The sequence below is a fragment of the Ptychodera flava genome, chromosome 2, assembly GCF_041260155.1.
Source record: "Ptychodera flava strain L36383 chromosome 2, AS_Pfla_20210202, whole genome shotgun sequence".
Classification (NCBI taxonomy): domain Eukaryota; kingdom Metazoa; phylum Hemichordata; class Enteropneusta; family Ptychoderidae; genus Ptychodera; species Ptychodera flava.
In genome coordinates this window covers 11034562-11178740 of record NC_091929.1, presented here as the reverse complement: position 1 = coordinate 11178740, position 144179 = coordinate 11034562, and the positions used below count along the sequence as shown (strand labels likewise).

The 144179-nt window shown below is 37.4% G+C and overlaps 5 protein-coding genes and 2 long non-coding RNA genes across 8 annotated transcripts in view; 3 read left to right on the top strand and 4 right to left on the bottom strand.

Annotated features, from left to right (window-relative positions):
- LOC139114361 (pyridine nucleotide-disulfide oxidoreductase domain-containing protein 1-like) overlaps window positions 1-8036 on the bottom strand; it is a 16472-nt gene extending 8436 nt beyond the window's left edge. Inside the window, exons 1-6 of the mRNA XM_070676046.1 lie at window positions 7749-8036; window positions 7066-7146; window positions 5410-5529; window positions 1544-1672; window positions 799-872; window positions 1-119 (exon numbers count right to left, since the gene is read on the bottom strand). The exon at window positions 1-119 is cut by the window's left edge and continues 39 nt beyond it. Coding sequence (XP_070532147.1) covers window positions 1-119; window positions 799-872; window positions 1544-1672; window positions 5410-5529; window positions 7066-7146; window positions 7749-7820 — 595 coding nt within the window. The 5' untranslated portion in view covers window positions 7821-8036. The remainder of the gene's footprint in view (window positions 120-798; window positions 873-1543; window positions 1673-5409; window positions 5530-7065; window positions 7147-7748) is intronic.
- Window positions 8037-8157: 121 nt separating this feature from the next.
- LOC139114377 (uncharacterized) lies at window positions 8158-12887 on the top strand. Its single transcript, XR_011547860.1, has 4 exons — window positions 8158-8368; window positions 9256-9501; window positions 10013-10144; window positions 10524-12887. It is a non-coding gene; the product is annotated as an uncharacterized lncRNA (long non-coding RNA).
- A 10-nt stretch (window positions 12888-12897) lies between these two features.
- Window positions 12898-15703, bottom strand: LOC139114370 (uncharacterized). Its single transcript, XR_011547859.1, has 3 exons — window positions 15557-15703; window positions 14411-14480; window positions 12898-14014 (listed from the first exon to the last, which is right to left on the bottom strand). It is a non-coding gene; the product is annotated as an uncharacterized lncRNA (long non-coding RNA).
- A 10308-nt stretch (window positions 15704-26011) lies between these two features.
- On the top strand, window positions 26012-27517 carry LOC139148949 (beta-1,4 N-acetylgalactosaminyltransferase 1-like). The gene has a single exon (XM_070720423.1). It carries the CDS (start codon window positions 26012-26014, stop codon window positions 27515-27517), a length of 1506 nt encoding a protein of 501 aa, XP_070576524.1.
- Window positions 27518-34551: 7034 nt separating this feature from the next.
- LOC139114351 (lysosomal acid lipase/cholesteryl ester hydrolase-like) lies at window positions 34552-55493 on the bottom strand. The gene is made up of 8 exons (XM_070676034.1): window positions 55312-55493; window positions 49301-49617; window positions 44261-44411; window positions 41695-41787; window positions 40850-41002; window positions 40140-40211; window positions 39095-39166; window positions 34552-38543 (listed from the first exon to the last, which is right to left on the bottom strand). Exons 1-8 carry the CDS (start codon window positions 55420-55422, stop codon window positions 38292-38294), a joined length of 1221 nt encoding a protein of 406 aa, XP_070532135.1. The 5' UTR covers window positions 55423-55493; the 3' UTR covers window positions 34552-38291.
- An 895-nt stretch (window positions 55494-56388) lies between these two features.
- Window positions 56389-110190, top strand: LOC139114347 (AT-rich interactive domain-containing protein 2-like). The gene is made up of 19 exons (XM_070676019.1): window positions 56389-56877; window positions 56994-57087; window positions 57716-57813; window positions 78765-78910; window positions 89541-89759; window positions 90466-90600; window positions 91250-91332; window positions 91916-92074; window positions 92625-92721; window positions 93349-93467; window positions 94435-94525; window positions 95209-95409; window positions 95686-95770; window positions 96201-96335; window positions 97139-101230; window positions 102249-102387; window positions 103660-103839; window positions 106626-106717; window positions 107325-110190. Exons 1-19 carry the CDS (start codon window positions 56786-56788, stop codon window positions 107467-107469), a joined length of 6402 nt encoding a protein of 2133 aa, XP_070532120.1. The 5' UTR covers window positions 56389-56785; the 3' UTR covers window positions 107470-110190.
- Window positions 110191-111310: 1120 nt separating this feature from the next.
- LOC139114337 (coatomer subunit beta-like) lies at window positions 111311-140004 on the bottom strand. 2 transcript variants are annotated; one of them, XM_070676007.1, is made up of 25 exons: window positions 139857-140004; window positions 138560-138675; window positions 137128-137357; window positions 136156-136325; window positions 135409-135523; window positions 134929-135021; window positions 134337-134474; window positions 133490-133609; window positions 132411-132518; window positions 129376-129453; window positions 129112-129180; window positions 127969-128114; window positions 124599-124747; window positions 123900-124005; window positions 123109-123229; window positions 122755-122826; window positions 121700-121855; window positions 121152-121241; window positions 120505-120591; window positions 118326-118470; window positions 117534-117653; window positions 117148-117293; window positions 113920-114009; window positions 113516-113671; window positions 111311-112635 (listed from the first exon to the last, which is right to left on the bottom strand). In XM_070676007.1, the coding sequence occupies exons 2-25, from the start codon at window positions 138648-138650 to the stop codon at window positions 112558-112560; spliced, it is 2874 nt and encodes a 957-aa protein (XP_070532108.1). In that variant the 5' UTR covers window positions 138651-138675; window positions 139857-140004; the 3' UTR covers window positions 111311-112557. The 2 variants fall into 2 exon arrangements, with proteins under 2 accessions (XP_070532108.1, XP_070532098.1); XM_070675997.1 differs by having other exon boundaries at window positions 138560-138659; window positions 139857-139999.
- Window positions 140005-144179: the final 4175 nt, after the last annotated feature.

The window sequence follows — 144179 nt, the reverse complement described above, 5'->3', positions numbered from 1 at the left end:
TCGGTTTGTCCGACTCAAGACTTGTCAGAAAGAAATGAGCCGCTCCAGGATCAAAGAATGTACTGCTGATAGAATCATCTTTAATCGCCCAGATCACCTCACATCCTTCAATTTCATATCTGTAAATATTATGAAAAATACATGTTCATGAAAAGTCTGTTAGGATCACTGTTCACAACTCTTACAATTGTGAGCTCATATCATGCGTTCACCTGTCCATTATAATAATAGATACTCAGTAATGAAAACGTGTCACTGAGACAACTTGGGGTATCTTCTCTCCAATTATTTCTTTTGTACACAGTATTACTGTGGTTATTCGTTACAGAGAAAGAACAATGAAATTAAATGTTAATCTAAATGTTATGCACTTGTAAAATTGCTTTGAGAACTTGTTCCCAATTTCGCCACTGAGTAAAGGACTGCATATAGACCTATAATAAAACACACACAAAGGGGAGTATACTGTGTGGTACGCTTTAGATATGTACAGGTACGGCATGACTGCTCTTGACTATAAAAGCAATTCATATTCACCATTAAGATGGGTGACCATCTTCGAAAGACACTTTGACAGTACCTTGAACATGTTGAAGCTAGATTTTCTGTGACTCAAAACGTAATAATTTCATCACAGATCAATCGTTCACAGGATGCAACACTTTTGTCTGTATCACGCCATCTTGCTCAGAGATTTTTTAATGGAATTTCCCCAGACTGTATGAGGCCGGCTGGATGAGAGCCTCACAGAGCAGTCTGGGTAAGCAAGAGTAGCAATCTGTATGTCTATATACTTACACTAATTCTGTTGCAATGCCTCCATTTCCGACAACCATCACTCTACGGGCATGCTGCAGTTTCCTTTGAAAGACCTGCAAATTACAACATCACTGACTCCTTTAACCCTTTTACTATGATAGTGTGGAAAAATTATAAGACTTAAACCTTTGCTCAAATTACCTCATGATAGAATCCACCTTAGGGACAGATAAACGAACTCTCAAATTTTTAAAATATTCTTTTGGCCTGCCACTTGTGGGGACTCATTTTGAAGCTTATGAAGTAACTGAAGTTTTCACCAGGTTAGTTTTGTGAAAATAAGCCATTCTATTTTCCTTCGATAGAGATAACATAGGGATGGCAGCCATTTTGAATTTCAATATTTACAAATATTGCTTAATTTGTTTCTCTAGTACCAAAATTTGTACGTTGACCCCAATTCTTAATTTTGAATTTGAAAGAGAATGATTGAAAGTTTGGTTAAGAAAAATTTGACAACATGTTCAAGGTTCTGTATGTCATTTTTCAAGGCGCAAACTATCTTTTGGAGCAAACATGTGAAATGTTCATCTTACTGTAAACGATCATTTGAAATCTGCTGAAAGATTAAACATTAATGCCATTTCACAGGGTAGATCGGTGCAGTCATCATAAGGAAACTGAAAAATGCTACCCTAGATTCAAAGTCATGTACAGTGTATGTATCTTCCTTGACCTTAATGAAGCTTCTGTCACCATGGTAACAGTCAAAGTGAATACCCACCTTTACACTTTCTGTGTCCCTGATTCCCAGGACGTATGGATTGTCTGTTGCTATAAGTTTTGGTCGTGCACCGGTACAGATGCAAAGTTTCTCATACGGAATGACTTGAGAATCAGCAAGAACTACATGCTGTTGAAGACACAATTGAAAAAAAAGAAGATATTGAGTTGGTAAAGTTTACAATCACAGGGCCAGTAGCTGTGTCTTTTGATGAGTTTTTCACAAAGCTTTTTTACAAAAATATCTTGTTTTACTTACCAAAGCATGTTGAAACACCGACTGGTTGGATTGTCAACGCAGTAAGTGTTCATGTAGAGTGTGCTGTTATTGTTCACATTTGAAAATTTTGTCCCTTCAAAAAACCATTTATCAATGATAACAATATACAGCTACAGCTGAGTTGACCAGCTGAATACTGTGTATCTCAACATGATTTTGTGAGCAAAACAAGAAAAGGTAGTCTTCATACCGTATAACAGGGATTTAGAAAACATTGGTGACACGTGCAGAAATATAAGTATAGGCTGTAACAAGTAGTGTGTGAGTATATTTAGTTTCTGCAAAATGTTCTAATTTTTAACTATACTAATAATTTACTCAGCCAACAACTTTCAGCTGGCAGCCTTTTGCTTTTGCCAGCTGCAAGCTATGTTCTAAATCCCTGCATAACCAAAAACAGAGGGAAAATCATGGAAAGTTGCAGCTACTTAAGGTCCAACTTTGTATCAATGTCTGTTTTGCAAAGCTCTCTAAGTTGTTGCAGCTTGTAGTTTATACACAGAGCTTTTCAGTGATGCTAAAATGTTTGATGTTACATGCACTGATAAGTGCTTTACTACCGCATAAAGATTTCAAGATATTTTCCTGCTGGCTCAATAAACCCACTTTGTTGTGTTCATAGTCATACTGATGTAGTTGTAGAACTACGTGTAAATCCTTGGTGTAAAATATTACAAGTTGTATCATGTATTGAGTCTATCTTGCAACACTTCGATGGCTGGCCAGCGTTTGATTCACAAATATTAGAGTTATATTACCCGTTTGCTTACTTTCATTTGCTTTAGATCGGACCTAATCACAGTCCCTCCATTCTGATCTAAGGCCTAAAAAAATTGTGCTGTTCTGATGACATAGTTTTCAAAAATTTGTAAGTAGGCAGGGATTTTTTTAATCCAAAATATTTTTATTTTTAAATATACATTTTTCAGGGGTTCAGGGCAGTCAAACACTGGCCACAACATTTCCAGAAAAATGTATCATACATGTACGGTAAAAGGAATAAAACATAAAAGACATCTTCATTCAAGGAAAAATCAAATACCAAGTAATGAACAAGTGATTTTACGGGTTTTTTCTTTCTTTTTTTTACTTCTGTGTTTACGTAGCTCTAAAAAGTCCAGGGTCGACAGGTACATGTATAAAATAGGGTAGGTCGGGCTATTGGAACAACACAATTTTTTTTTCCGCCTAAGTGTGACAAAATAATAGTGATGATGTAATTTTACAGTGCACCACATACTTTTACATATTTAAGGGTTATTACACGAAGTTTGGGCGATACCGCGTCGTATTCGAGTGATGTGTCCGTATTTTGATGAGTTGCGCAGCAACGAGTCAAAATACGGACACATCACGAGAATACGACGCGGTATCGCCCTAACTTCGTGTAATAACCCCTTTATCATACCGGTACATGCATGCTTTGGTTATGGCTGTTTTCCTACAGACGCTCCGAAATTAGCGACGAAATCAACTGAAATCGACCTTGCTTCCTCCAGGCTGTACTTATAAAAAGTTGGTTGCTAAGGAGTGATGACAACCGTATCACTTCTTGATATTATTCTGCTATTGGGCCATTCCACTTCAAAGGAGGGTTTATGGAGCACTTTTAAAGCAAACAATTTAGATATTACGATGTCGACACAGGTTTTCACAATTTGAAGAAGATTTATTTTTAGTTTAAAATGACGGTGGATGTAAAACATAGGCGGGAGTTTGTAAAATGGGCGTGTTTTTGTGATTTGATACATAACCTCATCCCTGCCTGAAAGTTATGAGGCTGCCAAAATCGGGTCAAAATACTCGCGCCACGCTCAAACTCCTTGAGTATGAACAGCTGAGAGCACAGAGAGCAAGCAGCTCTGCGACATCTATGAATGCACATACAGTGGATATAATACCAGTTTATCTCGAAGAATCATACATGTTCCCAGACGTCAAATATGCCGAATTTACCATCTCAGTAAGCGGATTAGTGAAAACATGAAGTGAGTACACTGTAAGCTGTAGTGTCGTAACTTGTTTGTGATTTTGTTGCTGTACGAATAAAACATTTCAAAGGTATTTCCGTCGTCTGCTCGTATATTTTCGTTCCTGGCTTGCCTTAATAGAGCTAAAGTTCCTTTAACAACCTAAGTGAAAGTTTGACTTTCCCTAGATGGTACATTGTATCTGAAACCCGCACCGCATCGGTGCCACCAGACACGATCATGACCTGTGCACTGACAGGTACAAATCGGAAATATCATGTGCACCTTCAACCTTGTCTGTCGCGAGTATTTTCAGTGCGGTTGGATTTTCGTGGCTCATTTACGACTGTAAACGATGTAATTCACCGCCCAGATACTTTAAGCTCACCAACAGGAAACTTGTCGTAAAGCGATTCTATCATGATGCTCTGTCAACCGATATCATTACGTGTAATCATACATCCATGGTGTAATCTTCAGCAGCGTAGATGACATGAAAACACTGCACAATGCACCGCCACGGGACCGGCCGTGAATTGACAGGTGTCGGCCAATATAAATACAAATTTTCAATACGTTTGTTTGTATGTTTTTGGTACAACTGTACTTGTGCCTAAGTGCAATGCCCATGAAGTGACTGCAAACAACAGAATTTTGACCATAATCATAATGACGTTTCGGATTGTCATTTGTCTTATTCGCTCAGCTGTTTTATGTACATGTACATATACCAACGGAGGTCAAGCATACGGCAAAGGTCACGCGTACGCGTCGCTGTAAGTAGTTCGGTTACAGTGAAAATATAATTCATATTTTCACTAGTTAAAATATGGGCTCATATCAGTACCGTCTGAACAATAGAAGAATGGCAATACAGGCACAGCATGTATGATAATTGATAAAATTTAATTCATTTTCTCATATCAGCATGTCTCAGGTAGTCCTTTAAAAAAGAGGGTAATAAATATCACTGAACAGATAAATGAAAATTCTTCGGAATTGAAAAACATTTTCTGATTTGGAATAGCTTGTAACTGCATGCAAGGGGACGGTTGAATGACAGGCCATGAACCAATCATAGTGAGTCTAGGTCAATGCGACCTTTGACCAGGATGGGAAGAATGCTGAGTATCACCCTTCCTCAAGGTAAGAAAGCTGGTTGTCCTAGAGAGCTCATCACGGTTCGGAATGTTAATCTATAATGCTTTATTTAAGGGCCTGTGGCTTTAACTTTTGATGAGTTGTTCACAATGTTTGTTTCGTATGTCAATAGTGAATTCCTATTCTACTCCTCACAGCATGTTGAGAATCAGAGATACACAGTATTTAGCCTGTCAACTCAGTCTGTACATGTGCAGACTGCATGGTTATTATTGACACGTGAATCCTGATCCATATTAGAATTCAAATATAACCAATAACAATGCATTTAACACATTAGGACACTCTGTTGACAAGCCAAATAGTTTTTGTTTCGACATGCTTTGGGGTGCAGAACTGAAACTGTTGTTGACGTACAAAAAATAGTGAAAAAAAAAAATCAAAGTTATTGCCTCTGGCCCTTAATCACTGCGAAAGTTTCAAGTTCAAGCATATAATTCTCACTTTGATTCTTACCTTGTTTTCAGAGTCTACTTCAAGCACACTACTTTGGATAATTTTGACGTTTGGAAACAAAGATGCAAATTCACTACAAGGTTTCTCTTCAACATCAAAAGATTCCAGAGTTCTTGTAACCTGTGAACACAATGGTGCATGAAAGAGATAGTTACTCAAATCTCCATCTTAAATTCTGATGGATAGCCTAGTACACAACTTGATAGTTACAGCAGATGAGAAAATGTTTTGGATAGCAGCGTTCTCTATGTCCCTCAGAAAACAGCCAGGCACTTTACAGACTTGAAGTTTACAATGCATCCAGCTGCTTGTTGAGTGTGTTTTCTACTCTTAATCTCCCTCTAGTTATCTTGCTCCGCGGACAAAACCATTTTCATAACAGCTGACATATTGCACTTTGTTCAGAAGATGAACAACACATACACATGCATTTTGCTTTTTAAAATGATTTAATAATCCTGGATGTTATTCATTTACTTACATCCTGCATTGCGATTATAGATGTATTATTTACCACACTCCATGTGAATATATTGCTGTAGAGTACTCTCCCAAGTTGAATGTTGCATTGCCTAGCCGGATATCATATGTCGAGACTGTTATGAAAATGGTTTCGTCCTCAGAGCAAAGAAACTGGTGTGAGATTGAGTGTAGATCACAACACACACACACACATACAACAGGCAGCTGGACACACCGCAAACCACCAGTGTCACTTCCACACTGTTGTTGTAGGGATAAAGGAAAGGATGCTGCTTTGGACATATCAACTCTGCAAACCCACACAGTTTGTCTTCCATAGTAACATGTCCCCAACAATAACCAATTGTCAATCGAATGGGAACCCTTAGGAAGACAATGCCTACACTGAACAATTTTACAAGACAACATTAACCTAGGGGGTTGTTACTTAGAATGTCCCCCTAGGAAAACTACTGTTTTAACATTGGAGGTTATAAGCCCACTGTTCTTCAGGTGTGCCAACATCTGAATGTCATTTGTACAAGATCATTTAAAACTTAATAAATTTCATTTACTATGGATTTTCAAAGCATAACATTTCAGGGAGATAAGGACAACATTTCTTCCTGTTGAATGCACCACAGTAATGTAAACAATGGGACTGCCGTACCATGATTCATGTAATAAACTGGCTGCAATCAGTGTTTATGAAATGGATGAAATCACAAAGTACTTGGTCACTGCGTATAACTGTACACGGTTAAAGTGATTAAATGTCATATATCACGTTACATTTACCAACAGAATACAATTACTATGTACAGTGAGTGTGAGGGGAGGTGGTTGGGGTAAGGATGCTTTTTCTTTTTTGAGTTTGATCATAACAATTTACTATACGGGTACACTAGGTCCATAGCTGTGGTGTTTTCAGATGTGATTTCTGCCTTTTACGGGCTGGTTTTGACTTTTACATTTTTAACCTCGAGTGGTGGCGGGGATAAAAACGTAGAAGTCAAAACCAGCCCGTGAAAAGCAGAAACCCTGTCCGAAAACACCACAGCTATGGACCAACAGTAAAAGTCAAAATCAGCCCATAAAAGGCGGAAATCCCGTCCGAAAACACGACAGCTATGCTATGGACCCACAGCTATGGGTTCACAAGCAGTAAAGTTTAGAGTATTTTATTTTACTTACCCGTTGAAGATTAGTGACAGCTTTGATTAATTCAGATGCTGTGATTAATGTGATGGGATCATCTGGATTAAGCTGTACCAACTGTTGAAATGATAAACAGTATTTTTTCATTAGCAACACAATTCTATTTATAAATCTTGACATCCCCAACCTGTAGTAATAACAATACTCTAGATTGAGATATTGAGTACAACGTCACTCATAATATCAGGCTTCAGATTCAGACCTAAAGGACAAGTGCAATATTCAGTTGCTTCGTGACCTGCTGAACGTGTACAAGTAGCATGTTCCGTGTATAACATTCAAAAAGTACACAGATTAAAGCAGAACTCAAACTAGTATCATTTGAGAGCTTCTACGGAAAAGGATCAATGATTGACATTGTGTCACACAATATCTACCAAAAAGTGATACAGACTGTCAGGATTTTGCAAATTACTAAAATTTCCAGGGAAAAAATGCCCTTCAGCTTCTTTGTAATTTTTCATGAGGCCTGCCCGACAGATGGTTCTTCGACGGTAGTATTGACGATGCCCGAGCCGAAGTGACAGTGTATTGTGCAATCATAGGCAGTAGAACTTAGCTGGTGCAATCTACCGTCAATAGGTGACTGAACCGTGGATATACATGATATAGCCTGCCCTACGACAATCAACTGAGTATGTATGTCAACGAATACTTACAGTTTCAACGCACGTCACACCGGCTATTCCACCACCAACAACGACAAAACTGGCCTTAGATTCTCCGGACATTGCACCTAACTCGATCACGATCACGTCCTTGCCGTTGCCATCGGTGACAGTCCTCGCTGGTAAGTGATCAACTCACTGTAACCGAAGTCCGGTATGGTTGCAGATTACGGAGTGTTCCAAAAAATACTTTTAGTCTTTAGTTTTCTTTCAGTATCTTCGAGATGTGAGTTGTGTACATGCAGCATGCAGCATCAGCCAACTGTAAACTTTGACCTCGTCGGGTCACAGGGTATTAGGCTCGTTCGCAGACAAGAATATATAGTCTGAATAATGAAGGAGCGTTCATGATCGTGGAGGGGGTTAGTCTCGGTTACCCAGACTCCTCTGCGCTACTGGCGAAACGAGAGTCTGGGGAAATGCTATGGCACGGTTTGTAACACAAAATGGCCGCTGACAGAATTACGGACAGACGCTGATTGGCTTATCCGTCAGTATGACCCTGGGTCACTGCAACTCGACTGAAAACATGGAGACGACAATCGATGGAGACCGATTGAACGCTGTAATTGAAGCGTCTTTGACCTTGTACGATATAATACACGTTAAAGGTGGGAATTTCTCGTTCTATTTGGTCTAGTTAATCACCACATAGTTTAATTTCTCAAAATGCTAGCTCGTTTGCCAATGCCATACTTTATCCTCTCCTTGCCACACAAATGAATAGTTGTACCAGTTTTTCTCGAGGGTCTCTGGTGTACAGACCATGGATGTAAGGTCTATTTTTTACATCCATGTACAGACTCAGACAGGCATTGGAATTCAGTAACTGAATCAGTGGCTTAGATTACATATCTCGATTACCTGTACCGTAGCTGCAATGATTGCAGGAGGAGTCGCTCGTCTGGACTTTGTACGCGACCCCAAGGTCGCGTACAAAGTCAATCCAGACGAACAACCCCGCCCCCCTAGTAATCATTGCAGCTACCAGGTCGCGTACAAAGTCAATCCAGACGAGCAACCTCCGCTACGATCATTGAAGCTACCCATACCCATACATATTATCGAGCGGAGAAAACAACTTGCCAATCACATTGTTTTTGACACTGACTGTTCACAGTTTTTTTAAAAATAAAGCTTTAGCTGCAAAAATTGTATGATCATTTTTCATAAGTAGATATGTGCACAACCCCATGTACAAAAAAAATACTTCAATTATTGCTGCTATATTGTTGTTGTTGTTGTTGTTGTTTGTGTGTGTGTGTGTGTGTGTGTGTGTGTGTGTGTGTGTGAGTGTGTGTGTAAGCATATACACTGGAGCAAAGGGTAAAGGGTCTATGGTGTAAGTAAGAGAGCCAAAAAAACAAAGTGACAATACTTGAAGCCTCAAGAATCCTGTCTACATTGATGACTTTTTTATCAATCTTGTGCTTTCATAACTAAACATAGAGCCTATTAAAACCTTGTTGGTATTTTTTTATAAATATATTTCCATCAGGATAAACAAGTGGAGTGCTTAAAGCATCTAGTGAATGGCAGTGAAGTCATGGCAGTATTGCTGACTGGCTATTGAAAAACTATCATCTATGCTTTGTCACTGAACATACTAAATGAATATCACGACAATCCTCTGATGAACCACAAGTTGTTTTAGATCTCAACACTGGTGTCCCTTATGGCTGACCAGGTGCAGTGTCTCAACGTACAGTACAGCTGAGTGAACAAGAACAAGGCTCTATTACAGGTTTGTTTATATGCTCATGTATAATTCCATTTTTTGATTTGTAAAATGTATGGTAATGTCAAATAAATCATATCACCTAATTTTGAGAATGCTGCAACTATCTATCCACTAATCTATTATCAAGACTTGTGGGACCATATGTTATGTAAAACCTACTACCTTGATGTATTTAATAGAAACTGAACTGCATTACTTTTATGAAATATTATATCGTAATAAGTGTTTTCATGCATCCCATATGGGTGTAAGCTGGCATATAATAATATGACTCGAAACTTTCTCAGACATGTACATTTATATTGTCAAGCACTGCGATGGTGTGGTGTTACATGCAAGGGTGTGCAAAACAGTTATTACCAATGGCAGTATCAACTATTGAAGGACGAAATGCAAAATGCAAAACTACATACGATTTGTCATTTCATTCTATAAATAACATGTGTATTTTCCCAATATGACATATTCAACTGCAGTCTTCATAAATACAGTATTACTTATTTTTCATTCACAGACAGAGATAGTGCCATCATGCTACTCAGTCCAGAAATGCTATTTAGTGGTAATTGAAGAAATCATCTATGCCAATCAAAGTACAGAGACAACTTTCCATAGTTGTCGATGAAGCACACTGTGTTGTTCAGTGGTATGTGTCAATAATTAATAACGTGTATATAAAAATATATGTCTACGTTTGTGTATGTATACATAGTATAAATTATTCAGTTATACTTCAAAACTTTTATCACATTGAATGTCTGAGTGAGGAATGTAGCTGCCATCAGATTTTTCAGTATTTTGAAGAAGTATTGTATAATGGTAAAATCACCAATTTTGCATGAGAATTGAGTGAACTGGCAATGATAATCATCATATTCAGCACAATGAAAACAGAAAACACTTCAATTTAAAAAATTGATATGAAATATTACTAATCCTGCTGAGATAGAGATGACCACACACAGCTTTTATGATCTCCCACTCTTAAAAATGTTGACATGTCTATTTTATTTTTACTTGTACAGGGGTAAAATACTATGCTCGCATTGGCAAACTACAGAGTCTTCTTCCAAGAGCTAACATGGTAGCACTCACTGTAACAGCAACTCCAGATCTGAAATAAAGAAAATGTTATGCATGGAAAAATGTGAGCTGGTGAGATGTGATCTTGACCGCCACAATATATTCTACCAAACAATACAGGCTCCAACATCAATTGCTGACACATTCTCTTGGCTTTTTGAATCTCTGAGATGCATGAAGACGCTAACTAAGAAACACATAATTTACTGCAGAAAAATCAATTTTTGTGCTTATTTGTACAAGTATTTTATCATTGAATTAAATGATGAATCATGGATTGGGTCACCAACATTTCAGAATGCACTGTTTACCATTTACCACCACTCCACACCAGTGAAACATGATTGGTTGAAAATCATTCAGCAAGACTGAATCTAAGTTGAGAGTAATCATAGCTACAGTTGCATTCAGTATGGGAGTGGATGCCCCTGATGTCTACATGTCCATTCATTGGGGAGCCTCTAGATCCTTTGAAGGCTTTGTACAGGAATCAGACATTTGCTATGGACAATGTGACTGTAGGGAATGCCCTATACGTTCTGGTTTGATCGCAGAGAGACTTAACAATGAGGAACTGTGTGCAGCTGCTAAGGATGCCAGACAACATGAGCACCTGATTAGTAGTATTACTGACGAACAACAACGGATCATCAAACAAGAATTGACCACATATAGAGATTAAATGTCTCAGGCTTTGATTTCATCAATAGTAATGACTAGGTTGACAGATGCTGTCATTTCTGATATTGTAGACAATATTCCCTACATTCATTGTAAGGACAATACACTCACAGAGTTTGTGTTTGATTCATGCATTGCCTCAGTGGTGTGGAAAATCATTAGTGAAAAATTAGAGTGAAACTATTAGGATTTACATACAACTTAACATACTTGCATTCAGAAAAGTGTCATGGTTTTCAATATGTCTAGGCTGAACAAGATCAGGAATGCTGGACTTAGAGGGCTGTAGAGCAAAAGGATTGGTGTTAGGCTAGCTGCATGAGAAAACGAGAGCCACAGATCCTACCCATATCCCATGTGTAAGTACCTACTCTAAGCAAACAGAATTCCATTTGTGCCTCTGCATGTTTTTTCTCCGGCTATGGTCTCATTTTCTTGGCTTACTTACTGTTCGGACCATATTTAGTACCTACCCTAAAAAGTGTCTTTACTGTAAGTAGATCCAACAGGCGCAGAGAAGAGTAAATCAAAAATTTACTGGTTGATGTCCAATTATCCATTCACACATTGCCATCTTGGCTTGCCCTGTGAAGATTAATGGACATCGACAGACAGCAACAGAACTTTGATTTACTTTGCAGTGCTCCAGGTGGATGTACTAACAGCAAGACTGTTTTGTCAGGGTAGGTACTAAATTTGGTCTGAATGTGAAAAAGCCAAGAAAATAAGACCAGAGCGGGAGAAAAGCATGCAGAGGCGCACATGGAATTCCGTTCACTTAGAATATGTACTTTCGCATAGGTAGGATCTGTAGCGCTTGTTTTTTTCCGGTACAACCCACGAGAGCTATGACTGCTGCTATCTTTAGGCCAGGGGAAAAAAAAATTCTTGTTCATCAGATTTTTTGCGCCAAGCTTCAGAAGCGGCTAGCAATTTTTTTTTCCAAACCAGCAAAATCTACCACTAATTTCACAGGTAATGATAACCTGGTCAAGATTTTGCAACACTCTTCAATAACAGAGTGAATTGCGTGCAGGAGTGCAGCAGAATAAACATGAATTAAACACAAATGGTGGATACAAGCAATAGTTGTGCAGATCCACTAGGGGGCAGGCTTCAAAAGCCCACCTAGTAAACAAATTTTCAAAATTTCAAAAACATAAAATTCCAAATCCGCAAAAGTAGAAGTGGCGATTGGGATGAACAATTTTTTTTTCTCCTGGCCTTACTGTGTAGTTCAAAACAAATTTCAATTTTGCTTGGTCTTCCTAGTGTATTGTGATCTCCCCACTGTATAGTGATCTCAGAGTCCAATATTTATCCAAATACTATTATACACTGCCTACAGTGCAAACTTTTCTTTACTGTTACTAGACCAGAATGAGACAGTCATTCAAAATTAAGCCAAGTCTATATGTCATGCTTTCGAAAGGTCAAACTCTGCATTTGAATGAGTATCATGAGAACTACTGGGTGTTTTGTTACAGGCAGTATTATTTATTTCTTCATTTTGTGATTGATGATTGTGCTCCCTCCATACCTGAACTTCATAATGTGACATGTACACTTTTGGGCTGGTGGCCTCGAATATTGTAATAAAAGTTATTGATTTACACAAAACTCAGAAGATGTATTGAGAATATTTGAAATCTTAATTACTTTGACATACCCATGTCAATAAATACGACATACATATTGACAGGGGTGGGGCGCATGTATTTTCCTCCAGAATTTGAAAAATAATCCTGGAAAAATCAAAATCCCCCTCCCCCGGATGTAAAAAATTAACACTCCCTAATTACAAGTCAAGACTTGTAATGTTCCTGTCTTGATGTCTGTATGTTTACATCACAGACCTACATTGTACTTTAGCATGGGGTTTAACAGTGGAACACATGAATCAAAATGAAAGGATCTTGTTTCCTCACGTGTGTTCCTTGTTGGTGTCTGCAACATGCCAATAGAAGTAATCAGAGTAATCACTCAAGATGGCACACAAAAATTCCATGTTCAGCAATTAAAACTGTAGCGGAATGAAATTGGTGGTAATTTGCAATGCGATGTGCAAACAGATGTTCTGTGATAGCAAAAAAATTCAAATCTCACAAATGCACACAATTACAACAGCCTGTGAGTGCACTTTTTCAGAATGCCCATTTACTAGTTGAGTATTCTTTTTTCCTTCCATTTATCCACCTGTGTAATTCTTTGGGATCAATATTACAGAAAATGTCAGCATAAAGTTTGGGAAATGATCATGTGCCCTCCCTGCATTCCACTTAAATACTGATGGCTTATGTTCCAACTCCTCATACATGGTTCTGATATCACTATCAACACTAGCTTTTGTATGTGTTCCTGACTGAAATGCAACATCGAGTTCTTGAAGCTAATGCTTCTCAATGTCATCACAGTACAACACAGTCTTTCCAATCCTGGCAACAGCAGCACTGGTGTGATTTAGTCCCAATGATTTCATTCTTTTCTCAGCAAGTCTATTTGGGAGTTCCATGACATAGTAACCGTCAAAATTATTTCCTTCTCCACTCGATAAGTTAATGAACCTATTCCAGGTTATTTGATGACTGAGCCATGGTGACAACAGTGCTTCGGTACTTGCTTGGAGAAGAAAAGCCTCAAGTCTATACTTGATCTTGTGACTAGAATAATAGACAATGCCAATGCCTCAAGCATCTCTCTCCATACCATAGGATATATCAGGCTTGGGAATATGGGTCGGAGTTGTTATTACCTGTATCAAATTAAAAAGACAGACATTGGTTTCTATCTATTGAATATATAGAATGTAATTAAAAGCACAAATAGTATACTATAAGATTCTATCACATTAAAAGTTAATAAGAATAAAATTGTTATGATCACAATTTTCACAATTTTGGTTAAAATTCACAAGCTGAACCTTAAAAGTGAAAGTAGTAAGACAGTGTCCAAAATAACATCAGATGTAGAATTTCAGTGGTGTCACATTTGGCGATTCTTTTTTTGAAAATTGAGTGGTTAGAGTGCAGACACATCAGAATCACAAGTGTATATGATATAGCAAAAATAAAATGTACAAAATTGTATGGTCTTCAATACCGCAGGTATAATAACCTTGAAAATCAAACTTAACAGAAAATATACATACCTTTTAGTGTCTGTTTTGTTCACTTCATATCTTGTCTTGGGGTGATACAGGAAGGGGTTACTTGAGAGATCTGCAATGGATCCATAAACATATGGCAAGTTATCTCTAAATGAACACATAATCTGATGAAAATTGGATACGTGAATTGGCTTGATTTTCCCTCATCTTGTTTCCTCTGTAGAATATCATTTAACATTTGGTAACACTGCCGTAAGCTCAGGGCAGCACTAAGACAGTTGAGGGCCACATGGTAGTTTCTGAGTCTTGTGATATAGATGCACAGAATAGGGCGAACAATCATGACAGTATTTAAAAAAAAACGTGCTTAGGTCGGAGCACTGTCAACCTCTCGTTATGTAAAATACCTGCGAGCAAGACTTTGAAAAATATTTTTGTGGTGATATTTTCCTGCGCGAGGTGTTTGGAAGTTTTTTCCGGTCAAGTTTCAGAAGTGGGTAGGCAACGTAATTAACTTGCAAAAGTATGGGTTCGCTCACAGTCCCATAGAGGGACTGTGGTTCACTGTTTATGGCAACACTCATTAGACAGATCATGGAGGTAGAAGGAAAGACAGATGACATGTATGTGGTCGGTAGTGATTAGTATCGATAGCTAAGATATTTCTCCGCTATATAGGAGACTGGGTACCGTACGTTGTGAGTTCGAACCCGATTGAAACCACCGTATATTGCATACATGATACATACCGCATTTGGTGTGCATGGAAACAGTCTTTTTTTCCAGTCGCCAATCTCTCATTTTTTTTGCGATCTTTCCACAATTGCACAAACTCTCTCCTTGATCTTGGTGGCAGTATAATAGCATGTTCCAATCTTTCTATTAAAATTCTCTCTATCCTCCGTTTGTTTGCATGTGTGGCAAAGAAACTCCGTAAAATTTCTCGTCCAATGATAGGGCAGGACGCCTGTTGCCTTTCACAGTATCATCAACTAGCAAGCACCGGTCTCTTTAGCTGCAGTACAGTAGCTCGAGGTTTTGCCTGGGTATTTGGGTCGGACGGCAAAACCATCTGGTTTTGCCGCCCGACCCAAATACCCAGGCAAAACCTCGAGCTACTGTACTGCAGCTACGGTCTCTTATGAAAAGACAACAAATCACACACAGACATTGCCGAGAGTCACTTACTGCATGTGTCGTCTCCGCTGCGTCGTCTCCATGTTTTCAGTCGAGTTGCAGTGACCCAGGGTCATACTGACGGATAAGCCAATCAGCGTCTGTCCGTAATTCTGTCAGCGGCCATTTTGTGTTACAAACCGTGCCATAGCATTTCCCAGACTCTCTTCTCGCCGGTAGCGCAGAGGAGTCTGGGTAACCGAGACTAGGAGGGGGTCATCTTATGCTTATGAAGGCTGCCATGCATTTTCAGACAATTCAGATTTGTTAAGTTGGATTGTTTTAATTACTACCTTGTCAAAAGCCTTCTCTCACTACAAACATATTCTGTGGAATTTCCGCAGTGCATGTGAGCGATCGTCCAGCGGGAGGGTTGCCATAGACATTGATTAGAGGACTTGAGGATTGCCCTCGCTCAATTTTTAACATACCAGGTTTGAAGGAGATCATCCGACAAAGTTTCTATGGCGATTTTGATATGTATCTTTAATACTTCATCAGCAGTGACTGATTTGAAAACTTCAAATTTCCGAGTGAGTTACTCAAAAGCTACACCTTTTTTTTATAATAAGGGACTGTTCACATTTTCAGGGGGCCACCCATTTTCCCTAAGATAAATTGGGGAGGGGGGCAGACAAAAATACACAAAGCTTTTAGGGGAGACAAGGAAAAAAACATCAATTCAATACTTGCCAAGAATTTCTGATCTATACAATAAATAATCCTGTAGGCCTATGTGCATCCAGAAGATCATGTGGCACTGCATCAATGCTATATTGTCAGATTGTTGAAATATTGTGTGCACAAGAAATTTGCTGTAGTTCAAGAAGTGATCTCAGTGTGTATGAGGCTAGGAGAAATGTGGATAGGCTTACACATTGTGTATTGATGCTAATACTTTTGTGTCCCATTCATTCTCTGATATGTATAATCAAAGATTTTAGTCCGTGGGCTGGAAGGGCCCACCGTGCACCCCCCCCCCCATAAACCTACTACATGGGTATTTTTTTGTTCTTTGGGATCTGCTGAACTAGAAAAAAGATGTTAACATTGGATATTTTGGGATGCACTACCTGTCTGCACTGGTTTTTGATTTGTATGTACCGCAAAAAATGGCGAAAAATGGGTAGGGGTAGGGGGTACTATATCCTCCCCTAAATTGAGTAAACTAGCATGAAATAGCACAAACCTTACATTTTCGGAAAGCTCAGATACTGCTCTTTCTGAGGAACACCAACTTTAGCAAAATTAATTTGTGTACATGGAATAGGACGACTTTAAAATGAATTTTTTGACAATTTTGAAATTTTTTACCCAAAATACCATGTAACAATTGTGATTTACTTTTTATTAAGCAAAATTTTCACAACTTTTTGTGTTTAAATTATTTATTCCGACATATTATACAAGAAAAAAAGTGTTAACATCAGATATTTAACTATACACTACTTCTGTAGAGTCAATTTTGAATTACGTGTATCTGTATGGGGTGTGCAAAAGCTGGGGGTAGGGGTACAACATTCTTTCCTTGATGAAGTAAACTGGCTTGAAATGCCATATACCTTATAGTTTTAGAAAGCTTAGATACTGGTCTTTCTAAAATGCATAAGGTTTTAGTAAAAAAAATATGACGTCATAGAATTGGATAACTTTAAATCGATTTTTCCTGGTAATTCAGCATTTTTAACCGGAAGAAAATACGATAACTATTGTTTCCTCCCAATGAAGCAAATCGAACAGATTTATGGATGTTATTTACTAATTGCAATGTGCTGAAGAAGAAAATAAATGTCAAAATTGGGTATTTACAATGCATTATTGTCTCAACTCACTAAAATTGTAAGTTTTGCTACATTGGTACCCTTATCGTGAATGGGCATTTTATTGTTATGCAATGAACTAATGCAAAGCCTTAAAAAGAAGACTTTAAAACGCACACACATAGTCATATTGCCATTTTCTCCTTAAAGTAAATAGATTGTTGATGACTGTCTATTTTTATAATTTACTTTTTAAATATTTTTTTGATAAAATGATTTTGATAAGACGTATTTGGAAAATTGTCTATGCCTCCTTGTCTTACTTATACAGCAAGCATTACTAAGAATCTACCGGTATTAGGCTGTGGGCTAGAGGGGGCGTCTACGTGCACCCCCCCCCCCCAACCGCACAGGATAACAAACCTGTATTTTTTAGAAGCCTTGGGATCCCTAGAATAAGAAATAGGATTTTAACAGACAAAATATAGGGACTCAATAGCTGTTACGGTCATTTTTGAAGGGTACCGCAAAATCACGATTTGTGACCCACATGGATTTTTGTCAAACCTGTCTTCATGTACGTCATCTGCTGAGCTTACTGTTTAACATGACCTGGCTTATGGGGTATCATTAGAATGGTAATTTATTGTTCTTGAAAATGGTATATAGCAATATGCAATATCTTCTATAATTTTCATGAAATAGGGCCATAATTTACCCCATACCCCAAAGTTTATGTCGCAAATTACTGTCAAAACTAATGTAAATTCTACCAATTATTTACCCAGACATAATACAAAGGGCAATGCTGTGTATTAACTTTGTGTTATTTGCTACAGGTACATGTTAGAAACCTGAAATAAACTTTTGGCAGAAAAAATATTGGGATCCTGTAGCTGTAACAGTTATATTTTGAAGGGTCCCGCAAAATCACAGTATTACTGAATCACATTCGTTTTTGTTAAGGTGAAGTACGACGAATTACGTCAAAATTAAGTTGTGGTGTCATTTTCTTGAAACTTGCACAAATATTCTTGGAAGTTGTGCAAGAGCAAAATAAAATAAAAAATGGGGGTCACCACGCTCGTTTCCATGGAAACGATCGCTAAAATTGCGTCGTTAGAAATAAATAAAAAATGATATAATTCACTTAAACTAAAGAAAGCAATTATAAAACGCTTAGCAAATGAGTTAATTTTAATAAATACCAAGACTTAAGATCCATATCTATCGAATGTATAGTTTTCATGATGTTTGTAAAGAAATTTTAAGATAAGTATCGATTACAAAATGACGATATCGAAATTATATCACTACATAATTTTCGAACTTTCTTCCTGTCGCTTTCAATGGTGTCATTTTGACCAAACTTGGCGAATAAAATCCTGACATAATACCATTTAGTTTACACTTTTAATAAAAGGGTGTCACCACACTACTTTTTACAATATCTCCAGGTGAATGGGTAATATGCGCCATGTAAATGGGAGAGAAATGTTAATTTTCGCTCATATTGAATAAAAACCAGCTTCCTAGGGGGTCAAAATATGACAAGGTTATAGGTCACATGTATTTCTAGGAGACTGGGTCAAAAAATTAGGTAAAAGCGCAATTTCAACAATGACAGGTAATGTTAAATACATGCTACAAAGTAACCCATTTGCGACAGGCTGGAGTTAAATCTGCGCAGAAAACGTTCTAAAGCGTGTGCGCGTCCGAATTCGTCGCCCTTTACCTTAACCTGTCTTCTTGTAAGTCTTCTGCTGAGCTTATTTTGAACATAACGAGGCATATGCGGTATCATTTGAAAGTTAATTTACTTTTCTTTAAAATGATATATTGCAATATGCAATATCTTCTATAGTTTTCATGAAATGAGACCAAAACGTACCCCATACCCCAAAGTTTTGTGTCGCAAGTTACAGTCAAAACTAATGTCAAATTCTACCAATTATTTTCCTTGACACTTTACAAAAGGCAATGCATTGTATAAAATATATTTTATTTGGTACAGGGACATGTCAAAATATGAGTTAGACTTTTAACAGACAAAATATTGGGATTGAATGACTGTTACTTGCATGTTTTGAAGGGTACCGTGAAGTCAGAGTATTACCGACTCGCATATGTTTTTGTTAAATGTGTCGTCTTGTAAGTCATCTGCTGAGCTTACTTTTTACATAGCCTAGCTTATGGGCTGCCATTGGAAAGACAATTTATTTGGCTTTAAAATGACATATTGTAATATACAGTATCTTCTATAGTTTTCATGAAATAGGACAAAACCTTACCCGATACCCCAAAGTTGTATGTCGTAAATTACTGTCAAAACTAGCATTTAATTTCGATAAATTCTATAAAAAAGACAAACTTAGTATGAAACCTATTTTATTTGTTAGAGAGACATTTACAACTATGAAAGATACCTTTAACAGGATAATTATTGCGATTTAATAGCTGTTAGCATCATGGTTTGAAGGATAGCAGAATATGTTGCTGAAACCCGTGAATTTTTATTAAACATGTTTCCCATGAAATTTATCTGCCAACCTTTATTTTATCCGTAACCCAGATTGTAGGGTATTATTACAAAGATGTTATCACTCTTATTTTTAGCATATCATAAAGTGCATTATCATCTTAAATAGCAAAATAGCAAAAACCTCATCAATTTGCAAACTACATCTGTTCTAAAACTTTGCAGTTTGCGAATTTGGGATATGGGGTAAGTTTTGGTCCTATTTCATGAAAACTATTGAAGACATTGCATATTACAGTATGTCGGTCGCTTTTGGGCAAAAATTGTCTTTCCAATGATAGCCCATAAGATAGGTTAGAGTGAAAAGTAAGCTCAGCAGATGACTTACAAGATGACACATTTAACAAAAACTCATACGAGTGTTCAAGACTGTGACTTTACGGTACCCTTCAAAACATGACAGCAACAACCATTCAATCCCAGTATTTTGTCTGTTAAAAGTCTATCTCATATTTGTGACATGTCTCTGTAGCAAATAAAACAGATTTCATACAAATCATTGTCTTTTGTAATATGTCTAATAGTAGGTAAAAGTTTGGTAGAATTTGAAATCAGTAGTGACAGTAATTTGCAATATAAACTTAGGGGTATGGGGTAAGTTTTGGTCTTATTTCCTGAACACTAAAGAAGATATTGTATATTACAATATGTCATATCAAAGAAGCAAAAAATACCTTTCAGATGATACCCCAATAGCCAAGTTATGTTAAAAAATAAGCTCAGCAGATGACTTACAATAAGACAGGTTTAACAAAAACGTATGCGAGTTGGCAATACCGTGATTTTGTGGTACCCTTCAAAATATGACTGTTACAGCTACAGCATCCGGATATTTTTGTGTTAAAAGTTTATTTCAAGTTTCTAACATGTACCTGTATCAAATAAAATAAATTTGATACAAAGCATTGCCTTTTGTATAATGTCTAGGTAAATAATTGGTAGAATTTAAGATTAGTTTTGACAGTAATTTACGACATAAAAATTTGGGGTATGGGGTAAGGTTTTGTCCTATTTCATGAAAACTATAGAAGATATTGTATATTACAATATATCATTTTAAAGCCAAATAAATTGTCTTTCCAATGGCTGCCCATAAGCTAGGCTATGTAAAAAGTAAGCTCAGCAGATGACTTACAAGACGACACATTTAACAAAAACATATGCGAGTCGGTAATACTCTGACTTCACGGTACCCTTCAAAACATGCAAGTAACAGTCATTCAGTCCCAATATTTTGTCTGTTAAAAGTTACAATGCATTGCCTTTTGTAAAGTGTCAAAGACAATAATTGTTAGAATTTGACATTAGTTTTGACTGTAACTTGCGACATAAAACTTTGGGGTATGGGGTACGTTTTGGTCTCATTTCATGAAAACTATAGAAGATATTGCATATTGCAATATATCATTTTAAAGAAAAGTAAATTAACTTTCAAATGATACCGCATATGCCTCGTTATGTTCAAAATAAGCTCAGCAGAAGACTTACAAGAAGACAGGTTTAACAAAAACGAATGTGCGTGTTTTTTGAAATGTACGTATTTACGGTAGTTACTCTACGTCGAGAATTCCACTCTCGCGTAGAGAAATTTTACACTCATATGCATCGAGGATTTAATAGTCAGTGTTTTAAACAGGTGCCCACAGTAGATATTGTGAAGCGCAGCTTTACGTCAGGTGAGACCGACTGATGTTTAATTGTTCAAAGGCCCTTCCCTTCTATAAGTCCGAATAATTTTGCTCTGATTTCATTTCTCTTCGTAGTTTTGGTATGATAATTCAATATTTTTTATGTTATTATACCAAAACTGCATATGTCATCGATATCAACAAAAATGCTCTTAAACGTAAAAACGACGATATACCGTTCTCGCGGGCCAGAGCATAATTTCCGCTCCGCTGACCTACGCAAAAATCAACAGGTAGCGCCAAGCTGTTGCCGTAAAGAGGCACGTGGTTTACGACGATGCGATATACATCATAGTCTTTCTCCGAAACGATCTAAATTGTTTACCAACAACAAGCACGGGACGTCACGTAATTGTGGACACGTTGCTTTGAGGGACTGGTCAGTATCTTTTGCTGGGCCGGGGGCAGTGAATTTTGTTGACATCAAATGATAGATATTGGTGTGAATCAAGTTGATTAAAGTGGAAACAAAGGAATGCAAAAATGTAAAATGGTAACCCAAAATGATCGTTTGAAAAATATTGGCAATCTATCATGCAGACAGAGCAGCAGTAAATCAAAATTTCAGTTCAAGACCGATACTAGTTGAGTAATGAACCGATGATTCGCTCACTGAAAATATAATCTAGGCTATTTTTGCACCAATTCTTTTCTCAGAGTTAATGTCAAGTTTCAAGTGTTAGAATGAAGATATTTAGTTCAAATTTTCAGGATAACTCCCTTAGTTAATATTTTCTCCAAAAAATATAAAAATTGTATATTTGCAGCCATGATTTTGAAATATGACACCAGTAAATATTAAAATTTAATTTTTCATATTTTTTTACATATTTGAATTTAATAATAATTGGATAGTATTAATATTACCAAATTAGTTATAAATATGTTGACACTATTTATTGTAAGATTTGTACGGCAGGATTTGTAAATAAAATTTGTTTTTATGATTTTACATGGGTTTATATATCAAAAAATTATTAAAAATTCTTTCAAATTTCAAAATGTGATTTTTCAAAAAGTACTTCAAATACAGGAAAATTGTGCCATACAAATCTTATCTGTAACCTTGTTAATAGGCTGTAAAAATTCCATGTCCATATCTCATTTCAAAGTTGGATTAAATTTGTATACAATTATGTAGGAAAACTGTTATTCTGTCAAAAATGTTGAAAACAAGCCATATTTGCACCCCTCTTTTGAAGTCATAGAGCAGTTTTTTGGTTAATCTCACTTTTGACACCTCTTTGACACTCAAAGAATCTAAAAATGCATTTACAATAGCAGTCACGCATTCTGAATGCAAGCACTGCCTTGTCAAACTTTCCTGAAAAACAGTAAAAAATGACTTTCCCTTTTCAAACATTTTTAAGCTAGGGGACCTCTACCATAGTTAATACACTAAGGACTCCCCAACTTCTTCTTATTTGGTCAGTTTTTCAGAAGTTTCAACAGGCTACAACTCTGCAATGCCTTTGTGCCCAAATGTCTAGTTTTTTTATTCCACGGAGAATGTTGACTATTTTTATATTTTAATAGTTTTGTTGAAATTTATAACTGACGCTCCAGCCTTTCCAACCACCTTAAGCGTCTACTTTGATGTCGAAAACCTTCACTGGCCCGGGTAACCATAGAAACCGGTCAGTACAGCGTCCACCGGCCCGCTAACTCCCCGGATGTTCCTATTTAAATCTGATTCAATGCACTGATTTGCACTCACATCGAGGCATGTAATAAATTTACCACAGTCCCTCCGCACAGTGTGTGGAAAGAGACTGTTATCACTGAACTGGCCCATTGTGTCAATACCCGCGGATAACTATAATATCGGCAATTCCCTTTTATGAGGATTTTAATGCAGTTTTGACTCAACATATATTTAAATGATATTAAAACAGTGAAAATAGTTAATACTTAATGAATGAACATGGAAGTTTAACGTGATGGGTTTGCAACGTGTTTAAGGTAGTATGAACCTCGAAAGTGAAAGACATAAACTTTTGCTCTGACTTTCCTCAAGGAATCTTTCAACCATTCTCTTTCAAAATCAAGAATAAAAATAGGGGGTCACTGTGCAAATTTTGGTACCAGAGAAACAAATTACCCAAGATTTACCGATATTAGAAATTCAAAATGGCCGCCATCCCTGTGTTAACTCTATGGAGAAAAAAAATTCGAATTTCGAAAAACTAAGCTGGTGAAAAGTTTTCTTTCACCAAGAGCTTTAAAATGAACTCCCACATGTAGTATATCAGATGAGAATTGTAAAAGTGTGAGAGTCCGAATGTCTGTCCCCGAGGTGTGAGGTGTGAATTTTAAATATTTCTGACATGTAATTTAAGATCAAAAGCTGGTTGGATGTAGGCCTATTGTTTTATCTTTAGGCCTAATTCACATCTATCGTATGATCAAAACCACGAATTTTGTGTGTTGCATAATAAAACAATATTTCGATGATGTCAGGGGGAGCGGCCGACGGGAGGAGGAGCGCTGGCACGGGAGAGAGAGGGCCTGCTACCTCTATCCCGACGACGTGTAACTTCTATAAGTATGAGATAAACGGGTAAAAGGTCTCCAAATTTCCCTGGGTATCACAGTGACCATATCACCCTACGGTCTACTATTAAAGAACTCGCCAAACTTATTAATCAGAAAGTTATTTTGAAGCGTAGATTAATACATTACCATCAAAAATCAATGACAATCATGTCCTTCTAAATCTCGAGATGTAAACCGGAATTCAACTACGTCAGTATGACTTACGTTATTTTAAGAGTTTTTATGAAATTTGTGGTAATGACCCGCAATTTTCTGCTCATGGTTACTGAATTTTGAGATGTAGGCATAACCAGCCGGAAAGCTTTGAGGAAATCGCCATCTTAAAATGGACATGTAAAAATAAATGAAAGATACGGTAAAACTCAGGAGCACAGCGTTTCGCTAGGTTAACCGTACACAATGGTAACGGTAATGACACATGGAAGGCAAACCCTGACTTCTTTGGTTACTTTTATCATACGATGGTGTTATTTCTTTACGTGTGGTCATGATAAACAATTCAGAATATGCTGCTTTAAAATGCAGCCTTCGCAACATTATATGTTGGTCTGATTTCTAATTATATAATTATGTACCAATATTTGAAATTCAAAATGGCCACCATCCCTGTGTCATCTCTATGGGGACAAATAAAATTCCTGATTTTCACAAAGCTAACCCTGGGGAAACTTTATTTACACAATAAGCTTAAAAATGAGGCCCAACAGGTGGTAGGGCAACATGATATTGTAGAAGTTTGAGAGTCCGAATATCTGTGCCTGAGGCGTATCTATCTTATAGTAGAACGCGCCTCGGGGACAGAAATTCGGATTCTCAAAACTTTTCTCTGATCTACAACTTGTGGGGGTTCATTTTCAAGCTCTTGGTATGAGAAAACTTTTCACCGTCTTAGTTTTTCGAAATTCGGAAATTTTCTTTTCTCCATAGAGTTAACACAGGATTGGTGGCTATTTGAATTTCAAACATCAGTAAATCTTGGTTAAGTTGTTTCTCCAGTACCAAAATTTGAACGGTGATTTTTATTCTTGATTTTGGGAGTGAATGATTGAAAGTTTAAGTCTTTCACTTTCGAGGCGCATACTACCTTATTAAATATATCATAGTATCAGGGGGGCACCAAAGTGCTGTGGCCAGAGTACGAGAAGACAGCCTCATTTTTAGACGTGATATTGTCTATGAACGCGATTCTTGCACCTCTCTGCTCTTTTCACTTAGCCCCGGGCCTGAGTACCAAGACATTGACTTAACATTCTGGCAATTTTGATTGCATTTTGGTATTCGTAATATGCGTCTTCAACGGGAAAATGAATCTATATGTAAATATTAATTGAAAGAGAGCCCCGGTGGCAATCCAACGCAGAATTTACTGAATACGGCTAAAATCTACAGAGTAAAGAGGGCATACGAGACATTTCAAGCATTTGAATTCAGTGTTCTCAGGAAAGAACATAAAAAACGGGAACACACTGTCAGCTTGTTGCAAAGCATTTGAAAACTTTACAAGGCAATGATAGTGACATATCGAAACCAGAAACGGGACGAGAAGTACGCTCTGGTCTGATACTGATCATAGCCTGATCAATAAAATTTGCAGCAATATGTAAAATCTCTTCCCGTTTCCGAGACACAGTACTCTGTGTATTCTAGATTTGGAGGAAAAGCAGGGATCAGATGTTTCATATGACTATTTCAAAAAGAGCTAGCACGCAAAACTATTATTCTCGGGTGTAGATCTACAATAGTACGTTTACCCCTTTTATTCATTATCCCATGGGTTCCTATAACATCGTATACACAGCAAGGTCAAGAAGTCACGCCTATAACCTCACCCCCGACAACAACCACAGCCTGTTGTAGCTTTCTGGGCGTGAACACTTCAGCCGACGCACAAACTTATCGGATATACGGTGACTGTTTGATCGCCATGAAAACATTCCGTTACTTCTTGGCGTTGGTTGTTCTGACACCTTTCATCAGTGCACTGCTGATCTGGATTCATACCTCGATACGTCCACCAATTCAAAGAAGTAATCTTACGACTTCAAGAAAAAATGTTACCTTAGCGTTGGGTGTGCTTCAAACCGATTTCTCTGAGAGCAACAAGGTCGGTCAAATCAACGCCATAGATTCGGAAATCAACAAGTATGGAGGAAAATGCAGTTGTAAATCACAAATCAAGTTGGATAAGAAAAGCAAGGAACGTCGTCGTGTCGAGTTGAAAGACTGGGAAAGGTTACACGCAGGATCAAGGGAGCCCCTTGTTCGATGCCCTGCGCTTTCACCGTTTCTGTTCATCGGCAATGGTATTACAGTTCAGCCGTTGACGTCGACAAAGCTTCACGGACTTTCGTTAAGCAGAGCTATCCCCATCGAGTCGTCCGGCGTGGCTAAGATTCAGCTGAGGTGTCGTAATTTTCTTGGTGTGTTGCATATCCCGCACAGAGACAATCTTCGGGACTTTGCTGGAAACAACACGGCTAAATTAACCATAGTGGTCGACACTGAAGTTGAAAAGATTAATGCAGTTCTTTCTGCGATAAGATACGAAAGCACTGTTTACAGTATTGAATCTCGAGATATCATCGATGTCAGTTGGATGTCGTTTCATGTGTCCATCCATCTGCATATCAAAAAACAAGAAGTGCCAGTTTTGTATGACCCAGGTGTGTCTGGAAATATAAACGCAAAGGTAACAGTTGTCACGAAGACTTTTGAGCGACACGCTGCCGTCAAAAGGTTGATACGGAGTGTGCATAAGTTTTACCCGAACATGACAATTCTTATTGCGGATGATTCTGAATTTCCGACGAAAATCCAAGAACCGAATGTGAAACACTACACTATGCCATTTTCTGAAGGTTGGTTTGCAGGCAGAAACCTGCTGGTGAGTCAAGTCAGGACCAAATACTTTCTGTGGGTGGATGACGATTTTGTGTTCACCACTGGAACTCGCCTTGAGAGGTTTGTTGAAAAGTTTGAGCATCCCAACGTGACTGTTGATCACGTTAGTGGGGCGTTTGGAGACAAATTTGGGAGAGTAAGTGACAAGTCAAAGTGCGTCTGGTGCAAACGGTTTGAATTCCAATACGGCAACAAGGAAGGGGATTGCCTTGTTATAAAGGATGAACAATACTACCATAAGGTTGCAGAGTTCCCGAAGTGCTTCTGGGCGGACGCTACCACGAACTTTTTCATGGCAAGAACCAGCTCTGCGAGAAAAATCGGGTTTGACCCGTTCTTTGAAAGAGTAGCACACCCGGAATACTTTATTGATTCCCTGGGAAAACTAAGGATAATGGGCTGTACCGATGTAAACATAATGCACCTGCGCAATATATCAAATAAGAAGTACAGGAAGTTTAGACGCACCAATCGCATTACCGACAAGAAAAAACACGTTTCATTCAAAAATAATTTAAAATGCATGTAAGGCCTTGTAAGCAAATACTATGTATTTTGCCACTTATATTTATGATTAGTTTGCTATTATTCCGATAGATTAGAAAGCTGTGGATAATTTTAAGTACTTTTATACATTTAAAAATTAAACTCAAAGTTAGTATCTTTAATTATTTTGTAAACAGATACGTGTTTGTGCCAAAAATTGTGCCATGGCTGAATAACCTCGTTGATATAAAAACATGTGAACAAGAAAAAATTTCTTAATGTCATTCCAAGTGACACAAATTACAAATATTGGTTTAAGAATGTACGGTCCATGTGAATGGGATCGGAATGTACTCCTTGGTTGATGATACAGAACAAAGGAGGCATCTGGTAACATGGTCGCTTTAAAGTGTACTAATGTAGATTTAAACTTCCGAGGGTCAGTAACTGAATTTTGATAAGTTTCTGTATTTTTGTTCTGAATTTATCTAAGCTTTGGTAGAACGCCATGATCAACTAAATGTTAGTGGATAATAAGTTTTCAAATACGTGTAGTCTCCCTTATCAGATGAAGAATGGAATGAAGAATTAAAGCAGAATGCGACAGAAAATTCAGAGTGAAAAATGTACACTCTGAATTTCTAAATGTTCTGAAATTTTCACTCTGAATTTTCCGTCGCTTTCTGCTTCAATTCTTCATTGCACCCTTGCATCTGTTGAAGGAGACGTCACGTCTTTGAAGGCTTAAGCTCCAGTAACATTTAATTGATCATAGCCTGCTACCAAATCTTAGATTATTTTGTTTTGTAGATCAACACGTCTTTTGTTCTCGATTTGTTACTTTTTTAGCTTTGCTTTCAGCGACGCAGAGCTTATCTAATAGGTGAATGTGAGGCATTGTCCTCAAATTTTTACATCCCAAGCTTTTCTTCAAAACGGCCAGTACGATTCCTTTAATATTTGGAGTACAGGTTCCCAGAGATTACCCTAATCATATGTTAAAGTTATGGTGAAATACGCAAATTTGTATTTTTGAGGCGAATTTTGCTATTTTTTGGCAAAAATCTTCTTCTCTCTTACTGGTGGTTCGAAGTCTTCAATATTTAGTAAACATGTCCCTAAGAATGACCTTCGTAAAATTTGTGCTAGTTGTGATGAAATTTTCAAATCTTTATTTTACATGGCAATTTTTTTCGTTTTTGGTCGAAAAATCTTTAAAACTACTTAATGAACAGCTTTGATATTTTTGACATAAGTCTCTTCGTATAGCTTTTTCAGATTGTTCGAATTATGCAGAAATATGCAAATTTGTATTTTTGAGACATAAAAGACATTTCAGACATTTTTAAGATATAGGGAATTATCAGAATGTGATACATTCAAGTTATGATGAAATCTGCAAATTTTTATTTTGGGGTCAATTTTTACCATTTTTGGTCAAAAAATTTGTATCTTAAAAATTACCTGTCTGATAGCTTTGATATTTGCTACACATGTTTTTGGGATGATCTCAATTTGGTATGTCCAAATCATGGTGAAATCTTCAATTGTGTATTTTTTGCAGCTTTTTCCCATTTTTGGTGAGGCCATCCCGAAGTGAGCTGTCAGAGATCCTTCACATAACACTGCGAGCTCTTTCGACGTCTAAGTCGCTTGTTGTATTGCTATATTGGTGTTGAAATGGGTAACATTTAGGTTCTTGCCATTGGTTTTAGACTGCAGTTTCCTTTTACAAGTGAATTTAAGTAAGGACTGAAATTTCCAGGTTCAACAGCAAATGCTTATTGACATACAGAACAAAACTTATGAAACGAAGTCAAAATTAGTTAATGTGTTTTTAATTTCTGAGAAGTAGAGTTTTGAAATGTCACTGATTTATTTCAGAGTTTATTTAAAGGTATTAAAAACCATCAAATCTTCTCGTTCATGAAGGACTTTGTTGGACAAGGAAATGGGTTTTACACCTCCAAGGACCCCTTTACCCACTTTCTGCATGTTGTGTCTTACTGTGACACTTTGTGACAACTTGACATGTTGTGCATTATGTTATGTTTACTTTAGTGTGGACAACTATGTACCATGTGCGTCAGAGAAGCCGTGACTAACCTTTTTCCAAGTTTGCAATTGTCTATACAAGAGGAAATGTCTCAAACTATCTTACAAAAACGGAGTAAACATTTCATACGAATACTGTTTTCAACGCAATAAGTAAGACAAATTTTGAGCTTTTTCAAAATAGATATTTTGTACGTTTTTACAAGTATGAACATATAATGTAATCCACAATATTGAAGTTAAACCTGTTTTGTCATTACTTTGTTCATATATTTTGAAAACGATCGGCAGTGTTTATAAAGATTTTCTTTTGTTTATGTTTTGATAGGAAGGTGTTTACATCGTTGGTGTTTTCCTCTGACAAACTTTACAAAGTGGCCATGTTTATTTTCCCATTTTACACTAAATAATTGTATTTTACTCAACTAATTTTTGTGTATTTTTAGAATAAAATAATTTTACTGAATATCAGTGGTCCGTTATGTTATTTCCAGGCTTGAACATCCCCTGAACGCCCAAAGTTATGTGTTCAACAAGTGCATATCATGTGTTCAATCCTTTAATACTCTTATCGTTGAACGGCGTCCATGCGTTCAAAAAGTGTTACAGCCCTTTGAACGCGTAAATGCGTTCAAATTTTTGAACACATTTCATGTGCAACGTGTGTTCAGATATGGAACACCATGTGTTCAATATAATGTCTGATGAACACATAGTGTTCAAAATCTGCACACGTGTGTTCAAAAATTGAACGCTGGTTGAACACATAGTGTTAAATTTCTGAACGTCTGGACACGTTCAAAAAGTGTTACAAAAAGGCGTTTAATTGGTGTTCTATCCTTGAACACTTAACTTTACAGTGTACAGCTATAGTCGGTGCCAAACTGGTTGCATTTATCGAAAAGAAGGCACTGGATTAGTATGGTTCAGTACTGGAATAGAGTTATAAATATAGATCATGATAGATTACGTAAATAAATTTTCTTGTGGGATAATTCATTGTGTTCAAATAATTGGAGTTATGAAATTAACGAATTTTTGATCATTAACGTTTTTGAGGATGTGAGATATGGTAATATGGTTAAAGTTGAAAGATACAGTCGAAGCCGAAAAAATAATTGACTGGACCAACAAAGCCGTAAATACGGGCATCTTGCAGTCTTGTTTTTGACAAGGATGGTGTCTGCTAGGACTAGATAACTTCATATTTTTTGAATACAACAAAAGTGCGGAGTGGTATTGTGCCTGCCCACTATTCAGACTATTCTTAGTGCACCTCAGATTCCATTCTGTATGTCTCCGCTGTGTCCATACAACACCTGAAAGCTTTACGAGTTTCTGTACCGGTCACAAAGACAGCTATAGTAAATCACTATGATCCCCTCTGCCCATTACTGGTCACCTAAACTGACCCCGTATCACTTATAAGGCGCACTGGACAATTGGAGCTGCCCCACCCTTCTTTGTTAGTGCATCAGTCTATGAAGAATTGCTTGGATACTTGGATACCGAAATTTGGTCGTTCATAGTTGACTTGGAAAGAACATAATCTCCCCGATTGAAAATCAGTGCGTAAAACGGACGGCTTCAGCATGTTCGGTGATTTTTTTTAGCACGATACCCTGTTGGGAATAATGTTTAATTTTTTACGGCCAATCTGAACTGACAGCGCCAACTAGTGTTCATACGGCTGCTAAGTTATTGGCCGACGACCATGAAAGGCTATGAACATTTAGATAACCCTTTAACGATGCTCTTATAGGGTAGTGTATAGCGCGTGGCTCTACCTGACTTTCATTAGACATTTGTTCTTGTTTTTGAATTATTTTGATATACAGTGGTTATGTTGGTCAAGAAGGCTGCCAGGTATAGATTTAGGGTGGTCGAAGGACATCGATAATTCGTAACCGATTAAACAATGATCTTTCAACGTGTGTAACTTTTATTGTTTTACAAAAAGCTTTTGATTTTGTGGATAGAAATGTTCTCCTTTATAAACTCTCATTGAATAATGTTGCAGGTAAAATGTTCAACTAAATCTCAGCCCTCTATTCCAACACAACTGCTTGTGTAAAGTGAAGGATAGTTATACTGACTGGTTTTGGACAGTCTCTGGTGTACATTCTCGCGAGCCAGAGCAATAATTTGCGCTCCGCTGACCTACGCAAAAATCAATCTCTTAACGGGTAGCGCTGAGCTGTTGCCGTAAAGAGGCGCGTGGTTTACGACGATGCTGGTATAAGACAGGGCGACAACCTTTCACTGACTTTATTTTCTCTCTTTATCAATGATCTGGCTAAGGAGGTCAAGGAGCTTAATTGTGGTATTCAACGTGTTGATGATAAGGTGTCAGTCCTATTATACGCCGATGACATTACTGTTATTTTAAAGGACGAAGAAAATATGCAAAAATTGTTAGATTTTATTACAGAGTGGTGTAAAATGGCGACTTTTGAAAAACAAAAAGAAATTCACTAGTTGTTAAAATGACCGCAACATTTTATTATTTTATGTATTCTGTGGTCATGAGTGTGTAAACGTCTGAAACGTGTACTGGGATATGGAAGTGTGATTTCACATACTGATATTGTAATGGAAATGTGTTCATAATTTGCTTGGTGGTTTCCCTCCCAACGTCTTCAAGTCTTTGCACTTTTTAAACTTCTCGAAATTGACAGTGTCTTTCGTCTGCATAATCGTGTTTGTGATTACACTTTACGGACTGTGAACGCGCAATGCCATTCACGGTTGGGGGTGGGGTGGTGTCATAGTAATGAACAGGCGAAATGCAGTATACACTGAATTGTGTGTAATACTGCGACTGCACTACTTTGGCATTCGAACATCACATGTGCAGTTAGATATCACGGTGACAGAAATATTATATCATTATCAGAAATATAAAATAAATTTACTGATAATATCAACACTTGCAACTTTGATTGTGACAAATAACACCTTTTGACCCCGTGCCAAGTGTAAGTATACTATGATGACAGAAATATTTTTATTTTTCATTAGCTGTGGCTCTACATAGCAGTGCTTGTGGCTTTGTAACGAGTTTTGTGTCTGAGGAGCTTGTGTCTGACTAATTTTCGCCATCCTTGCAGTAACAATCAACACGCAAAAGATAAAAACTACCACAGCTATGGACTCACACACATACACACACACACACACACACACACACACACACACACACACACACACACACACATATATATATATATATAATATATATATATATTTAAAAACTATCCACTGTTGATTGACCAATCAGAGTGCTCAATTCAGGGTGTTTTATTTACACGTAAAGCCCTGGTCACCAATTCCAGAAACGAATGACAGCGCCGTAGTATAGTACTGTCCAATCAAAAGTGAACATGTCATATTCTGTAGACATCTGGTACGTTTTAATATTCAAATTTGGTAATACAGCGGAAACCAGCTGCAACACAAAATCTGCTGTGCCCTAGGGCATTTATATAATGTGCCCTAGGGCATTTATAGGATGTTCCATTACATTGGAAGGCTATTTCACAAATAAAAGTTTTAATTCATATCCTAAACATGTTACATTGACAAAGGGGACGGTTGACGTAAATACATTGAAAACGAAAATATATCAGTTAGGGCGATAGTTTTTAAGTCGGATAAAACCCTCATACTCGGGCTCTTCTGGTATATAAAGTCCAACCCTATGATAAAATGTCTCGGCCTGCGGCCTCGACATTTTATCGTTGGGTTGGACTTTATATACCAGAAGAGCCCTCATACTCGGGCTTATCCTATACATATGTATGTATGTATATATATATATATACACATATATATTTATATATATTGTATATGTATATATATGTATATGTATATATATGTATATGTTATATATATGTATATGTATATATGTATATATATATATATATATATATATATATATATATATATATATTTATATAAATATATATATTGATAGCAAATATATATTGATCATAGCATAAGACAATTTAAACTCATCGACCAGTAGGGCCTTATGACCCTGTGGTACAACGCCCCGTGGACGATCCACGAATAGACGCTAAGATTGTGAAACACCTAATGAATATCGTGAATCCTTCGCCTCCTTTTAAATTTATCCTACGCTAGTGCCAATAAGGAAACCCAACTGGTATTTCCCGAAGGCACTTTAACGGAAACATTCGTAGTTTTTTGCCCTCTGCAATTTCAGTATTCTTTTCTCTTGAAATCATGTAAATATTTGTGTCGCATTCTTAAGCTATCAAACTTCTTATGCGATCTGTTAATCATTGTGCGTATAAGACTGGTTATTGGGCAGGGCATGCAATCAAATCCTTCATTTGTCAGATTCGAGTGTCTTCCAAAAACTGGTGCATGGAAAGACTATGAACTGAGCGAACACGATGACCATACACAGCGCCCTCTAGAGTATAAAGTGCATAACCCGAGAAATGATGCCATTATCACAAGCATATGCATGTAGAACACAAGTTTAACACATTCACCTCGTGCATGGGATGAATTGGTCAGGAAGGGTCATTTCAGTAATATTTGAGATCATTTTAACAGAAATGTTTAAATTAATGTTCAACCGGAGTATTAACTCTGTACCATGGAATGGTGATTTAGAATTTTGCCAATTTTGATTATTTATGCGGATGGCACAAATTGCTGCTAATACATCTACACTGCAGTGTTTCTAAGTTTTTAATCAGAAATCATGGTCTTACAGTTTCATTAATTTTAGAAGAAAACTTGTGGCATTTTTTTTTAATTCTGTGATGTAAATACAAATAGCCTCTTTCTTGGCAGTAAACATCATACAATCATCAGGGAACTGTATTGTATCACAAAACAATACATACACAAATTAAAAAAAAAGAAAATTTGAGCAACTTTTATTTTATTACCACAAAGTTTCTCCCTATTATTACTCTATCGTAATGTTGACAAGTGGAAAGAAAAAAATCACAAAGGCATTGCACATGGTATTTACTCATGTACTATTTATTGGTATACCATAACTCCAATAAAATCCATACAGAAACCATCTCGGGCTCATTTTGAAGCATATGGAGTACACAAGTTATCTCCGGCTTAGTTTTGTGAAAATCAGGAATTGTATTTGCCCCATGGAGATAACACAGGGATGGTGGCCATTTTGAAATTCATATATCAGTAAATGTTGGGTAATTTGTTTCTCTGGTACTACAATTTGCATGATGACGTCCAATTTTTATTCTTGATTTTAATAGGGAATGGTTGAAAGTTTACTTAAGATTGACCGAAAGATTAAATCTTTCATTTTTGAGGCACAAACTGCCTTTATAATTGTTTGAAAAATGCATATAAAAGTAAATGGACAATCTGAAAATGTTTTTGTTTAATGTTTTTGGCTAGACAAGAAATGACAACGTATAGGAATCATCCCACTTGTGGCTAGGAGATATTGTCCAGCCTGACATGAAATATTTTTGTAGAGAAAGGCTCATTAGCATGTTATTATGCAAATATTTCAGATATATTATCACCTTGATTTGGCGGCTGAGTTTTCTCCAACCAGCTGTCCTAGCCTGCCACCTACACAACAAATGCCTTGGCACGGTGATGTTAAATTTTCACCTCCAGCCTAGACTGGACTGGACAAAATACCCAAGCAGTGTTTCTCATGCTGAGCTAAAGCTTCAGACCAAAGTTACAAAGTTCTGTAAATAATGTCTTTGGATACACACTCTAGTTGCTCGGTTCAGCAAATCCTGTTATGAAAGGTCCCTTTAAGATTTTTGTGAATGTACTGGTTTCATATCAATATGAAAAACAATTACAATGTGACATTTTAACAGTAAATAATAAATAATACAATTACTCAAGTAATAAGTATACAGTTTATAAGTACCTTTCACAAAGAATGGCTTGAAATTTCCATAGTACATTTCATTTCTGTCAACACAATTCAGATACAGCAACTGTGTCTACTGTGAAATATGTCAAGGGCAATACCATATTCCTGAGATTACCAAATACAACTCTGGATGGAAATTCAATGTCAGTACAGTTACATTCTGGAGAATCACCAGGTCATCTCTATTTCACAACTTTTACCGATAAAAACAATCACTACAGTTATGTATCACTGCAACATACACTTGATTGAAAAACTCACAGAATTCCAAAAATCAAAATACATGCTTTATATGCCGCATCAGAAAAAAATACTCAAGATATACCATGAATTTCACCTTTTATTGGAGGTCTGCTTATTGCTCCTCATCAGAGAACAATTTTCAACTGGATACAAAAAGCAGTGTGTATGGTATAGCTGACAATATTGAGTTTTCAAGTCAAACAGGACAGGACTACCATACAGTTTTTCCCCAATGTACAATGCCAACCATATGCTGGTTGAGTTGAGTGCCTGTGATAAATAATCACACTTACTTACACAATACACAGGGAGACTCAGAGAGTGAACTTCACACAAAACATACTGAGTATCATCACATTTAACCTGGTAACATAAAATCCCAGTCACCAGAATTTTTTTCCCATTTCATAAACCTAGCCAGGAAGAGAGGATGTACCATAAAGTATATGAAAACATGTCATTTCTATAAAATGACAATCACCATGGTTACCCGTTCAAAGAGTTTGTCATGGTTACCTTTGTTGATAAATTCAACTACAATGCCCACAGAAAATTTTGTGTCCAGTGTGTGCAAATGTATTTTCAGAAATGCTCAGGCAATCCAGATCATACTTGTCGATTTGCCCCAAGTCTGTTGGCATAGCATATAAATATCAAAAAAGAGTAAATTGAAGGAATAAACATCAGTAAATCATTGTGCTAGTGGTGAGGTGATCGCAAATTTGAATTATTGTTCTCGGTCAGAATTTAGCATAGGTTGTGGGCTAAACGTGATGGCCAGCTTGGCCGCTAGTAACTGCTGCGACAGAAACGCCAAGTGACTGGGGGCCAGTCTTATCACACTGGTACACGGCTTCTACCTCATCAGTGAAATTGTGAAAAGTTTTATGCCATCCTGCATTCATGACAGAGTGGATGAAATCATAGCAAGTTAAGTAACTATAACAGAGTAAATGTATATCTGAAAATTTCATATTGTTTTTGTTATCTGTACAAATAAAACACATCAGAGCTAAAAAGTTGAAAATTGCATTGCAATGAGAAGAACAAATACTTTCATTTACCACAACCAACCTGCTCTCCAAGTCCAAACTTTAAGCTAAGACACAAAAAAAACAAACTTAAATTAATAATATAGCACTTCAACCAGAACAGTGTTTTTGATAGATAGATATATAGATAGTAAAGATAACAGTAAGAATCTATGGTTAAAATGCATTACATACATATCATTCTAAATGTTTTTTTCCATTAAAAGTCAATAAAATTTACAATTCTCTAGTACTGATATTAATCAACTCTTCATTTCATGACTGATGCAGTTTTGCAACATGACAGACCTTTATCATGTTTATTCATATATAGCCTCATGAATATTAATTTGCATACTACCATGGAAACATTCATTTGCATAATTACCTTATATAGATTAAATCACTGAGCTTTAAAGGGAAGCCATTACATCTCAGCACCAAATCCCTGAAAAGTACACTTTAGGGAAAAATAGGATCAGTATTGTTTTTGTCATGGTGCTTTGTGACCACTTTGCCCTCAATCTAATAAACTCTTTGAGTTAATTTAGGAATTTGCAGAAACTTCTCTGCTTCAGCCTCATATGCATAAACTATATGTAATATTTTCTTGATTATAAGAGGATCTACCAATATCATTGGTGTACCAACTTTGCTTAAAAGACACACTGTGATATATACCATATAAATGTATAACACATAACATGTAGCATACATCAGTACCAAATTTTGTGTAAAACTGTCTTGCTGTAAGATTCAATATTGAGCGTCACCCTGTCTCCGAGCTGTGCTACTGTAACATTTATAAAATGTTTTTGTAAAAAGTAACTCAGAGAAATCATGTGGTTCATACCCATTAAAAACACTAATTTCAAAGTACTGTGTCAATCATAAATTAATCTCATATACACAGTACATGGACCCTACTTGACATCCCTTATCTCCTCAGCCATGTTTGTACATCAAAATGTGATTTCTCAAACAGCCTCTTCCTTGCTTATGTTTAAAGCAACTGTAAAATTTGCATTGCAAGTGTAAAAAAAGTCAAAAGGAAGTTTATCATTTAACCCTTTCACCACCATGGTTTGACCCAAATCCATTGTTTTCTATGGTAAAGTTGGACCTGTATACAGGGAACTGGGGTGAAAGGGTTAAGATGTGGCATAAAATTCACTAGTAGTGGCAGGGTTCAAGCTACCAACAGGATTCACGCTATCAACATTCTCAATGGTGCTAAAGACTCTGTTGCAAGTTGGCCAACATTCGTCTAGGACCTCTCTTCCGTTACAGTGTAATCTTGCTATGCTACCAATAAAACCCTGTGTGGAAGCATAGCATACACCGTAACAGAACGGAGATCCTAGACTGGCCAAATTTCAGAAACACTGTATGTGTTGATATTGTTTGCATTGTTGACATTTCCAACTATCAATAAAAATTTCAGAATGTCACTGGTAAATGCAGTTTGCACTTTAATAATGGGTTCTTAAATAGCGCACATATCCACAAGTACATGACTTGTGCTCAAGGCGCTTTACAATTATTATTATATTCTAGCTCTCTCTCTTTCAACCATGGATGGATATTTCTTGTTTCATGATGGTTTGAATTATGTTTCGATAAACACGTTGAGGTGCATCCATGGCCCAGATGAAATCCAAGTGATCAAACTCCTGTATTTCGTCGTTGACGATCATAACTTTCTTTATCTTTGGAATGAAGTTTTTAACATCCGTCGGGTCTGCCAGCCAGTCATTGTCTCCCCAGTACAAAGCTATTGGTGTGGTGATGTTCTCGCCATAGTAGAGGGGTGGTGTTGACTGAGAGAGAGAGAGAGAGACAGAGACAGAGACAGAGAGACAGAGAGAGAGGAGACATACAGACAGAGATTTGTAAGTTTGAATCCATGTTTTCATAGGTTTTATGGTAAAAGTGGCTTCCCTCCACTCTTAACAATAAATATAATGGTAGGAAACTAACCATTACACGAGCACATTTACTGTCACTAATTTGAATGTGTGATACCAATACATGTACATTCTCATTCTGCTAAAATTTTCTGAATATATGTTTTTACGCACTTGTCTACTTATAAGCCTAGTACCCCAACTTCAAGACACTAAATATGGTATTTGAATACGATATACCGTATATAAATGTGTACACAATGTACACCAACCACACACTGAATGAAACCCCAGTCTGTACCATCACTTCTGTATCAAAAGAGTACAGTAACTGTAGGATAAAAATACATGCCCTCTATGGCCAGTTTGGCTTTTCTGGAAAGTTTGGTCTACCAAGAAGACGTGATAATCAAGACACGTACCAATTAAGGTACCGGTAGTTAATAAAATATTTGAAATAATACCTGGTTGTAATAATTTTTATTTTCTTCAGGTGTACCATAATCATACATCTGAAATTTATTGGATTCAACCATCTGCAAAAAAAACAGGAGAAAATCAGATAACCATATTAACTTCTGGACATGAAGTGCACACACACGTGGCTGAATATTTCTTTCAGTCTAACATCTCGGTAGATTACCAGTATTGTTTATAAGTGTCTAAAATATCAGATATAGTATTACAGTGGAGAGACAGGTATTTAATGGACACAGGATTGATATTCAATGGTTCTACTCCGGAATAAAAAGGACGCGATGCGTACGCCATTCTACATACTCAGTACGCCCAAATAATCACGTGATGCCGGTACAAACAAACCCACATGTGTACTGAACGCGTATGGAAATACACGTACGTCTGTGCGCGTTTGCGCACATGGCTTTGTTTGTACCGTGGTCGATTCGAATTCCGGGTTTGGCCTATTCTCGGATTGATATTTTGGCTAAAAAACAGCACAGTGTAATAGTACAATGCTTGTCAGAAGATTTGAAGGCTCATTATCATATTTGACTGATTTTTCCATTCCTCGGGTGAGACAACAGACAGTCAGAATTGTCATACAGGATGGGGGTTGTCCTATCTGTGGTGGCGTGATTTTTTTTGTTGAACGCATTTGCCTCTTCCAAGACCCAGAAATTGGTGATGAATGCCGTGCAAATGTGAAGCAAATTCAGCATTTGATGTGCAAGTTTTGTATCTTTGCAATCACTACAAGACTTTGCCAAATAAACTTGAGTCCCTTTGTTCATATGAAGCTGCTTCTGCAAAGGTCAACAGTTTTGGTACAGCTGCTATTTTAAACATTTTGGAAATACACTAAGAGATGTAGGGATATGTTGTGCATAGCATTGCAGACCCATTGTATGGGTCCCATATGCACAGTGGCAGACAGAGCAACCCCCTCCCTCTAACTGAGATCACTATTCCTCAGACAACAAACAGTAACACCCTCTTGGGGCAATGTCTTAATCCCTAGCCTGAATATCTTTTCATGATCTACCATACCTGAGCAAAATGTACAACATTCCTGACCGAAGTACCAGCAGGCACATGTGTGAAGTATACAGGTAGGCGAGTCTGTCAATGGAAATTTCACAAAATTATCAACAGGTACACAGTGAATGTACACTTCTGAGGTGAAGATAAGGTATGTTCTGAACATGTGAATTGTTAAGCCTTTGAGTGCTGTAAGTTTTTCCCACCAAAATTATAGTGCCACATTTCACAAATTTTCATGATTTCTCTGTAATTTTTTTCATAATTTTGGACCAAATAGACATCACTTTTCATTGGCTACTCTTACTGATCAAATTTTGGGAAAACCCTGAAAAATTGACTTGGTTTTATTTCATACAGGTGACAAATCAATAGGCACTCAAAGGGTTTTAACAACATGTGAAATAGAGCCAATAGATACACAAAATATCGACTTTTTACAAGATTTTACTTTGATGCAAACTAGTCAAAACTCAAAAGAACAATATGCAGCTGTGCCTGACAAACTTAATTTCTGATAACTGATGCCAGAGTATGAAAGTTAAAGATGTTCTGATAAATAATCAATGATGGTTTTACACAAAATATTTCCCTTTGATTGAACATGTCATTTTGGATTCTTTTTAGGAGACAACTGGTTTCAACCAAAGTGCCACTTCTGATATTGCACTGCTGCAAGGAATATATTGTACATCAAAAGATCCAATGTTAATACTCACCACATTTAGTTGCTGTTGATCCCAACCGCTCAAAATGAAGAGAATATTTTCACAGAATATTCTTGACTGCTCCGTACAGACATGATCAGCTAGCCACTTCACAATATCGCTGTTTGGTAGGAAATCTTTCACTCCAAAAATGTCAAATAAAAGCTGGAAAAATTTGGATAAATGGAGATACAAATAGTTCAAGTCTTGTAACTATGTCTGCTCATCTGCATATGATGTTACATGCAATCCACCCATCTGTACAGACAATAAATTTATCAATGAATCTGCACCTTCAAGCTAGAATGTACCTCAGGGACGGATATTTGGACTCTCAAACTTTGCAATATTCTTTTGGTCTACCACTTGTGGGGCTCACTTTGAAGCCCGTGGTGTGAATGACGTTTTCAGAGGTACAATCTTTTGAAAATCAATTATTGTAGTTTTCCCGATAAAGTTGACACAGGCTTGGTGGCAATTCTAAATTTCAAGTGTCAGTAAGTATTGGGCAATTTTTTCTCTCTTACCAAAGTTTTGCATGGTCACCTGAGTTTTATTCTTGATTTTGAAAGGAAATGGTTTAAAGTTTCCTTATGGTAATTTTGCGCAAAAGTTTCTTATAAGTCTCTCAGTTTGAGGTGCCGACTGCATTGATGAGGCAACGAGTACGTTGCACCATATGCTATGTCCCGTCTGTGAGCATAAATATGCATGTTAGTTTTCAATCTACATATACACAGAAAGTACAGTTTGCTGGTGCCAACAGCACTCTGAGAAACCATATTGGCAGGATTGTGTCAAAATACCAAATCAGTATGCAAGTGCTGTTCCGATGTGGAGTTTACTGCTATGCTGACCTGTATTTCTGGAGCCAAAGCTGCTAAGTATCTGATGGGACTTGTCACATGTCCTGCCGTAGCTACTGGTCCCATTGCAAACATTGTCTTGATCTGTTGAGAGGAAGTGAATTAGTTAGAGCCAATAGAGTCCGTTGCTGATTGCATGTTGCACTGTACCGGTAGATTGTAACACTCCTCGTCGACTGTGTAAATTTGATAGCACCATCTATGCATGCGTACATTCTGGAATATGCAAGAGAAGGCGGCAGTGCTGTCTGCAACAAGGATGAGTGATAGCAGAGGAACTTCTAGAATATTTGGCGAAAAAATTGGATGAGGTGTGTTACAAACCAGATACTGACTGGTCATACCGGTATGTGGGTGACAGCATAAGCTTGATTTCCCTCGGGCCTGTGAATCTGCAAAAGTAAGTTTTTCTCGGCACACAGACTCATGAAAAGAGTGCGTTGGGGCAACACTCAGGCCCTCAGCTAACATAATGAATGCTCTTATCCTCATGCGAGTCAAGATATGTATAAGCACGAACGACACCACAAAATATATTGCATTAAAATTACCGGTAATAAGAGTCATTCACCGATGACAAAGACTAATTTAAGTTGAAATATAGTTTATTAAGGACTTTGTTCTGCACCAGTGCTTACACAAATGATAGAAAATGTGCTTTTATCATGATGTACCGGTACAAGGTTGTTACTTATGAGTTTGTGGTACCCAGTGTTCTCCACAAATAAAAAAATTACGTGGGTGGTTAATTTGCATAATCATTTGCATAATATTAACATAATCATTTGCATAATATTTACATATAGTTTGTGTTCACCAAAAATTGACAAAACAGTGTACTCATGGAGCAGAGCCCCTCCACTGATTTTTTCAAAATTCAGTACATCCTCACTAAGTTGCATAAGCTCCTACCCTTGTTTAACTCAAATAAAGAAAGGTTAGGAGAGTAAAATATACCGTTAAAGTTGGTAAAACTGCTCAGATCAAAGAAACTATTAAAAGATGTAAAACAATGAGATATCGAAGTTCCCGTGACAGCATCGCTAGGAAAATACTACGTTTTTCAGTACGTTTATCAGGGTTCTCTGACAATGCGCACCCCCGGTACCAAAATAGAAGAGTCCCACTCTGATGTCATATCCGCCATTGTTTACGGCATATTTTCATTCACGCACGCGATCTGGGATTTTATTCTCTTCACATGCATTTTCATTTGTTTAAAGCAAGTAACGCTCCATCTGTTAAGAGTTTTTACCGCTGACTATAACAATTTCATTGCTATGTTGCTGTTTTCACAAGATACTGACCGTTCGATCTTGGAAAGTTGAGTTGCTTTTACGTGCAGCCAACGCATGCCGGTGCAGTGACAGACAGTTCCGTAAGCTATGCTACGCTGTTGATCGGCAGCATACATGTCTTCGTTCCACGTTTACTTTTTATTTCAAGATGAGAGTCAAACAGAAATTTCACCAAATTGCCACTTCTGTATCTAGGGAATGTGTAATCAGTTTGATTTCAAATTTTTCGTCAAGTAAGAGCAGAAATCGTCGCTGACTTTTGCTGTCTTTTGACTATGGTTTTATATCAATTTTTCTGTCCTTTACAATTTCTTTGGATGGGTCGGTGGAGTCAAGGGTTGAACAATAGCGTCGCGGGCCGCGACGCTGTTTTGGGCTGGGAGAACCCTGAATTTGAGGGTGTTAAAAGAATGTGTACTTTCTTGGGGGGAAATTCGGCAGAATCAATCGAGACAACACTTAGATCTTGATGCGACCGCACAGTTTATTGTGTCACCGTCCGGGTGGCGGGACGGTGATTGTGTGAATGGGTTGACAAGTCGGTCGAGCTTCTCTCGCGGTCTTTCTTCCGCTATGGTCGTCGTGACATATCTTGACGAGGTATTAAAATGACAAATTCACACATACAACAACAGCAAAATGTGCCTTATTGATTTAAATTAACACCTTATTGAAATTAAATACAGAAACAAACAAAAGCACGGCATAAAAACATTGCCGTGAACCAAACCCGCCACCCCAGAACAAACAGACGGTGGGTTTCAAGAGCATGGGCGGCCGAAAATTAAACTGGGCGGCGTAGATTTTATCTGGGCAGCCGTGAAATTAAAGTGGGCGCACCGCCCACTTAAAAGGCGCCGTGGAGAACACTGGTGGTACCCAACAACAAACTTGGCCTTATATTGTGTACAATACCCAATGTTTTTGTTAAGAAATGAATTCTAGCTTGGACTAACACTGCCAACAAAAACATCGAACATAGCACGCATACAGGCTGTGTTGATAAATTAAACATCAGGCAAGTTGGCATGATTCTGGGATTGGAACAAAAAACTGCAGTGGTCAAACAAAAACTTTGGAAAGAAAAAAATTCAGCATAATTATGGAGCTTTGGCGTTCCACCTCCATAGTTTGGCCTAAAATCCATTGTTATCAATTGTATTTGTGGACCTGTTCACATTGAATTGGGGTGAACAACTTAAAAACAGAGGGGCCAAGACAGGATGGCAATTTGGTGGTAAGGAGGTTCAGTTTCTCACCTTTTTTGCGAGTTCTGGATCTCTGGAAAGCTGTGCAAATGCCATCAATGTACCCTGGGAGTGACCTATGTAGTATAACTGTTGTTGTTTGCTAACATTCAATGCAAAGTTGATCATAGCTGGCATATCGTACCACGCCATCTCATCCCAACTGTCCAGAAGAAAAAAATATATCAAGTACATCAAAGTGCCAGTAATGCTAACTTTTGATAATTTTTTAACCACTTTTGTTTTGAATGTGAACCATAATTCTTTGTTCTACACCACAAGGCATGATGATATACACAGTATTCAGCTAGTCAACTCAGCCTGTATGTGTGTAAACTGTATTGTTATTGTTGACAAGTGACTTATAATCTGGACTAGAATTCAAATGTAAACGATAACAGTGCATTTTACATATAGACGCTATGTTGACAAGCTGTATAGTGGGTGTTTCAACATTCTTTGGGGAGTAGAATAAGAAACTCCACTTGATATTACTATAACTACAAAATCATTGAAAACAATCATCACAGTTACAGCTACAGGCCACACACATTAAGGTGGTTGGAAAGGCTATTTTTGCACCAATTCTTTTCTCAGAGTTAATGTCAAGTTTCAAGTGTTAGAATCAAGATATTTAGTTCAAATTTTCAGGATAACTCCCTTAGTTAATATTTTCTCCAAAGTATATAAAAATTGTATATTTGCAGCCATGATTTTGAAATATGACACCAGTAAATATTAAAATTTAATTTTTCATATTTTTTTTACATATTTGAATTTAATAATAATTGGATAGTATTAATATTACCAAATTAGTTATAAATATGTTGACACTATTTATTGTAAGATTTGTACGGCAGGATTTGTAAATAAAATTTGTTTTTATGATTTTACATGGGTTTATATATCAAAAAATTATTAAAAATTCTTTCAAATTTCAAAATGTGATTTTTCAAAAAGTACTTCAAATACAGGAAAATTGTGCCATACAAATCTTATCTGTAACCTTGTTAATAGGCTGTAAAAATTCCATGTCCATATCTCATTTCAAAATTGGATTAAATTGGTATACAATTATGTAGGAAAACTGTTATTCTGTCAAAAATGTTGAAAACAAGCCATATTTGCACCCCTCTTTTGAAGTCATAGAGCAGTTTTTTTTGGTTAATCTCACTTTTGACACCTCTTTGACACTCAAAGAATCTAAAAATGCATTTACAATAGCAGTCACTCACTCTGAATGCCAGCACCGCCTTGTCAAACTTTCCTGAAAAACAGCAAATAATGACTTTCCCTTTTCAAACATTTTATTAAAAGCTAGGGGACCTCTACCATAGTTAATACACTAAGGACTCCCCAACTTCTTCTTATTTGGTCAGTTTTTCAGAAGTTTTAACAGGCTATAACTCTGCAATGCCTTTGTGCCCAAATGTCTAGTTTTTTTTATTCCACAGAGAATGTTGACTACTTTTATATTTTAATAGTTTTGTTGAAATTTATAACTGACGCTCTAGCCTTTCCAACCACCTTAACCTACATGGTTTAGCCCAGACTCATTGTTACCATTGGTGATTGTAGACTTTTTCACAGAGAATGGGGTAAACAGATTAACTTTCAATTGGTAAAACCCATAATTTGATTTCAACACTAGGTTGGCAACTACCCATATTTTTGTACCAATATGCAGGTTCACCCACCTTATTGCAACAACCAGACTGTCAAAAAATCTGATGCCGATCTACCACGGTACCAGCCTTGACAAAAACACTGGAATTGATTTCAATAAACTTCTCCCTTCATTAAAGTACATACTATTCATGCTTTTATTGAGGCAAGTGATGATTGTTTACCAGTACTTGCAGACATACTTTTGCAGAATCATTTAAATTTATTCACTTTTTTCTTTCAATTGGCCAGTACCTGTAAGTTTAGATTATTTTTCCCCGTTTTTTATTTTGTATTATTACACCTCACTCATTCAGCGTGCACTGCCATTGGTTAAACACGACTCACGTGACATGTAAAAGAACGTGATGATGCCCTCTGCGAATGTGATGATGCCCTCTGTGAACTTGATGATGCCCTCTGCATTTGATATTACATGGATGATGTCATTTTACTTACTGCGCACCCTTTCTGCGCAAAACAAATTGTCGTTCGCTTGTTGTACTTTGCAGTTGGCAACTTATGGCTGCGAAACGTCATGCAGAGCTGTCTCCGGCACAGTTAGACGATATTTTGATGCAGGTAAAAAGCAAACGAACAAAAATGGCAACAAGGAATGCAATTTCTGTGTTCAGCGACCATACTAGCAACAAATTTGCATACGCCACCGAGGAGATCAGCAAACTTTAGCAGCAACCCTAGACTCGGCACTGACAACATTTTACGCTGAGGTCCGGACTCAGAAGGCGAACTGTACTCGAAGAAGTCTTTGTGTTTTTGTTTCTTTGCATGTTTGCTTGTTTGGTGTAATAAAAATAAAAATACCGTCAAGGACAGTGTGCTCACATTCGGTTTGAATTGGTCCATTCGAGAAATATTTAAATCAGGAAAAACAAGAATGACAAAAGCAAATAAGGTCTCCAACTTAGGTACTGGAGGTCATCTTTAGGAACATGCATATAAACTTCTATAGCAATGGGACAAGCAGATCCTAAATACATAAGCAAATGTCAACAACAAAAAATGGACAGAGAAGGTTTGATAAAAAGAAAAGTTGGGAGTGGGTAAAAAAATGTACAAGGGATCTGGTAAAAAAGTAATGCTACCTCATCAATCTTCTAGACCCTACCCCTCCTGAATATCAAATGTTCCATTCCTTGGTATTTACAATCTTGTGGTTGTAAATAAATGTGAATGTTATCATTCTAATGTAAACAGCACTTAAATCAGTTACAGATGGTGAAATGCCTTCCACTGTGGGCGGTCACTGTTACAACATCTGGAATTATCCTGGATCCAAATTTCTCATCAGTTCTTGTATGTCTTACATAGAAAAGTTGCAAAAATTGGTCTGCAATGAAAAAATTCACCTCAGCTATGTTTTCTGGATCAAATTTTCCTACAAATTGATACCAAATATGACAAATTATGTTCACAGCCTTCAAAACTGTCTCACAACATATCCTGGGTTGGTGTAGGTCATTTAAGGTCACAAACTGAGAAAATTACCTAAAGTATACAAATTTGGGGGTTTCCCAACACTTTGAACAGAAAATTTATCAAATAACATCCCTAGGGACTTTATACCAAATTACAAAGCTATCAAACAAGTAATTTTGAGAACAAGTTTTCTTGACCAAAAATGACAATATTGTCTTAAAAATACAAATTTGTATATTTCAGGACAATTTCCACATATCTAACTATTGTCATCTCTGTACGTCTGTGTACCAAATATAATTAAAAGCTGTCTGTCCAGGAGTTTTAAAAGGAAAATACTGTTTAAGATTTTTTGACCAAAAATGACAATATTGCTCCAAAATAGTAATTTCCCAATTTTGTCATAATTTCAACAAATTAGAAGAGTAACACCCTTGCAAAGATCTAACCCAAATTTGAGAGCGATTGAGCAGGCGGTTTCAGAGAAGAAGAATTTTTACTGAAAATGAGAAAAATCACCAAAAAATTCAGTAAAAATACAAAATTAAAAATATCTTCACAATATTCATAAAACTGTATAAGGTTCACCTAAGGTACTTGCACACAAATTTTCAAAGCAATCAAAACAGCGGTTCTCGAGATATTAATTCTTGACCATTTTCACATTTTGTAAGCTCATTTGCATAATTTTGGCAATGCAGACTTCATTTGAACAAAATCCCATCTATAGCCCAGTATGCATCAACACACCAAATACCAAGCTAAAACGTGCAGCGGTTTGCCTGTTTTTGATGTTGACGGACACACTGTACATACATACATACACACATACATACAGACGCCATCGACTTCAGCTTATACGATAAACTCACATTGGTATAATCAAATGTGCTACGGCGAGGGCATCATCAGTATGTCGATCATGACCACCATCCCTTGGGCAGGCAATAAATCGTGATATTGCCCTCGCTCTCATGTGTTATTATTTAAATATGTCACTTGCAAGTTCTTGTTCTACTGCCTCAAGCATGTTGAAACACAAATTACTTTGCTTGTCAACAAAGTGTGCTAAATGCACTGTTATTGTTTATATTTGAATTCTAGTCCAGACGAGAATTCACTTGTCAACAATAACAATGCAGCGTACATATGTACAGGCTGAGTTGACAAGCTGAATACTGTGTATCTCAATATACTTTGGGAGTAGAATTAGAAACTACAGTTTACATTAAAAACAAATCTAGTGAAAAATCATCCAAAGTTACAGCTACTGGCCCTTTTAATTAGCATTTAGAGACCTTTTTGTATACATTGTTCTCTTCAAATCCATGGCTAATTTTTTGTATAGATGCTGACTATTGATTTTGTATTGTATTTCTTTCTTACAATAGGTTTTTATGTAAGGTGAGTTGTCATTTCTCGGCTGCCACGATAATGTATCGGTACTTTTTGTAAACAGTGGAGTTATCATAACTTCACCACAAAGACTCAAAAATAGATAAAAGTTAGACATACAATTATGACATCAAGGTAGATGTACCTCAGGGAAAGATATCCAGACTCTAAAATTTTTACAACGTTTTTTTGTTTACTACTGGTAGGAGTTCATTCTAAAGTTCCTGGAGAAAATATAATTTTTCAAAAACTTAGTTTTGTGAAAATTTTGAAAAATTTAATTTTTCCCAACTGAACTAGCACAATTGTCTGGACTGAAATAATCATGATTAAGTTATTTCTCTAGGACCAAATTTTGCAAAGTGACTCCTAACTTTTATCCTTGATTTCAAAAGGGAATGGTTTAAAGTATTTTAGGGAAAGTTCAAGCAAAAGTTTAAGTCTTGCAATTTTGAGGCCCATACTACTAAATGACTGCCACATATGAAAAACCAAAGACAACTTTTTAGGCAGTTTACAAAAATTGTAAGCTTCATGAACTTCATCACTAACCTCCATGCCCAGAATTCATCCTGATCTGGTTTAAGAGTCACATGTTTCCTCGAGTACGTGTTGCCCCTAACATTTCCAAGCCAGACATCAAACCCAGCATCTGCCAAAATGTAGGCAAAACTCTCATTTGCTAAGTTTGTCAACCAGTTAGTTGATGAACACAATAATCCGTGTTGGAGAAATACCACCGGTTTGGTTGCCATGGTTTTTGAATGATTTCTCCCATGGGGAATTCGCTGAACGCCCAATAGGAAACCATCATGAGTTCTAACCGTGTATTCTTCACATGGGTAACCTTTGCTTGTAATCAGCTGACTCTATTCAATCAAAAAGAGAAATTAATTATCACTGACTGACATAACAAACAAAAATTTTCCACCACAACAATCTAAATACGTAACATTTGACATGTCACATTATGTCATATATATATATATATATATATATATATATATATATATATATATATATATATATATATATATATATATATATATATATATATATATATATATATATATATATATATATATATATAAATGGTATATATAGAAGTGCAAAATACCGGGGTAATAATAATTTTATACTTGATTGACGTAATTTGGGTAATTTCAAAAGCTCTGCTTTAATCATCAAGCACTATAGCCTAGTAGAGGATATCTGTATAATATATTCACATATATATAAATTGACAGTTAGGATACTTGGAATTTTCCCTTGATTACAAATGATTTCTACAAATATACCCATATCTACATAAACTGAATTAATCTGTGTAGATTTCTGAGAAAGCTGGATTTCATGAAATCTGATTGTCATTATTCTCGTCAATCTGATATGAACTAATAAATTTTATTGGTGTAGTAGGGCAACAGGTTATTTTTTAAAGGTCCATAAGCTTCACGTTTCTCATATTTCTTTACTTCAAAATAGTTTCTGCACTTATGCAGATATTCTTGGAATTTTACGATGTCGCCTTTATGCCACATTCACTTCTGACACAACAGGCAAGAAATTGCAGAGTTTTCAGTTCACTTGAATTTCCTGCCATTTTCAAAAACTTGAAATATGACAAGGAAATAGAGGACTTTAACGCAACGATGGAAGAGACCAGCATGACATCATGTTGCGTCTACGAAGATTCAAGTCAGAAATACGCCCAACATCTAATGTCATTGCTGAATTCCTCAGGGGCAGCTATATTAGAAAAACACATCCATTTGCATTATAACTTACTAATTCAGTTGTTTGTAATACCTGTATACACATCTTTAAGTAACTACATCTATGAAAACTACTTGCACTTTCAAAGAGAATTCATGAATATAATGCCAAAAGCTGTGGCTCATTGACCATATAGAATATTGCTAATTACAAGGCCAATTTTCCACAGAAATAGTGCTACAGGTTATTTGGTCTACTGCTCACAATTAGTTTCATAGTCTATTGAGATCAAGCGTGGTGTTTTGATGGCTAACATTTGATAAATGGTTCATTCAAATTAGATTAAGTACACCAGCCTATATATTGATGAATAAGTTCGATAGTTTATTGGATTAATGGGCCATTCACAAATTAGATTATTCAGACTACAAAAATGGAGATCTACTGATAAGGAATATGTTTACACTTTCTGCATTTTAAACTTGATGCGTTTTCTTTATAAAATTGTCTAATTTCTTAAAAGACCTGTGTACAAAGACAGATTATGGATGTGTACATCCTTGCGTTGGTAATTGATTAATATTTTTTGTGGTATTAATTCTTTTCTCTCTTTGTCATATATTAGGACAAAACAGTATGAAATGACATGTATCCTCCACGATTGATGTCTTGATATTGACGGTGAATATAAAATCTAAGATGTCTGGGAATTGCTGGAGTACATTGCGTCCTTTGCAATAGGTTAAACGTGGAATTCAAATGACCCATAGATAGTACAACCGACCCAATTCCGCAAACGTGCATAGAAATATGTGTATTTCCATATGCGCTTGTAGTGCCTGGGTTTGTTTGTACCGCCATCATGTGATCTTTTGGGCATACTGAGTCTGTAGTATGCATCGCGTCCTTTTTATTCCGGAGTGCCAAATCATAACTGATATAAATATCTGAGTTTTGCCATTTTTACTTTGATTACCCAATATTCTCAAGACATAATTCAGGCTAAAGCACTGCTTCAAATCTATAAGGTCCAAGCAGCATATACCAGAAATATTGTGAGGAATTTGAATCTGAACATCTGTCCATAATGTGCATTCCCCTTTAAGGTAGCATTGACCTTGAAAGTGAAAGACTTAAAATTTTGCTCAAACTTTCCTCAAGGAAATTTTCAACTATCTCTTTCAAAATCCAGAATAAAAATCAGGGGTCACCAATGTTCACTATGTTTAATTTAAAAATGGTCTCTATCCTTGTGTTAAATCTAGGGGGGAAATAAAAAATTCCATCAAAATGGAGCCCCACATGCAGTAGACCAGAAAAGCATTGTAAAAATTTTTGAGTCTGAATATTTGTTCCCGAGGCGCATTTTACCTTTATGTAGACCACAGTCCCTCCACCCAGGGACTGTGCATAGACCAACAAAGAAACATGGCTATTTTGATGGATGGTAGGATCAACAGGTCAAAAGGTTTTGTCCGTCTGATATTGCAATATCAGGAAGTGTCCTTCAAATGGCAGAATGGGTTACAGATGGGTGTCTATTGATAACGGATGTTTGGAACAGACTTGGAACAGAAACTAGATGACTTGCATAAACTTCTGAACTTTATCATCGTCGTAAACCACGCGCCTACGGCAACAGCTTAGCGGTACGAGCGGAAATTACGTTCTGGCTCGCGAGAATGAACTTTACCCAAATATCAACTTTTTCTGATAAATACTTCAACGGAACATGGTCCATACCATACTCATGGTCAAAGTCAAGGGCTTTCAAGGACTTTTTCAGCAATTTTCAATGACTTTTTGATATCAAATAATACCATTTTCCAGATCTCATTTTTACAATATATATTTCATTTCAATGTCACTTTATGATGGCATGACTGATAATCTTGTCACTTTTGAACAAGTGCGGGTAGATTATTAATTTTCCAGAACTTTTCAGGACTGCCTTTCATTTCCACAGACTTTAATTTCCGTGACTTTAATTTCCAGGCGGCTTTTAAATTCTGAGACTTTCAAGGGCTCCTCCCCAAGCGCAGACGCTAGAATAACAACTATTGTTGATGTTTTTATGATAATTATTTAATTACAAAACATGGACTCACTGCCTATTATGCTCTGCCCTCAGTGTGACAGTTTACAGACAAAAGAGATACTCATCATATAATTTCTGATCGGAAGCAGACATTAGGTCACTCAATTCAAGCTTTCATCTGTCAAATTAATCACATTGTGTGTTATCTTTTACCAGTTCTTCAATAACAACAGTCAATATTTGAACTTGCAATGACCCATGGATAGCATAGTAGTGAGAAAAACTGATCAAGGAACAGCAAAGTGGCACGTGGCAAGACAGTAACTTGTGTACGAGCTCTTGAGCGCGAGGAGCAAAATAAGAGTTTGAACAGTGAGAGAAGTAAAACAATTCACACACAGAAAATGTTTGAACAACTGATCAGTGATGCAGTTCTTGATCTTTTATAAAACAATAAACTAAATGATGATAGGTCTAGTATACATGTTGGACCAAAATAGAAGATTGAAAGTGAAACATATATCAGATACCATATATGTTTATCAAACTCATTAACTTTTCTTGACAAACTGCTACAATGTTTTGTTCATTTTTAAAGACAGTAAACAACCTGACATGTATGCTACAGCACAAATGAGAAAATTTTAAACAATGAAGATATATTGACAGGTGAAAGGTGCAATGAATATCCGGGCAAAGGAGGAAATTTGGCTTACAACAAGTCAGTATTTCTAGTTCTCCACCTGACGCAACATTGAATATTGGCTTCAAGTATTTGTGCACCTGAACAACACCCGGCCCAATCTTCCAATATGCAAATAATCAGGTTGCCTAGAGGGTCTTCCTATTGTTATTGAAAATGAGTACCCCTAGGCTTACCTTATTTTGTAAAATTGTTCTGTATGTTTACTAAAGTGTGACCAAAGAACTTTTTTCGAAATTCGGCGATGACTGCAGAACTTTAGATTTTAACAACTCAAATATGGCTGGCACAAATATGCACATATAAAGTGCCTGAATTTTATCAACCAAACTCATCGATGAGGATTGAAATAGTGACTTTTTCAGAGGCAATATGGGATCCAAACATCTCTTCAAAGATTGGATGGTATTGTTGGTAAGTAAAATGCAAAAAGGTAAAGGTAATAGGTTTTTAAAATGAATAAAAATATATTTATATAATAGGCTCCTGTATTTTGTTTGTATGACATATATGTCTATAAACATGAACAGTGTGCTAAAGGCTTATGAGACTTCCTGACAATATTCAAGATCTGAATCTGATTAAATATGATATAATAATAGCATGTATTATGATAAATTCCTCTACATAATGACAAGTCATTGCAAATCACCTGGTGTTATGCATGGGGTAAAATTTGATGTGACATGCTGAATTCAGACGTAAATCACTTTGATGAATTGTTGGTGGTTGTACGTGCAACAGAAAATGATATTGAGTTTTAATTGTTGGCGTACCTTGTCCCTGGAAGTTAATGTTCAAAAAACTCATTGGATTTTGATATTAAAACACAGCTGCAACTATCAGCATTTTTCATAGAATACATAAATCTGTCAATACATTGTAGCTAGATAATGAACATGCAATCGATCAGTCGTGTATACCTCTTTCAACAAATGGCCTGTACTGCCCTCCCTTCTATATACTGGTATGCTTGTCTGAATCCCTTAAGTACATGTGAATATGTAAATATGTAAATATTGACCACCTAAGATATGCCTAATGATCATCACAAATTATATATAACTGATTAAGCATATATCAAGAAAGCTCTCTTTATTGAGATATTTTCTGTATTTCTTTTTCTAGCCTCTTAATTTTTACAGATTTTTACAGGCTGTGGCAAATTTAAGTACTTTAACAACAATTAACAACAATTAACTGGTTTGTAAAATAATGCACCTCGAGGACTTTAATGATTCTTGTGTGATCTATGCATTGTGGGGGGCTCATATTAAAGCTTTATGAGTAAAAAATTTCACCATCTTAGTTTTTTGAAAATCAAATTTTTTCCCCCCGCAGAGCTCAGATATAACAAAAACACACATCATATACTTTATCCACCTTGATGTAAAGATTGGAGAAGTTGACTTTTGAAACCATGATTTATTCTATTGAAATAGTTTACTTTTAGATAACCGATGAGGTTTGTAGATAACAAGTATACTATTGGCACATCTAGAACATGTTGTTATGTAGAGTATCAGAAGTATATTCTTTGTTGATAAGTGCAACATTGTCAATAAATATTTACAAAATATCACACTGAAAAGAAAGGGTGGACACATCGTCGCAACAAAACTGAGGACAGTTATACACAAATTACCTCAAGTGGGCGTGAGCCCGCATTCCATCTTATGATTTGTAAAAACACCGATATTCTCTTTACATTTCTGGATTTGGATTCAAATAACTATTAATTACTACGATCAATTACACTGTCATCCTGACACAAAATTGGAAATGGCCACGACCAAAGGCCAGACTTTTAATTTCAGATCCCCCTTTAAATAATAATATGTCTCGCAGTCCGATTGCAGATAGTAGCATCTTTGGTGGTATAGATTAGATAGAAGAATCATCTAGAATTTTTCTTCCTATACTGATCAAAACTGCCTATTGCTGGCTCAGGTTTCAATTTTACGTGAGCCTTCAACAGTAAAACATGCATAGTAATGCAATGTAGGTCACCATCATAGAGCGACACGACAAACTGCACCATACTCCATGATATCAGGTAAACTTTCGTTGAATAATGACACATCGGTCTCGATTCGTTTTCCTTACCGCATTCATGTGTTCTTCTGGATCGGTCTTGAAGTTGTTGTAGGCAAGTACTGATGTGTAGTAAGAAAGAGACAAAACGAAAATAGCGAAGATGTACTTTGCGACAGTCATGATCACGGTCACGATAGTTGTGCCTCCGGTAAACGAATGTTGCCAACAGCGCTGGCACAGGGTACGTGAACGCAGCTGCGGCGCGATTCAGTATCCACGTGGGCCATTGTCATGTGATCGTTGTTTGGATGGAACCATTTTCTCAGAGGGCGGCAATTATTTGTCATCCCATCCCTTTCGATAAATCATCGCATCGTGATGTAGTTACAATATTAAACTACCAATATAAAAAAAATGCGCGGTCGACAACCTTCTGAATACGGTAAAAAGAAATGGAAAAAACATATGATAAGGCCAGGACAAACGAACGCTGACACTGATGATGCGAAATTGCTTGATAATTTGAGTAAATGTATAGCACTGCTTATCTTTGGTATTATGGTTTCAAGAAAAGCCTGCCGGGCAAGTAAGTTCCATCATTGGTTGTATCCGAAAATAAAAATATTATTCAAGTTATCTTGCTATTTGCTCTTTCACAATAATTCTTATTTTGCATCGTTTGACAATTATTTCCTTCTTTATTGCGTGTTTTCCCGCCACCGCGGTCAGAATCATCTACGTAAAACCTTTGTCCATTCGGACAATTGAACAAAGTTGAGGGAAGCAGATTAAAGATCAAATAGTTGCCACTTTTAAGCGAGAACACTTTTTTTAGCTCTTCAGTTTCGGAAACAAGTTTCATCTCGCTCGACTCGCACCAGGAGCTCCCCAAAACGAGGCTTGTAAGTGTTTGTAATTTGTCCTGTTTATGTTCCATTATGTGTGCTCTTCACTTATGATTTTCAAAGTTCTAATACTTATGAGTTTTTTCCTAGATACCGTGAAAAAATGAACATTTTCTAGGCCAACTAGAGGTCAAAACACTATGCATACTGTGCATAAAAGGTCAATCTTTGTTTACCTCGTATGGGCGACGCCATATTGGCAAGGGCCGCAGAGGCATTGTTCATTTAGGTCACCCCCTCTAAGCGCAATTGAAAATTTCGGCATGTTCATTATTTTTTGTTGCGATTTTTTGTGTCGATCCCATTTCTATATTGAACTTTATACCGTCTTAATTTGATCGCAAGTTAACGGTATCGCCGTATTCCTCCAGCTGGTTTACAGACGACATCCTGAAGTTGGATAACCGTCCTCGGGATTTTCAAATTTTGTCAGAAATTTGCTATTTTAGAAGGGTAGAAAACCGCCTTGCACGTATACTCGTACGCTGTGTTGGGAGTTGAGACTGAAGGTCTTTTGTGGAAGTGGGTGCATCAATGATCAGCGATGGATATGTGAACTTACGATGCAACATTACTTCGTTTAACTTGGAATTACTTATGATCCATAGTTCGTAGCGAAGGAAAAATTGCGGAAAACAATGGAAAGACATCTCGGAAAGGACCCAGAATCGTACGGAAAGGTGTATGGGTCGTTCATGGAAGACCTGAAACGTTTTCATGCTGCAAAGGGGTGAGTTAACTTTTCCGGTAACATATCTAAACATTGGGTAATTTTCCCGATTTCTGGTATCGGGACTCTGTAGTATGCGAGCTCAAATATCTGATTGCGTTTCTCTGATTCCGTAGGACTCCAATTTACAAGCTACCATCGTTTGATCGGAAAGAATTGGACCTGTACTTGCTGTATACTAAAGTGACTTCCATGGGAGGCTTTACGAAGGTTGGTAAACCATTCCCTAAATTTGTTGCCTGTTTATTGTTGTTGTTGCTGATAAGGGGAGCAAATTTACTTCAATGGACAATTATCTAAGGGTTTTTAAATATGCAGCAGTGAAAGACGTGTGTAGATGAAGACGTTTTCGACAAAAAATGTTGTTGGTCAGCGTTACCCAGTGCAATTTTGTAGACTCGCTCTCATTCCATCTCCTTGCGATTCTTTCAAAAATCAGCTGTTAGCACGAGTTGGGTTTTCATTCGTTCCGTTTCCTTTTCAAATCTCGCGCCTGCACTTCGATTTGTAACCCTTTCCTGAAAGAAATGTATAATTTATCGTATTCTATCGTGATTTCGCGTGTTAGGGGATGAATTAAAAGTAAAATTCTAACCATATTGGTCACATTTTGAGGCTTGTCTTTTGTTTCGAAGGGATCGTGTTAGCAAAGTCAACCAGGAGGAGTGGGTGCCGATGTTTTATAATAAAAACTGAATTCGCGGACTTTTATTGTTGACATTCGATCAAGCTATTGAGTGATAGCTTGTGCATATGATTAACACAAATTGCACTGGTATGTGTGAATAAAATCGTCGACATCGAACGGGGGACTCAAATTTTGTCGTGTTTTCTGTAGGTTACAGACGATTACAGATGGGAGGAATTGTTGGATGTATTTGATATACCAAAAAACTCAAGTCAGGCAGCATTTGTACTGCGTCAGTTTTATCTCAGGTAAGTGGAACAGTCAGACTTATATACATGTGATTAATAAAATTCTTATGTACAGCATGTGTGTGTGTCTGTCCGAAAATGTGTAAATCTGTGTGGCACTACTTCCTAGCTGGGATGATCTTGAAATTTGGGTCATCACTTCCTCTTTCACAAATGGTAATATTGACTCTTTTTGCAACTCTTTTCATAAAGTTTGTAAGAAAGACACGCTTCATGACTGAGCAAGTTCTGCTCTTTCATATCCTTGAGTGAGAGTCTGTTTTTTTTCATTCCATGTTGTGAAGCAATACCAAGTGAGTTGCTTGGGTATGCTCTTTTTTCAATCTTCAAGAAACAAAGTTCTGTAAACATAATTTGATAGTTTTTGACTCTGAACAATAATACTGTTAACTCTTATAGTAACTCGCAAGTGCCTTTATTTGTAGAATGCCTTCTAAATCTTTTTTTGTTCCCCATGGTAGTAATGATTGTATTACGAGCAAAATACATGACAAATTGTCAGACATTTTCAGGGAGTCCCCTTACCCTCAAACAGACAGCCAAGATTGATTGCAGAAGTTTAACATTTGAATGCAGACAGAGGGCACCTGTAGATGTAAACTGTTTACACAGGGAACTCCCAGAAATCTCAAAATAAAGGAATGCTCTCTTTCTAAGTTTTAAGTTCAGAAATCTATCACAGCAGTAGGGAAAGGAAAGCAAACTAGTACAAAGTCGTGTAAAGCCTTTTAAAATGTTGAAGTTTGGGTTTTCTCGAATAGTAATCTTGTAACCAATATGAATGACATACTTCAATAAATAAATGAGCTGGAAGATTATCTGGCTTCTCAGTCTTGAATTTTGTACTTTAGTAATATTTTCAAAATTTTGTGACAGCCTCTTGGCACTTTGGAGTTGATACAAGGTGATAAACCAATGTTTTGATGGAAGGTGATAAACAATGTTTGATGGAAGGGAAAAAGAAATATGTTTTGATGAAAATTTGTCATCAATGTATACAAAATTCATTTTGACATTCAGAAATATTTTATTTCGATATTTACCTGTAGAGTCGAATTTCACAATGAGAAAATTCATGATCTTCCCCCTGTCTATCAGTAATAAGTTGCATTTGGTTACATACCGTACATTTACCAGAAATAGTGATGCATATCTGGTACCATTCGATAAGTGCTGTAATATTATATGTCCATTTTACACATCCATATCTAGCAGACCCATATCGGAATTTATAAGTCTGAGACCATGCTTATAGAGATTATGAACTTTATGATGAACATGTTATGTATTTGATTTGTAATATGGAAAACCGCTTTAAAACTGTTGGCCAAGTTACAAGGTTTCAAATTCAAGATCACTGTAGCTGCCATTACTTCATAAAAAAGATATCAGTGTTTTTGGTCTTTTGTCTTGTTTGGTCAAGTTCAGTAACTAATCACCGTCATTCTTGGCTGACACATCAACCACAGATAGATCAACAACTTAGAGATACCATGTGAGTGTAAATAATTTAAATCAGTTCATTCCTACCATATGGGAGGGAAAGTTTAATAATTACAGAACCAAATACAGTTTCATGGTCATCCTATATGAGTACATGAAATAACTATATACTGGTACAGTATATTGTGTACAGTATCGTATGGCAACATTCCACTTGAAATACTCTCTTTCTGATTAACCTCAGGGAATTCTACTACATCAAGAGATCCTTTGAGGTTACTAAACTCCTTGCGTTTTGAAATTCATAAAATACTTTGATGTCATCAATGCTGTGAAGTTCATCAGGCTACTGCACTTTTGTCAAGAGCTGATGGATGAATCAGAAATTGTATGTGATTAGTAGCACTTGATCTATTAGCATTAGCTCAACTGTGTGTTATTAATGTTTTAAATGTGAAATTTCAAAAATGCTCCGGCAGAAAGGAATAAAGGAAAGACTGGAAACGCACCAGTATGGTCATTATATGTACATCAGAAAATTTCACAAAAATTGTAGGCTGTACACCGTCACCGTGCTAGGGTGAACATGGTTACAGCATTTCATATACCACTGAAAATACCCGTGGATGTGAACATCTGTGCACATGCATGTTGCATGTGTGCATTTTGAAATGTGTGCAACGATAGAACTACGAACAACGGGAGATGTTTTTGTGGGCTTATGCACTGAGAAATATGTAGATGCACATGTAATCCTATCAAGTTTTGGCAGATGGCATCACATGGGAAGTGCCCGCAGCATGCAGTACAGGTTTCCATGTCGTTATAACTAAAATAGTAACTTCCTGGGTAATTGATGACCAACTTAGCGTTCTCTATACCTACCAGAAGTCATTCCTCTGTGTGCCATTTAAAGAATGCCCCTAGTGTGGGCCATCAACAATACATGCTTAGTGTTATATTTCCTCATTTACTGAGTGATAGGGTGATAGGGTCAGAAAAAGTTTCATTAAATGTTTCAGATTTCATATTGTGAATATGAACAGAAATTGATTACATTAGGAAAAGATTTAAATTATCGAACGATCATGTATTCTTCAAGAAATTTGAGACAATGTGTTTGCAAAATTTGTGAACATGTAACTTTGCATAGAACTCAAACAGAATTGGCATCTCCGCATCAAATTCACCATGGTGTGTTTGTGGGAGAGAGATTGTGTGTTGTTGGTATTCCAGCTGCTATAAAGGGTAAAACTTGAACTGAACTGTTCAGAAAGACAGCCATTGCACCACCCGGTGACCAACAGGTGTTTTTCCTTTGTTGTGATCGTACAGTCACACAGTGAGATAATGAACCCGTATCTTTTTACCATGAAAGTCACCGGGTATCAATTTACATAACAGAGGAAAGAATATCAGTGACTCTTTAACTGATATGCAGCTCTCACATGGCTAAAGGACAAATGTTTATTTATATGTGTTGTTCAGTTGCTGGTAAAGGTAAACTTTTTAAGTTCAATTTATTTTGGCTCCCCTAGCATCTGTATAGTAGCATCTGCTTCATTTTATACCATATATGCCAGGCATACATATGTTGACACTGTTTTCCCATAAACAGAAAGGCAGGGCACAGCTATCTATTTTGCGAAGATATTGCAGTATATGTAGACTTACCAAAGCAGTTTCTCCATGATAGTGGCAATTTGCGCTCAGTGTGTGTACAGTATTTCATGCCAGAAAATATGCAGGAGTACACAGGTGTAATATCAATTTTTAATAGCCAAAATGATTTCAGAAACATTTCCACATAGTGAAAACCCTTTTGAATAACACAACTGATGTCTAGGGTTTGAGCGTACAGAGATCTGAGTGAAAGATGTGTTTTGACCAAGGTCAAGGTTCAGTAATATCTTCCCCTTAGGTCACAGGTCAGAATATCCTTCCTGAAACAACATGCAGGTCAGGGTAACCAGCAGATGCCTAACTGTTACCAAAGTCATACTTCAGAATCATTTGACCTGAGCTGTAAAACAAGATCTTCAGTGACCTTTGACCCAACATCAACCCTGTCAAAGGTTGGCATTGACCGAGTTCATTGTAAAGAAACCTCATATTTCCTAGAGTAGATCCAGCCAGGACTCTTTGTTTATAAGAATAGCGAATGATCCCTATGTCTAGCTTTATTTTTGAAACATGCCATGATTAATTTGGTTCAGTAAATTGATGTATGTAATCCAAACATGACTTGCAATCAGCTTTGCAATAGAATTTTCAAAATAAGATGTCAGTATTGCAGTTTTGGCCATTCTTCATCGATGCAATACACTCTCAGAGGAGAGAATGTGTTAGAAAATCAACCATACCACTAGTGAAGAGTGTTGACATGTAGTGCCTTTGAGCCAGCGTAAGTAACTTCAGTTGGTGATATTAAAGGCCAGAATGTTTGTTGAATGGTTTTCTTGTTTTTTAGTATGAACAAGAAAATGAAAACAGTTAGATTTGTTACAGAAAGATCATCATTTAGCTTCTGGCTTGTATGCCTCAAGATATCTAGTGGGGTTTTTATATGAGATTTGACTTTGTGATATGATGAATATGAAAGCCTGATAAATTGTTAATGATGCATTCACATTCTGAGATGTCAAGTGAAAGAGTTTGTCCAGTGCGTCGTAAAGTACTGTATTGGATTATTATTCAACTACTAAATTACAAATGTCATTCTGTGAAAATGAAATTAAAATTGCAGAGACATCGCATCATCATGTAGAACAGAAGGAAAATGAAACAGAAATACTATAAGTCTTGTTACTCAGAGATCTAAACTGTGATGTGTGGAAGGACTTCTTAACCAATTATTGCATCTTTTAAATTGTTACGTACGGATAATAAATATAGTCATTGTATTGTTGACATGTTGGTTAGTGACGTGATGTCAGCGAACTGTGTATTCCTGACTTCTGTGTCATGGGAAGCGTGTGCTGAAGTCAAGTGATGAAATGAGGGGAGCAGAAGAGCATGGTGTTAGGACATACTGTGTGAAGATCATGTATCTGAGTAACGACAAAAGATTTAGAGTAATACATGATAGGAAATAAAATGAAAAGTCTAAAACATATAAAGAATCAGCAATATTTCTTGAGGTGGAAAATTTTGGTATGGCAAGAAATATTGTCAAAGTCAGAGATTGTTGATGTCAAGAACTCCACACCAGAACTGGTGAGGCATGGTCTTACAAAGTTCCGCAAGTTAAAAACATGGACTTTTTCTACCTCACTAGTATGTAAGATTTGGCCCCAGGTCCCAGCACTCATGCATTTATCTATATATATTTACCTGTTTCACCAATTGTACATGTCGATACCCATCATATCAACTGCAATGCCGTCTAAAATATCATAGAAAGGGTTAAATTGTGAGAATGGTAGGTGACACATTTAACACCAGAAGACTTCATGTTGAATTACAGGACGACTCACTCTTTTGTGTAATATACAATTAGAGTTCTCTGCAGCTCAGAAAAACACAGGAGTGGTTTATTTACATAACAATGTATTATTTGCATAACAATAGTTGATTGGTATATATTCTTGTATTTTGCAAATGAATTCTTGTATCTGGTTACTAACACATAGATTTGTCCACAAAGCACTAGTGTAGCCCTTTCCCAAAGTTCCTCAGGTGGGGAACCATTCTGTGACTGTTAAGTGCTGATATTTCACTTATTCTTAACTTGAACAGAGCTCATTGGTTCGTCAAATGATATGGTAGCGTGGTTCGTTGACACACTCATATCAAATGAAGAATCACTAGGATGCTTGGATTTATCAAATCAATGAAACGGCCATAAATTTATTGATTCATGACACAGCAGTGATGTGAATTAATTAATTATTTGATGATAATGATTTGAGGTTCAATCATGATAATAAGCATGTTGAAATGATAGCAGATATTCATCAAATCTTCAAGTGCCGCAACTCCTGCCTTAATTTTTAGGTGGATAATCTGTAGATGTATAATTTGAAGTCCAACATTTGCTGCTAGTGCAGGTAGAAAAAATGCAAATTTTTTGTCCATATAAAACTAAGTTATATATGTACAGCAACAATGCAATACAGAGTTGGCTAAATGCTTGTGAAGTGTTCAGTGAAACTCAATGGATTAATCCTAATAATACTACAAGGATGAAAGATCGTGTAGGAGTCACAAGAGTCGTTGGATATCTGATCTTTCAAATATGAGTCATTCCACAGTAAAGTGCAACCACTTTGTGACAATAAGGTCAAAAATTAAATTTATTAATCTGAATCTAAAAGTTGAGTGGGTGGACAGTACTACAGGTGTGTCATCTAAAAATATTTTTTTTAAGATAAATAATTTCTTTGTTTAAGAAGGAGGGCGAATTGTCGCGGCAACAGTAACGCGTGTAACATGGACAGACATGACATTGTATTGTATTTGATCACATGTATCCCATTATCATCCCTGTGCCAAGTTTGAAAGAAACCAATTAGTCTAAAAGAACTAGAAACACACTTCAGAAGATGTTTTAATCTTAATATTATCAGAAGAGGAGGATATCTGATGCAACGTTATGGCAACTGGCAATGTATGTAACATATACAGACACTGGATTGGCTTTATACACAAATTGTGGGTGTTCCATTCTGAATAAATGTACTTGATTGATTTATATATGTATATGTCATGACAAAGTTAAATACCTCAGAATTATGATGTGAATTGTTATCAATTGGCTCTGTGGATAACCATATAGACAACAGAGGGAAGACCCCTGTATTGTCTATGGGATAACGTATGTAACATTGGACACACATCATCAGTTCTGTCCAATTCGTTCATAAACGATATGGGCATCTAAGGTGCATCAATAGTTGTAAAGAAAGCTTTCAGTAACTTTCTGATACAGATAGAATTGTCACACTAAAAAACAAATTAACATTATTCTATCCAGTATTTAATTAAACTACAATTACTTCCACGCGTGTAACACCGGTAACGTGTGTACAAAGAGGACACACATCCTGCCATTCAGGTGCTCTCTGTAATGGTGGCCATCGGTTTATATTCAATTGTGCCATAAAACATGAACTTTAGGGCACCCTCAAATGACAAAATTTCAGCAATGTATACCAAAAGAATTTTTTTTAAATCTTGATTTTGGAAATGAGTTAACACGTGTAACATGTGGACACACTCCTTCCAGAAATATTTTTAACTGCAAGAGAACCCAAGCTTCAATAAAGACAGAATAAAGAATGTTACATAGTGGAAGATTTCATTGTTAGTCAAATGTATGAGTGGTTTGTTGCAGCTTACAGCCTTCTTTATATTTATTGTTCTCATATTATCAATTCGCATAGAGTTGGACAGACATTGTTACACGCGTTAGCAATATTTTTGGGCATAATATTTGGCCCTTTCCCTAGTGCTTTTTTTCTAAGAATAAATTTAGTTCGTAATTGCTTATAATACATTACTACTTTGCATTTGAAATAAATTCAAATGGTATAAATATTGTAAATATCCCTTCCTAATGTTACAGGGGTACAAAATGTCACAAAATGGTGAGCAAATAGAGGCCATATTTACAAAGATAAAAATCTATAATTTTTGTTGAGCTGGACATACAGCTTTAATATTATTTTTTATATATGTTCATATGTAGTACTTACTAAAAATAATATCATTCTGTGTGAATGCTGTTATCATTGAAAAAGCTAGAGCTCCAAAATTGGGAATGTCAAATGTTGCGCTTTACTGTGGAAAGACTCATATTGCTTGTATTGACTGGGAAATGCATGGCTTCATGAAAATGTACTTAAGGAAATGAATTATACTAAAAGACACAAGCAAAGTAGGATTCAGTAATTGTATAAGTTTTGATATCATTGCTATCTTGTTGATGACTCCAATTTGAACTTGTGTAATTGTTTTGTAAAGCACCTGGACAAAGAACTGAAGTGGTTCTGCAACAAATTTATAGAAAATAAATTAGACTGATAATTTTTTTTTCTGTCTGGACTTGGATGATAGCAAATATAACAGCTTGTATCGGAGCAGGTGAAAACATGTCAGGTTCGGCAATTGCAAAGAGATCTTGGAATGTGTAAAAGCGCACTAAGCTCATTATCTGGGAAACTGCATATTACTGAGATTTTAAGAAGACCAGCCAAAATGCGTCGCTTTGTTGAAGCGAAATTGATGCAAGTAGTTTTGTGTTACCATAGCAGTGGGGTCAGAGAGAGGCACATGGACATGCATGATTACTCTTTGATTGATAGTGACATGTGATGTACAGATGATGCCCCATGTCTCAGGCCAATAAGAGATGATTGAGCTCACAGGGATGTCTTCAGGCTCGCAACGTGAAGTTAGAACGTTCCTGTGAATTTTCAAAATGGGATTATCTATTCTGTATAAGCTTGGGTTAACCTTGCCTGAGCTATTTTGGTAATGGTGGCACCGTTTGTGTTAAAACTCTTTGAACGCCAAAGTCAATTTTTGTCACCTTTATAAAATATGCCCCAGTCAAATTTTTTTTCAGATTTTTGCCAAAATTTTGGTGAAAAACTGTAGCAAATGAAATGAGGTGTCCATTTGATCCAAAATTATCAAAAAAATTACAGTAAAATTCATAAAAATTTGTAAAATGTTGCGCTGAAATTTTGGTGGGAAAAATTACAGCACTCATAGGGTTAAACCTCTCAGGCCTGAACCCTAAATATGTGAGGGTGATTCAGGTATTGTAGCAGTAAGTGAGGCTTGAAAAGGTTAATTACATCCTGAAAACCTGGCTAGGGTTATATCTGCCTCCGAGAAATACTGTAAGGGTGCTGAATATTTTTACATATTTCCTGATTCACACAGGTGAAAACAACCTACACCAGTAAACAGTATGCATGCTCACATGCCATAAATGTTTCTACACATACATGTATGCATGGCGCTACTTGCATACTCTTGCTAAACCACAGGCATATTTCTACATAAACACAAAGTTGTAACCCAAAGTGCTGTACCTTACAGGCAAACAACACAATTTGTATACCAGAGTACATCAGTCTAATGATATCACTCTCTTACCGATGTACATGTGTGTTGCAGTGTAAAATGTATAGCTTCGTAAAATTAAAAATCTAGCACTTTTGTTACACTTGTTTCTGTGATGGTTGAAAAAATATCATTAATTGAGCAAAATTAATTACATTAGGGGTTATTAGACAAACATTATTGGATGATCTGTGAACGATACATCGTACAGTTTGCAGACACTGGAATTTGACTGTACAATTCACTGAATACATTTGCGACAGTTCCTGTAGTAACAAGACTGCTTTATATTGACCTTTCAAACACCCCTGTAGGTTTGTGCACCACTATTCTTTCTGAACACAGTGTATGCTTCAGTAAAGTTCTTGTAAAGTTATCTGGGTCAGACATCAACTGTGTCTGGACTTGTTGGGCTGCGCTGCTGCCGATACTGTGCCGGGTAGTGGTTAGGTATGCATCTCACATCTAATGTTTGCACACATAAATTAGGGAAACCAGAGGAAGATATCAAGATTGAAATCTTAAAAAGAATTCTATGGAACGTCTTGAGGGTTTTACTGCCACATTACTGTACTCCCATTGGATATTCTCAGCCCCAGATCCAGGGTTAAAAGGCCACTCACAATGTACAGAGTATCACATAGACAACAATGGGCTGAAACTGTAGAGTAGAATGTAAAAGGTTAAATATTAACTTACCTTAAACTGGCAACACAAATGAGTGTTGTTTATGTACTGTATGAGCAGGTGATTTTCAAATGCATTGTGTGCTGTCAAAATGGTTCTATCACTGAGTCAAAGTGGCTGTAACCAACTGGGATAGGAAATTTCGTGAATATGACGACAAAAATTCTCAAAGTATTGTGAGAAAAGCTGAGCCTGTAACATATCCCAAACTTACACTACACCGCCTCTGTACCAAACAGTCCATGCATACGATTTAAACAATATATATAAATACATTATAAATACATCTATTTAACCCTCTTTATGAATCCTAGTAAAAATGTCTTTTTGGTGCCATTCATACTGTTTTAGAGGTGAATAGGTAGTACCTATTGCAAGGCTAATGGGTAGATCGTCCATGTAGCCGACACGAACACGAAGTGTCTGTTACCGGCTACCAAAAACTATGAAAAATAGTAAAGAATGAGCTACAAAATCACTATCAGTTTTAAGTTGCAGGTAGAATAAGTCTGTGCCTTTGTAAAAAATACTATAAAAATAGTAGAAAGTGAAGAACCAGCTGAAAGTTAGTTGAGGAGACCTTGACCGCATATCATTTGCATCTCATTGTCGGCTACATGGACTGTGTGCCGGCTAATGATGGTATCTGTCCAAGTGAATTCATTTCACAGAAAGTCATCTGTGGAGGTACTGAATTTGACATTATACACCTGAAGAGGGCAGGAAGTGAAGCCTTCCATGTATATATTGTGTCTGGCTTAGGAGGCCCTTTCATAACAAACAAATAGCAGTTAACCCCCCAGAATAGTATTGAATTGCAATGTGGCCTGTTGTGCCTCAGAAATATTGCATGGCCTTTGCTAGTGTCCCCAGGTTCCAGGAATACTGTACATGTAGGTTCATATCATCTCGGAACAAGGTATCAACAGGTCATCTTTCGCATGATTTCATGATCTCAGGAGCAACAGAGTTGATGCATAATTATTTTCACTCTTGGAATTCTGACCAAAAATGGAAATTGTAGATGTCTCTTAAATGTAAAACACTATGTGGATGTCTTTGCTACTGCAAGTCTAGCACTGAGACTACATATTTTGGTTCAGTATTTTGAAATTTTTTTAGCCAAGTCGAGAGCCGTTTAAATACTATGAAAACAACAAAAACAAATTTGAAACTACGAAAGCTTTTTCGGTCTGCTCATGTGTATGTGTTGAAATCTGTGGTCAAGTTGTCACTTAGTCCATGAGAAGATAAGCCACCATTGCACACCTCCAGTACATTGTACACACACTCCCTTCCAAGCTCTCAAACTCTCAGTTAGTATGTGCTTACAGTGCACTGAGTCTGCAGGTGAGTTGTGAATGAAATTAAGCCGGTTGGCCTGCCTCTCAAATACGCAGCATGGAAAACACTGATGGATTGGTAAAGAATCTCATCGTACTAAGGATGAAATGAATGTTAATCATTAATAATCATGGAGGACAATATGATCATAATCATAACACGGATATAATATGCATATTATGCCATATACCTGAGTTTTTGGAAATGCAGTAAATTAAAAGTCCACATCATACTAGATTGAATTTGTATAATCAGTGTGCAACAAACGTTGAAATTACGCAAGAATTATAAAAATAGAAGTGAAAATGTGTTGCATTTTGTATAGTATATGATACTAATGATCAATTAGGCAATGCATTATGAATGGACAGATGTTCAATGTCAATGCCGATGAGAATTTTCCAGAACATCTCATCACAGGCAACATATACATAAATCAAGTAATAGGAGATGGCATTATCAAACTGATAAATATTAACAGACTGTACAGTGGTCTAATAGCGGAGTAAAAATCGGATTTTATGAATAGGTGCATACTATTTAGGTCTCCTACAGTAATTCTGAAGGTCATTCAACCCCTGTTCATCACACTTACCTGTGTTCACCATCTGGCAGTCGTACCCAGCTCTCTAACAGAGGTTTTACAATCATGAAAGGTCTCAGATAATTGTTCTCATACAAATTAACACCAAGTTGGATATTCTACAATTTGATAATTTTCAGTAAAAGGGCCAGTAATGATGATTTTTTTCACTTTTTTTTGTTTTGAATGTCAACCATAATTTCTTGTTCTACTCCCCAAAGCATGTTGAGATACACAGTATTCAGCTTGTCAACTCAGCCTGTACATATGTACGCTGCATTGTTATTGTTGACAAGTGAATTCTGGTCCGAACTAGAATTCAAATGTAAACAATAACAGTGCATTTTACATATAGACGTAGTCTGGCAGAGACCCTGCGATTCGAGTTCTTCCCTGTCGGAAGATGCACACGCCCTTCAGAGACCCGACGCGAAACCCAGGGTCTGGACGTTCTTGCAAGCAACCGGTCGGATTTCTGCCTGATCCGGGAACTCCACGCATCCGTTAATAAAAAAATGACAAGTACCACAGCCAAATAAAATTGAAATGAAAAATAAAAACATACTGCGCATATAAGTCTACCAGCTACTAGTAAAAGTTTTCTCCGCCCAGTTGGAGAGTGTTTCTTTTGACGACACTACCCTTATGAATATTCATACCCTTGCAAAAACGGACAGTCGCTGTGTCTGGCAGCACGTGCTCACAGCTAGCACAGCGTAGCCTTCGAATGCAGGCCCATCGTGGGCGCGTACAAAACAAGGCACAGCGACTGTGGAGAGACTAATATAGACGTTATATTGGCAAACTAGATATTGGGTGTTTCAACATTCTTTGGGGAGTAGAATAAAAACTTGCACTAGATATGCAAAAATAAAAATACAGGCAAATTCATCCAAATATAGCATTACTGGCCCTTTAAATGAAAAGAAATATTTATAACTAAAAAGAAGTATGGTGAAGCATATGAGAATATCCTTCAAACACATTTACTGCAGTGTGTTGATTTTTGTCAATTTGCGTTGTAGATAGGTACATGTATATCTACTCCATTTTAAAGGACCAGATTTTGCTATCCAACACGGTGTTATAGGGTTTTGCAACAGAATAGGGAGCGGGGAAATGTTTATGCCAGGGTTCCTCCAGTCACAATGTCATCTACATGAAGAAACACATTTGTTACTGTGGTTCCCAAGTATCTCATATTGTTGGGGATGGCACGTTAGACACCTTAGTAAAAAACAACAAAAAACTTTTGAAAAGAGGAAGGACAGAGTGGCTGGTGAGAGGTCAGCATAACACAATGTATTTAGCGTGCATACCAGTGGAGTAGTCATAGGCTACAGTGTACAGGTACGTGTAGTGTCACTTGTATCAACCTGATTGTTGAGGAGGTACAGTTGTAAGCTACTCAACTATGGGACACTAGTTAAAAGACCTATGAACGTACATAATGCACGATTGTAGCCAGTGGATATTCTCTGATAGATAATGACCCATTTTCAGTCTGTTTCAAACAATGCTCATTGATAATGCTCATTGAATATAATTATATAGGAAATTGAGAATTAGATGTGTACATGAAGGAATGGCAAATTCTCATAAAGTATAGCTTCCTCCATATACACAGGTATGGTAATGTTATTCCGTCACTGTGTTGAGTGGCCCAAACTGTAAGCACACTAAGTGACCCAGTTTGGGTCATACCGGGTGTTGGGCTGTGGTATTGTTAGATGGAAGGTAGTTTATATCGTAGTACATTGTACTGCTTTTGTGGGAAGGGGATAGGACCTGCATTGACGGTAGAGGCATTATTGTCAGTCAAGACTTTTGCTAGTCATTGAAGTTGCCAGAGTCAGCTGAGGTCCAACTTTAACCACAAAGAATAGAAAGGTTTCCTTAAGCCAAATAGAAAGTGCTCAGTAAAGGTCACTGGATTCATTAGGCTGTTTTACAACAGAGGCCACAGGACAACTATGTCTAGTGCAGCAGATCACGATTTCTGTAAAATTACTTCTGTGTTGTGTACACTGTCATTGTTCTGTGTAACAGTCCAGTTCCTGACTGGGTGTAGAAAATGTGTGGTGTTGATTGTCATTACATTCAGATTCATGTCAACAAAAAATGGTGAAGACTTCCCGAGTTTCTTTTGAACTTTCATGGCTTTGGTGCATAAGTAGCAGTTGAGTACCACATTCCATACAACCTCTAATGTTGTGGTTATAACCAACTTTCACTGACCGGCTTTGTTACAGATGTATCGCCATAACATGTAAATAAACAGTTTCCTATTTCCTAACATCAAACATCACCCTAATTTTGAACCGCTAACAAAGATTTCTACCATCAAGGTACATTATATGGTACATCAGCCTGTAATTTCCTTCAGGTACCTGCAACGTGTCCAGTTTAAAACACAACAAACGCTCTTCGTTCTGAAAACCATTCCCTAGTTCATTTGGCTATATGTACATGTATGCAAGAGTAAACATGTGAAGTACTGTAATAAATTCATATTGCTCAGAGAGGTCAAGATAATTTTGAGGGGCGAGGATTTACCAATTAGTAATATTTCTGTTATCTGCACGACTTTCGAAACTAATTGATAAAGCCTAAATTTTGTTGAAGTAAACGGGAAAAATTTTCAATGCATTACTGTATACCTGTTCACATTACATGGATGTGATTGTGTCAGCCCTTGTTTTACTTGGTATTTAAATCTGCTGGTATACAAGTACGGCATGGCTGAGGACAAATTTGGCTTCAGTAAATGAGTTTAAAAACAGTTCTTTGATACAGGATGCAAGGCATAAATGGAAATATGCTGTGAAGGCTGTCCATTTCCCCTGCTTCTAAATGTATAAATTATTCCACATTTGTGCAGTAATGAATCCAGAACTGAAGATGACATTTGGTCAACCACATGTATGTATATAAGAATTTTGGTGATTGATTGATTGACAACACAGCTGTCATTTTGTGAGTAAAGAATGAAATTGAAACAGTTGGAGTTGACAATGACTGAGTGAACGTGTCGTTGAATTGAATATTAATTTTTACCCTTTGAGCGCCAAAGTCAATTTTACTAAAATTTTGGTAAAATTCTGAAGCCAATAAAATGTTATGTTCATTTGATCCGAAATTGTCAAAAAAATTACAGAAAAATTCATGAAATTGGTATAATGTTACACAATAATTTTGGTAGGAAAAATTGCAGCGCTCAAAGGGTTAAATAACGGTGTTGCTATATTGTCCATATCAGATAGCTGTGTTTCCTCTGGCTTCTGAAATTTTGTAGTAAATTTACGAATTGGGTATTGAAACTTTTAGTAAATTTTGAAATTCATAAGTAAACTTAACCGTTCCAATACGGAATATCATTCAATCAAATTCAAATTAAGTACAACATGTGCTTAGACAGAACTATTTTGAGGTTTGGGGCCTTCAGCCCTCAATCAACTAGCTGCTTCCTTGCATTCGTATATTTACGAATCAACAATGAAAAAAATTAGTAATCATCTAAAAAATTAGTAATTTTCGAATTTGAGAGTGGCAGAGGAAACACAGGATAGTCAAGTACAGAAGTTGACAGACATGAGTCCATTGAAGTGATATCGTTTTCTATACATCACAATTTTGGAAGGAAAATCTGTGTTACTCCTCTGCATGTTCCGTTTATGGTCACAAGCTTAAATAAAGAGGGAAAAATATGACGAGCTTTCACGGAAGTGAAAGTTCGCTTTTACTTTCTATAGTGGTCTTGCCCTTTTCAAGCTACCGTAAATCATGTGTTAACTTCTAGTGCAGAAGTTACATGTACATTCACTGCAAATTTGAGGATGTTGAGTAACTTCACGTGTAAAATAACTGCTGTGACTTGCGGAAATGCTGTTTTGTTGCTAGTAATGTTGCCAAAACAACAGAAACAGTATTTTAAGCACAAGCCCCTTTATACAATGTAAATCTGATCAAGAACATACATGTATACACGTATGTACATAATATACAATCATAAATATGCGAGATATTTCACACAAAGAAGTGATATAATAAACTACTGAGGTGGAGTAATACTGATAAGGGGAATTTTCAGGGAAAAGAAGCAGTTATAAGCCTTCGAGCGCCAAAGTCAATTTTTTTCCCCTTTATAAATATACCCCAGTCAGTTTTTTCCCAGATTTTTTGCCCAAATTTTGATAAAAAACTGCAGCCAATGAAATGTTATCTCTATTTGGTCCAAAATTATCAAAAAAATTACAGAAAAATTCATAAAAATTTATAAAATGTTGCCCTAAAGTTTGGTGGGAAAAATTACATCATTCAAAGGGTTAAACACATTTTGTACATCACATTGATTTTTCCAAAGCTTTACATAGACAGCAGATCATACAGGCTGGGAATATGAACTGAGAATTGACTAGGGTCACAGAAGATGAAAGGTCATTTAGATAGAATAATGAGGCATGTGACTGAGAGATAGATGTCATCGGATGGAAATGGTTTGATTGATTACTGCGGTAACTGTGCTGAAGTCACAGTGTACATGTAACTGTTAATAAAAGATGCTTTTCCTACAAAGCAATTGAAACAGTAATTGATCTATGTATTCAGGCCTGTGATTATATGAAAGCTGTTCATTGTGCGGAGATCTTTGTCTGGAGGTTCACCGACCTTGTACATAGAAAGGCTGATGGCTGTTAAATGTGGTGCCAGACATACTCCTGGTAAATGCATACACTTATCGCGTTTTTGAATTTGATTCTGTCTGCTTGTATTTATGTACGCATGTGTGTATTTGTGTGTGTGAATGAATGTCTTTTGTCTAATCGCTGGATTCAAAAACTGTTTTGAATTGTATTGTAAATCAAAATTACATCGCCTTTTCTAGGTCTTATTTATATTACCTTGCCCGCAAATGAAATTGTAACTTCTAGAATGTGAGCTTGACATTGCAATGAGAAGGTCAATAGTTGATTAACATCCGTTTGGTTGTGTTGATCTAAGTTATGATTGATACAAAGTAAACTGCTTCATGGTCAGCAGGTGTGACCTTATACCAGTCAAGCATCTTGGATGATATTTCCATGTGTATGTGCACATATGTCTACATATTTATTTCACTGAATAAATAATATATTATTAATCCTCCTGCCACTAGATTTTATTGAAATTCATTTGAACTCCGTTGTTGACCTAAGTGGCACCTCCAAAATATTAAAATTCAATAGCACATGGAATTTTGAGTTTTGAAAAATAAACTTCACCTCTCAGATTACAGCTGGGCATTAAGTACGTTCAGACTGACGACTTTGCGTCGGCCCAGGTCCCGACCAGGCCGGGGCCGACGTAAAAACCCAGTGTGGACACGCTGAGTCGGCCCTGGGCCGACTCAGTTTGGTCCCGGTTAGAAGGGGGGTTCAGGGCCGACTCAGGGCCGACGCAAAATTTGGTCCGACGCAAATCGCCAGTGTGGACACGTTACGTCGGCCCTGGTCCCAGTTGACCAGGCCTCCGCTATGGATCGAAGTTGAACTAGTCACCCTATTCGCACAAAACAAACGACGTTTGAAACTAAAGTTTACACCTATCGAAAGTTTTCAATCCAGTCTTTACATTTTAATATCATCCCATGTACGCTGAACTTCCCACCAACCTTTGTTCCGCAAACGAGACCATGTCATTCGATTCCACAGTGCACGTAATAGACTAGAGAGAGGCATGTCAAAAATGCCGCGCACTGGTTATTTCTCCACCGCGGTCTTATATATATACCATATGCTCATCCAATAAATGGTGAAGATCTCTCCGATGATTAAAAGGGTGAGTGGTAGTCATATTTGCCCTTCTTGTGCGTAAAAACACAGGAAAATCATGAACAGTAGAAACAGCGTGCCATATTCAAATGCGCCATTTTGAACTTTGACAGGTCAGAGGTCACAAAGGAAGGTAAAGTTACGTCGGCCCTAATTCTGGTACCGGTAGGTGTGGACACGGACCAAATTTAATCCCAAAAGGACAATTATTTTGCGTCGGCCCAAATTTCAGTTGGGTTGCCAATGTGAACAAGATAACAGCTGGGCATTGAATGGATTACATCAAATTAAATGGAATGTGCTGGTTATTTGGGACTGAGAGTTCATCAAAATGGGGTTACTTTCACCTCAATTTAACTCCGTCATTGTGAACTGTATTACTGTAAACCCCTCGGGAGCAAAGGGAATGTGGCAGTTTTCGTGGTACAATACTTACTGTTATTGGTAAACCACAAGTAATGTACAGTCATATGTAGCACACTAAAATGCTAACATTGGTAAAACACGTTCACAATGAACTCATCTGAGGGAGATCACAGTAAACCCACTGTCAGCATTGTGTTGTATTCTATGCAAACCATCAATGTTGCATTTTTACACAAGATCACTCATGGAACTTTGTTGCTTTTCACTTTCTGTTGATTGAAATACTGTACCCCATGTCTTTTTAGCTGGCATTTTGTTTTGGCCTATTCAGCTAAGTCTCTCAATTGGCTTATGGAAAATGTCACAAATTTAAACTTTTCCCGATATTTACCATAGTCAGAATGTCGTTTTTAACGGCAAATTAAAACTTGCTGATTGCAATGAAAATCTGAAAACTTTTAAAAAAACAAGCAGTTATGGAGTATTTACAGTAAATTTGCAATCAGTCATCACACAATCTCAGTCCATTGTTTATAGACTCCACAAATTTTTACCTACATGTACTAGGATTGTTACCTTGTGGTATAATATTCCAGTCAAGGCTATACAGGTGCAATAATCTGGACATAAAAATATATTGTCTTGGTAAACACCCCTTCTTTTCTACTATACTTATACTTGCTGCAGTGACTTACACTTCCAGTGGTATATGTATATAGGTCAAGGTGTTTTTCACCTATTCTCTGTACAATGAGACTGTCCTTTGTTGAAGGAATAGTGCAATACCAATAGACTATGTAAAGTATGTTCCAGTATTATGTTTTGAAAATGCCCCATGTCACTTGCCATCCATAATAATTGAAAAAGGCCAAGTGAATTTTCATGTAGGGAATTAGCCATTTTTAGTCTTTGATCGAAAAGTGGAATAATCACCGTACCGTGTATACATGTACATGTACATGTAATGTATGAAGCCCTAGACAAAAATGAAAAAACCTTTTCCCTTCAGCTGCTGTCACTGACATTGCCTGGAAATTTCAACAGTCAGACTGACCAGACAGGTCTGGGTTTGTTGGTGTAACCTGACCTTCCCCTGACCTATAAAGCAGTACTCAAACAATCATAAATGAATGATGTAAGGTCATGGTCGTAAAAGCCACAGACATTGTCACACAGGATCACTATGAATCAATGCCACAACTGACCTGTAATGGAGAGAATGAGCCAGCTTTTGATGGCAATCTGATGTCTCTCAGCAAGTTCTCGTCTGGAAAAGTACAGCATGTGCAAGAGCACTGGCTAGCAATTGCTGCAGTTTCCCAATCAGCAATTTGTAACTACGGGGGTCCTTGAACAGAATTTGAATTTTTCTAGTCTATATTGCCTTGGTATGGATTCTTTAATTATGGTGTAATATTTTAAATGGATTCATTACTGCTTTCACAAGGCAATACAATCATGTGTAAGTGCGATAAGTTTTAGTGCCATGAAAAAGCACATGACCACTAGAAGGATCACAGTACATGAAAGAACCCAAGTGGCAGTTAATATACTTTTAAAATTGGTGTGAAAAGGTTAAAGACAGGATTCCATTTGCCAAATTATGATTTCAGTGGGCTGTTAATTCAATAATGAATATTCCTGATCAGAAAGCAACCTGTATCACCAACTATAAAATTCAATAAAAAAGATATACAAATTATGGATAAATGCAGTGAATAGAAGCTTGTTTAAATTTACAAATTGTGGATAAACGCGATGAATGGAAGCTTGGTTTACTCATGGCCACTTAATTTCTTACATTTTCTGCAATTTCTTCTGCACTTACATAAGTTGGCATTAACATGAAAGTAATCCTGCTAAACATATCCCATTTTACATTTTGACTATCAATTCTGGAAGGTTTCCACCGTGTTTCCAATTTCATTCTTCATTGTTTGGCACGCGGGGATTGCAGAATTCTCTTTGCGCCATACCCAGCTTGAGTACAATATAATGTTCACTTTCATCTCAGGTGGCATGAATAATTCCCTCAATTCTACAAAAAAATCCCGCAGCTACTCAATAACCTTATTGCCGTGTTCATCCTTTAATGACATGCCATACAGCTTCAGGTTTCCCTCGTATATTTGCCTTTTTATGGGAATTACATGATTTTAGTTTGCCTTGAACAATTCCATTGTGTCACATTTCAATGAAAACCCACCCGTATCTTATCAAATGTACACTTTGTATTTCTCATGACATAATTTACATTGTACAATTTTTTTTTAATCACGTTATATACAATGTTATCCACAGCTTGGAAAAAAAACCCAGAAGTGTGCCATTTGCATAATTGTGTGTAATTTGCATGTAATGAAAACTCAATGACATGCTTATGGTAATTGTGATTGGTGCTTACTGTAAAGTATACATTTAAGAAACCCAATTAAGGTACATTACTCATGAATATTCTCCAGTGTTAATGAGTCACCATAATTTAGCAGTACTCAATACATTTTTCAAAAATGAATAATAATATGTCATACTTTGAGCATTAGATGCTCATGAGAGGATGAGTTATTAATAACGTGAATGATATATGTATATATGTATAGTTTGTGTATGTAATAATATACAGAAGAAATTGACAGTTTTACTGTACATAGTGCAAAACGTGAGACAGGTAACTATTCTTTTTTGATAATGAATCATTTGCATAGAATTGTAATACTGTAACAATGCTCACTAGACTTGCTTTTAAGGAAGTACACACTTTGAACGTGAAAGACTTCAACCTTTGCTTAAACTTTTCATGAGCAAACTGTAAATTATTCCTTTGAAATCTAAGAAAAACATCTGTAGTCACTGTGCAAAATTTTCAACTGGAGGAAGAAATAAGCCTATATTTTCTGTCACATGAAATTTGAGGAATAGTTTGTGACAATTATCTCATTCAAGTGTATTCACATCTTGCTACTTATCAACATAATGTCATGATATTGTAATCTATTATGACTTTATCAGACTTCTCATACGAATGATAGTACAAAACATTCAAGGATATGCAGTGTTGTCCACAACTTAGAAAAACAGAGGCAGACTAATTTACATAACAGTATATAATTTGCATATGCCTTTGTTGTGAAAAATGTTTTTCTGTATAGTTATTAACGTATCTAAAGAATGCTAAAATAAAGAGAGGTGTGGCCCATCCTCTCAAATGCCCTGTGTCATTTTCCCCATCACTGTTTGTGGTTTCTCCTGTTGTTTTCTCAATGTTTGATTCTGTGTCAATTAAAGGTATACTGTCACCTGTTCCAATTTTTGCCACAGTTACCACGGAAAGAGAAAATCTAACCAATCACAGATTTTAAGCGGGTGGCTGCTTTTTAAAAACAGCGCCCTCATATGGGCATTTTGAATACTTAGGAATGTCCCTTTGATTATATATGGGTATATTTAGATAACAGGTGACTGTATACCTTTAAAGTTGAAACCAAACCAGTTTGAAAATATCAAGCTAAGTGCTGCGGCTATTATCGTTGCCTTTATTTCTATTAGTTAATCACAGCACACAGCTAAGACAACAAAAATTCATTTAGGTACGGGTATTGGACTGTCGAAACTTTATAAAAAGCAAATGCCATATTTGTCCGTAGGTATCTGGAATTATATGAGAGGATAAATCATTTCGGTGAGGATGCAGAAGAAGTGCTTCAGTCCCGAGGATCAAGACCCTCTACTCCAATCAGTGGGGTATCATCCAGTTCCTATGGTTACGCACAACAAAAGCATGGAATTCCAGGTACATTTTCCCATTCTGCTTAATTCCAATTTCATTGACGTAATTACGAATTGTTATATCGACAGCTGTGGTATGTAATATGCAATGAAATCTTCAATATTTCGTCACATATAAACTGAAACACAGTCTTTGTGTGTTTGCAGTTGTTTCAGTATCAAAAAAAAATGAAATAGCTTCTTAAAAGCAACCATAACTCAAGCAATCAATGTAACATGTGATATGAATTATGATGTATGCTCGTTGTAACCCCAGCATAGTTTACACAGAGGTTTGCGGTTCATGTGTGCAGCTGGCTGTCCATTACAATTTGATGCTGGTAGATACCATACGCCAGGCATTATCATTGCTATCAGCATCTGTTTTGCTGTGATACAAATTTTGTTGTCCTCTCTTTCGGTCTTTCTTAGCTGACGTTTCAAACGAAGACAAAATTGACAAAAATAAATAAGAGACTTTGGCGTTGTCTTTCTGAAAGAGTTACCTGTGATTTTTTAGTTGAAAGACAACAATTTTGTAAGTTGACTCCAATCTGTTATTGATAAACTTTACCCCTGCCATTATTTAAGGCTGTTTTGTACAGAATAGAAGAAATCAGCAAAATTTATAAAGGGCTAGTACCTATACCTTTCAATGAGTTTTCTTACCTTTATGTTTTTTGATGGCAACCATAAGTTTCTTGTTCTGTTCCACAAAGCATGCTGAGATACACAGTGTTCAGCTTGTCAACTCAGCCTGTACATGTGTAGACTGCATTATTAATTTGGCAAATAAATTCTAGTTTGGACTAGAATGGAAAAGTAAATAATAGTGCATTTTACACAAACGCTGTGTAGACAATCTAATAAATAGTTAGTGTTCCAACATGCTTTGGGGAGTAGAACAAGAACGTGCAATTGATACAGAAACAAAATAGTGAAAATATCACCAAGTTACAGCTGCTGGTCCTTTAAATAGCTTGCTGTCATGCTGTCCCAATTTATATTACTTTTGCAAGTTTTAACTTGACCTTGTGCGAAGTTAAATGTATGTCCCGCATAAATTCAAAGTTAATTTTGCTTAAAATGAGCCATGCTATATGATTTTGCCACCCCTACTTTATCAAATAAATGCATCACCCCAATGAAACGACGCGGTTAAATATTATTAAAATGCAATATGTTGTGCGACTTTGAAGTTAGCTGCCATTCGGGTCGTTTCGGAATTCGCGGGCATTGCCACCGGAAATGACGTAACTAATAGAATGTACGAGTGAGTGTGTTCACCTCGGCCATAGCGAATGCTTACCGCTGTGGCTTCAACATGGTGAGAAGTTACGCCTTTGGTGGCTGAAGTAACTGCAGCCATTGTCAGTTTATTGCATTTTAGGATGATGTATTAGCCGCATTTGACAAAATTACAAGAAAGGGTCGGAAAAGAGGCATTCAGACAAGCGTTTTCTGCGGTGCACATTTTCGAGTGCCGTATATAATAAACACGGTTCGGAAGCCAGATGTACGGTAAGATAGACTTTAAATTCCCGGAGTTACTACATCGATTATGTAATCGCAATGCCGTACCAGTACGACCATTGTCACCAGAAAGCTTCGCGTGTATCATCATCAACTGTGGACAAGAGCGAGAACAGCAGCAAGACTGCGACAGGTTGCCCAAAACATGTCAAGGATGCGGGGGCCGCGGAGAAGTATGGCCGTGTTTACATCCCCAAGACTGATCGCCGATTCAGATGCTTTACGAAAGTGACTGTAAATAAATAAATGAATACAAGTACTAGATCCATGCATGTGTGACTCTATAATTAGTAACGTTAGGAGATATCTAATTTTTATTCCTAAAAAGTTTACGTAGTGATTGACTGACTCTTTGCGAGACTGAACGATAGGTTGTGTATAATACAGCACGGCGCTGCCAGTAACAGTGACACAACGTGTAGCAAAGAAGTTTATACTGTTGACGAAGCAGTCGCGTTGTCGTCATCTGTTCCCTTCTGCTCGACTAAGTCTCCCCTAAAATATTTTAGCTTCTTTGAGAATTTCGCAGTCATGAAACAATGAACACTGTGCTTTATATCGCTGACACTTAATCAAGAAAAAAAACTGCGGAAGCGTAGCTGATCACTCCGTCCACAGACCTAAAACGGATGCTCCGTCACAGAAATGGCCGGCTGAGCCGCCCGGCCTCGGGTGCCAGTGTGCCCGATATTTACATCATGTCAATTTTAATGTATCTCTTCCCGAGAATTTGGCTAGACATGTCTTTACGGTCACATATTTTTAAAAGTGCCAATGTTCATGTGAGGTTTTATAACGCCAAACTGAAGATTTTGCGCGCGAGAATACTACCTTTGGTGTTTATGCTAACATGACCCTCAGCCTGTTCCACTTCCAGCTGTTGAATGATAGGAAAGATGTGTGCTATGAACGGTGCAGGTGGACAATTTTCAACTTGATCTCTACTACATTTATCTACAAGCGTCATGGTGTAATTCAAATTTTTATATACAGATTTTGAACGAGGCAATTTGTGTTGAGAAGTAATAATAAGGTGGGATGGCAACTCCAGACTTATATTTATATTTTGTTAGCTTGCGGTTGTGTGTACGGTAGTGCACTGGTGTGTTTGACTGTGGTCACGGTGGGCTTGTCACTGACGCGACGGTCAACAAGAGTTCCGCTCTTGTTCTCGTTTAAGTTAAGGTTCCGACTGTTAAAATTTGCAGGCCTGTAAATTCTGAACAGCTTTGTCATATCTTCTGTGACGATGATATTCTCAGTTGCACTGCTTTCACTCATGAAATTATCACTATCTCCATAGTCAATGCACGAAGTCACCATCACCCATTCTATTAGTGACGTCACAGCTACTTACGCCAAAACGGGGCGAGCTCGGCAATTTCCGGAAAATGTCGCCATGATGGAAATCGAAAAGTGCAACTTTTCCCGTGTTTTCGTCGAAATAACATAATACAACCGTCTAAAAACCGCTCAAATAAGCTTCAGTTTGTGTGTAAATGTTTGTTTTATTAATACCAATTTCATTGACAACCAGAACTATAGTATATGCCCAAAGTCAAACGAAAAAGTCTCAAAATGTGGCAGGACTCACCCTGTGCGAAGTTAAACTTAATTTTCACCCAAATGTGAGTAATATGTGGCAGCTGTGTTCTCACAGCAACCCAACAGGACTGCAACAAATTCTTTGTATTTCCCAAAAGAATATTCCTGAAAGAGGGCACTGCTGTCGCAAACCATACACAGAGTCATGGTTGCATAGATCCAGAAGTCAGAACAAATCTTTAGGATGTCTGATTACAGGCTGGATGTGTGTAACTGTAATTGAAGGAATTTTTAACTGGTTATTAACAAAAATGCAGTTGATAGCTGACTATTAAAGCTCAATCATGCCTATTGATATTTTTGCTAACACGGAAATTAATCTGTTTTATGTCAATAAGGAACATAATTTCTTTTGTTTCATATGGCTTAACTGTACTTGTGCTGTGATTATTCTATCCCTTAAGTTGTGTGATATTTTCAAATTACTAGACCCAATTTGCTTTCATTCATTGAACAGATATCGTTGCAGTCCTAAATTTAGTATGTATGTTGTTTTTGTATCCATTGCCATGTCACTAGAGAATTTCAAACTTGAACAGACATGTTGTGTATTCAAGTTAATCAACATATCATTTCCGACAGCAGATGATCTTGTTTGCGAGTTTTCATTGTCAAGATGTTTCCGTTGACCATATGTTGGTTTCATTTGACTCCTTTCTTCAGCCTGTTATTAGCCACTCATCTTTGAACATCTGATACAATCAATATGCTAATATACAGTACGGTATTGTAGACATCTCTATTGTATAGGAACCGTAATCTGGTGAACACAGTGAAGTGTCTTTGTCACTGCAAAATCTACTAAATTTTGTTTCAATGGGTTGACTTCTTATCCCCTGAAACTATTTGCCTCTGAATGTGTGTTGGAAAGCTAGTAAATACAAGATAACCACTTGTAACCCTTTCGCACCCATTTTCCTGGATGTATAGAGGTCCAACCATCATGTCTAAACTTGGGGAATCTACCAAGTGTGGTGATGAACAAAGGGTCAACCCATGGGCAGATTCAACCCTAATTTAATCTTTTTATACCTATTTCCCAGTGTGTATGTCCAGCTATCCTTTTTAACCCTTTGAGCACTGTAATTCCCCCCCCCCCTTCAAATATCAGGGCAACATTTTATCAATTTTTATGAATTTTTCTTCAATTTTTTCCATGATTTTGGACCAGATGGACATAAATTTTTATTGGCTGCACTTATGACCAAAATTTTGGGGAAAATCTGAAATAAATTGGTTAGATCTGAAAGACATTGTTGGCGTTGTTATAAATGTAACAAAAATCGACTTTGGCACTCAGAGGGTTAAACCAGGGGAATCTACTATAAAAGTCTGGTGATGAAAAGGTCAACCTGTTCAACCCCAAAATACAGGTCCACCTGGGTAGTGAACAAATTGCATATTCATCACACAGGTTTTCTTCTAAAGTGCACACAGAAAGTGTTGATAAACCAGACACTAAGGTTGCCGATTCATTTAATCATCGGTTAAAAAAACCCATGAAAGTCTCTCTTGTAACCCTATCGACCTATTTCCCTGTATAGAGGTCCATCCATCCTACATTTCAAGTTTGGGAATCTACCAGTCGTGTGATGAAAGTATCAATCTGTTCAATCCCATTTCCCAGTAAACAGGCTCACACTCATCATTGATAACAATGGGTGGAGACCAAACCGTGGCGGTTACTTCATAAAAAGGGTTCATAGATGAAGTTACGTTTGATGACCATAATATTTTTGTACTATGTCATTTTACCAGTCCATTTCTATTTTGTTTAAAATAACATTCATGTATTTCAGCCAGTCCAGTACACAAGCGAACGATTTTTGGTTTCTAACCAGAAGGAAATCGCAGATCAGATTCCAGTTATTCCACAAAGAGGAAACTCAACATGTTGATTCAGATCACCACCTTTTGAGAGTGAAAGAGATGAAAAATATACATGTTGAAAAGAGGAAGGGAACGGCAATGCTTTCTCTTTGTACACATGGCTCATACTTGCAGCTACAAGAACTTATTTCTAACCCTGGTTATAAAAAATAATGATGTTGAGGTTTCAATACCTTCTGGCAGGAAATTGCTGATATAATTCACAGATATTTTGAATTTACCCGGAGAGCTATTGATTAACCAGTGCCTAGATCAAAGGAAACTGGCAAAGCATTCATACTATAAGCTGATGTAATATTTGAATTGGAAAAGCTGATTTATAGCACTGTGTTCCTGTGCAATTTATTAAAGAGCATAGTTAAAGTCTAGAGTCTTCCCCGACTTCTGTGTTCAGTAGGATATCGGTGGAAAGGTATTCAAGTTTTTCACCCAGATTAATTTCATCAAATGTTTTGTGGTTGTCCATTACATTTCCTAAAATATGAAAAATTCAACTTAAATGCAACTACAAAAAATTCGCATGATTTTTTATGAGTCAAAAGTATGCACTTTTATCCAAACCGTTGATATGCAATGAGCAGACGACATATTAATCAAAAGGAACATGTGGATAATAGTTTAAAGGGAAACCTAAGTCCAGCGACATTGACCGTTTATCCCTTCCAAAATCACCCTTGAGTAAAATGCAGCTCAAATTTGCAACATTATTGCACGCGCTGACGACTACGGCGCGACGAAAAGAGAAGTTGAAGTAGACGACATTTATGGAAATGAGCCCGGAATTCCATGGGCGCGAAAGGGCTCATGGGAGAAGCGTGAGTGACGTCATCGGCGATACAGACGATTGTAGCATGCAGCTGGAGGAGTACTGTGAACAGTTCAGCGCATTCGTAAGACGACTATGGGGAGTTCGGGCAGCGATATTTCTGACATCGAGTATTACTTTTCCCTGACTGAAATCAAAGTATGCTAATTTGAACCAAGATATGTAATAATTGGACAGCATCTCAAAACATCTTTCATACCTTGGTTGTTTGCGTTTTGTGTATGATTCAGCGGGGGGAGTCACTGTGCTTGTACAGACCCCGAACTGGATTGGAGAGACTGAGTGACCCTGCGATCCTTCAACGCTACGTTTCTAAAACAGAGTTTTCTGTATCAGTCCAGTGAGTCGCTTAAAATAATTTTTGGTTCGTGAAAGATACGGAATGATTGACTGATTGCATGTGTTACCGTGTAAGTCGAGCTTGGCCAGATCTTTAAGGTTGCAAAATCTCCGATATGTATCGGAAAATATTTATTCGCGATTTGACAAATCTATTATAGTGTCGTCCATTTTTCGAAAGCTGGTGTCGAACTTAGGAAGTCGGGCTTACTCAGATCTACAGAGTGATGAAATCGCGGATATAATGAATATTTGCCCGCTATTTCCAAAAATAATATTGTCTTAAAGCATGTTGTAAGGAATGTATTTCATACAAGACCAGCCCAAACTCCCGATGATTTCCGATATGTCCTCTGTTCAAGTCCCGATCGCCAAGTAAAAATGTTTACATGTAAAGAATGTAATTTGTGCAAGGGCCTCCCGAGTCTCGATGATATCCGATCGGCCCTCTCGACGAAGTCCCGTGTGGACATTTAAAGAAAAAAATATGCTTTACATGTAAAAAATGTATTTCGTGCATTAATAAATCTAATAATGTAAAACATACAGTATTCTTGACTACCGGCCATGGATGCTATTTTTGAACTAAGAGTCGGACAGAGGTATTCGGGTGGTCAGATCTGTTAGGTGGTGAAATCTCCGATATACATCGGATATTTACCCACAATTTGACAAAGTATTGACCACAATTTGACAAAGTATTGACCAGTATCAGAGTTAAAGTCCTAAGTCGCCGATATTTATCGGATAAATATCCGTGATTTCGTAGACCCGGCGTGACGACACCACACAGTGCAAGTAAATCTAGGATCGTCTGGTATCGATATTAGCCTAGGAGTTCCGGCGCAATTGATATTTATCGGGTAAATATAATATCAGCGATTTCTCAGACCCAGCGTGCCGAGACACAGTAGGCAAGAAGTCATTCCAGTATCTTGTAATATCAATATTACCAGGTATAGTCCCGAAATTGCCTATATTTATTGGTTATATATCGGAGATTTGGAAGACCCAGGATGTCAAGATAAGAGACGCTTTGTGTAGTTTCGTCTTCGGATTTTAGAGTCCCGAAATCGCCAATATTAATATTTATCTGGTTAAAACCGGCGATAGTAGGCTGACTCAGCATGTCAAGATACGAACCGCATTGTGTGGTATCGTCTTGTATCGGTATCAGAGTCCCAAAATCCCTTATAAAACAATTATCCTGAAAGAATTAGAACATAACGTTTTTTCTTTTACAGATTTTAAAACTCGCCCGACTTTCTTTAGCCACTGTCTTCGAAAAAGCTGTTCTGTGGGAAGACGGTAAAAGCTGACTCCGTTTGTTCTTCCTTGAGTGATTTTTGCACTCAACTGAACAACAGTTAATTATTTTTTATGCTACTGAGCATTAAAGAGTCGTAACGTGCAGAACTGCACTCCTGCAGTCATAGACTCCAATGCTTTGGTAGGCTGTCACACACGTTCGTGTATCGCCGATGACGTCACGCACGGTCCTCCCATGAGCCCTTTCGCGTCCATGGGATTCCGAGCTCATTTCCATAAATGTCGTCTACTTCATCGTCTCTTTTCGTCGCTCCGTAGTCGTCGGCGCGTGCAATTATGTTGCAAATTTGAGCTGCATTTTATTCAAGGGTGATTTTGGAAGGGATAAACGGTCAATGTCGCTGGACTTAGGTTTCCCTTTAAGATGCTAATAGTTAAATAGGCTAATTCAGCAAAGGTTGGTATTAGCTCAACTATTGTCAATGTGTTAAGGCTTGGTAAAAAGATGTGTCTATCCGGTAACCTGACCTACCTTATAAAACTCTTACATCAAAACTTTATTTCACATTTTGATAAGCATGCATGATTTTGCAATTTTTGCTGGCTCTGAAGTGGTTGCACCCCATTAGAATAAAACATAAAAACAAACAGTTTGGTACCAATCTGCCATATATTTCGTGAATACATTTTTTTGCCTCAATGTGAACCTGTAACCCCTGAGAAGAAACAGTTAAGTTTGATGTCTGTAAATACATATTTGACCAAAAGACATAAATATTACTTTGAAGTTTCATTAAAATAGAACACAAAACCTAACCCTTTCACCACCATGGTTTAGCCCAAACCCATTGTTATCAATGGTGAGGGTGGACCTGTCTACTGGGAATTCGGTGTGAACAGGTTAATTCTAAAGGAAAGTAAACTTCTGATTTACACTTGATTTACACTATATAAAATGAAATTGAACTTCCATTGACAAAATGGACAACAAGTTTATGAATTATAATTTGCTTTCAAATTTTTAACTTGAAATATGTGAACTATAGTACATTTTGGAAAGTGAAAATAAAATGTAGGCAAGACTTTCCATTGATGTATGTAAGGCAATACACTCCTATAAACAAAGTCTTAAACTTTAAAATTTGCTGAGGCTGCTCAAGGAAACTTTAAAGTGGTGATTTTCAGTCCTTTGTTCTCACTTGAGTGATTATTGACATTAACCATCTATGTGATTTAAGTCAATTGTTCACCTTTGATGTGTATGTACTGTGAGTCAGTTTTAATACTCAGAGACAAAGCTGATAAAAGACCTGCCCCTTTCAACAATTCTCTCTGATAATCAAGAACAGATATCAACAGTCATTTTGAAAATTTTGGGATGTGAGAAACAAATTATCGAAAATTTACCAATATTTGAAATTCGAAATGGCGTCCATACCATGTGTGTGGGGAAAATTTATACTTTCAAGTTCAGTCACAAGGACAAGATGGTCCAAGTAAGGCATATTCAACCCTTATTAAAGCAAGTGTGCTTGTCGTTGTCTCTTTGTAAGACACAGAGATAGTTTCATATGAAACTTGACTGTCTTTTGTACTTACATGCTTTTGCTAATTAGCAAATAGATTTTCGGTACTACCATATGGAAACGTGGATACATCTATTAAATGACTTAAAGAATTCAACTAATGAGATGCAGTTAGTCCTTCCATAACTCACTCTTCCCAAGGAATGTAATCAATAATGAGGCATGTTACATGGATTTGTAAAAGTCATGGGAATAACAGTGATATTTATATAATCTCTGATATCAATTAAAAGATAACTTTCACAAGAAGGTACAGTTGTATTCTTAATTTTAACACAATGACCTGTACAACACAGAAAGTCATTAAATCATAGTAAAATTCTAAACTTATTAGACTTCTGGCAAACACAATTTTGATCATTGCATGCTAAAATTAGACAACAATATGATATGCCAGGTGTCAAGACAATAATATCATGGTAGCATTGCATTCTGGGTAATTTTATCCTCTTGAGATCAAGTAGGTGCAAAAGTTGTTATTACGATGGAAGTCACAGCATCATATTATAACCTCTCTTTTTGTGTTCTTTGTTGTCGAGACATGAAATATTGCTTTGTTTACCTCTGCAAGCTTCATTTTATCACTGTGTTCATGTATTCTTTGTCATCAAAAAGTACATGTATTATTGTTGCGTAATTTATCATCATTTTCCCCAAGCGTCATATCTCATGGTATTATCTCTTTATTCACTTTCTACAACAAATTAATCTTGCTTGATTCCATTTTCTAGAAAAAAATCATCTTGTACTGTTCCATTCAATTGACTAACTTGTCACTGTAGTGCAAAAAATTTATTGTGAACAACCATAGATGGTAAATTAATTCACCATCACTGGGAAAAAGTGACAAGAATACTTGCGACAATGTGAAATAATTATTTTTTATTCTGAGAAAGAGCCATCTTGATCCGTAAAATTATCTCAGCAAGTGGTAATATCAGGCGTTTTTAAGCGGGAAGTGCTCTTTTGGGTTGCTACACTAAATAAGAGTTTCATATGTTAATATTACAATGTAATTCTGTGAACCAACATTCAAATGAGACTGTGGTATGTGTATTTCATGGTTGTGTAGTTTTGTCAATTTATCTTTGTATTTTCAAATTTTTTGGACTCTGTAAAGTAGAATATGCCTCAGGGACAGATATTCGTACTCCCAAATTTTTACAACACCTTTGTGGTCTAACGCTTGAGGGAGCTCATTTTGAAGCTCTTTGAGTAATTTAAGTTTCACTTGGCATATTTTTATGGAAATTAAAAATTTAATTTTTCCTCATCGACTTAATGCAGGGGTGGCGGCCATTTTTAATTTCAGATAAATATATTGTAATATTGGAGTAATTTGTTTCTCTGTGAGCAAATTTTGCACAGTGACCCCAGATTTTTATGAATTTTATGATCCCTGATTTTTATGGGGATTTTTATGCATGAATTCGAAAGGGAATGCTTTGAAAGCATCTTAAGAAACGGTTTAGCAAAAGTGTAAGTCTTTTCAATATCGAGGCGTGTACTACATGTACCTTAAGTTTACGTACGATGTTGAAATAATATAGGCTGAGAGAGTACACAATTATAATTTGATTGAAGAGAGCATCTTTGCTTGGTTTCAGATGCAATACGGCAGAGCTGTGGTCTTTCAATGGACAAAGCCACCTTAACAGAGTATGATAAATTAGTGCAGTCGTTACAGTGTGGCTTACCTAACGAGTTAGACTTTGCCATCAATGTGTGCACGCTGTTATCGAATGAAAGCCGGCACGTGTTACATCTTGAGAAAAACCCTGCTATCATAGACCTGCTGCTTGCACACATCGGTATCTTCAGTGATGGTGAGTATATCATATTCAAAACACACAGATGATATTTTACACAGAGGAGGATTAAAGTTTTTCCAAGCAGTGAAATCTGCCAATTTAGTGTATGCCACATAGTAAAGTCAGGATTGTGTGATCATTAACATAGCCAGTATATCTGCCAACCATGTCATATTTGATACAGTGTAACAAAGTATGTTACATTGAACCCAGAGCTTAGAAACATGGCCTGTAGATGGCCTAGGGCTCAGAACAGTGGCCTTTGATATTAAATAACTTATGCACCGTGTCCTGTGAGTCCACTTGACAATAGGTTAAACCTGGAAGTTGAATGGAGCAAGGTATAAACAAAACCTCGTGCACAAACGTGCATGCATAGAAATACATGTGTTTCTGTATGCATTTTACACATGAGTTTGTTAGGACCAGCATCACATGATCTCACTGGGGTACTGAGCGTGTAGATCACCTCGCATCCTTTCTATTATTGAGTAGAAAGAATTCTGTGTATGATATATACTGCTGTTTAGCCTTCTCAAAATCAATTTCCATAAATTACTGAATTGATTCAGAGCTCATAAAATTACCGTTATAAGATAGTGGGCACCCTGCTTGAGGGGGGGGGGAAGTAGGTAAGAAATGTTCAATTTGGTTTTATGATAACTTGTTGAAAGCAGTCCCTGGTATTGATAAAAAATTTGTCTTTTGATTTCTTCACCAGCCGTTGATAGTTATGTTGAACTTTACAAAGAAGAATGGACACCTAGGAGTAACAGGGATTACCTTCAATTCTGGTACGACACCGTACGGGATCTGACCATGCAGGACATTATTGAACCACAGTCTAGTTCAAAAAGTAAGTACTGACACTTTGTGAATGGCAGTGTTCCAGGGTACAAACCACTGCTGCAGGAACACTTATGAAAATTACAATATGTAGATAAACAAATCAAGAATTACAGAAGTCTGAGTTATTCACTGTCTAATAAATACAGATTGTTCCTTAATTAAAGTTGTCATCTTCCTTTCGTATTTGGCAGATGAAGTTACAGAATGGAGTCTTTTTAGCGGTAGTTCTTTGTCACACCAAGAAAAGAAACTGATGCAGAATCAGACCTGCAGAAAAATCAAGCTCTTTGACAACAGAGAACGGAAACACTGCTATTGATGTTACGTGTAACATCTTTTTGCTGAAAAATAGTTTGATAAACTACATCAATGTTGCTTGTCATTCTTCCGTGACAGAAATTTTTTATAAAAAACCTATGTCGGCAAATCGTGTTTTTGCAATTATGTCTCGTGTAAGCTGGATATGTCACTATGCTCTCTGCCATTAATAGGCGGTTTTAGAAAGGCTTGCTCTTCAAATGGTTAAATTATAAATAAATTAAATCACCACAATAGCGATCATGGAGCGGGAGATATCTGCTCTTCAGGACTCTACTTATGTGTCACTTTTCATTCCATAATAGAACGCCATACCTTTATTATCTGTCTCTCTGCAGGAAATACATGTTTTCATGAAGCTCTTTGTCGGACATCAAGAACACTTGGTGTTAATGACACAGAAGGACAAAGAATACTTCAGGTAGGTGTGGGGTCTCAACTTTTCATATAAACTCCCCTCATCATTGGTTATGATGAAACATTGCGACGTCGTACCAAGGTAAATAAGTGAAACATCACCTTATGTAAACAATCAGTCGTATCAGCAAGGCTTATATACTTAATCTTTTGACAGACAATGGGTTGATGAATAAGAAAATGTCTTTGTTTTATCAATCAAATTCACTTATGAAAAGTCATCGCGATTGACCCATTTTATGTATAGTGACTGTCAACTTTATAACTACTGCATACAATATTTATTGTCTAAGTAATAGAATTTTTATGAATGTTGGTTTCTTTTAAAATGGATCTGTGCTCACAGTTGACTAAGAAAAGATACAAGAAAACTACTCAGACAACTGTTCAGAGCGCCCTCTGTGTCCAGTTTGATATCTTGAAATACATGTTCTGTGAACTTCAGTGTGCATCAGTTGTTTATGAACTGGGTACTTGCCAATTTTAAAATGCTAAAATTTCCTAATGATTCTAGGATATACATTGCATATGTTATCCATCATTCTGCAAGCTACAGGTCGTAATTATTGTTTTTTTCTGTGTTGCAGATTGCTATAATACTTCGTAATTTGTCTTTTGAAAATCACAACATTCCAGTCATGTCGACAAGTTATCAGTTATTTCGTTTCCTGTTACTGTGTGCTAATAATACATGTTCATCATTGAAACAAATTGGACTAGATACACTAGGCAATATAGCTCATCAGGTGAGTGTAATTCAGTTTTTGTCGGTGAATCGACTCAACTTCTCTCTGTGTAAGCGCTTCAGAATAGCTTTTACAACCATGACATACTATAGCCTGTTCACCCCCAATTCTGTGTAGACTAGTCCACACTCACCATTGATAACAATGGGTTTGGGCCGAACCAAAATTTGAAAAGGTGAAGAGGGAATGCAGTGCCTTTGCATTTGAACTACTTATGGTGCTTAAGATGTTTACCATTAGTGTACTAGCAAGTGTGTTTGGTAAACAGTCCCAGCTCTTACATTTCAATTTGTAGTCATGATCCTTCTGTGCTACAAATTATGACCAGAGCTGTGGTGGATGTTTCATCTATGGTAACAGTAAATTTTGAAGCTTGATAACAATAATCACAACCAGTATTAGTTGTCAGTGAGCTGATTATTATGACAAACTGGTATGAAAGAACAATAAAAGAAGAATTGTCGTATGCAAGTTAACACCAATGAAAGTCTGACTTCTCCCTTGTGTCGTTTCCACATTCCTGATGATGTCATCATGCTGTGAATTTCAGATTTTGCTGGATCCAGTGGACTTCCGTAGCACACAATTGATGTTCCATACAATATGCAAGTGTTTACGAGACAAGGACAAATTTGCTATGCTTAGAGGTAAGAAAATATTACCTATCCAGAACTCAAGAATATTTATTTGCAGAGTCATTTGTAACAAATTATATCATACAAGAGAGGACTTGTTCTCCCTTGATATGAATTTAAAGATCACAAATTTCTTACAAGTATGCGGATTTCTTAGTTCGCAACTTGTATTCCAGAGGTTCCCAGCTCAGTAACCATAGCTTTTACCTCAACTCACTGAAGTTTTTGCCTCACTTTTCTATACCCTATTGAGATTCATACAAGGATTGCTTTCTGCTGAGTAAACCAACGTAGCAGTAATCATTCCTGCTGTACCACCTAGGTATATGATCAGTAGCAGTAGTATCCGTAGTCTGATTGTGATAGGCTGTCCAGTCACTACCACCTCCTTAACCCTTTGAATGCTTTAAAGTCAATTTCTGTTGCCCTTAAAACATTTTTTCAAATTTTTACCAAAATTTTGATAAAAAACTGTAGCCGATGAAATTTGTGTCTATTTGGCCCACAATTATCAACAAATTACAGAAAAATTTATTAAAATTGGTAAAATATTGCACAAAAATTCTACTAGGAAAAATTACAGCACTCAAAGGGTTAAACTGTCCCCCACTCACACTGATGTCATCACTTCTTTCATAGGTATGGAAATACTTGGCAAACTAAGTCAACAAGAAGACAATGTAGACATTATATGTGCACATCTTGAATCTGGAGTCTATACAAATATTGTGTCGGTCTTGAGTTTGCAAGACATACAGGTAGGTGCAGTCTTCAAATGTGAGGTATCACTGCTGTAAAAAAATTGAAGATGTAGCAATTACAGAGGATTAGAAATGTTTATTATTTAGGTATTGATCACCAAGCAAGAGGTTACAAAACATATTTTAAAGGGACAGTCTTCAATCCCTGGTTCTTGCATTAGTGGTTGTTGACCAGTGTGCCCTCTAAGGGGAGGTGAAAAAAATTTTTTTTGAGTCAAACTGAAGAAAACTTGACTTGGTGTGCGTCACCGCATGCAGGAAATGGTTATAAATAAAAGTCAGAGTTGTAAGTGTAGCGCCCTCTATGGTGGTAGTGTGTCTTTCTCGATTCCGGGTATTCTCGTGTGAGTCAGTGAGAAGACAATGAAACAACAATGGCCGCCTCCTTCCCATCGATCGATCGGCAAGACAAGTGTACAATCGGCACGTAGTATCACTGCAGAGACTCATAGAAATGACATATTCAGCTACTTTTCGCCCCAAAAACTACAAGGAAACATGTTATCTGTGAAAATATGAATCTGCTTAGCATTTCTAGTAATTGGCAGGCTTTTTACAGCTGCGTCAGTGACGCGTCAGATTTCTTGTAATTTCAGTGCGTCAGGTGGATTTGCTGTGCGTCATGACGTGTCAAATTGGCTTAGCGGGCACACTGTTGTTGACATTGACTGTTTATGTGATGTTAGTCCTTTGTTCTCCTTTGAAAGTTAAATGCACAGTTAGTCAATTTGCTCAGAGATAAAGCTGATAAAGATCTTGCCCCTGTAAACCCCAGATATAAGTCGGAATGAGTTCTGTTCATGAGCCGCTTTACATTGACATACTTTATTGTGTAGACTTTGCTCACTGATACAACACACTGTGTTTCATAACTTGATATTGTGTGATGCTCACCCTTCCATGTGTCAAAGTATCAGTACAGAGTCAGTCTACTACATACTGTGAATTTCTGGTTGCCTTACAGCTGTTACTAGGTGCTCTGGAAGTTCTTTATCAACTGTCAGAGCTAGGTGAAGTTACATGTGAGAATATAGTGGAAGTGCACAAGTGTATAGGTAAGAATAGAATTCAAATCTTGCACTGACCATTCTATTAAATGACAGATTTTTTATTTTATTAAAACACTGTTCATTGCAGACACAAACAGGAATTTTGCTCAATTGTTAAATAGTTTATCACAAAGGATTACCTGACCACAAATGTATTTATTACATTCCTCGCATATTGAATATACCCCATTGGATTCAATGGTAACTTGGTGACATCATAGTGGGCCGCACAGTCATTATGTGACTGAAACTGAATTGAAACTACTTTGAAACTGCAGTGATTCAAATATATTCACGTGCTGTTCATTTACAAAAATCTTCTATATTGTTTTGCGGATTTTCATCAATCATGATAATTTTGACATTTCATGGTCACATCAAATAAAATAAAAAAATTCAGTATGATAATTATGTGGGTGAGAGAAACAGTATATCATGAGGCACCAATATCCTCCAGAATGTTTTCAACCACTGACATCATGCTATCTAAACTTTACTGGAACTAAATCCATTTTCATCATGCTGTGAGATTCAATATTTTTATCTGTTTGTGTAACATCTTTAATGGACTTTCTCTTGACTCATCTGCTATTAGAAATTGACTCTCAATTGAGTAATATGTCACAGATATTTAGGTCAGACTTTCATCACCAGATGCTTACGCTATTATCTTTTCTTCTGTCTTCAAGATATTTTGGTGTGCCTTGTAACGTTGGATGCTAATTACCTAGGTGCCGACGCCTTCGTTGGCGTCAAAGTTGTAGAGCATGCACCACATGAGCCGTTACATTCATCAATGGTTATGAATACGAGTGTGAGTGTCGCCAGACCCCAGCCTCAAATAACACCTCCTCCTCCGCCACCCCAATCTCAACTACCTCAACACACAAGTAAGTGACACTCTCTTGATACGCTTTTTATATTAGCTTCATTATTTCAATCGATGAGAGGCAACAAGGTGATCTTGTCAATTTGCGGTACCATGGAAAATTTTCGTAGGAAATCCCAATAATTTCACTAGCTTTCCTCTTGAGAAATCAAAGATTATAGCAGATTTTGAAATCAAACTGACACGCCTTCACTGGTGTTTATATTCCCTTGTTACAACCTTGTGCTAACATTTGTCCTAGCCTGGTGTAATTTTGTTGTGCTGATTTGTATTTCAGGACAAAACACAGTGCCTAACCTGGTAGCTGTACCTCCGCCGCAGGGTACTAGGGAAATTGATAGTGAAGCTTTTACATGTCAATGGTAAGTACATACTTTAAAGTTTGATCTGTTTTATAAAGCTTGGCTGTTAAGGTAGAATGCACCTCCAGGACAGATATTTGAACTCTCAAACTTTTGCAGTAGCTTTTTGGTCTACCACTTTGTTTGGGCTCATTTCGAAGCTCTCAAAGTAAATTAACCAGCTTACTTCTGTGAAAATCAAAAATTTCCTTTTTACCCCATAGAGGTAACACAGGGTTGGCAGCCATTTTGAATATGTGTCGGTAAATATTGGGTGATTTCTTTCTCTTGTACCAAAAGCTGCAACAAAATTTTTCAAGGAAGTTTGCACAGCAAAATGGTTGAAAAGTTGAGCGTACTATCAGGGCATTAATTAGGGATCCAGTGTATCGTCAAATCACATCACTTGTCCGGTAGTTTATCAATATACACTATCTTGTGTGTATTTCAGGCTGAATGCTTACTATGAAGTGTATCCAGACACATCAATAGCAAGGATAGATCTGTACGCTGACTACCTTGCAGCTTGCAGTAAACTTGCCAGGATGGGTATATTAACATCCACCAACTTTGGCAAATGTGTTAGGTAAGTCAGCATTTTATCATTCTATTATACCAAGATATGTCACATACTGTGTTTGGTGTCATATTTTTGTCTTTTTTTGTTCAGCTTATCTGTCTTGATGAAAATAATCAATTAATCAATACTAGGAATTTCTTAGTTAATGTGACAAATTCATCCTCTTTTCAAGTTATTGTAGTTATTTTTGTTATTGGTGAGAAAGTGTTTGTGTTGTTCTGCTCGTTGAAATATGTTGAATTATCAATCACCAGAGCCCTACTTACACCTTTCGTATATTTTCACATGACCTGTTAAATATGTTGATGACATAATTTCTTGTATTTTTACCATAAATTATGTCATTAAAACATTGTTAAATCTGCAAGTGGGACATAGGTAAATAGAAGTCTACATGTAGCGACTGACAGTTAAGCATGTTTCATCAGGCAGAACAACAGATGACATAAAACAAAAATAAACCAAAATCATTGGAAAAAGATTGTGACTTTGTCTCTTGAAAATAAATTCTGTGTATCCTTAGAAACAGATCTGAGTACAACATATTTGCCACATGTCTCTATTAACTTTGTTTAATATGGGTCTGTACTTTGTCATATCCAAAATGTAAGGTGTTGAAATTTTATAAAACAAATTCGAGGTTGTGGTTTTGTGGTAGTTGATGCATAAGAAGTTTAAAATCTAACATACTATATTTAGCATTTTACAGTTAGTAATAGCATCAGATGGAAGAAAGTCTTTTTTGCAGCAAAATTTTGTCTACTGTCTTCTGAATGGAATTTATTTACATTTTTGTTTTCCTCTTCCAGGACGGTTTTCCCTCATGCTGGTAACAAACGAGTGGAAACAGAACATGGACAGTGTCAGTACCACATTGTAGGCATCCGTAAGAGACCAATACCCTTACCAATACACACTCATCTCCAACAGCCACAGCAGCAACAACACCAGTCACAGCAACAGCAGAACATACCATATCCTGGACGGGTAGCCACTCCACCGCGGTCGTCAATGCCAGTCACGCTGATGCCCAGAACTCAGAATCCAGCTGTCTCATCGCCTTCAGTGACTCCCAGTCCTCCGCCTCCAAGACATCCTGTACCCCAGCAAATGCTGCAGCAGAGAACACAGCAGATGATGTTTCAGCAGCAGCAACAACAGCAGAGAACAGCGACTAGTTTGTCACTTGGTCGAAGCAGTGTCAGTAATCAGAGCGGTGTTGCACCCTCTGCTCTCGCACAGATGACGCCGCAACAACAGCATCTACAGCGAATGCGGCAACTGCAACAGCAGCAGCATCAGCAACAACAACTGCAGCAACTGCAGCAGTCACCACACCCAGTGCCACCTCAACAAGTGCAGCGGCCGACAAGCCTGCCCGAAAACACAAGAAAAACAACTCCAGCTCAGACAGCAGCTCAACAGATTTTGATCCAGAGGTCAGGGGTCATGCCCTACCCTCAGGAAAGGAGTCCATCACCTTCCTCACTCTCTGGTCAGGCTCCGTCCCCGCATCTGTCTCCTGGTGTGTCCCCTACAGCAACAACACCGCCCCCACTGCCAACCGCAGAGAATTCAAATGAACAGTCTGGTCAAAAGGCGCCCCAGTCCCAACTAGGGGGATTACTTCAACAGCAGCTACAAACACCACCACCAATACAACAGCAGCAACAGGAAGAGCTTGCACAGACACTGCCAAACAGACCTGTAGTGACATCACAGCAGCAAAGATTTCCATCATCAATACAGGAAGCTCTACTCTCCCCATCGCCTTCACCATCGCTGCCAGGTAGGACAGCACTGCCAAGCACAACCAATGTGAACATGTCCAATAATGCACAGGCAAACTACAACAGCCAGCAGAGATCAGCTGCGGCACAGCAGACTGATTCCCCTCTCATCAAACAGCTACTTCAGCAAAGAGCGCAACCTTCATCTAGTGAACAGCAGCAGTACATGCGGCCACCTCCACCATATCCGAAGCAACCACAGGGAAATGTACCACAACAGTTTCAAGGGGCTATGCCCCAGCAACACATGGCACAACAGCACAATCAGACACAACAACAACCACAGATGATGCAGCAACAACCACAGGTCATGCAACAACAGCCTCAGATGATGCAGCAACAACATATGGTGCAGCACCAGCAGCAGATGCTGCAACCTCAGATGCAGCAACCTCAGATGCAGCAACAGCAACGGATGGCTCCGCAACATATGTCGTTACAGCAACAACAGATTCAGCAACACCCACAAATGATGCAGCAACAGCAGCAACAACAGATGGAGCAGCAGCAGCAACAACAGATACAGCAGCAACAGCAAATGGTGCAGCAACAGCAGATGGCACAAGTGCAGCATCATCAACAGCAGCAAGTGCACCAGCAAGCACAGATGGCACAGCAGCAGCCACAAATGATGCAGCAGCAACAGATGCAGCAGCCTCTTATGCAGCAGCAGCAGCAGCAGTCACTAATGCTGCATCAACAACAGCAGCAGCAGCAGATACAACAGCCACAAGCTGTTCATCCAAACATGCAAACACAGCAACCACAGTTCCAACCACAGCAAACGGTGATGCAGCAACAAGCTCATTCCAATATGTTCCAACAACAGCCACAGATGCAGCAAAATGCTCATCTTCAGCAGCAGCAGCAGCAACAACAACAGATGGCCATGCAGCAACCCAGTATGCAACAGCCACACCCACAGATGCAGCAGCAACAACCAGGACAGCACCCTCAGCTCATCAAACCAAATGCTGTACGGCAGCAGTCGCATTTGCAGCAGCAACCTCTGATACAGCAGCAGCCTGTGATGCAGCAACAACAAAGTCCATCGCCATCGCCACGAGCACAGCCCACTCAGCAATGGAATGCCCAACAGCAACCAATGTTGCAGCCGAATGCAGCTGCTGCAACAAACGTGCATCTGAATGTAGCGAGTACAATATACCCAGCACAGAATACAAACAGACCACTTTCCAATCAGCCTTATCAATCTCAACCTCAGAGTCCGCAGAATCTTCCGTATCAGGGAGAGAGTGTTCCAATGAAAGCTGACCAGAATATGCCGACAAACTGGCAAGCAAAACCACCACCAACGCCACCTGGTGGTCAGAATCAGTGGATAAACCCTGCATGGCAAAACAGTCCACAAAGACCGCCCACGCCGCACAGCCCTGGTGTAGCTCGGCCACCAACGCCAATAAGCCCAGGTCTTGGCAGACCACCCACTCCAGTCAGTCCTGTTGTAGTCCGACCCCCTCCACCACCGTATAATGCTAAATCACCAAACAGAGTGGCGCATGGAGGGAATAGGTCAACGCCATCAAAGCAGAAGATGTCGCCGAGAAGTTCCTCACCTCGCAGTGTGTCGCCTAGATCGGTAGATAGCACTACAATGATCTGCGGGAAAGAAGAACAAGCCAAAGATATCATCGGCACCGTCTTCCAACTTGAAGATAAGGAACAGAAAATTGAGTTGGTTGAAAATGTTGCCGCCCAACAAGGAAAAGGGGACGTTGTTATGCGCGAGGAGGGTATACATGTTACTGAGGATAATGCATGTCTTCAAGATCCCACTGTTAATGTCAACTCACTGAAAAGTCCAGTCAAACAAGGCAGGGTTGAAACAGAGGCAGGCGAAATGCCTGTGTGTATTGAGGATAAGGAACACAAAATTGAATTGGTTGAGAACAGTGCGTTGTTCCAGGGAGTGAATAAAGACAAGCCAATGGAAATCGAGGAACAAGGCAGTGATGGGGATGATGACAAAGAGGAAGAGGAGGAGGATGATGTTAATAGTCTCAATGGAGGCGACAGCGATGCTGAGGGTTCAGAGAAGAGTGATGACAACCATGATTCTACGAGGCTGAAGAACATGAAATCGGACAATGCTAAGAAAAGTAACTCGTTCAGTGCTGTGCTTATCAACGGACCAAAAGGGGACGAAAGAATGGAAACCGAGAAAAATTCTGTGATGTCAAGAGATATTGTGAAGGAGGTGTTGTGTAAAAGACTTGTGAATGATACCATTGTCAATGGGTACTGTGATGGTGACAAGCTCAGAATTAGTCAGGAAAAGAAAGATGTGATTGTTGGCCGACTAGAAAACACAACCAAAGACATACACAAAGGAGAGGGCGATAATCAGGAGATTCTGAGTAAGCAATTTAGTTCAGAGAGCCACAAAAATGGACATCTTGAACAGAACGGACTTCTTTCACCGGCCTCACAATCTCCCAATGCGAAAAACAACATTCCATCGACCAAATCGAAATCAGCCAATCAGAATGCATTTTACAGAGACATTAGAGAACATCTCCCCGCAGGGACAAATCTGTCACTTGCATCGTCCAACCAGGTGTCCTCCCCATCTGTCAGTCAAGCTCAAGGAACCAATCAGACGGCTGACAACCAGATACCAGAAACAGCAGCAGCAGCCAATCAGAATGACATGTTGGTAACCAATCAGACTTTAGTCTCCAAAAACGGAGACATCTTATCTCAGGGAAACACAATAGAACCATCTGCAGATGGACAATCAATAGCAAACCAACATACAAATAAACCAGGTGTGAATGACTCAGCAACATCTGTTCAGGAGGCATGCAAGTCAGAGAGTACAAATGTTCAGTCCAATCAAGTGAAATGTAAGTCAATCAAGAGATCACATGAGGAGACTAGCAATTCAAATATTCCATGCAAAATAAACGCTTTGGAAGAGAAGGTAAACAGCGATATCAAACAGGAAACTTTGAGCAATACTCCAACATCGGTAGGACAGACGCGACCAGTGAGACAACCTACGCCATCCAATACTCCACCAACACCAGCTGTACCAGACCCAAAGACACCTCAGTCCATATATGTGTGTGCATGGACAAACTGTTCAAGGTATGGTTTTTAGCTCCCGTCTGCATTATATATAGTAAACAAGGCCATCAGTTAGCATATATCTGTACCAGTGGTTGTGTGTATGTGTATATGTATGTCCGCCCACTTCAAAAGCTTGAGAACCATTGCATATATCACCGAGTGTTCAGTATGGAGGTGTGTTCACAGGTTGCATATGCAGTTTATTTCATTATTCTTACTGCTACCATATGCACTGTAGATTTACTGTATGACTTGACAAAATGCCATATCAGCATACTGGAAACTGCACCTAGGGCATTCTGTAGTGCAACTTTTGAAATATTGTGCCTCTGAACAAATTAGAAAATGTCTTGTGAAATAGAAATTGGCATGCAGTGTCCTACTTTTGATACCGTATAGACTACGAGCAAAACAACCATACCAGCTGATAGAGCCAAATTTTATGTCAATCTGGAAGACCAATTGCGTATTTATATGTAATCTTTGAAAGAAAGAAGTTATTGGTATGTTCTTTGCCGTGAAAGGGGCAGGGTTTTTTTATCATCTTATTGATGAACAGAGTCATTAAGTGTATACAACTGAGAAGAGAAAAAAAAGGACTATCAACATACAAATAGTCATTGTCAACAAGTACTAAGTAAGAACCCGGGATTGTTGACGGCCTCTTTGAGAATCCATTTACGTGTACAATTGTTCATCCACTGCTGATATCTATATAAATATATTACGCAGCCATCTGTATAGATGAGTGTGCTTTAATTGCTGCAGATGTGGCAACCAAATATTTCCAGTGTAATTTCATGGGTTAAAGATGGAATTTTATTTGACCTAATGAGCTTGTGTTGAAAAAATGTAACATTAAAAACTTACGGCTCAATTACATTAGTAGTGACATTAAATTTGTAGGAACTGTAGCCATTAATGATTCAAAAGCTGTTCATAACAGGAGCTACCATTTTTTGTGTATTTTACTTTGTGATATTCATATCATGAAGATAACTACAAAATGATTCCATATCTAATTTCTCAATTTCAGTGTTATGAAGAGTGTTAAAGGTTTATACAATCACGTTTGTCGCATCCACTGTTCCAAAGAAAGTTTTGAGGGTGTTTGCATGTGGGAAAATTGTGACCGAATACGAAGACAAAGATGGTCGTGTGTCAGTCATATACAGGTAGGCTGTTTGTAAAATCACCTGCTTAGAATTGCCGATTGGTCAGTATTTCACCGCTGATCCAGTGACTATCAAAGCAGTTCCTCGAAGTTTGTCATGAAGTCAATATTTCTGATAAATCATTTTGACAGCTAGGTCATTATTCCAGGAGAATCATGTTGACAGACAAGTCAACTTGTAGCTTAATCACAAAGACAACAAGTCAGTATTCAACAGAATCAGAATGAGAATGACAGACAGGTCAATATTTCAGCAGAATTAAGCTAACAAGACAGGTCAATATTTCAGCGGAATGACTGACAGAGAGTCAATAGTTCAGCAGATCACAATGACTGACAGGTCAATATTTCAGCAGATCACAATGACTGACAGGTCAATATTTCAGCATATCACAATGACTGACAGGTCAATATCTCAGCAGATCACAATTACAGACAGGTCATATATTTCAGCATATCACAATGACTGACAAGTCAATATTTTAGCACATAAGGACAGACAGGTCAATATCTCAGCAGATCACAATTACAGACAGGTCAATATTTCAGCATATCACAATGACTGACAGGTCCAATATCTCAGCAGATCACAATTACAGACAGGTCATATATTTCAGCATATCACAATGACTGACAAGTCAATATTTTAGCACATAATGACAGACAGGTCAATATCTCAGCAGATCACAATTACAGACAGGTCAATATTTCAGCATATCACAATGACTGACAGGTCAATATTTCAGCAGATCACAACACAGACAGGTCAGTATTTGAGCAGATCATAATACAGGCAGGTCAATATTTCAGCAGATCACAACACAGACAGGTCAATATCTCAGCAGATCACAATGACAGACACATCAATATTCGAGCACATCAAAATGACAGACAGGTCAATGTTTTAGCACATGACACTGATGGACAGGTCAGTATTTCAACAAAACCACTACCTACATGTTTGAGAAAAGGAAGTAGATTTGACCTTCATTGGAGTGTAAAGAAGATCAAACTAATATCTTCTGTGCTGAGATGTTTGAAACTTAACTTCGCTGATAACATCTGCCTTTAACAAATGTTACAAGTATGTTGTTTTACGTGTAATAGTTCATGTTAAAGTAGGTCTAGTGCAAATATATTGATATTTTCCACAATTGTAGAGTCAAGCATAGGCCTCATTTTATTTGGCAGTGTTTGGCTCAGACAGCACCAAGTGTATCACTAGTGATGTAGCTTCCATTATTTTTAACATGGTTTGTGGTCTGACCAACAGGAGAAACACTGCAATGAGAATGCTTTGAAGGAGGCAGCAGCAAAGCGGGCTGAGCAAGTAGCGAAGGGTGTTGCGGCTCCAGAAGCTACTGTACCAACTCAACCATTGATTTATAACGCACACACAGCATTCCATGCCATCAGAAGGAGTCTTAATGTGCCAACATTGAAAGAACTCTTGGTAAGTTAGAAAAATGGTACCAAGTTTTTTAGTTGGGAAAACAAGGTGGTAGAATTATACTTGAATACTGCTACTTTAGGTTTAGTCTTTAGTGAGAAGGGAATCACATTGAAGACTCTCAATTACCATGTTCAAGATTATTATCTCAGTGAGAGAGATCTGTAAGAGCGCCCTCAACTGACAGTACAGTTTCTAGACAATATCAGTGAGAAGGGAATCACATGGAGTGCCCTCAACTGACCATGGTCAGGGCAAAATCTCAGTGAGAGAATAATCTCTAAGAGCGCCCTCATCTGACAGTACAGTTTTTAGACAATGATATCAGTGAGAAGGGAATCACATGGAGTGCCCTCAACTGACCATGGTCAGGGCAAAATCTCAGTGAGAGGGTAATCTCTAACAGCGCCCTCAACTGACAGTACGGTTTCTAGACAATATCAGTGAGAAGGAAATCACATGGAGTGCCCTCAACTGACCATGGTCAGGGCAAAATCTCAGTGAGAGAATAATCTCTAAGAGCGCCCTCATCTGACAGTACAGTTTTTAAACAATGATATCAGTGAGAAGGGAATCACATGGAGTGCCCTCAACTGACCATGGTCAGGGCAAAATCTCAGTGAGAGGGTAATCTCTAACAGCGCCCTCAACTGAATGATCTCAGTGAAAAGGGAATCACGTGGCATGCCCTCAACTGACCACAGTCAGGACAATACATCTCAGTGAGAGAATAATCTTTAAGAGTGCCCTCAACTCTATAGACACGATATCAATGAGAAGGGCATTGCCCAGAGTGAGTTCAACTGACCACACTTCATTTAGATCCTATCTCAGTTATAAGAATCTCCTTAGGGCGCCCTCATTCCTTTGTTTTATAGTAGATATCTTTGTGAAACAGTACTGTTGACTGATTCTGCATCTTATAAAGAGAAGCAGCCAAACGTTAAATGCAAACAGATTCTCAAACTGGCAAAACACTCAAAGGCACATTTTCATCCTGTTTGTTTAAAAGGGAAACCGTGGTCGGAATTGCACCTGTGTGAGTTTCTTGTTCACAAACAATGTATTTCATGAACGATATGTAGATGCACCTCATCATCATAGCTGCAACATTTAAATTATATGATGTAGATTATGACAGACATGTTTTAACTTTCATCAATCACCATTGTGCCTTGGATACTGTGTTTACCTTATCGTATGGGTCCCATACGACCTTTGAGCGCATTTCGGACGACTGTATCCCTTTAATATAATTTGCAGTCTTAAAAGGGACAGTGCTTCAATTTCACAAAGTCAACGTGACCAAATCGTCTTGTGAAATAGGATGTATGAGGCACAGGCAGTGAATTTTTTCATGGAACCTTGCAAACCTGGCATCAACTGATTTGTCAGAAATGTCTGTTAACCCTTTCCTGCCAGACAGTAATAACTGTATCACTTCCCCATCAGCCAACTCAGTCAAAAGCAGTATTGAGCCAAAACATGACGTATTTTCACCCACTTGGCTTGGTATGTTATAGCATCTTTTGTCCAAAAATAATCAACTTTACAGTATTATGTTTTCAACAGCCTTCAAATGTACAGTATTATGTTAAAATACATCATATGGAATATGTTGTGTTTCATTAAGGTGGTTGGAAAGGCTATTTTTGCACCAATTCTTTTCTCACAGTTAATGTCAAGTTTCAAGTGTTAGAATCAAGATATGTAGTTCAAATTTTCAGGATAACTCCCTAAGTTAATATTTTCTCCAAAGAAACATAAAGATTGTATATTTGCACCCATGATTTTGAAATATGACACCAGTAAATAATAAAATTTAATTTTTCATATTTTTTTACATATTTGAATTAATAATAATTGGAAAGTATAAATATTACCAAATTAGTTATAAATATGTTGACACTATTTATTGTAAGATTTGTATGGCAGGATTTGTAAATAAAATTTGTTTTTATGATTTTACATGGGTTTATATATCAAAAAATTATTAAAAATTCTTTCAAATTTCAAAATGTGATTTTTCAAAAAGTACTTCAAATACACGAAAATTGTGCCGTACAAATCTTATCTGACACCTTGTTAATATGTTGTAAAAATTCCATGTCCATATCTCATTTCAAAGTTGGATTAAATTGGTATACAATTATGTAGGAAAACTGTTATTCTGTCAAAAATGTTGAAAACAAGCCATATTTGCACCCCTCTTTTGAAGTCATAGAGCAGTTTTTTTGGTTAATCTCACTTTAGACACCTCTTTGACACTCAAAGAATCTAAAAATGCATTTACAATAGCAGTCACTCACTCTGAATGCCAGCACCGCCTTGTCAAACTTTCCTGAAAAACAGCAAATAATGACTTTCCCTTTTCAAACATTTTATTAAAAGCTAGGGGACCTCTACCATAGTTAATACACTAAGGACTCCCCAACTTCTTCTTATTTGGTCAGTTTTTCAGAAGTTTTAACAGGCTATAACTCTGCAATGCCTTTGTGCCCAAATGTCTAGTTTTTTTTATTCCACAGAGAATGTTGACTACTTTAATATTTTAATAGTTTTGTTGAAATTTATAACTGACGCTCTAGCCTTTCCAACCACCTTAATTTTAACCATCTTGACCTGGTGGTGAAATATGGACTTGGCAGGAAAAGGGTAAACAAATGACGAATGTTAGATGAAATTGCAACAGAATTTGATGAGATGACAAGTTAGGTAACCTACAAACAGGATTTCATGAGTGGTTGAATTAACTCTCACTCATTTGCCGGTATCTTTTCAACCTGTAGGGGGAGAATGAAGGCCCTGTCACAAAAAGCATACGAGTAACGACAGCATTGATTCTGAAAAACTTAGTCAGATATTCCAGTACTGCAAGACGGTGAGTATCTTTTGTTTCCAATTTCCAAGTATTTGTAGTGTAAAAATATATGATGGGCATTGCACATCAGTGTATCATCAAGTGTGGCAAAAATTTCATGCAATTCAAACATCTTTCCACGGATTTCCATGATGGTCTGTTTTTCAAGGTACACAGCAAAGCCATGATAATGTTCTTTTTTTCCTTTGCTAATTTTTGCTCATGTAGAAGTCATTTTTCTTAGAGATACTGTAACTGTTTTTCTTCCGTATGGATGTGTTTACATCTGAAATAAGGAGATAAGTAGATAAATAAATGGCGTAGTTTTAGTGATCATAACACACTGAGTAAGCTCCACACAAAATGGCATGTGTGTGTGTGTGTGTGTGTGTGTGTGTGTGTGTGTGTGTGTGTGAATATGGACTTTCCTGGCATTGTGTGGTAAAAAGTGACCTGGCTGAAAATCACCTTTTGTCATTTTTGTAATCATTATCTCCCTCTCACCTGATATGTCACAGAAACACTGAGATTGAATATAGAGCCAGTGTAAGTCCTAAATGAATGTCAAGACAGTTTAGCTGAATGTGTTCCAATTTTGTAATGATTTTGTTTTTTTCTTTCTTTTCAGGCAACTATCACGGTATGAACGTCATCTTGCCAACTTAGCCTTGAGTAATCTAGAAGCAGCCATAACGGTCTCCAAATGTCTTGGCGAGTTTAACCATCAAAAGGAAATGGAAACCCAGCATCAGAGAATGGTTTCAAGAAGGTGAAAGTGGCTGCTTCTCATTGGAGGAAATTTGAAATGAGAATTGGTGATTGGTAGCCGATGTATCCAATGCTATGAACTCTTTCAAATATGTGCCAGACAAACGACTCTATGAGGCTTTTTGATTGGCTGATATCTCAACAGTTGCTAAGAAATATTTTGATCGATGGACTGTAAATATCAGCCCAGTGTTCTGTTGAAAAATTTTGAATATGCATGATTTCCAAATATGGACATGACAACAGTAATATCTAGCAATAGTAGACGCAACATGTCTGTTATCTATTGCATGAAATTTTGTTTATTTATTGACAGTGCTCATCATTTTACGTACAGGACATGTATATTTTCACAAAAATATTTTCAATGTCTTTCGGGGGTTGCAGGGATTGTAAGCTCGTTCTCAATATTTGTATAAAGCCATATTTTGTCAGTTGTGATAGGATTTCATCTCAAATTGTGTTTTGGGAGGGTGCTCAAATTCACTTCAGGTTACACTGTAAACAAGAAAAAAAAGTTGTTCCACTGTTGTTTGTATCATTCCTCAACGTTGGCTTTATAAGATTTTCTCTTTCTCGTGACAGGTCAAAGTTGAGGCCTGATTTTGTACAAAAAAAGAATTAATGACAGGTCAAAGGTCAGACCTGGTTTGTACAAACTTTGATTGACAGCAGTGGTACGATGAGATGGATTGTTGTGTCTGATTTGTACAAACTTGCGTAATATAGATGAGTTCTCACTTTTGAGAGGTCAGATGTCTGAGTTCATATCTGATTTTCAGAGGTCAGAGGTCATATCTGATCATTATACAGCAACTGCGTTCTTTCTTTCTTTCTTTCTTTCCAAGATGTGTGATTGAAACAGCTTTTGTGACTTTTGATGCTAGTTTAATATATTTTGTAGTAAGTTATTAGCAGAATTCAATTGTATACCACAAAGGGAAGACATTTTGTTCAGTTTTGTGAATTTAATCAAATCTCTGGAGTATGTACATGTGTATATATTGCACAGTGCTTTTGGGTTTTTTTCTATTCCAACATGATAAATGTTGCAACGCTTTTTTGGAATAATTCTGTATAAACTTGTCATTTTTTGTCGTGCTTTACTGAAAATTACTGTTTTTGCTGCATTTGAGTAGAAATCAGTAAAAGATGAATAAATGAATGACTTTCTCTCTCCATTGAATCATAAAAAAGCACCTGTGTCTACAGCCAGGCAATGTTTGGTTTAGGACTCATAATGTGGTCAACTCACACTTGCCAATGACTTAAGAGCCAACACACTTTGAGTAACCATCAATCTGAGTAACCATCAATCTGAGTAACCATCAATCTGAGTAACCATCAAGCTATGAGTAACCATTAATCTGAGTAACCATCAATCTGTGAGCAACCATCAATCCGAGTAACCATCAATCTGGGTAACCATCAATCTGTGACATTCCAAATTTGTCATTCAAGCACCATCGAATTGCTAGTAACCGAACCATGACAAAATCCAGATATACCACAAAATGTTTTGATCCATTCACCCCATTTCCCTGTGGACAGGTCCACAGTAATCATTGAAATCAATGAGGCTTTTAGCAAACCATGGTTGTTTAAAGGTTAACAGAATACTCCTCCCGTCTACAAGCATTGTCAAGGCCTGGCATTTGTCATATGTATTTTCCTGTTCTCACAATGGTATGTCTTTTCTTTGCTGTGACCATACTAAATAAACATGTTGTGAAAATGTTCAGATAGGAATGAACACAATGCAATGAAAAACTAGTTTTCCTATAAAGTGACTGGTGACCAATATTTAAATTAATCTACTTTCAGTATGTCCAGGTATCTCTCATCAAGGGTTTTCACAACAGGCTTTCTTTGAACAGATTGTTCAAAACAACAAAACTTTCTAAACTAACTTCCATCTTCCGGTTTGTAATTTTGTATTAAAGAACTGAAAAAAAGGTTATATTATGTGACAATTCAGTAACTTACAATAATGCAGAATGTTCAGTCTGAAACCATGCTTTAATTGGCTATTTCAAAGTTCAGAGGTCAAAGTGATGATTCTGATTGATCCTAAACTAAACATTCACGCCATTATCATCAATCAATCTATGCATAGAAGATGCAGTAGTCATCTGTGCTGGCCAATGTGATGCAGAGGCCGTCTTTACCAGCCATTGCAATGCAGAGGCCGTCTTTACGAGCCAATGTGATGCAGAGGCCATCTTTTGTGGCCAATATGATACAGAAGCCATCTTCACTGGCCAATATGATGCAGAAGCCATCTTCACCGGCCAATATGATGCAGAAGCCGTCTATACTGGCCAATGTGATGAAGAAGCAGTCTTCACTGGCTAATGTGATGCAGAGGCCGTCTTCACTGGCCATTTGTAAATATCAAAACCCGAACACAAAATCTTCCAATTTCCAGGAAAGACATCTTGAGATATTCCAATGTCTTGACTGAAAATACAAGAAACATCAATGCGTGAAAAATTCTCTAAATTGCAATGAATTTAAATTAACTTTCTTTCTAATTTTTCCAGGGAAATTGTTTTCTTTTGTTGTTTTTTCCAAGTATGTGTGTGTACAAATGTAGTGCAGAACAAGTTGTAATTTTCATGTTTTTTTGTTTTCTGGTATTGCTTTTCCAGCAAAAGTTATTGAATATTTGTAACTTAAATGATATAGTCACAACCAAATAAAGGTTTTGGTTTCTCCACAATGTATCTTCTGTTTTTATGTCTTTGATTACCATTACCTTTCCAACAACTCTATCATCTCCCCCGTTTCAGTTGTCAAGGCATCGTTACAGAAAGAATAGAGATATCATACACGAGGCCCTATTTAAAACTCATTGGCATGTGGGGATTGTCTCACATTGATTCAGCAGACAAGATGCCCTCCATTAGATTAAAATTCCCTCCCCCATGCAAGTTCATAAATGTGAAGTGTGGTTGTCGGCCAGACAGCACAATTTTGACTATTCCCGTATCTCACTGCTGTGGTCCAATTTACAAGGAATTCCGAGTGAACAAGTTCAATATACAGACACACACAATCAACCTTTTACAGCTTCAAGTGAATTCTGCTCTTAACGTCACTTGAATCATCGCATGATGCAGAGACGTGCAAATCATTGCTTGTGATAAGGTCATACATCCATCAAAACTTACACGCCTTGCAGCTGGTTCAGTAACACCCATCACCACAAACTACATGTATATATGAACATGAGAAACACAAAAAGGCACACAAAATTTAATTACCCATTTTCTTAATAAAACAAATTGTTTAATTCATTTTATCCATGATTTTGTTTAATTGAAGACGTAGCAGTGAGATACGGGAATAGTCAAAATTGTGCTGTCTGGCCGACAACCACACTTCACATTTATGAACTTGTAAATTGGACCACACTCGCCATTGATAACATTGAGTTTGGCCCAAACTATGGCACTGAACGCTTTGAGGTTCTTTAAAATACATTTTTGGTCTGCTGCATGTGAGGGTTCATTTTGAAGTTTACAGTCTAAGTACAGTTTTCACCAGCTTATTTTTTTGGAAAAAAAGATTTGTTCACCCATAGAAATAACAGAGGTGGTGGCCATTTTGAATTTAAAACATTGGTAAATTTGAGGTAACTTGTTTCCAAAGTACCAAAATTTGCAAGGTGATCCCCAATTTTGATTTTGAACAACAGTAGCTGAAAGTTTCCTTTACGAAAATTTGAGCAAAAGTTGAAATCTTATACTTTCAAGGCACAGCCTACTCTCAAGTCATATTATTCATCGGAGAAAATTTCCCCATGGAGGGGAAACTATACAGTGAATTGAGACCAGACAGTGGTGTCTTTTCATCTTCTTTATTGTTAACAGCTGTAATGCTTACATTTCTCATCTTTTACAACTTAACTTTGCATTACTAACAGATGATATTACTGTGATGGCTACCCTTGGCAAAGACTGGTAACAATGAAAGATGGATACAATGCAGGAACATTTTCTATGTAGGGTTCCTGCTTGTGACATCATAATAATTAAACTCCAGTAAAACCCTGTGACAAAAAAAACAGTCCTGGTGAGCGATTCTCATGCAGAAAACAGAATATTATTTTATTGCAATCCATCACCATGTGATCATAATTTCCATCAATGAGTGCAGGAAAGTAAGAATGAACTTTTACGATAAGCAGGCTCCTTTCCAATCAGTGTACCGCTGTAATTAAAATCTTAATGCACAAAGTAGTCCAAACTGAAACCCAAACATTTGGACTGTATTTTTTCCTCAAAGACTGGTTAGATTTGGTCGGGGAGAGTTGAATGGCCCTCATTTTGTGTTTGTCAATTATCCAGTGCCATAACAGTGAGCCAGTCACTGGCTGTGCTGTGCTCCATACATCACAGTCCATCTGTAGCAGCTAATTGAACACAATATTATCACAACAGAAACTCACAGGCCATATTTGAAGCTATTACAGGCTTTATGAAGACTTTGTTAATTTTTGAGTAGCTTGACAGTGTTTGGTTACCTCCACCAAGGGCATCAACCAATCAGAAATGAGCTAATTCTAGCTTGAGCGATTCAGTTGATAATACCCATAATTTTTGCATAAATTAAATCAGCACTTCAATGTATGGTATCACAATGACACTAGAACTCAGTAAAATCACTGATATATATATATTGAAGTAAAAATATCTTTCAAAGTCTTTTCCAAAGCTGAAAGCCACCTGTGCACAGGTGCATCTTTGCTAATATGCAAATTGAGGGCTGAAAGCAATTACGGCACAGCTAAAGAATATGGACCTATGCTGAACAATTTTAAAAATCACCATCCTAGGGGGCCATACTTCAAAAAGTTAGGGAGGCCCCCTCAGGATACCTGGTAGTTTTCATAATATTTGGATCCACTGTTCTTCAGGTATGCCTAAATTGCAATTTGCATATATTTCTCTACATGCAGTAAAATATCATGCTTATTCCCTAAAATGGTGGCAGTACTGCATTTCTGTTCTCAATATTGGGTTTTTCTTCTCCTACACAAAGTTCTAGCATGGTTCTGATCTTCTCACAAAAAAACTTAGATTTCTTTGTTAGTCTTCTGTTGGTAGTTTTGATTTGTCGACTTTCTGAGACATGTTGATCTTGTCTCCGAGACTCAATGCCATACCCTGTGATGGAAAGACGAAAAAGAGAAATTTGAATGTTCTGCTTTAAAGAGAGATGACCTGTCCAAAACACAACAATTATTTCTGTTTAGGTGTAGTGAACCCAAAGCTCTTCACACATTTCAAAAAAATTGTAGTAGTTTTCATTACCATGAATTGGACCCAACCCATTGTTGTCAATGGTGAGCGTGGACCTGTTTACAGAGAATCGGGATGAACTGGATAACCTACTCACTGTAAAACTTTGGTTCAACTGTATCGTTTTCTGGGTCAAAAATTTGACCTTTGTATTTGACAATAGGGGTGAGAGGGTTAAAACAACCATTCCTGCCATATGAAAGTTTGTGAGAAGTAAGTTTTAGAACCATCTGAAATTTACTTTTGTGATAACAGGAAGCCCTTAAGGTTTCTGAAGAAAAATCATGGATAATGAGGCCATTTTGAATTTGGTAAACTTGAAAATTCAAGGCAATGCTATTCTGAGATAAAAATATCTGTATGATGAACCAAATAATTTTTATTATTGCAATATGTAACATACATCACAAAACATCTGTACTTCATACATTTTTACAGAATCTCTTTGCAATGAAGTATTGCGAAGGACTGGAGGCCTGCAATTGTTTTGAGTTCATGACCTTATTTGTTTTGAAATGAATGAAGCAAGACCATACACTTGACCAGTTCACCCAAATATCCTAGAAACAGGTCCCGCAATCACCCATCAATGGGTTTGGGCCATACCATGCTCGTGAGAGGGTTCAACAAATCTCAACAAGATGTCCAAAACTGACCGTCTCAACTTTCATGGAGAGTGTTGAGTATCTCAATAAAAATGGAGAGACCCAGGATAAGTGAATGAGAGGACTTAAGATATAATTACCTGTGATTTTGCTCGGATTCTGATGTGACCAACCACTGGAGTTTCTGGGGCTGAATTGTACGGTTTCTCAACGCTCAAGTTAGCTAATGCATCTTCACCAAAGATAGACTTGGCATACAGATTGGCTGCCATGAACCCACACTGACCTTTCAATGCCTGAAATCGACCAATTGGGCTACATGTTAGAGAGCATTCAGCAGGCATGAACCAATCAAATCATGGCTTATAAAACTGCATGTTATCTAGCCAATACTCATCAAAAGTCTAAATATCAGAGTCAATTTTTTAAATATGTAAATCAAATCTTACACATCTCAGTTGTTTTGAGCACATTTATAACAGAATCATTTCAACTTCAACTTCTTGTTGATTGAAATAAATTGTAAATAACAACAAAACCTTACCTTGTCTGGAGTGAGGCATTTCATGTTGGTTGACTGTATCAGATGTTTTAAGTATGTGTTCAAATCAGCAATGTTTGTATTCACTGTCACCTGCATTACAGAATAATAAAATGCATGAATCAATGGATGAATCAATCAACCATTAACAAAGGACACGAATGAAGACACAAGCAAATACTGAACTACTTGATAAATTCTCGAAGTTAACGAGGTCTGTTCTACACACACTAGCACATGTACATTTGTACTCGTTGAGGACAGTATATCAAATTGAATTCCCTTCACTTGCACTTTAACTCTTGCTATGTTAAACAGCTTTTGTCTTGTGCTGGGGTTGGGGGTTGGGGGTGGGGGGTCAAACCGCATGATATGGAAATGCCTTGTGGGTAAAAGGATGACTTTTCACCACAGCAAGAGATGGAGATGGTGATCTGATAAATGTTGGTTTGAGAAACAAACTAAACTCATCCATCTTCTCATCTTTTCAGGCATTTCTGGTGTAAAATTTCTGTACTGCCTAAAACTTTACTTTGGCTTCTGTAATCTTATGTGTTTTACCTGTAGAAATCAGCCATATTGAAAATATGTTTGACTAAATCAGCCATATTGAAAATATGTTTGACTGCCTGAGACTTTTGTGACTCACTTAGGTGGTAAAATCATATTTAAGGTACAAAGAAGTTAATACATACTGCCTATACATTGACCTTTCTTCAAAGAGGTTAAAGGGAAACCGAAGTCCAGCGACATTGACCGTTTATCTCTTCCAAAATCACCCCTGAATAAAATGCAGCTCAAATTTGCAACATAATTGCACGCGCCGACGACTACGGAGCGACGAAAAGAGACATTGAAGTAGACGACATTTATGGAAATGAGCTCGGAATCCCATGCGCGCGAAAGGGCTCATGGGAGGAGCGTGCGTGACGTCATCGGCTATACACGAACGTGTGTGACAGCCTACAAAAGCATTGGAGTCTATGACTGCAGGAGTGCAGTTCTGCACGTTACGACTCTTTAATGCTCAGTAGCATAAAAAATAGTTAACTGTTGTTCAGTTGAGTGCAAAAATCACTCAGGGAAGAACAAACGGAGTCAGCTTTTACCGTCTTCCCACAGAACAGCTTTTTCGAAGACAGTGGCTAAAGAAAGTCGGGCGAGTTTAAAAATCTGTAAAAGACGTTATGTTCTAATTCTTTCAGGATGATTGTTTTATAAGGGATTTCGGGATTCTGATACCGATACAAGACGATACCACACAATGCGGTTCGTATCTTGACATGCTGAGTCAGCCTACTATCGCCGGTTTTAACCAGATAAATATTAATATTGGCGATTTCGGGACTCTAAAATCCGAAGACGAAACTACACAAAGCGTCTCTTATCTTGACATCCCGGGTCTGCCAAATCTCCGATTTATAACCAATAAATATAGGCAATTTCGGGACTATACCTTGTAATATTGATATTACAAGATATTGGAATGACTTTTTGCCTAATGTGTCTCGGCACGCCGGATGTGAGAAATCGCCGATATTATATTTACCCGATAAATATCAATTGCGCCGGAACTCCTAGGCTAATATCGATACCAGACGATCCTAGATTTACTTGCACTGTGTGGTGTTGGCATGCCGGGTCTACGAAATCACGGATATTTATCCGATAAATATCGGCGACTTAGGACTTTAACTCTGATACTAGACGATACTTTGTCAAATCGTGGGTAAATATCCGATGTATATCAGAGATTTCACCAGCTAACAGATCTGACCACCCGAATACCTCTGTCCGACTCTTAGTTCAAAAATAGCATCCATGGCCGGAAGTCAAGAATACTGTATGTTTTATATTATTAGATTTATTAATGCACGAAATACATTTTTTACATGTAAAGCATTTTTTTTCATTAAATGTCCACACGGGACTTCGTCGAGAGGGCCGATCGGATATCATCGGGACTCGGGAGGCCCTTGCACAAATTACATTCTTTACATGTAAACATTTTTACTTGGCGATCGGGACCTGAACAGAGGACATATCGGAAATCATCGGGAGTTTGGGCTGGTCTTGTATGAAACACATTCCTTTAAGTTACAGCAAGCTTTAAGACGATACTATTTTTTAAATAGCGGGCAAATATTCATTATATCGGTGATTTCATCACTTTGTAGATCTGAGTAAGTCCGACTTCCTAAGTTCGACACCAGCTTCGAAAAACAGACGACACTATAATAGATTTGTCAAATCGCGAATAAATATTTTCTGATACATATCGGAGATTTCGCAACCTTAAAGATCTGGCCAAGCTCGACTTACACCGGTAACACATACAATCAGTCAATCATTCCGTATCATTCACGAACCAAAAATTAATTTTAAGCGACTGATACAGAAAACTCTGTTTTAGAAACGTAGCGTTGAAGGATCGCAGGGTCAATCAGTCTCTCCAATCCAGTTCGGGGTCTGTAGGGCCTACTAGCACAGTGACTCCCTCCGCTGAATCATACAGAAAACGCAAGCAACCAAGATATGAACGATGTTTTGAGATGCTTTCTAATTATTACATATATTGGACAGGTTCAAATTAGTATGGTTTGATTTCAGTCAGGGAAAAGTAATACTCGATGTCAGAAATATCGCTGTCCGAACTCTCCATAGTCGTCTTACGAACGTGCTGAACTGTTCACAGTACTCCTCCAGCTGCAAGCTACAATCGTCTGTATCGCCGATGACGTCACGCACGCTTCTCCCATGAGCCCTTTCGCGCCCATGGAATTCCGGACTCATTTCCATAAATGTCGTCTACTTGAACTTCTCTTTTCGTCGCGCCGTAGTCGTCAGCGCGTGCAATTATGTTGCAAATTTGAGCTGCATTTTACTCTAGGGTGATTTTGGAAGGGATAAACTGTCAAAGTCGCTGGACTTAGGTTTCCCTTTAAAGTTCACAAGTTCTGGGTGAAATTAATATGAAATTGGTCCAATACTTGACGAACTAGTTCAAACTATCTCCCACAAGTTCCAATTTAATTTGAAATGTAGTCCAGTCAAGGCCCATCAATATTTGGAGCATGGATGTTTATTTCTTTCGCGTAAAAATATTACACTTGCCAGTTGATTACTACTTTGAACCTCAAAACTTGAATATTTTTGGAAACGTCACAGAGAGAATAAAATATTGACGCCAGAAGATGACAGAAAGGAAAACTGATATAGGTGTTGAATTACCTTGTTTTCCCATTCAAATTCGGCCCACATTTGACGGAATTCACTGTCGGTACACGATGCCGGAATGATGTAATCCATGACATCAATGTGAATGTCATTAAGTACGACAACATTCCTATCATTGGCTGCGCCAGAGACATCATACACTGAAAACAAAAATCAAGAAATTCGTATTCATTGCACTTTCTTCAAAATTATGCATTCTCTTCCTTGTTACTTTAAGACAGACACTCATAATTCCATGAAATCATTCTAACAGCATTTGCATGGCTAGCCGTCTTCAAGACAATCAATTACTTACTGGATTTTTGTAATACCTGTTTTCACTGGATACTTGTAAACTTTGAGTCCATTATAACAAAATTGACACAACCATAATCACTTACCAATATTTCCAAAGATGATTCCATTCTCTGTAGAGGCCACCTTGACATTGGCTTTGATGTTACAGAAATCATGTGGCGCCATGGTTACCGGCTGGGGTTTCTCCACCAACTTCAAATCACCTGTGTCACAGATGAAAATCTATGTTGAATAACATTCGTGATTGTAAAGAGTTTGTGTTTCGAGAACAATGTGCACTTGACTGACACAGGTGTCAATTTGATCATCTTGTGGACTGTTTATTTACTAACTGGTGATCTTCAGTTGTAAGTCTGCTGAGGAGACAGCAGATGACAAAGCATGCATGAATACAGAGAGAGCATTACTGAACAAAAGAGAACCTATCATATCGGGGGGGGACTCCTAGGATACAAGCGATATTTGGGTAAATGCCGCTATGAAGTCAATAAATGTGGCCTTGATCTTGTTTAAAATTTAGTTTTCAAGCAAAGGAAGTAGAGAAGTAAGCCTCTGAAATCGATGATTGAACAGGTGCCCCCTGAATATCAAGTACTCATAAACATGTGTCATGGCTGTTACCAAATGCACTTTTGATTTACAGAGTCAAGTTCCTGATGAAATCACTAACTGGTGATCTACAGCATATTGAAATATACTGAATATAAACACACATTTGTACACAACTTTGTTATGTTTGATAATGTCCAGGCTTCTAATTGAATGCACTGAATGATACCTATAACATACACAACTGAGGACAAACCAGATGTTTTCAATGCAGGATGGATCTGAAAGGATCTGATCACACTGGAAGGGTTTGTTGATGGACTTACCTAGTGTGGCTAATTCAAGAGTACAATTCTGCAATGTGTCGCTGGTTTGATTGACTATCAACACATCAAGTACAATGTCATACTGGTTGACGTGGACGTAAGCCTCGGCATAAACAGGATCTGAGAATCCAGTCAGTTGTGTTACCTAGACAACAAAATAAACCAGTGTGACTGACATCTGATTTGCAGTGAAACACTCAGACGGGTCAAAGATCAAAATCAGAGTATGCAGTGATACATGTCTGTCTGTCCAAGACAAGTACTTTGATATTGTGGATAAACACTTTTGAAAATTACTTGACCATATGAACAGATTAAAATTTTCAGCCTATCTTCAACATTACAGTCCCTTTCCTCCACCATTCATGTAAAAGTTTTAAGTCATACAACTCTGGGAACTTTCAGAATATTTTTTACACCATTGATCAACAACACACGACTTGAAAAGTCATCGTTGATGACACAGTCCCCACTTGTTAATGGGTACTTTGATTACATGTCCTCAGAGAGGATAGAGTCCTCTTCATTAATTAGGTCTGTGATAAAAATACTTTGATACAGATAGCGCTCAATGGCCAAGAATGACCTACATACAAGAAAGACCTACATATGTATGACATAGGTTAATGTCCTTGTACCAACTTTGAATAAAATCGGTTGAGATATGCCTGAGTATTATGGCTCTGTACATGAAAAAATCGTAACAAAATGGCCGCACGGCAGCCATATTGGATCGTATCACATAACAAATTGACATGCATATGTATGACAGTAGTCAATCTCCTTGTACCAACTTTGAATAAATTCGCTTGATACATGTCTGAGTATTATGGCTCTGTACATGAAAACATCGTAATAAAATGGCTGCCTAGCGGCCATATTGGATCGTATCACAAAACAAATAGACGTACATATGTATGACATAGGTCAATGTCCTTGTACCAACTTTGAATAAATTCGCTTGATACATGTCTGAGTATTATGGCTCTGTACATGAAAACATCGTAATAAAATGGCTGCCTAGCGGCCATATTGGATCGTATCACAAAACAAATAGACGTACATATGTATGACATAGGTCAATGTCCTTGTACCAACTTGGAATAAAATCGGTTGAGATATGCCTGAGTTTTGGCTCTATACATGAAAAAATTGTAATAAAATGGCCGCCTGGTGGCCATATTGGATCGTATCACAAAACAAATCGACATGCATATCTATGACATTGGTCAATGTCCTTGTACCAACTTTGAATAAAATTGGTCGAAACACGTCTGAGTAATGGCTCTGTACATGAAAAAATTGTAATAAAATGGCCGCCTGGCGGCCATATTGGATCGTATCACAAAACAAATTGACATGCATATCTATGACATTGGTAAATGTCCTTGTACCAACTTTGAATAAAATCGGTTGAAACATGTCTGAGTTATGGCTCTGTACATGAAAAAATCGTAATAAAATGGCCGCCAGGCGGCCATATTGGATCGTATCACAAAACAAATAGACTTGCATATCTATGACATTAGTCAATGTCCTTGTACCAACTTTGAATAAAATTGGTTGAAACATGTCTGAGTTATGGCTCTGTACATGAAAAAATTGTAATAAAATGGCCGCCTGGCGGCCATATTGGATCGTATCACAAAACAAATCGACATGCATATCTATGACACTGGTCAATGTCCTTGTACCAACTTTGAATAAAATCGGTTGAAACATGTCTGAGTTATGGCTCTGTACATGAAAATATCGTAATAAAATGGCCGCCTGGCGGCCATATTGGATCGTATCACAAAACAAATCGACGTGCATCTGTATGACATATGAAGTAATCCTTGTACCAAGTTTGAATGAAATCGCTCCTTGCATCTCTGAGATATCTGCGTGAACGGACGGACGCACGGACGGACGCCACACACGCACGCACGCACGGACGCACGCACGGACATGACCAAACCTATAAGTCCCCCCGACGGTGTCCGTGGGGACTAAAAAAGACTGGTCATTTGAGGAATATGTACCTAATAAGCTAGCATATAGATATACCAAATGAATAATCTGAGGATAATCTGTGCAAAGATGAGACGAACATTGTGCATAACACTCTGAAGCACTAGATATATTACACAGTGCTTGCAAAGGCAGTAAACTTGGATGAGTTTTAAAAGTGACTTACTTTGTTTAGTTTGGAACTTGAAATATCTGTACTTTCTTTTTTCTGTGTCTGTCCCATGGCAAGTGATAAACTCAAGGCTAGCTGATCCTACAGGAAGCAAAACATATAAATTGCTATGTTAATATTGGCAGGAGCCATTGAAAAAATAGACATCCTCTGTTATCTTGAAGGTGAAGATTGAAGGTAGTATTCTGATATACCACTTGTGGGAGCTCATTTTAAAGCTCTGTGAGTGAGAAAAATGTTCACTGTCTTAGTTTTTCGAAATTCGAAAGTTTTATTTTCCCATAGAGTTGCCACAGGGATGGCGGCCATTTTCAATTTCTATATCGGTAAATTTTGGGCAATTTGTTTCTGAAGTACAAAATTTTACACCGTGACCCCTGATTTTTATTCTCGATTTTTAAAGAGAAAGGTTGAAAGTTTCATTGAGGAAAGTTTGAGCAAAACTTTACATCTTTCACTTCCGAGATGCATACTAACTTAGCATAATAATGACTCTTTTATTACTAACTTGTGTTTCAAAAATATTGCTTTCTGTTGCAAAGTTGAGCTTCTACCTGGAAATAAAAGGACAAAGGGGGTTCATGTCTTCATGTAGGACTGGTCCATTTGATCAGAATAAAGGTGTAAGGAGTAAGACATACCTCTTGACTCCCTAACTCTGCTTTATTGAGTAACTGGACAAAGTTGATAGGATCATCGGCTTGAATGGTAAGGCCTTTCTTCCGATAACTCTGTGCACAAAAAAATAAAACAAATGCAATATTCATGAAAGCAGAAGTCAATGAGCTTATTGCAAACTGACAGAATAATCTGAAAATGTTCTCTTTCAAAATACATAATTATACAAACATTTTAATTTCAGTGTCATCATTTGTACAGATGAACTTCATTGACATTATAATGAACATGAATGTTGATTAAACTTTTGATCTCAACACACTAATTGTTGTTAAGAGAAAAAGTTTAATCGACAGTAATCATCGACAAACACAGATGAACTACCATGCATAAATGAACATTTAATATCAACCAATGTCACTATCAGCTACCCTACATTTCACATATGGAATTACCATTTGTGAGGTCTCAATCTCACAACAACCCTAAAAACCAGAAATTTTTTTGACATGTTTTACACAATCATTCCTGCACGGCACGGTAAGTTTTTTATCAATTGTCATGGTGATACCTTTTGTGTCTCTCGTTCCTCTTGCTGCTTGGCTTGTAGCATGGTTTGTAGAGATTCACGGCAGCCTTCGTTGAAAATCTGAACCATCAACGGTGATCTCTCTGACAACACTTTCAAACACAGTGCAATGCAGTCTAGATCATCATCATTGATATTCTGTGAAAGATGGAATGAAAAAAAGGCCATTAAGAGCCAACATGGTATTTATTATACTCAGGAGGTCAAGACAACTGAGTCATAAGTACAGTATCTGTCATTCCATGACCTGATCCGGAATTTTTTGTGGTATGGATCTACCAGTTTTGTTCAACACTCGGTAACAACTTACAACTTGAGCTGAATTGCCAACCAGTGTTCTCTCCAGCGCAAACCACTACTTTTTAATTTTAGTATTAACAAACACAATTGAAATTCATTAACATAACAATAAATAATATTGTTGTTAATGAGTCACTCTGTGGTCAGCAATTCCCAGGGAGAACACTGCCAATGTAACTTACTCTAAAGGTTGCATTTTTCTTGTCGCAAAATGTTGACATTCGAATACTACATACTCTTGTAACATAAGTAATACTCCTGACAGTCATACGATGTAAGGTCACGTACAGGTCATGAAAATGTCCCGTTTAGTAAATAAGTTGTGACATGTTAATAAAACTGGACAATCTTGCATCACTTGCATGCGTTCTATTGTCTCTGATGTTGAAAGCTTCTGTGATTAGGTCCAACAACTTTGTTTAATGTTCAGTATAATAATAATCTACAGGTACAAATTGAACTGAACTCTGACCCCTATCAACCTAAGTTTGAGCACTGACCTCTACAATAATAATAATAATTTTTTTATTGCCATATATATACGCTATTGCACATACAATGAAATACATCTTGGTTTGCGAAAACAAAAGGACAGACAGTGAGATAAAAAAAAAACAGGGACATACTCTTATTTTCATTTTAACCTATTCTACAGAAACAATATGTCGGCAAAGGGAAAAATTTTACTCCAGTAAGTCTTTGAAGCTGAAAATACATCGCAGAAACACAAATCTTACGTTTTTAGCCAGTCCTGATTTTCCAAGATGTAAGACAGACGCCATGATGAACATAGCTTCAGCTACAAACGACTGTGAAGAGAAATAGAAGATTACTGTCATCAGAGATCGCTGTCACGACTGAAACACGTTTTGAAATTATCAGATAACAAAAAATGTTGCAGAGAAAACTTTGTACTGTGTTAAATCTACCGTATGGGAGAAAATAAAATTTTTGATTTTTGAAAAACTACAATGGTGAAAATTTTTCTTATTCCAAGAGCTTTAAAATGAGCTCCCACAAGGGGTAGATCAAAAAAGAATCGTAACCAAGGCACACTCTACCTAAATTATTGAAAAACAAGGGCAACTTACATTTTGTTTCTTGGCATCTTTAGTAAGATGGATATATCTTAATGCTAACTTTGTAAGCGTTGTGGCTAGAGATGCACCGACAAAGAAATCTCCGTCGAGAAGGTACCCTCGCAGTGGTGGTCTGTCAGACAAATAAGACATGAATACGTGTCATAAATCCCATTTCCGTGAATCTGAAGTTTTTCAAAAATACTGGAAAATATTGGTGTACTGCATTCTTTCACAGATGTAAAAATGTGAGGCCATCTTTGAATGTGAAAAGATGAAAGAAAATCCAAGACTGGAACAAGCAAAGCCAAGACGGTAATATTGTGTGACTTTCAAAACTACAACTACTACTGTAATTTACCTGCATTGGAAACATCTTGAAACGTGGAAGTCACAGATTAATTATCTTACAATCTCACAGTAGCATATGCCTCAAAACTAAAAGTTTTAAACCTTTGAGCACTGCAATTTTTCCCACCAAAATTATAGTGTGCAACATTTTACCAATTTCGTGAATTTTTCTGTAATTTTTTGACAATTTTGGACGAAAAGAACATCACATTTTACAGGCTTCAGATTTTTATCAAAATTTTAGCAAAAATTAGAAAAAAATTGACTGGTGTATATTTTGATATAGGCAACAAAAATCGACTTTGGCGCTCAAAGGGTTAAACAGTGCCTACACTTTAGTTGAGTAAACTTTGACAATCAAGAATGAAAATCAGCAGTCACTGTGATTGGGTCAGGATTAGAGATACAAACTTGCATAATATTGCATTTTACTGAATTGTTCAATCCCTCACCTGTTATCATTGTCAGATTTCTTGGAACTTGAGATGAGAGCACTCTGGGTGGCGTAGGTACCCATCTCAGTGACTAGACGTTGACCGGTTGGTACTGCTTTGTCATCTGAAATGGTATGAACAAAGGATTACTCTATCCATTGAAAGAATATGGACCTGACTGATCTGAAAAGCTTCCCTCATTAAACACCCCATCTTATCCTGGAAACAGAAATCCATCTCCACCCTTTATCCATACCTATAATCTATACCACACATTCAAACCCACTTATACCCATAATCTACATTTCAGCCCATTTTTCTATCAATTCTACATGCTCAAACCTACTTTAACCATAATCCATGTTTCAATCCACTTTTTCATAGCCGTAACCCATACTACACACTCAAATCCATCTTCACCCATAATCCATGTTTCAACCCATTAATCCATACCCATTACCCACACTACACACTCAAACCCACTTTCACCCAAAATCAACATTTCAACCCATTTTTCCATAGCCGTAACCCACACCTATCCTTCAATCTATTTTATAGTCATAATCATACTCCAGTCTTCCCTTAATTTTCCATCCATGCCGTGACCCCATCACCCTACCCTACCAAACTGAACAATTTTCTGTCCAAAACCCATACGCCACACTCCACCCTTCATTCAACCCATATCCCATTTCTCACCCATCAACCCTAACTCACCCTCTTCAGCCTCTCCAGCAGCTTTTTTCAATTCCACATCCACAATGGGCAGGTCACCCAGTGCCATTCTGAGTTCATTGATCACACTCTGGATGTCTTCCGTTGTTGTACAATACTCCCCAAGAATCCACAGTGCTGCTCTGTGAATCCTGCAACATCACACATTGCATGGAAATCTTGATTTGTTCACAACAATGTACACGCACATGAATTTTCGTACATCATATAGACAACGTTTATTCTGTGACACTTGATTTCAAACTTATGTCCAACATTATCTGACTATTCACAATGTCATCAGGTGAAGTGTTCACTGAAACCATAAATAGCAAAACGGATTGTTTTCTGTACATTTAAACAACTCAGCTTATCAAGCCAAAATTTCATCAGAAAAGCACAGCACGTCAAATAGATACGATCTGTATAGTGGTAGCAACTCTAAATTTGTGTACTTTTTTGTCACTACATATGTTGTGTGCATATGTGTGTAATTTTTAATAACGCAAATAAATAACGATGAATCAAATTTTGGATACAAATGATGGTTTCTTAAAGGGAACCTTAAGTCCAGCGACATTGACCGTTTATCCCTTCCAAAATCACCCTTGAATAAAATGCAGCTCAAATTTGCAACATAATTGCACGCGCCGACGACTACGGAGCGACGAAAAGAGAAGTTGAAGTAGACGACATTTATGGAAATGAGCTCGGAATCCCATGGGCGTGAAAGGGCTCATGGGAGAAGCGTGCGTGACGTCATCGGTGATACACGAACGTGTGTGACCGCTTACCAAAGCATTCGAGTCTATGACTGCAGGAGTGCAGTTCTGCACGTTACGACTCTTTAATTCTCATCAGTAGCATAAAAATTATTAACGTTGTTCAGTTGAGTGCAAAAATCACTCAAGGAAGAACAAACGGAGTCAGCTTTTATCGTCGTCCCACAGAACAGCTTTTTCGAAGACAGTGGCTAAAGAAAGTCGGGCGAGTTTTAAAATCTCAAAAGATACAAAGTTATGTTCTACTTCTTTCAGGATGATTTTATAAGGGATTTCGGGATTCTGATACCGATACAAGACGATACTACACAATGCGGTTCGTATCTTGACATGCTGAGTCAGCCTACTATCGCCGGTTTTAACCAGATAAATATTAATATTGGCGATTTCGGGACTCTAAAATCCGAAGACGAAACTACACAAAGCGTCTCTCATCTCGACAGCCCGGATCTGCGAAATCACTCTTATATACACGATAAATATAGGCAATTTCGTTGCTATATCTGGTAATATTGATATTACAAGATACTGGAATGACTTCTTGCCTATTCTCGACCGCGGAGTGACGTCAGTAGGTGGAACGCATACGAGCGAGGTGAATGAGAGATCAGACGATACAGAAGAGAGAATGGTACAGAAATGTGTGGAAAAAAGCAGAACTAAAAGTTATGTCATTTATGTATATTGAAACTTTGAATATTTCTTTGGTGGTTGAAAATTCAAACTTCCAACGGCGCTGACGCAAAAATGGCGTAAGAATCTGCAAGTACCCGGATGGCCCGCGGTCGAGAATGATGTGTCTCGATCGGCACGCCGAGTCTGAGAAATTGGCGATATTATATTTACCCAATAAATATCAATTGCACCGGGACTCCTAGGCTAATATCGATATCGATACCAGACGATACTAGATTTACGTGCACTGTGTGGTGTCGGCACGCCGGGTCTGCGAAATCAAGAATATTTATCCGATAAATATCGGCGACTTTGGACATTAACTCTGATACTAGACGCTACTTTGTCAAAATGTGGGTAAATATTCGATGTATATCGGAGATTTCACCACGTGCCTAACAGTTCTGACCACCCGACCACCTCTGTCCGACTCTTAGTTATAGCATCCGTGGCCGATAGTCAAGAATAATGTATGTTTTACATTATTAGAATTATTCATGCACGAAATACATTTTTTACATGTAAAGGATTTTTTCCATTAAATTTCCACATGAACTTTCATACACTACAATCGGAACTTCGTCGAGAGGGCCGATCAGATATCACCGTGAGTTGGGGATTGCCTTGCACGAATAACATTCTTTACATATAATACATTTTTACTTGGCGATCGAGACCCGAACAGAGGACATATCGGACATCGTCGAGAGTTTTGGCTTGTCTTGTATGAAATGCATTCTTTACAACAATATAGACGATACTATTGTTTTAAATAGCGGGCAAAATATCCATTATATCGGAGATTTCATCACTTTGTAGATCTGAGTAAGCCCGACTTCGAAAAAAAGACGACGCTATACATTTGTCAAATTGCGAATAAATATTTTCCGATATATATTGAAGATTTCGCAACCTTAAAGATCTGGCTAAGCTCGACTTACGTATCATTCACGAACCAAAAATTAATTTTAAGCGACTGATAAAGAAAACTCTGTTTTAGAAACGTAATGCTGAAGGATCGCAGAGTCACTCAGTGTCAGGTCTCCCAATCCAGTTCGGGGTCTGTAGAAACACAGTGACTCCCTCCGCGGAATTACGAACGATGTGTGGAGATACTTTCCCATTATTACATATCTTGGTTCAAATTAGTATGGTTTGATTTCAGTGTGGGAAAAGTAATACTCGATGTCAGAAATATCGCTGTCCGAACTCTCCAGAGTCATCTTACGAACGCGCCAGATCATCTACGAACGCGCTAAACTGTTCACAGTACTCCTCCAGCTGCAAGCTACAATCGTCTGTATCGCCGATGACGTCACGCACGCTTCTCCCATGAGCCCTTTCGCGCCCATGGGATTCCGAGCTCATTTCCATAAATGTCGTCTACTTCAACTTCTCTTTTCGTCGCGCCGTAGTCGTCAGCGCGTGCAATTATGTTGCAAATTTGAGCTGCATTTTATTCAAGGGTGATTTTGGAAGGGATAAACGGTCAATGTCGCTGGACTTAGGTTTCCCTTTAATCAAATTATAAACATTAAATTGGGCATATTTTACATACACACTAGTTTTAACCCTTGAGTGCTGTAATTTTCCCATCAAAATTTCAGTGCAACATGTTACCAATTTTTATGAATTTTATGTAATCCTCATGACAACTTTGGACCAAATGGTCACCACTTTTCATAGGCTACAGGTTTTGATCAAAAGTTTGGATGGAAATGAAAAAAAAAATTGTCTGCATTACATTTTGTAAATGGGACAAAAAATTACCTTGGCACTCAAAGGGCTACCAAAGCTTAGTTTGTGACAAACTTCAGAATCACAAGTTTCATACTATAATCTTCTCTAATTTAATATCTCACTCTCAATATCTTCACTTTCCAAGGCGTTGAATAAAAGATATTCTGACCACTTACTTGACTGCTTTGATCTGTGGGAACACTTCCAACAATTTACCCAAGATAAGTGGTCGTAACTGTTCATAGCGTTGGATAGCTTCACGCACAAACACCAACACATCGGCAGCGGCTAGTTCATTCTTGTCGCTCAAGAATTCCATCAACTGTTGACAGGACAAATAAACGTAATTGTTTAACTTATATGAATTCCTGACACACTGATAAGGCATGAACTTTACCTTCACTCTTGAAGTTTTTTTGCAAAACTTTAAGGCGCTTGTCTTCAGGATGTTAGGATGACTAATGAACTGTTGATCATAGAATTTGAGACTTGCAAAAAGTAATTCCTTCAATTGGGAACACCTGCTTTGTATTCAGAGAATCATGAATTCAGTCACAATAGTCTGCACCATGACGTTGACTTCACAACAAGGTTTAATTTAAAGAGAGGGAGGGGAGGAGAGGGGAGGGTAGAACAGAAACAAGAACAGCACATTGTGTTTGACACACCCGTACATCTTGATATGTGATGAATGTGGAAGAGGATATGTGTATTCTGTACTTCACCTCAAATATCCCCCTCCTGGTTATACACCATGGGGTAGTTACAGCAATATTTGTATCAAATAAAAGTTCTTAACCATGGAAACAAAGCCTCTAAAGTTTGCAACAAAATATGTTTGTTTCAACTTTATCCTTTTCTTTCTTTTGGAGTTCATTGCAAGAATCAACAAAGGCCTATCCTTGGTAAAGGATTTAACATAAGGTTCCAAAACAACTTTTTGACAACCAGGGTTTGGCCTGAACCCATTCTGTCTGTAGTGAATATGGATCTAGGGACAGGGAATTTGAACAGTTTGAACAGCTTAAAAGTTATACGAAAGAACAGAAAAGTACACAGCAAATTAACCCTTTGAGTGCTGCAATTTGTTCTACAAAATGATAGAGCAACATTCTACAAATTTTGTGAATTTTTCTGAATTTTTTTTTTACAATTTTGGACCAAATGGACATCACATTTCATCCGCTTCAGATTTTCATCAAAATTTTTGCAAAAATTAGAAAAAAGTTGACTGGTATATATTTTAAATGGGCGACAAAAATTGACTTTAGCGCTCAAAGGGTTAACCATGCTGATATCACCATAGAAACCTGACTTACCACTGGAATTATTGTGGCTGCAACATCAGGGAATTTAACACTGCAAGAGTGCAACGTCCTGACCAACAACTGTTAAAAAAAATATGAAAGCAATAAATGCAGTGGTTTTTGAGTAGATGCAGTGAATAGACAGTCAGACATACATACAGACGTTGTAATACTATGCCATTAAAACACTAATTGTTCAACTTAATGACAAAAAGAATTTTACACAAAGTGTTTGAAAAAGTATTTGTATTGATATATTTATCAATTAATTCTGACCTGTCTATATTTTCCAGTGTCTTCATGTTCACCAGTGTTGTGGGTTTTACTGACTTCTTTCTTCAGATACAATACCATCTGAAAGAAAATAGCGCCAATGGCACTTGATCACAACTGGCACATCGTGAAACTACTCATAATTAATGAGGTACAATATGTGGCGTCATGCGGTGTCCCATCATACCATATATGAAGGGTGTAGCACTTGTGGTTACTGAGTTATGGACAAATATGTATATTTGAGGTCAAAGGTCACCGAGGTCACGGGAGATTTTGTCAAAATATTTGATATATCTGCGTGAACGGAGGGACGAATGGATGGACGAACGGACACAATGACCTGGACACCATGACCCAATCTATAAGGCCCTGGACTTCATCCATGGGGACTAAAAACTGTGTCACTGAATCCTTTTTGCAATATGAATATGATGAGAAACTAAATTTTTATTTTACTTGGCCTTATACATGGGATTCTATGAACAGCTGACTTATACATGGTAGTCTATGGTGGTGTAAACTAAAAAGTCCTCTAACATGGCCAAACTTAATCACATTGTGAAACAAATCGACGTGCATCTGTATAGGGTAGGGTAGTATCCTTGTGCAAAGTTTGAAAGAAATTGACCAGGGCATGTCTGAGATATCTGCGTGAACAGACGGACGGATGCACACACGGATGCAGGCACGCACACACGGACATGACCAAACCTATAAGTCCCCCCCGGACGGTGTCCGTGGGGACTAATTAGACAGACCATGAAGACAATGAGCAACATATAGCTGAAAGACTATTTTTCACATTGCGATTTTAAGCCCATTTTTATGAGAAAAGGGACATGTATATGTATATGGAGAAAAAAGCAGAAGACATATTTGTAAATTGTTTGTTAAGTGACAATCATATATTATGCATCTCTTGAAATTTTGTGGTTATAAGGTATAACAGTAGTGTAAGAATAATGAGGTTAGAATAAGTTAGTAAAGCTAAGTTGATAGTAATTCAGATTACAAAATTATACACTAAGCTGAGGAAATCTGAATGAAATAAATGTTGAAAAGTAGCAAAGTCATGGTCATCTTTTGTCTAATACCTTGTGTAAGTTCATGAACTTTACATAAATCTTGCTATAGATTTGTTGCTAATGGGCAATAACTGTGTTTCAGATAATTTGAGAGCAATCCATCCATGACAGGTTTAAATTGTAATATACTTCTATTTAAAGGATAGAAACTTCTCAAATAATTTTTTCCCTGTAATTTCGTGTGAGAACACATGGACATGCTTAGGACTCTATGCTGGTGCTACCTTGATAACTAACCTACAACTTGTAACGGCATTGTCTAACCTGTTCACCCCAATTTCCTGTAGACAGGTCCACACTCACCATTGATAACAATGGGTTTGGGCCATACCATGGTAGTGAAAGACTGTAACATGTGAGGTTGTGGATACTTAATCTCAGGAATGTCAAAGTCTGTATATTGACTCAAGGATGTTTACATAACAAATGCTTAGGGTCATCTCAAAAGTGAGAATCTAAACTATGAAATATTTTTTTTTTTATTGCTTTTGATACCCAAAAGAGCATAGAAATCTCTTATACTTTGAATCAGCCATCCTGCATATTTCTAACATTCATCACAACCTCATTTCTGTTCCACAACTCATAAAACAGTCCACAATGCAGGATTGGTGTACATTCCAAAACTACATATATGAAAGACCCCTAAAATCAATTAGTTAAAAAGGGGGGTTAGAAATTTCCCAAAACTATATAACCTCCGCTCCGTTTGGCTCCATTTTTCCGAATTGGAACCTTGGAACCAGTCTATGTATCGGTACCAAATATCAACGCAGTCTGTTCAGCAGTTTTTGACTTTTTGTCGTTTACGGAAATGGACGACATCAAACACCGGTTGAAACCACCTCTATATCACAACTTCCAGTTGTGATAAAAATCAAACAATACATTTCCCGTCAAATTTTCAGCTGCAATCCTCCGAGCAGAATATATTGGTATGCATTTATGCAAAGCCTGTTCGTATTGTTGAAATATGCAATGCAACACTGAGATTCATTATCAATGGAGAAAATCCATGCCACTACATATAACATTTTCTTACACTATCAACATACTTATCCAATTCCTGATAAGATGAGAGTGTTACAAAATCCAACACAGTTTCAAATAATTTTTATTCACATCAGTTTCCACAGTATGGATTATCTACTATGTTGATTCATATTGAATGTCAAGTTTCTACTCATTATTTCTCAAAAACTCTAACCTGGTCAAGTTTAAACAACAAACGGTGGTATTTTACTGCAGTATTTACTATCATAATGCAAAAATAACCAGGCATATGCATTGAGCAGATGACTTATCAACCCTTTGACTGCTGTGATTTTTCCAACTCAAATTTTAGAGCTACATTTTAGCAATTTTTATAAATTCTTCTGTAATCCTAATGACAATTTTGGACCAAATGGTCATATCTTATCAAAGTCTACAGTTTTTGATCAAAATTTTTTGAAAAATCTGAAAAAAATATTTGGACCTGAAAAAAATTACTTGGATATATTTTATAATGCGACAACTTGACTTAAAGCACTCAAAGCGTTACATAAAATGGAACTTTTGTAAGATAGTTTAGATATTAAAATCTACTGAAAATTGGGCATACTTTATACTTGATTTTACTGAATTGTATACTTCAATCCAACTGTCAAATATGTAATAGTCATTTTTCTCTTTAACTTAGGGTGTGTCTTGGAGGACAGATATTAACGTTATTTTCCCCATAGAATTAATACAGGAATGCCAGCCATTTTGAATTTCAAGTGTCAGTAAATATTGGGTTATTTGTTTCTCTAGAATCAAGTTGTGCATCAAATTCTTGATTTGGATTGGGAATTGTCTGAAGATTTCTTATGGAAAGTTTTGGCAAAAGTTTAAATCCTTCCATTTGAGACGTGTACTTCCTTAATGATCACTGATAATATGTGGATTGTACTGAATGATTATACAAACCTCTTCTATGTTTCTAGATGACACCAGTTCCAACGCCAACTGTAAGGTCTTTTTCCTCACTTCCAAATCTGGAGCAGACAGCACACGTAGTATGTCCATCACAAGATCCTGCACAACAGTATACAAAAACACTTGTTTTATTTCAGTGAAATCAAAAACGATTAGCACTGAAATTGTCCTCAAATTGAATTTTTACATCAATTTCATAACTGACATACACAGAGGAAAGAAATGCACTTATTTCTTCTTACTATTTAACCCAACGACAATAAGCTTCACTTACAAAAGTCACATGAATTTTGTCTCTTAATTTGGTTAGATATGGTACACACTAACACACAAAATATCAATATATCTCTGTATTTGGTGTTATGGTAAAATTTTTCACATACATACAAATCCATTTGAGGGTTCAAAGAACAGCAAATCCTGGTATGCATTGACCATTTGGGAGTTGTATATGAAATGAAGGTTTGCAACTAATGATGTAATCAAACAATTGAAGTTCATTTAATGAACTTGATAGCTCCAATAGTGCAGGACTATTTCCCTTCTTTTGTCTAAAGAGCAATTTCCAAGCACAAAGCCTGCTGTAAATTAATGTTGGCATCAATATTTTTGTTTTCACACAATATCATCAAATTAACTCTCACTGGCTTTAAACACACCTACTTATCAATATGAGCTATGTCAGCGTTGATATCTCCACTGAAAGCTTACCTGGGAGTCACATGTAAACCTCGGCAAATTCAAATTTGCACTTTAACTGACATTTTTTGTGATATTTCAATGAGTGGACTTAAAATATCAATATTTATGACATATAATGCAGCATATTGGCAGCCACATCCTGGGCGATACCTACGAAATTATTGTTGCGTTCATATCTAACCATACATTAGGTTTACAAGTGTGATACCACAAGCAGTCACATATCTTGTAATAACTAGAACAATGCAATACAGCATCAGTTTGAGAATTCAATAATGAAAATATTGTAATAAGTCACAGTTATTGGGCCTTTAAATTTCACTTTATTACATTTTACCCAAGACCCTTCCAGGTGTGTGCGTACTCACCTGCAAGACTCTCTCGTGGGCTGGCACATCTCTCAATCCAATCAAACGATCTAGTACAATCAACTTGACATTGTTGTCGCTCTCCTTCAAGATTAATTCAATGTAGCACACTGCTGCAGCCTGTTTATTCAAATAGTTTGGAAAGAGAGAGAAGTATTAGTCGATAATTCATTGGAATCGTAAGTTATACCTTTATATATGTACACTTAAAAAAGTGTATAAAGTTCATCAATAATCACTTTACCAATTTCAGATCCCCATGAATAGAGAAACGAGATTATTTCATTGGAGTCAGGTTAATTTATTCGAGAATTAATTATTTCGACAACTGAACGGACATTAATATAGAACAACAGAGCGGATCATTTGAAACTTTCAGTAGAAGCACAGAAATACATGGAGGAAAAATTTTTGTTACAAGCAGTCAGGTGGTAAATGTTACAATTATTAACCAATCATTCACTGGGATTCCTCTTTGTATGCAAATGCAGCCATATCAACCGACTATAAGCACGTTACCGTGTTTTACCGGCAAGTTACCATGGTAACAGCGTTCAAATGATTTACCAAATAAATGACATGGAGCAACTCTGTCTAGACTGATAACTGAACAGTATATTACACTTGATCTACAATGTAGCTGTTTTTAGTAACAATTACAGCTGAAAATTAGAGGATGTTTTCTCAGCTAAAAAATGTGTCACTCAAAAACAGAGTTGTGGCACCGAATTGAACCCACTGTAAATACTGAGCCACATATTTCCATTGAAAGCAAACCACTGTTGAAAACTTCTATCAGTTTTATTCACAATCATTTCCCCGCTACGTTACATTTCACAAGCCATACCTTAACAGCAGTTGGAGCACTAGACAGCGTGACCAAGGTACCAGCAGCTTCATATCTCACGGCTGGACTTGATGAATTCAACAGGTTGTAGATACAACGGATAAACCGGGCCCTCTCTGATGGATTAGCATGACACACCTATCGAAAGACAATATATGATGACATTGGCCAATGGGCTCAGAAATCTTGATCATGTGAGTATTTTCAAAATGATTCTGACATAAGTCTTTTTCCTCTGAAGAAATAATCAGATAGTTAGGTCAACAGAAATTTAAAACTCACATGAAAGCTTTAAGGTTCCCCTGGCTATGCAAATCTACTCATAAGAAGGGGGTTAGCAAAAACAATTGTATTTACCCATGTTCTCTAACCTTCTTGCAAAAATATAGTCAATATTGACTTGCATTAGAATATATTGTCTCAAAAGAGTTGACTTTGAAACAAGAAATGTTCAATATGGCATGCAGTGAACTGTCAAAAAGAACTGTACGAAAGAACAGGCGAAAGACAGTACGAAAGTTTTAATGTAAGAAAGTTAAGTCTAAGACTTGTATTTACCATATGTCAATAACGTAAGTCACTAAAAACGTACCTTATAGATCAGTTCAACAATTACCAACTGCAGAATATCATTGAATGTGTGTACTTGATCAATACACGTACTGAGATAGTCCAATGCACGTTCCTAGGGGAAAAAATATGCATAACAAAATTAGACTAGATAGACGTAGATGTTTTTGATTTTTTCTGTCTTTATCAGCGTCCATATACAACATCAATGCTGAGGTAAGCATATTGCAGTTTTCAGTGGCTATGAAAAATATCATAATCAACATCCTGACATAATTTTCGGTGATATCAGTGGAAAGATCACAAATTTGTTTATTCTGTGACCTTTGGTATAATCCTACTATTTCTACAGCAAAAGTGTTTAACCTTTATACCAACATGGTATGGCCCAAACCCATCATTATCAAGGGTGATTGTGGACCTGTTCATAGGGCACTGAGGATTAACAGTACACCTTTGACATATTGGCATAATCTTTCCTCCTCAAAATGCATCAACATACCTGATCAGCATGAATCAACATCATAAATGCGTTTCTTTTGCAAGATGCATCTTGTTCCTGTTCCAAGAAATTGTGGATCAGCTCCGGAGCATCAGGAATGAGAAAGTCAAAGTTCCTGTGTAAAAGCAGGAAAATGCATCAGCTGACATTTTTTTAACCTTTTCACCAGCATGGTTTGGTCCATACCAATTGTAGTCAATGGTGATTGTGGACTGGTTTACAGGGAATTGGGGGTAAACAGGTTCAGAAGAATTGTATGTGTGTTTACGTTTTCTTGGGGATACCTCAACATCTATCAATGTCATCTATGTGTCAGTATGCACACAAAAGTACTGTATATGGCAATTGGAATGTTAAAAAGTTATGTCATGCAGACTTGAGTACACTGAAGTGCACTGATTGGTTTTCCAGTCTTGTCAAATGATGAAACAAAGCTACAATGAATCAGTTTTGCCAGGCCGTAAAATTGTTCTTCATGAATGTACCTATACACAACATTTCACAACATATTGATGTCTGAAATGACAAAGTTAAAGAATTCAAAATTTGAAAGAGAGACTTCAGACACTGACAAACCAATCTCTTTTGAATTCCCTTTGAAACAAAAAACTTTACATATTACCAGGTAAAAGTGTAGATTTGAGTCAAGGAAATTTCATGGAATTCTTAAATTAATTATAAAACTTGTATAATCTTACAAGTTAACAAACGTTCAACAGGAAGCATTGAAAGCACAGTTAGACTTACTTGAAAATGGTGAAAATGGCCAGTACAGCATTTCTTCTGACATAGCTGTGACGATGTTCTAAGCATGCTCTGATGGCAGGCATCAGTGGTTCCAGTAGTTCTGGCTCCTTCAGTTTGCACAAGAATCTCAGAGTGGATCCGCGGATGAACTCGTTAGGATGTTGTAGATCCTAGACAAGGCACAAAAAACATTGTACTCCAAAATCAAATCTCTTAATGCAATAATTAACCAAGCACTAGATTTATCTTAAACAGGAAGGTGATGCTTGATTGAGTCTCGATTGACTTAGAAAAAAAAAGTTTTGACAAAATTATAAGTATACAGCTTTTACGTAACTGTTCTAAGAAAGCTATCTATGTTGGCGCTGTTTGTGAACACATAAACTCAGTTATTCCGCCAGGATGATAATACTGGTAGATCAAGTCACAGTAAAACATTTAGGGAAGCAGGAAGAGATTATGTTGTTGTATTCAAACTTAATTACAGTTGACACACAGGTATATTAGGCACACCAAGTCAGGTCATTACAAAGAAACTTGCCTGAGAACTTTGTTATTTGACCTGGCATTTACCTAAACAAGAGTCTGTTTTATTGTCTGAAGACTGATAAGAAATCCACCAAACTCAGCAGGCAGCTCCCACTGAATAAACTGATATGCTTATACTGGAACAAAGTATTTTTCAGCTTTTACCCAGTTCATGGGAGAGTTGTGAAAGGGGGGATAAAATATTGAAGAGTGTAAAACATGATTTGTTGTCAAATACCAAAGAAAAGACAGGACACAAAATGACTATTACATATCATGTTTTACACTCTACAATATTTTATTCCCTTTTCAAAACTTTCCCATCAACAGGGTACTAGTATCACTCTAGTAAAATGTTCTGCGAATACTCTTTAATATCACACAGTCTAAATAATTTTTTATAGATGATACATACAAATAAACACTGTTATTTGAATGTCTTACCTTCCTGTATGCATCACACACCAAAATCATTTCCTGCAGAAGTTTACCATCTGGGTGTGTCTTGGGGACAATTTCCCAGAATATCAGTAGTAATTTCTTGATGGTGTGATCTTGCAAGGGTAAGACAAATCTTATAATTGTCATCAGCAGGGACGGCATCTTCTCACCGTTCAATATCATGTAGATCACTTTCTTCAGTGTCTCTGTCTTTGTGCGAACATCTCCACGCTCTGTTAAACAAGATATCAGATATTTACATCAATAAATTAAACTCTCATACTATGTATGATTTGGTATAAACATAAGTTTTGCAGTTTCAAAATACTTATACTTTTCATTTTCAACCACTAAATCCAAAAATTAAGGGATTTTCTGACCGCCACTGTTTACAGTACAGATTGGAAATTGTTACAAAAATACTTTACTGACAGGACTTTGAAACAGATTCCACCAATGTGCGATCCAGTGTATGACATTTCAGGCAGCCAATTTTTCTGCTAGATTATACTGGAGTAGCACGCTCAATTCGTAGGTAAAATTCCTACATTAGAGAGGTTCGGCTACACGTTTTACGTGAACGTGAACGCGTAGAATCCACGTTGGCGTTGGCGTACACGTTCGCGTGCAAAAGTCCGTTTGGCTACGCATTACGCCAACCGTTCTTTTGGCACGCGCAAGAAATGATTCGGCCCGGCTTGGGTCCGCGTATAGTCTGTTTCCGCATCACAGGGATAGCTCAATGGTTTGCCCGTATGCCGCAAATCGACGAAGAAATTGCACATAAAAATAACGAAAATACATGAATATCTTTGAGGATGTCACTATCATATATCCAACTAACAACTGCATGAATGATTCACAGTTTTTACCATGTTTTGATACCTAAAGATGAGAATAAATTTACACGTTTACAAATTACGTGAAAACAGCTGTCTCCACGTAAATACGCGACGCCGGCTCCGTGTACGTGAAGAACGTACGCACAAGTCGATGACATCATCGCAGAAATTCGTGACGTTACGCGTTCACGTTCACGTAAAACGTGTAGCCGAACCTCTCTATTATCATGTTATCAAAAGTTGGTTTACATCAAATTTTCAAGCAGAATGAAAATCAGATTTCAGAGCACACAACTGGATTCCTCAACAGCAAAAGGGTTGGCCACTTGAGTTCCATGTTTAATGCATTAAAAATTTTGTTCAAAATAACTGGCGGGTGCAATTTAGACATCAAAAATAACCACCAGTTTCAGACTATCACTGGACGCTGCACGGATCACTTACTCAATCAAATGAAACTTGTTGAATGTGAGTTTTGTCTGTCGGTTTATCAAAAACTGGGATGACTTTCGGTGTACTGCAGTTTTTGAATAGCTAAAGGAAAAGGTTGAAAACTGAGACTTCAAAAACGAAGACAATGTGACTTGGCTTACCTAGATCTTGCTTCAGTTGGATCTCTGTCGGTGGTTCTGCATCAGTCGGTGCATTGATCAGAGTATAGCAGGCATTCTCTGCAGCTGTCATCTTTGCAGGCTGCAATTGGTGAAAGCTAAAAACCCATCAGTAAATAAAAGTGAATTGAACATTAGAAGGCCATTGAAAACATAGATAAACATGGTTTTTATGGACTAAAGCTGCTACAACATATCAAGCCAAGTGCATGCACATATTACATGTATGTATGGTTTTGGTTCAATACCGCTTTTTACTGACTTGGTAGATTGGTAAGTGATACTATCTGGCACGAAAGGACTTCATACAAAGTGGTGGAAGCTTGTTCAGTGATTTTACTGGAGACCCATACTTCTACAATTAGACTGAGTTATAAAGTTTACAGGACGTACGCCTCACCATAGATTGGAAGCAAGAACATTTGGATATTGGAGTGCAAAATTTCAGAGCTTTTCCAGGTGAGCCATATGAATATACATAATACCTGTACAATCATTTACTTCGTGACTTCAATGAACATTTCATGTTTATGAACCAATAGCATTCACTGTGTACTCATGAATTTGAATTGAGATATTCAAAAAGTCACAAAATCACAGGGCTGTGAGGCTGGTACAACTTTTGGCAAACAAACAGAAATCTGTGATTTATTGATAAAATATCTTTGTTCCAGTGTTGCAAATTGCACAGCAGATACTAACTCAAAGTGAGGGCCATTGTAAATATTGTCTGGCCGTAGGTAGTGAAAGCTGGCACATTCTATAAGTATAAGTATATATAAAGTATGATATATCCATGGTGGTAGAAGCTTCTAGAAGCGAGATGGTCTATCCCGCAGTGGAAATAGAACGTGCTCTTCTACCTCAATGATCCTGCATAACAGTTCGTAATAATAACTAACTATAAAGGAGCCTGGAGGTCGGGGAGCCTCGAGGAGGGAAGGGGAGGGCGTAAGCGGTAAGGAAGTCCTTTCGCTATACTGTATCCGAATGACGTCCAAAATGGCTACTAGTGGCATCAGATCTATGTTTCTCACACCACATATGCCATTAGATCATTGAATAAGTAACAGATCTATTACTACCTCTACGATCGTCAAACAGTATATCGATGAACTGTGTGTAATGGTGGACACGCCGCAGCGATGACATGGCGGCTGCCATGTTCTGATCTAAACTCTTTCCTTTGAATTTAACAAGTCTCCATATACCGTGTCAACTAGAGAAAGACACTGTAAAGCTTGTGTCCAAACCTAAGTACACTGGAAGTATCACCAACCTTCTAGAACTCGGAATCTTCCTGTGAGTATCGACAAATTTGGCAGTCCGTCTGCTTACAGTGAGTGGCTTCCCCGGCCGGAAGAAGCAAAACTTGACGTGGCGAAGTCCCGAACGGTCTCGTGAAATATCGCTGACCTTCTCATAGAGTTAACGTGATCACATGGTTTTAAAAACGAGAAGAACGTTTCAGGGGTCAAAGGTAACTGTGGCATCAGTGACTGGGGAGAACCATTTCATTTGGGGCAGAGTAGCACGCCACCTGTGAGGGACGCGGCTTCGCTGTCTGGTCTAGCTTGTGGTTCGATAAAGACAAAGGCCATGTACAGCAGGTGCCTCCAACGAAGCTGTTCGTGCAAAGAGGTGTTCGTTCGCAGTTTTTTTTTTAAACTTATCAGCTGGCGGGGAGAAAAGGTAATTTTTTACAGTGGGCAGGGAAGAAATTTCCGTTTTTACAATGAAGGGGAGAAAAATTCTGGCAGTGGGTAGGTCAAGGGCTAGAACAGGAAGTGGTTGATAGGACTCCAGGAAAGATTAAGCGCCTGGCTTGGAGGGGAGCAATGTCCAAATGTTGAAATGATAAGTTTAACAGTCCGGCAGCTTTACTGAACATGGATGTATAATACATGAATAAAATGAAGTTGCTGGAAATCGACTGCATAAGGTAAACGACCATGTTTTATCATTCTGCATGCATCTTCACATAATATCATACGAACTTCTAACATTGATAAAGTGAAGACGTATTTTGTCTGCAGTGTTTAGTGGTCGCTACTTCACGGGATAATTTGCATTGTTGTTAAAAGAAAATATCCTTTCCCCAAATATACGATTCCCTTTGATGATTTGACTTCTTCGTGAGATGAACGCTTTCAGCGACGGTATTGTTACACATTAATCGAAGAAGCTACCATATTGATCGCAAAGAGGGTAGGCCATTCTGTGTAAATACTAAAATTTATTTCGACATTAGAAGACAATGGATCCAGATACCAAGCAGTGGCCGACTACATACCTCGGCTGTCACAGCACTATGTAAATAGCAAGCAATGTTAACGACGCCAAGAAACTTTGAAACACAAGTTGGAAAGATGGAAAGGCCAACTATGTATGCAAAAAGTTAACTTCACACACTGTCCTTAAGTATAAGGATGTACTCACCCCTTCGCAACTGTGTTTCGTCACGATTCGCAACAATGAACCAGCGTCAACGTTGTGACCCGAGGTATCAGTTATTCAGCAATGATGAAATCATACAATCTTTTTGATATTTCAATCTGCCGAGGATGCAGAGTAAATTTTGTATTTAAGCACACTTTATCTAGGATGACTCAGCAAAAGGATTCAGAAAATATACTTATATAGATATGTCTTCTCGCATCGCAGGCACCCATCGCCAGCCTTCTTTTAAGGGATACAATCGTCGGAACTGCGCTCAAATGGGACCCATATGACCAATGTAAACACTGTATCTAAAGTACGACGGTGATTGATGGAAGTTAAAACACGTCTATCATAATCTACATTGTATAATTTAAATGTTGCAGCTATGATGATGAGGTGCATCTAGATATCGTCACGAAATACATTTTCTGTAAACAAGAAACTCGCACAGGCGCAGTTCCGACGACTGTTCCCCTTTAACATTCAAACATACGCACTTTATCATTACGCTCACACGTCAGTCACCAATATCAATGTCAGTCATTGGTACCGCAATAGCTCATGTGATCGAATGCATGAGCCAAAAACCGTAGTCAAAGCTATACATTACTATTTGTCCAAGTCATCTGTGCCCCACCCACATTATTTAGTGAATTTTCCCTTGCTATGCAAATGAGCAAAAGTGAGTTAAAATAAGTTAAAATATTACTTTTACGCTCAATTAGGCAACCCACATCCTCCAAAACTTAATCAGATCTAGTTTAACCCTTAACATTCTGAGATTCTGAAGATACCAAATTACGTGACATTTGATGAAGAAGTTTTAGAGATATCGAAGACACAAAGTCCATGAAACAGACATTCAGAATATTTACTTGCATGGAACGAACGACTTGTTGATTTTCTTGCCATGATATTGGTTCCCAGTAGGATTGACGGCCGGTAGGGAGGATTTTGATTGACAGTGAGGTAATATCCACGGTATGCCAACCACATTACCGGGTTCACGTGACCCGGTCAGCATGGCAGTCTTGTCGAATTTTAAGAATCTGTATTGCGTGGAAAATGCGTTATGTGAAGAGCATGAAAGGGTAGGAAAGGAACGTAGAGATGTTGAAAATAAAAGTAGGCTTTTTTCGCGCCAGTTACATCGACATGAGCACAGCAAAGCATGTGCATCTTGTTCACCGACGTCAGACAAACAAGTTTGAGTATTGGCAAATGGGCGTGTATCGTTTAAGGAAAATATCATTAATATCATAATTCAGAAATTAATATAATTAATAGAATCACTTTGTATTCCATTGATGTTGTGCTTCCTTACAATATTTTAACGTCACTACACAGGTATAGATCACTTGACACAGCCGTCTACGGTGTATCCAAAATATGTAGTATAGGTGTGTATGTGTGTACAAAGGGCTTATGTACTATATAATTGGCATCGCCAACTGTGTCGTGTGATCCACATTCAGTGATCTTTTAAGTACAGGTCTTGAAGAGGGGAAAGGAACCTCAACTCAGATTAAATGTTATAATTATTCAATATAAATATTCATACTTTATAACTATGATATCAATAACTCACTTCTTAGACTATACAAGCTTAATTGACGTGTGTAACGAATGAAAGTCGCGTATCTCCGTGTTATATGAACGGAAAAAAAAAATTTAGAGTGTCGCAGTGAAAGTGCACAACACCAGAACGATGGTGTGAGTGGATGAATACTAGGCAGGAGTTTCCCGCCCTCTGCTGTGTACTGCACTGGATCAGGGTGCGAGGGTCACTCTGGCAACATATCTTTGGGATATTACAATAAATTGTTAGTTTTGCGTCCACTCAAAATGAGAAAAGGTACGCGTCTAAGCGGCTGAAAAACACAAAAAATTAACACAATGTAATTTGATTGCAGCAAATAAAAAAATTGTAACAAAATATTTAGTTCAGAAAAGCTAAGCGGGTATGTCCTTAGATTTCCTATTCAGACACTGTGTGTTTTTTTCATGAAAACCTTAAAAACCTAAGCGGGTGGGGATGAAAAACAAAGAACTTAATTACTTTGGCCTAATATGTTGGGCCAGAGGAGGCAATGAACTATTAAATTAGGTCATCAACTCTGGAGGGAGACGGTGACCATGACAACATCAATTTCACATGAAAACTCTATTCTAAATGTAGGATCTGTTTTGTCTGAGCCGTGTTGTCGCGGGAAATTGTAGTATGCAAAAGAGGATATTTCTGTTCGCGTGTTTGAGGCAGCACAATAAACAGGGGAAGGCTGGTGCGATTGGGAGAGAGTCACCATTTTCATGCAACAGTATTTTATTCATTAATCAGGGGACACAATTTTTTGTGCAAAAATACGGAAATATAACAATATAACACTGCGCTGAAATGTGAATGTACTAAAGCAAATTGTGTAATATCTGCGATAGTGTCTAGATAGGGTGTTGTAGTTTTGATTTTGAATTGTCATTCTCGGTAACCGTTCTAGTTTTGAATTGTTAACGTTGTCCTCGGTTTGTTACTTGTTTTGTGTAGATGAGAAATACGACTGTTTGCGTCTTAAAAGTACGTTTTGAGTTTAAACGATAATTTTCAATGGCTGCCCCGTTGTGTGAGCCGGATACCTAACCGCTATCACTAGACACCTTTGTACGTCTCTTGGTGCTATCACGAAAATACTCACCCGGGGGGGGGGGGGGGGTTTAATCACCATGACTGAATTGTACTTGTAATAGACTACTAGGGAAATATTGATGCCATCAATTTCTCATCCATTAATTCTTTATATGATAAACTGACAGCATTTGCCTTGTCGATCAACACATACATACCACACAACCAGTGGTTAACTGATTTCATTTTTTGTTTTTCACTTTCATCAAAATTATCCCACTTTGCTTCAGTGCCAGATATAAAAAAAAAAACTTTCTCTGACTTCTTCAAGTTAAACTTTTAGTTCACAGAGTGTCTGTCACTTAAAAAAACATTCACTCTTTGGACAAAACTGTCTATATCATTGCTTTCTGTAGTCGAGGTAGAGAATGAAATTTTTCAAGAGTAACATGGAGATAATTATCTGCACTACTCTTTAAAGTTGAAAGCCTAAAGACTGAGATTATCTCTCTGGGAATGAATTTGCAAACGAACATAGCC

Coding starts and splice junctions, on each gene's coding strand:
- LOC139114351 (XM_070676034.1), bottom strand. CDS start 55,422: ATGACTGTCGCAAAGTACATCTTCGCTATTTTCGTTTTGTCTCTTTCT. Junction 49,618..55,311: donor CAGAAGAACACATGAATGCG/GTAAGGAAAACG, acceptor TTGATTGAATAG/AGTCAGCTGATTACAAGCAA. Junction 38,544..39,094: donor ATAAAAATTATTACAACCAG/GTATTATTTCAA, acceptor TCTCTCTCTCAG/TCAACACCACCCCTCTACTA.
- LOC139114337 (XM_070676007.1), bottom strand. CDS start 138,650: ATGACAGCTGCAGAGAATGCCTGCTATACTCTGATCAATGCACCGACT. Junction 128,115..129,111: donor CAGCCACAATAATTCCAGTG/GTAAGTCAGGTT, acceptor TCCTGTCAACAG/TTGATGGAATTCTTGAGCGA. Junction 123,230..123,899: donor AAATCTGACAATGATAACAG/GTGAGGGATTGA, acceptor TTTGTCTGACAG/ACCACCACTGCGAGGGTACC.
- LOC139114347 (XM_070676019.1), top strand. CDS start 56,786: ATGGAAAGACATCTCGGAAAGGACCCAGAATCGTACGGAAAGGTGTAT. Junction 57,088..57,715: donor CCATGGGAGGCTTTACGAAG/GTTGGTAAACCA, acceptor TGTTTTCTGTAG/GTTACAGACGATTACAGATG. Junction 93,468..94,434: donor TGAGTTTGCAAGACATACAG/GTAGGTGCAGTC, acceptor GTTGCCTTACAG/CTGTTACTAGGTGCTCTGGA.
- LOC139148949 (XM_070720423.1), top strand. CDS start 26,012: ATGAAAACATTCCGTTACTTCTTGGCGTTGGTTGTTCTGACACCTTTC.